The 144,179-nt window shown below is 38.4% G+C and overlaps 4 protein-coding genes across 5 annotated transcripts in view; 3 read left to right on the forward strand and 1 right to left on the reverse strand.

The window, feature by feature from the left end:
- The first annotated feature begins 2,765 nt into the window (after positions 1 to 2,765).
- Positions 2,766 to 25,987, forward strand: LOC143440920 (uncharacterized). Its single transcript, XM_076927845.1, is given in 6 exon segments — positions 2,766 to 2,890; positions 4,302 to 4,423; positions 21,023 to 21,084; positions 22,041 to 22,167; positions 23,047 to 24,857; positions 24,859 to 25,987. Coding segments are annotated over 4 exon segments (2,142 nt in total). The 5' UTR covers positions 2,766 to 2,890; positions 4,302 to 4,423; positions 21,023 to 21,054; the 3' UTR covers positions 25,033 to 25,987.
- Positions 25,988 to 42,624: 16,637 nt separating this feature from the next.
- Positions 42,625 to 50,993, forward strand: LOC143440917 (vomeronasal type-2 receptor 116-like). The gene is made up of 6 exons (XM_076927840.1): positions 42,625 to 42,830; positions 45,454 to 45,736; positions 46,096 to 46,902; positions 47,685 to 47,909; positions 48,845 to 48,968; positions 50,125 to 50,993. Exons 1-6 carry the CDS (start codon positions 42,625 to 42,627, stop codon positions 50,991 to 50,993), a joined length of 2,514 nt encoding a protein of 837 aa, XP_076783955.1.
- Positions 50,994 to 73,966: 22,973 nt separating this feature from the next.
- On the reverse strand, positions 73,967 to 104,270 carry LOC143440922 (uncharacterized). Its single transcript, XM_076927847.1, has 6 exons — positions 104,069 to 104,270; positions 102,880 to 102,968; positions 98,489 to 98,651; positions 81,313 to 81,374; positions 77,350 to 77,476; positions 73,967 to 76,467 (listed from the first exon to the last, which is right to left on the reverse strand). The coding sequence occupies exons 4-6, from the start codon at positions 81,340 to 81,342 to the stop codon at positions 74,639 to 74,641; spliced, it is 1,986 nt and encodes a 661-aa protein (XP_076783962.1). The 5' UTR covers positions 81,343 to 81,374; positions 98,489 to 98,651; positions 102,880 to 102,968; positions 104,069 to 104,270; the 3' UTR covers positions 73,967 to 74,638.
- Positions 104,271 to 138,893: 34,623 nt separating this feature from the next.
- Positions 138,894 to 144,179, forward strand: part of LOC143440919 (vomeronasal type-2 receptor 116-like) — an 8,627-nt gene continuing 3,341 nt past the window's right edge. The window contains exons 1-4 of one of the 2 annotated variants that reach the window (XM_076927843.1): positions 138,894 to 139,096; positions 141,699 to 141,981; positions 142,345 to 143,151; positions 143,984 to 144,179. The exon at positions 143,984 to 144,179 is cut by the window's right edge and continues 29 nt beyond it. In XM_076927843.1, coding sequence (XP_076783958.1) covers positions 138,894 to 139,096; positions 141,699 to 141,981; positions 142,345 to 143,151; positions 143,984 to 144,179 — 1,489 coding nt within the window. Of the gene's footprint in view, positions 139,097 to 141,682; positions 141,982 to 142,344; positions 143,152 to 143,983 lie in introns of both variants that reach the window. The other variant, XM_076927844.1, reaches the window with a different exon arrangement.

Genomic DNA, 144,179 nt, shown 5'->3' on the forward strand with positions numbered 1-144,179 from the left:
ATTCGAGGTTCAAGAGACTCCGACAGATAACAAACAGTCTTCCTAAACAGGGTCAGGAAATTGCTCCATAGCTGGATGCCAAGAACCAATCCAAATTGCTATCATCCCTATATCTGTTATCCCATCTAAATATTATGTTCTCTACACTTGCTTTCTCTTTGACCAGATAGAAAATTATTGTAGAAACTGGCCAGACAATTATGGGGGCTGCCCATATTGGTCTTGTCAGATCCATACGCTAGGATCACGGATCAGCCATTTCTTCTACCAACACAACAAGACACTGTTTTCTACATACAAGACCCATGGGATTCTACTGTGGTGCTTCAGAACCGAAGGGGGCTAGTGTGGGGAAGAAATCTCACGGGCGGGGTGGGGGTGGGGGTGGGGAGGGAGTCCGGTGGCAGAGTCTCAGGGCGGGTCTGGCATCAGGGCTTCCCTAGCCGCCAGCGGAGGATCCCACATTCACGTAGCTGTCGGTGGGCGGGCCGGCGGCTGCATCGGCAAGGTTCCAGGGTTCCAAAAGCTGGGAATCAGGTGGAGAGACCATAGACACATGGAGTCCGGTTTTCCAAAGCTTTTATTGTTCATGAAATAGTGAATGGGCGCAACTGGTACGTGCTTCCCCCGCCAAAAGCCAGGGGAGACCAGTCTTATAGAGAAGAGAGAAAGGGGAGGGAATAACTTAATTAGCTACGCCCCTGGCCTTTTGATAATTCATTAATATTTAAATCTCTGGAGGTGGAGACTTGTTAGTCACACCCTCTACCTGTCCTACGTGACTGAAGGTAACAGGTTAAATGGAGTTACCTTGTCCAAGGCCCAACAGGCTAGATGTCCTGACAGCTAAAGAAGATGGTCTTCATTCCTCCAAGAAGAATGCTGTTATTTAGGGAACATGAGACCTCCAGTTCTGAGAGTTATAAAAACCCCATATGGAAGTAGATACTCTCTTTTGTAACACCATTTCTAGTCATCCTCCTGGTGTTATTATTTCAAACCAAACTATTAATCAGTTCCTGTTACGGGATTAACAGCCAGTGTCCACAGAGAAACCTGATGAACACATCTACCAAGTGGACCCTGACGGTGAAAGCCAGCTACACCCCAAAATGGACTATGTCCCTACACAGCCGGAAATAGTTTAAGAGACATGGGGCCCTGACTCTCCTTTCACCACTGGCTTCCCCTCCCCTTTTTTCTTCTCTTTATAAGAAGAAAGGGAGGTATGTTGGTATCAGGCTCCAAACTCAGTGACATCACATCTAGGCGACCTCCACATCATTGCCAAGGCAACCACCATACATTCCCAGAATCCACCTGGCTACCTTCCACCTTTACCTGGGAGAGGCTATGTCATCGCCCACATAAAACAGGCAGAACCCCCTGACCTCACTCTCTTCTTCCATCTTCTTCCTATTCTCCCCCCTCCCGATCTTTGCCCTATCTCCTGAATAAACACCACTTGGAACCATTTAGTCTGGTGTGGTCTGCTCTAAGCTGTGCATGGACAGATGTTACTTTGTACAATAAAAAATTCAAGTTTTTGAAGAAAGAAATTGAAGAAGATACTAGAATGTGGAAAGATCTCCCATGCTCATGGATGAGAAGGAGTAACATAGTAAAACTGGCCATCCTACCAAAAGAAATATTCATATTCAATGCATTCCTTATCATAATACTAGCTTGTATGTTACAGACCAGAGTGATAAAATGATGTGTCCGGCACAAATGTCCTTTCGCTTGAAAATTCAACTATTACTATGGCCATTTTCCGTGCCATCCTGATCTTGTCCATAAGTCCCCGGTACATGGAATTTTCAGTATTATAAACTCACGAGAGTATTTTACTTTTACTGGATATCAAAATTTTGTTGTGCTATCATTATATCTTCTCTTACATGAACTGGGGCTTACGGTGATGTTTTCATTCATGTTATGGTTGTCAGACTATTTACAGGAAAATATTCATGCAAAGTATTTACATTATTTATTTTCCTCGCTATTGTGGCTAGGACAAATCTCTCTAGGAGTTTAACTTTATCCAGGCTTTCCAACTGCCCTGTTGTACTGTTTGCTGTTTCTACAGAATGACCCGTGTCCCTGGGGCTCCCCAGAGAGCTCACAGAGCACCCTCTCATCATTCTCAGTCCCATTTGTCTTTATGCACATTTCCATCTCAGTGGTCCTTCTTGTATTTCATGTATGTTTTAACACTTGCTTTGAAAGGGAGACAAACTTTGTGACTCATTTTTAGTATTGTGTTTGTGAATGCAACATAAGAAATCGGAATTCAGGCTGTTGGTTATATTTTGCTGTGCATTTGTAGCCCAGGAGGCTTTTATTGCAATCTAAGAAGTTAGGCTGCCTAGCTATCATCTGAGGGTCTCAGAACTCACTGTCAGATATCGGGGTGCAGAGTCCTACCAGAACCAGTTCTTGTCTAGGCTGTCAGCAAGCATGTAGGGAGGCTGTGCAGAGCAGGTCCAGGAAAGCCTAACAGCTGGAGCTGTGTGGCAGGCTGCCTAAGACTGAGAGGGACAGAATGGAATCCCTGGGGCAGGGCTACAGGAAAAAAGAAGGGAGGAATCTACAATGGTAATTAAGGAAGAGAAAGCTCTTGTGGGTAAAAGGCTCAGGCGAACCACGTGACTGTAACCCTGGTTTTTTTTTTTAGTGGGCGGGTCTAGGAGAGCAGCTTGAAAGATCCAGGCCAGAGTGACAAGAACATCCACCAATCATGTTGCTATCTTCCCGTTTCCGCCTCTTAGTTCTCCTTGGATCCCGGAAAAATCTCCTCAGACACAGTTCCCTGCCAGCGGCCTGGGAGAGTCAGCAGTCGGCAGCGCAGCGGCGGGAACCGCAGCCTGGGGACCCTGGAACCTCCCAGGTCAGAGGAGCTGCGGGGCTGGGAAACGGGCGGAGCGGAGCAGGGGGCGTGTTTTCTGCAGCTGCTCTTAGGGCGCTGCTCTCACAATTCTGTTGTGGATATTTAGCATTGTCGGGAAGTTGAGATCCTGTGAACTGGGATTTATCGTGATTTTTTTCATTTATCCTACAGTTACCAGAATATTCAGTCATAAAATAACTCGTAAACCAGACACCCCCTCCACCCCCCAAAGCTCCTTGGGACTAAACCACCCTCCAAAGAGTACAGGGGGCGGGGGCGTGACCCATGGCTTCAACTGTATATATAGCAGAGGATTGCTTTATTGGGCATCACTGAGAGGGGAGCCCCTTGGTCCTGTGGAGGCTCAGTGATGCAGGGTAGGGGAATGCTAGAGCACTCAGGCAGGAGTGGGTGGGCAGGTGGGGGAGCACCCTCATAGATCAGGGAGAGGGGATAGGGGGGTTGTGAGGGTAGCAGGTAAGATTTCAAATGTAGATAAATAAAATAACCAATAAAAATGAAAAAAAAAAAAAGCCCCGTGAAAGAGCAGTTGCATTATCTATTTCCTGATGTGGCAATTACAAAGATAGTGGAAAGTAAATTCCTTCTTCCTTTCTCACTGCCTTGTTTTACTAATTGCTTATTCAAGAGAATGCCTTTGGCCCTGCTTAATACGTACCCCTAGAGAGCTTTGTATATAATATTATATGAGGAACCAGTGCAGATTTGTCGAACCCGAAAATATACTTTATCGAGCGCTACTGTAATGGGTATAAACACTAATATTTACTAAGCAGACTTTTTAGTGACCGTGAATTATTCATTTGAGTTGTATGCAGTTTAGGATGTAAGTAAAACATCCATAAATATGTCTTCATATGCTGAGTTCTTATGCTACTTCTTAGGTCCACGCAAGCCCCGTATTTCAGTGTGAGTGTATCAGACCTATTTGTATAATTAGAAAACCCACTATAGATTAAAGTTTTAGAAAGCATTTTTGAATAATTATGATCACTCCCCTGTGTCCGAAAATTGTCTTTTTGGTTGAAGGAAAGCACTCTGCCCTTACACATGTGGCCAAATTATTGTTTTTTATTTTAGGGTTTGTTATTCAGGGATGTGACTGTGGACTTCTTGTAGGAGGAGTGGGAATGCCTTGACCCTGCAGACAGAGGTTTTTGCAGACACCTTCCTTTGGCCAAGTGCAGCAGTCTGGTTTCTGTGGGTGACAGTGGTTTTCTTGAAGTCTCTCTAGCTCCTCCTCATGGTTCAAAGGAGAATGACTGCATGTGTCTGAGCATACATGGTTAGAGGAAGAGACATTTTTATTTCTGATATTTTCTCTCTTCTTCATGTTTATCTTTTTGGAGGCATCAGTTTTTGGTTTGTTTTTGTTTTGTTCCATGAAAAGCTCTGGGTGCTTTCTGAAGACTCTGTCCCATGTGCAGGGGCCCACTGCTCAGAACCTTCTGCTCACCTGTGAATCTGAGAGCTCTGGATGGTGAAGAGAGGAAACTGTAGCAAAGGATCCAGGTATGATTGAGGGTTTGAGGAAGGGATTGGGAGGGGCTCAAGTCCCAGTAGAAAGAGGACATGAGATTTATTTTGCCAGATTCTATTTCATTCCAAATATTTCTAGATACTTTCAGTGAGAATAACATCAGCATATTCCTATTGTAGGTATTGGAAAGCTCTCTGTGTAAAAATTAATAAACAGAGGCAAATATAATTTAATTGGTTTGTGTGTGAGGGATGCTGTCCTCTCCCATTCACATCACTGCTCATTCTTCTTACCAATATTAAACACTTGCATTGTTATAATGTTAGTGTATTGTTTACTCAGAACATTTGATACCTCTTAGTTTTTTCTGCTCTTACAATTTTGGAGCATTTTTGTAGTTTCTTTATGTTGTCTTATCTTTTATGGTTAATTTCTTCATTTCCTAAAATAAAGCCAGCAGGATTTTGATAAGATTTGTTTAGTAACTTTGAATAGTATTGAACTCTGTCTGTATTACCTTCCCACTGATACGTGATGTTGTGCAAGATCTGCAGTGCTGTAATTGTAATATATTTTGAAATCACCCCTGGGTTTGATCACTGTCTCATATATTTAAAATTTTTTCTGGTTTCTCATTTTATAAATTTTCAGAATGGTTTTTCTATATTTTAAAATATCTGTATGATTTTGGTATTTCCGATCTTAAAACCATCCTTTTTTATTTCTTCACATTTCGATAAGAACATGCTAGCAGTGACTCACAATTCACATCTTTTATGTGTTCTTGTGTCTGCTACTGATGTCACCGTTCCAGGTTCTTAGAGAATTTTTTCAATTTTTATTTTTATTATTATTATTATTCTTTAATTGTTTTTCACAGTCTAGTTCCCATCCCCTACCCCACCCTTCTCTCCAAGAAGACATACCTACCCTCCATCCCCACCCCACCAGATGTCCCTCCCGCTCCCTGAGGCCTCAAGTCTCTCAAGTGATAGGTGTGGAGAAGACATTTTTAAATCTGTTATGTTTACTAGGTTTGAAGAATTTTTTCTTTGTTGGTATTTTTATTTTTTGAGACACTTTGTCTAAGAAGTCTTGACAGTTCTGGAACTCTGTAGATAAGGCTATCCTTGAACTGAGAGATCTCTGCCCTAGCCTCTTCAGTACTGGGGTAAAAGGCTTGTACCACCTGGCCTTGCTGACTTGTTCTGACATAGCCATACTTCAGAATTCTGCATTAGTTTGAGAAGATTGTGGGTCTTCTGCTGTTGTGTGGATGGTTTTCTGGAGGCCTGCTACTCATTACTAGTTTTCAGTGCTGTTCATGGTTGTCTTTCTAAATGGCAGATATTGAAGCTTATCTGTATCACCATCTATCTGTTTCCTACAATCATGCCATTGACTGGTTAATATGTTTGGAAACTTTTGGGAAATGCATTCATGTTGATCATATAGTTTCTGGAAATATACCATTTGATCATCTGTTAATATTCTTTGTTTTGCAACTTGATAGATTTTGCTTTTTCTCCTGCTAACCATAATTGTTTCCAACTCTCTTGACAGCAAATCCTTACAAAATTTTGTTGGGTCTTAGCAATTATTAGTCTCCTTTATTTTTTAATGAAGTTGGTGGCTTTGTAATGTTGCATAGTGATAGACTCAGAGGCATTGGCCGCTCTTGAGACATGAAGCATTGTGTCACTTTTTTTTTTAAATAGCAGAGTAATTCTCCTTTGTGTAAATGTACCAAATGTTCTTTATATACTCTTTTGCTGAGAGTCATGTAGTTTGATTTCAATTTCTGCCTATTATAGTTAAAGATGCAATGAACATGGTTGAACAAGGGACCTTGGGTAGGTTGGAGTGTCCTTTGGGTATACACCTTAGATCGATATGGGTGGATCTTAAAGTAGTTTGATTTTTATCAATTTGAGAAATTGCTACACGGATTTCCTTAATGGCTGTACAAGATTGCACTCCCACCAGCCCTGGGTGGTGAAGACAGAGGAGACTCTAGCCAAGGAGCCAGGTATGTTAGAGGAATTCAGCAAGAGGGGAGGCTGAAGTGACAGTAGAAAATGGATTTGAAATTGGATTTTTCCAGTTTCTCTTTAATTAATGATTCTAGAAAATTTCACTGAGAATAATAATATTATGTGTGGTGATATAGATTTCCGGTTATTGCCTGTACAATAAGCAGTCAGGTATTCTTAGTAGTTGGTTAGTTTTGAGGCTTTGAAATGACTGTTGTTCATTAAATAAAGTATCTTTGATTCAGACTGAATGCAGAACCAGGCTATGGTTATGAACAAAAACATTTGAACTTGTTCCAAAGGTTGGTAGTAGATTCCCTTGTAAGGCCTATGGTATTGTTGACTTTTGACCTGGTTTTTGGTATAGGTCATACTTTTTGTTCTATGCAGCTAGCCTCAGATTCCACCAGAAATGATTCTGTTCCCCTCACAATAATCTATGATACCATTATTATAGCATTGGGTAGGCTTTACCAGGCAGATTTGGATTGTACCACATAGGATTCAAATCTGGATATGGCCATTGATATCTCAGACCCCTGCCTAGGTCTGCATAGCAGTGTTTTAAAACTATGAATGCTACAAACAGTGTGTCCTAGGTATTTGTAGAAAGTGTGTGCATTGTCTGATCTGAGTTGTATTTTTTTTTTTTTTTTTACTCAAGAAGTTTCACTTGTCTTTTGACTATCCTATATTGTCCTGTTTAAAGCTTTCTCTGACCTGATTGATGCACTATGTTGAGTTAGTCCTGGTTAGAGTGGATTAATTAGTTTCCTTGTTTTGTACTGTTTGCTTTACCTTTGTATCTCTTTGCCTTTATTATTCTGAGCTATGTTCCTTCTGTCCTCACATTCTTGAAAGCTTTTCTATTGTGCAAGTGCTATAGTTTAGCTCAGGGCTTTCATGTATCTATTGACATAGTAGTTTTTCTTCTCTTACTGAGTCTGCTTATTTGGTGTCTGACATTGATTAGTTTGTAAGTATTCAAACAGTCTTGCATTTTTGGTGTGAACTCAGCTTTCCTTCTATTTCAGTGTCATTTAGAACAGTCTCTGTGTCTGTAAATCATGGCAACTGGTTTGTGATTTTCCTCTCCATATGTTCATTTGGGCTCACCAGCTTTGTGTGTCCAGGTGACACCAGTTTTGTATGATGACTTTCTAATGTTCCCCTTATTAGTGTTTATGGCAGTAGTCTTCTTTTGCTTTGTTTAAGGAAAGGAGAATTCTTTGTTAATCTGTCCAGTCCTCAAACACTGTTAGTGGAAACTCTTCCTGGTTTAGCCTGTACACTTGCTTGATGCCTGTTGCTGAGAAAACTCATTGTGAAGAAAGACCTTCTGAATGTACACAGTGTAGTAATTCTATACATTGTTTATTGCAGACAGCAGAGCTTAACTGCTGAGAATTCTTTGTAGCACTTCTAGAAAACTTCGATTTTTGAAATAATATCATACCTCAGCTATACCACAAAACTGTCTCTATTATCTTAGATTTCTTTTATCCCAGAAAGCATTTTGTCGCACGGCATTTAATAAATGGATAGTTGTCAATTGTAGGTTCTTTTAATATTCAGGAATGGTGCTGTGGAATGCTCACAGGAAGAATGGGGATGGTTAGACTGTGCTCAGAGGATATTGTACACAGATGTGATGTTGGAGAATTCTAGCAATCTTTTTTTTTTTTTTTTTTAAGGGAAGGATGCTCTTCTTATAGAGTACCTGATACATCCTTTGTATTTACCTGTTTTGTAGATTTATAAACTTTCTTAAGACTCCCAGAAATGAGGGAAATCTTGGTTATCAACGTAATCCTATCACAACACTCCCTTCCTATTTTTTCGGTGTTCTCTGGACGTGGGACCAGTGTTATATTCTGCATGTTCTCTTCCGCTCTCTTATTTTCTCCCTAAGGAAAGGGTGACCACTCTAGATGCAGCAGTGATGTGAGCACGGTAGATACAGTGGTGTGGGCAGTGGGGACAGCTCAGGTGATGGAGTGGTACAAGCCAGGAAAAGCAAGCAAATCAGTAGCACCGTTCCATGGTCTATGTGTCATCTTCTGCCTCCAAGACCCTTGCAGAACATTTTTAGTATTCTCACATTACAGCACAGTTGGAGAAGCACCTGTAGAATCCTTTTTGTCCATTGGCACTGTAACATGTTAGAAATCCAGATGAGCTCTGAAGATGTTTTTCTTATATGTTGGTCTAACTGAGTAGCCAAACCTGCTCCCCTGTGAAGCAGGACAAAGAACCCTATAATGTGGAGAGAAAGACTATAGCAAAGGAATCATATATATTTTGGAAGAATTGGGGTATGATCAATGAGGAGTTCAAGTGACAGTGGAAATGGGATGGGGGGAGCACTGAAGAGATGTCACAGTAGTGAACAGCACTTGCTCATCTTAAAGATCCATGGGTATAGTTCGCAGCATCCCCATGGTGTCTAGAAACAATCTATGCATTCTGTTCCAAGAGATCTGATACCTTCTTTGGACCTCACCAGCCACCATGAACACACAGAGCTCATACATACATGGTGCAAAACACTACTACATGTAAGCTAAAATAAAAACATTGTAAACATTTTTTAAAGCAGTTATACCAAATGGGACATGAAATTGTTTTTGCTCCATTCTGTTTATATGGAAACGGTTTTGGAATATTCTACTGTGAATCGTCTCATGATTATTAGCCTATTACACACATCACTGACTTCCTGTGTAATAAATAATTAATACTAACAGAACACACAATTTATTTGACTGCATGTGTATTATGATATCCTTATTCCATTATTATCATTTTTTTGGAGTACATATCAGTAATATCTAAATTTCATTACCTTCATTTAAGCATTATTGCCTCAAGGTTTGTTTTCTGATCTTTTAACTTTGAAGGTGTCAGTAGGTCCTTTATGTTCTTTTCCTTTTGTGGTCAGTTTCCCCATTTCCTGATATAATGACAGCAGGACCTTGATAAGGATTGTTTAGTATCTCTCCTCCTGTTGTTTCTTAATGGCTTCAACTAAAATAATTTAATTGATTTTGAAATTGTGGTTTAATATTTTGAAGGTCTTGAATGCTCTGTGCTTTCTCAAAATTCCACATGTAGTTGGGTTTCCCCTGTTCATAAACAAATTGCTTTGAATCTTTACAAATCAGAAACCTTGTTGAGTGTTCTTTTGTTTGAAAGAGAACACGATACCCTGTGTGATGTCATGTCTGTAATTTCTGTTTCCATTTGCTCACTGTTAAGTCCATGTTGATCAGTGAGTATTTATTTATCAATGCAGGAATGTACAGGAAGAAGTTATTTCATACAAAACCACCTCTGATAGTTGAAACTTATGTGAATTTTTTGCTTGTTTCATTGTTGAAGAATCTGTACACTGACTTGCATGGTGACTACAGGAAGTTGGAATCCTACTGACTGTTCCTCAGCTTTTCTGTTGCATTTTCTGAAAAATAAATTACTAGAGAACATTGAGTGTGGACACTGACTATCAGAAATGAGATTCTCCATGCACATTAATTGAGAATTTTGTTTTATTATTAAGGAGGTGTAACATGGAGATTCCAGACAGAAGATTGATGTCAGAGTCAATCACAAACTATGGGCCAGCTATGATGAGCGATGCTCACATACCAGATGTAACATGTGCTTGATTGTCAGATGTTGTTCATCAGTGTCTGTCATTTCATTGTTTCCTGTAAAAGGAAAATGTATGTTGTTATTGAGCAAATGAAGAGACAAATGCATTAAACAGGTAAAAGAATTTCCTATCTGTGATTGGAAGGGTGAGTGTTCAGGGTTTGACTCTATGTGGGGGGAGGGGGATGGAAGCATCAGGGATCCTGATATCAATAGAGCACCTGTGAGACACTACAACCCTGGACCCTATCCTAATTCAGTTAATGATGTTTGTACAGATAATGCAGAAGGTAGTTGCAGAAACAAAATCAGTTCTACTCCTTTCAGGTATTTTTTTAAAATTTAACTAAATTTACATATTTAAATGAATTTGTATGTCTGAGCATGGTTGGATGGTTCCACCTCTGAAAGATAAACTTTACCGTTTGCTAAACAAACTCAAAGAAAAAAAACATAATCATCTCATTAGATGCTGAAAAAAACATTTGAGAAAATACAACACGCCTTCATGTTAGAACTCTTGGAAATCTCAGGAATTCAAGGCCTGTTCCTAAACATAAAAGAAGCAATATACAACAAACCAACAGCCAACATCTAACTATATGGAGAGAAACTTGAAGCTGCCAAGCTTTTAAATTTGGCTCTGTCACCTCACTTCTGTGTCTTTCCTGAGCTGGCACTCACCCTGACACCCTGAAAGTGTCCTTGGTGCCCCATGAGTTCTGTCTCACTGTTCTTTGATTTTAAGTGTCTATCGTAGGTAGTTAAGGAATAATTAAGAGCAGGTGATGTGGCTCAGCAGTTAAGGGTGCTTGTTCTTCCAGTTTCCAGGTTGTGTTCTCTGCGCTTTGCCTTTAGATCTGTCTAAAACTCAGACTCCAGACCTCTTCTGTCTGCTGTAGGCTGTGTGTGCATGAAGTGCACACACCTGCAAGGAGGCAAAGATACTCCTCCCAATCAAATTAAAATAATAGACTTTATTTAAACAAAGAAACTGTAAACATTCTGGAGGTATTGAAAACTAGTCAAGATCACAGTACAGGAAGGAACAAAGAGTTGTCACTCCTATTGTGGGACTACATATGCAGCCTGGATATGGGACAGGATAGCTGACAGACCTCTAGAATGGTCCCTGTGTATGATAAATAAAGTTTTTTTGTACAAGGACTCCAGAGTTTCGAATATCTCATGACCATTGTAACGTGGCAAAGATTTATCATATGGATGATGTAGACAGGTACAGTAAGTTAGCAAGTAGGAAGTAAGACAGCAGTAAGTTTTATGAGGATCTACTCTAACTGCACACAAGAAAATGCATGTGCATTAGTACAAAAAGTTGGATTAATGGCTCTGTTTTAATTGTGTCCTAAGTCAAACCCAACAGACTCTGCCATGCTGTTCATATGCAAAGTGCACTGAAACCAAACACATTGAATAACATTCTCACTGTCACACTCATTCCAGTGCATGTGGGACAAAGGCAGCCCACTGGTTCTGAACAGAGGAGGAGGATGTGGGCATTTGTCTCATAAGTTTTAAAACGTTCCCACAGTGCCACATGGGGCCTCTGGGGAAGACCAGCTCTTCATCATCTGTCCCATTCCTTGTCATTCACATTTTCGCCCTAGTCATGCACTCATGTTTCATATATGATTTGAAGCAGGTTTTGTATTGGTAGCCAGGCTGTCATGTATTCATAATTCCAACTGTGCTGGTATATGACAGTATAGATTTCCATAACTCACTTTCCTTCCTCCAGCTTTTACTACCGTCACCTTCCCCCAACTTCACTCATTATACTCAGTAGTCTCTGAAATGACAATTTTCTGTTACAAACTATGTTTGTCTTATTTATTAGGCTCTCAAGCAGCACCAGGCTATGGTGTAAGTAGAAACATTTCAAGGCAGTTCCAGTATTCCTACATGTAGCAGTACCTCAGTGATAGATTCTATCTTGGGCCTGCGATCTTTCCAGGCATTGCCTTTTGACTGGCTTCCAGTGCCAGCTATGTATTTCCTTTGTGGCTGATGTCAGATCAAACCAGAAAGTCTACTTTTACTTACAAAGTTGTCTTGGGACTATTATGCTTGTGGGCATACCTTGCTGGACATGTTTGTCTTGCAGCACTAGGGGTCAGCATCTGAGGAAAGCCACTGATGACTTTTTTACCCAGTAGCCTACAGAGCCCTTTTTGCAGTTTGAATTCTACACCAGTGCATCCATGACTTTTTTAGACAATGAGTGGTCTTCTGATTTCTCACCATATTCTCTAGCAATGTATAAAGACAAGCGATGTTTTATTATTAGATAGCTTTTTAAGAGTATTATCAGGTTGGAGCTTACTTGTGGAATGATTATAGTTTTTGAATTGAATAATAATGTTTCCCAAATTATGTAATTTGGGAAAACATGCATCTTTGTTTTCATATTTTATTCATTAAAATGTTCTAAGTCTTACTTGCTGTTTGTAAGCAGGGATAACACTGTTATGAGTTAGTGTGAAGCCATTGCACATCCTTTTCTTTCTCCTGAGTACAGTTGAATGATGGAGGCTGGGTTCAAATTATGGAATGATGGGTTAGAATGTTGTCTGTCTTGATTATGCTGGGGTATGTTCCTTCTGTTCTCATGTTCTTCAGTGCTTTTATGGCAAACCAATGTGACATTTTGCCCCAGGCCTTTCATGGATATTTTGACAGGGTTGTATGTCTCCCCTCACTGATTTTTACATATTTTGTGCCTTCAGTTATTTGTTTTTGTGGGTCTTGGAGCAGTCTTCGATTGTTGGCATGAAATCAACTTGTTTCCCTTCTGTATGCATTAGAAGGAATCTTTATCAATGCAAATCCTTGCAATTGGTCTATGATTTTTTTTCCTTCGTAAATTCTTTTTCTTCATCTTTTTTTCTTTAAGTCAAGGTAAATTCAGCTTTGTGTGATGACTGTCTAACTTCTCTTTTCTTTCAATATTCTACAATATCCTCTGTGCAAGATTATTATAGGTTTTTCTAAAAGAATTGGAGAATTCATTGCTGAGTCTGTGCAGTCCTTAGACATTGTTAGTGGAAACACTGTGTCAACACATGCTCATTGCTTGGCCTAGTTTATGTCATAAGAAGTTGATATTCACTTGTTTCCAGAAAAATCATTTTTCCGTCTTCAGCTCTCATTAATTTTGTATGACTTTCCACGCCATGCCATCCCTCTGCTATTTCCTATTATTATACTAAACTGCCTGCGAAGTGGCCATCTAAGAAACCATCTAAGTGTCTGTTAAATATCTGGAGAAGTATTCGGTATGAGATAAACATAAGGTCAATATAATATATAAAAAGAGTTACATATATACTATTATGACAACTTTGTGTAGAAATACGATTTCAACTTCAGAGTGAGTTCTTATTTTACACACACACACACACACACACACACACACACAATTTGTATGCCTGTGTGTGAATGTCTATGTATAGGTATATATAACAGGAGACCCGTGTCACACATTTTTACTTTCATGTGGAATTACAAGGGTGATCATCATAAGGAAAATCCATAGCAGCCAGGAACTGAGGGGTGTCACTTGAGGAATATTTATTAATAATTGGGAACCTGAGAACTTCCAGAAATAACACCAAAACACAAATATATGCATGTTCAGAAAGATGTTTCCAACAGCAGTAATATTTTGATGGATGTGACATAATGTATGAATCATCCCAAGAGCATATCCTGAAATGATTTACTTTATCTCTATGCATATCTTCTTATGAGTAGCAGCCATCAGAGAGTTTCTGCCACACCTGTTTCTTGATGATTCTGCCTTGACAGTTTGTTTTTCTTTTCTTTCTTTCTTTCTTTCTTTCTTTCTTTCTTTTCTTTTTTTTTTTTTTTTTTGGCTTTTATTGGATATTATATTTACATTTCAGACTTTATTCCCTTGCCCCATTCCCCCCTCCACCCAGGAACCCACTATACCATCCTCCCTCCTCCTGCTTCTATGAGGATGTGCCCCCACCCACCCTCACTCCCACCTCCCCACCCTTGAATTATCCACCACATTGTGTTCAGCCTTCATGGGACCAAGGATCTCCTCTCCCTCCCTATGTGCTCCCAGGTTGGTCGTTTAGACCCTGGGGAGCTCTGGTTGGTTGGTATTGTTGCTCTCCTCATGGGGCCACAAACCCTTTCAGCTCCCTCAGTGTTTTCTCTAACTCCTCCATTAGGAACTCCTTGATCAGATCAATGGTTAGCTGTGAGCATCTGACTCTGAATATGTCAGACTCTGGCAGACTTCTAAGGAGACAGCTATATCAGGCTCTTGTCAGCATGTACTTCCTGACATCCACATCAGCATCTACCTTTGATGACTGCACATGGGATGGACACCCAGGTAGAATGGTCTCCAGATGGCCCCTCCTTCAGTTTCTGTCCCACAGTTTGTCTCCATATTTGCTTCCATGAGTATTTTGCTACTCCTTCTAAGTAGGACTGAGGCATCCACACTTGGTCTTCCTTCTTCATGAGGTTCATGTGGTCTGTGAGTTGAATCTTGGCTATTTCAAGCTTTGGGGCTAATATCCACTTATTAGTGAGTAAATACCATGTGGGTTCTTTTGTGATTGGGTTACCTCACTCAGGATGATATTTTCTAGTTCCATCCATTTACCTAAGAATTTCTCTAATTCATTACTTTTAATAGCTGAGTAATACTCCATTGTGTAAATGTACCACATTTTTTTTGTATCTATTCCTCTGTTGAAGGACATCTGGGTTCTTTCCAACTTCTGGCTATTATAAATAAGGCTGCTATGAACATAGTGGAGCATATGTCCTTGATATATGTTGGAGCATCTTCTGGATATATGCCCAGGAGTGGTATAGCTGGATCCTCAGGTAGTGCTATTCCAATTTTCAGAGGAACCACCAGACTGATTTCCAGAGTGGTTGTCCCAGCTTGCAATCCCAACAACAATGGAGGAGTGTTCCTCTTTCTCCGCATCCTCGACGGCATCTACCATCACCTGAGTTTTTGATCTTAGCCATTCAGACTGGTGTGAGGTGGTATCTCAGGGTTATTTTGATTTGCATTTCCCTGATGACTAACGATATTGAACATTTCTTAAGGTGCTTCTTGGCCATTCAAGTTTCCTCAGTTGAAAATTCCTTGTTTAGCTCTGTACCCCATTTTTAATAGGGATATTTGGTTGTGTGGAGTCTTAATTTCTTGAGTTCTTTGTATATATTGGATATTAGCCCTGTATCAGATCTAGGATTGGTAATGATCTTTTCCCAATCTGTTGGATGCTGTTTTGTCTTATTGACAATGTCTTTTGCCTTACAGAAGCTTTGTAATTTTATGAGGTCCCATTTGTCAATTCTTGATCTTAGCGCATAAGCCATTGGTGTTCTGATCAGGAACTTTTCCCCTGTACCTAGATATTCGAGGGTCTTTCCCACCTTCTCTTTTATTAGTTTCGGTGTATCTGGTTTTATGTGAAGGTCCTTTCTCCACTTGGACTTGAACTTTGTACAAGGGGATAAAAATGGATTGATTTGCATTCTTCTACATGCTGACCTCTAGTTGAACCAGCACCATTTGTTGAAAATGCTGTCCTTTTTCTACTGGATAGTTTTAGCTCCTTTGTCAAAGATCAAGTGACCATAGGAGTGTGGGTTCATTTCTGGATCTTCAATTCTATTCCACTGATTTTCCTGACTGTCTCTGTACCAATACCATGCAGTTTTTATCATTATTGCTCTGTTTGAGGTCAGGGATGGTGATTTCTCCAGAAGTTCTTTTATTGTTGAGATTAGTTCTTACTATCCTAGGTTTTTTGTTATTCCAAACAAATTTGAGAATTGCTCTTTCTATCTCTATGAAGAATTGATTTGGAATTTTCATGGGGATTGCATTGAATCTGTAGATTGCAATCCAGGAGCATGGGAGATCTTTCCATCTTCTGAGATATTTTTCAATTTCTTTCTTCAGAGATTTGAAGTTCTTGTCCTACAGATCTTTCACTTGCTTGGTTAGATTCACTCCAAGATATTTTATATTATTTTTGACTATTGTGAAAGGTGTCCTTTCCCTAATTTCTTTCTCAGCCTGTTTATCTTTTGAGTAGAGGAAGGCTACTGATTTTTTTGAGTTGATTTTATATCCAGCCACTTTGCTGAAGTTGTTTATCAGGTTTAGGAGTTCTCTGGTAGAAGTTTTAGGGTCACTTAAGTATACTATCTATCATATCATCTGCAAATAGTGAAATTTTTACTTTTTCCTTTCCGAATTGTATCCCTTTTACTTCCTTTTGTGGTTTAATTGCTGTGGCTAAGACTTAAAGTACTATATTGAATAGTTAAGGTGAGAGTGTGCAACCTTGTCTAGTCCCTGATCTTACTGGCATTGCTTCAAGTTTCTCTCCATTTAGTTTGATGTTGGCTATTGGCTTGCTGTACATTGCTTTTACTATGCTTAGGTATGGGCCTTGAATTCCTTATCTTTCCAAGACTTTTACCAGGAAGGGATGTTGAATTTTGTCAAATGCTTTCTCAGCATCTAGTGAGATGATCATGTGGTTTTTTCTTTGAGTTTATTTATGTAATGGATTTCATTGATGTATTTCCAAATATTGTACCGTCCCTGCATTCCTGGGATAAAGCGTACTTGATCAAGATGGATGATTCTTTTGATGTGTTCTTGGATTCAGTTTGTGAGAATTTTATTGAGTATTTTTTCATCAATATTCATAAGAGAGACTGGTCTGTAGTTTTCTTTCTTTGTTGGCTCTTTGTGAGGCTTAGGTATGAGCATAATTGTAGCTTCATAGAACGAATTGGGTATTGTTCCTTCTGTTTCTATCCTGTGTAATAGTGTGAAGAGACTTGGTATTAGGTCTTCCTGGAAGGTCTGATAGAATTCTGCATTAAAACTATATGGCCCCTGACTTTTTTTGGTGGGGAGATTTTTAATGACTGCTTCTATTTCTCTAGGGGTTATGGGACTGTTTAGATGGTTCATCTGCTTGTCGCTTAACTTTGGTAAGTGGTATCTGTCTAGAACATTGTCCATTTCATCCAGATTATCCAATTTTGCTGAGTATAGCCTTTGTAGTAGTATCTGATGATTTTTTATATTTTCTCAGTTGTTTTTGTTATTTTCATTTCTGATTTTATTACTTTGGATACTGTCTCTGTGCCCTTTGGTTAGTCTGGCTAAGGGTTTATCTATCTTGTTGATTTTTTTCAAAGAAACAGCACCTGGTTTTGTTGATATTTTGTATAGTTCTTTCTGTTTCTACATGGTTGATCTCAGCCCTGAGTTTGATTATTTCCTGCCATCTACTTCTCTTGGGTATGTTTGCTTCTTTTTGTTCTAAGGCTTTCAGGTGTGCTGTCAAGTTGTTAGTGTATGCTCTTTCCAGTTTCTTTTTGTAGACACTTAGAGCTATGAGTTTTCCTCTGAGTACTGCTTTCATGAAGTCCCACAAGTTTTGGTATGATGTGTCCTCATTTTCATTAAATTCTAATAAGTCTTTAATTTCTTTCTTTATTTCTTCCTTGACCAAGTCATCATTGAGTAGAGCATTGTTCAGTTTCTACATGTATGTGGGCTTTCCTTTTTTTTTTTAATCATTTTTAAAGACCAGCCTTAGTCTATAGTGGTCAGATAGGGTGCAAGGGATTATTTCAATCTTTTCATATCTGTTGAGGCCTGTTTTGGGAGCAATTACATGGTCTTTTTGGAGAAGGTACCATGAGGTGCTGAGAAAAAGGTATTTTCTTTTGTTTTAGGCTGAAATGTTCTATAGATATCAGTTAAATCCAATTGGTTCATAACTTCTGTTATTTTCATTGTGTCTCTGTTTAGTTTCTGTTTCCATGATCTGTCCATAGCTGAGAGTGGGGTGTTGAAATCTCCCACTATTATTGTGTTTGGTGCAATGTATGCTTTAAGCTTTAGCAAAATTTCTTTTATGTATGTGGGACATAGATGTTCAGAACTGAGAGTTCATCGTGGTAGATTTTTTTTACTTTGATGAGTATGAAGTGTCCTTCTTTATCTTTTTTGATTACTTTTGGTTGAAAATCTATTTTATTTGATATTAGAATTGCTACTCCAGCTTGTTTCTTGGGACCATTTGCTTCAAAGATTGTTTTCCATCCTTTTATTCTGAGGTAGTATCTTTCTTTTTCACAAAGGTGCATTTCCTGTATGCGGCAAAATTCTGTGTCCTGTTTATGTATCCAGTCTGATAGTCTATGTCTTTTTATCAGAGAATTGAGTCCATTGATATTAAGACATATTAAGGAAAAATGATTGTTGCTTCCTGTTATTTTTGTTATTAGAGGTGGAATTATGTTTGTGTAACTATCTTCTTTTTGGGGTTGTTGAAAGATTACTTCCTTGCTTTTTCTAGATTGTAGTTTCCCTCCTTGTGTTGGAGTTTTCCACCAATTATCCTTTGAAGTGCTGAATTTGTGGTAAGATATTGTGTAAATTTGGTTTTGCCATGTAATATCTTGGTTTCTCCATCAATAGTGATTGAGAGTTTTGCTAGGTATAGTAGTCTGGCCTGGCATTTGTGTTCTCTTAGGGTCTGTATGATATCAGTCCAGGATCTTCTGGCTTTTAGAGTCCCTAGTAAGAAGTCTGGTATAATTCTTATAGGTCTGGCTTTATATGTTACTTGACATTTTCCCTTTACTGCTCTTAGTATTTTTTCTTTGTTTTCTACATTTCATGTTTTGATTATTATGTGACGGGAGGTATTTCTTTTCTGGCTTAGTCCATTTAGAGTTCTATAGGCTTCTTGTATATTTATGGACATCTCTTTCTGTAGTTTAGGAAAGTTTTTCTCTATAATTTTTTTGAAGATATTTACTGGCCCTTTAAGTTGGGAATCTTCACCCTCATCTATACCTATTATCCTTAGGTTTGGCCTTCTCATTGTGTTCTGGATTTCCTGGATGTTTTGTGTTAGGAGCTTTTTACATTTCACAATTTCTTTGACAGTTGTTTCAATGTTTTTCATGGTATCTTCTGCACATGAGATTCTCTCTTCTATCTCTTGTATTCTGTTGGTGATGCTTGTGTCTATGACTCCTGATCTCTTTCCTAGGTTTTCTATCTCCAGGGTAGTCTCCCTTTGAGATTTCTTTATTGTTTCTATTTCCATTTTTAGATCCTGGATGGTTTTGTGTAATTCCTTCACCTGTTTGGTTGTGTTTTCTTGCAATTCTTTAAGGGATTTTTGTGTTTCCTCTTTAAGGGCTTCTACCTGTTTACCTGTGTTCTCCTGTACTTCTTTAAGGGAGTTATTTATGTCCTTAAAGTCCTCTATCATCATCATGAGAAGTGATTTTAAATCTTAATCCTGTTTTTTTGGTGTGATGGGCTGTCCAGGGCTTGCTATGGTGGGAGAACTGGGTTCTGATGATGCCAAGTAACTCTGTTTTCTGTTGCTTAAATTCTTGCACTTGCCTTTCACCATCTGATTAACTCTAGTGCTACTTGCACTCACTGTCTCCGACTGGAGCCTGTCTTTCCAGTTATCTTGCTTGTGTCAGAACTCCTCAGGGTCCAGTTATCTTGCTTGTGTCAGAACTCCTCAGGTGCCTCTGAGATCCTGTGATCCTGAGTTCCAGCTGCTCTGAGTACAGTGGCTCCTCCAGAATGTCTCAGGATATGGTGTTCGCTGCTCTGAGTGCAATGGCTCCTCTAGGATGTCTTGGGATATGGTGTCTTTATGGGAGCAGACCAGCTATGTGTGTGCTCCAGCCACAAGGACCAAGTGAGGGGCAGAAGGGGAGTGGTATTCCTCAGGGGCAGGGGTTGGGTGCCTGGTGGGACCTGAGTGCCCCCTGCTCTGAATTGTAGCTCTGGGGTGTAGGGTAGTGGGCGATTGTTCTTACCCACTGTTCTGAGTTCAGTGGCTCTTCTAGGATGTCTCAGGATATGGTGCCTTCATGGGAGCAGACCAGCTTGGTTGCCTTGGCATTTTCTAAAGCAATTCTCACCCTGAGGGTCATGACTCATTGAGGGGGTCAATTGACCCTTTCACAGGGGTCACCTAAGTCTACCATAAATCATATATTTCTGATGGTCTTAGGAACTGATACACCACTCCCTTGTCAATCTAGAGGTGGGCCTGCCATATGTCCATACATCTATTCATGAGTTCCCTGTACTGTATTAAAAGATTTCAGTATTAGGCCTAGAACCACTGGCTTAGAAATTTAACACATGGTCATTCCATTTAAAGACAGGTGTGTCTTGAATTGTAATATTCTTCTTATAAATGGGTTCAGGTGAATTTCAGTGGTCAATATTCTCACACAAAGGTGTGCATTCAACTTAGAATAGAATTCCACATTGAAAGGAAGAGTAATTGGAAAGATACATTTCACCTCAGGAACAATATAAAGCTGTTTTAGATGATAATAGAAGTGGCTGTAACTCAACCTGATGATGACTTATCAGTTTGAAAAAAAGCATATTTGGCAGACTGAATCTGTGTCTGTACATGAAGAAAACATGACATGCCTGGAAAATACACGTACTGTATCTGCAAGGTAGAATGAAATGCAACGTCCTTCAAAGCGTCAGATCTTGTGATCTAGTTTGATGACTAGTGAACCTCAACTAATGCTCCACATCCATCTCAGTCCCCACTAGCCATTTGCCTCTGACTCTAGTCCTTGAAAAGTTTCCAGTAATAACTGAAGTTTTACAGCACGTGCATGTGTGCTCTGTGTTTGTACCCGGTGCCTGCTGAGGTTAGAAAAAGGCTTCAGATTATAGTGATTATTTTTTTTCCATATTAAATATATCAGTCCATGATCTCCTTTCTATGGTAATGTTGACAAGTTTTGGGGTATAATTTTCAGTTTTGTGTCTTTTTATATGGTTTAGCATTGTTCATAACAGAGTTGTATTTATTTTAGCTTTTAATTTTTAGAGAAGAGTAAAAAGAAGAATGAATGCTTCTCTCCTAAATGCTCGTCAGGTTAGTATCCTGTCTACATTTCTTAGAAATTCCTCTTATTATTTAAACAATTTATCTAACAATTCAGCATTCACATTCTAACTCTTTGCTCTAGAAAGGGCACAGCATTGTACCTACGCCTCAGGATGTTGACTAAGCATTTTGGAATAGAGTCAGGTGAGACCCCGTTGCAGACAGGATTGATAGAATGTCCACAGTTGAGCAAGGCTGACAGCTGTAGAATTTAGAAGCACAGTCTTACTCACTGTAACTTGACCATCTGAGATGTGACACTGGGATTCTGGTTGATAAAAACTCTATAATTTATAATGGTACATTCCTACATGAAGGCCTTACATGCGAATGTTATATTCCCTAAAAGTTTGCTGTCTATAATTTCATTATGTAATCCTGTTTCAGAGAATAGGAAAGTACAATAAAGACTATGACTATAGTAGGTAACATCCTTCACTAAAATTAAATTTCAGGTTTCTTTATGTTAGTACATTAGCCTGAATCTATGCATATGTGCTATATATTCCTTCAGCCTGTTGAGTTCAGAAGAGAGCATTAGATTTTAAAAGATTAGAAATAAAAATGTGCTCTGTAGTTCATGTGGGTGCTGGGAAACAATTTAGGATTACAGAATCCAACCTGCACACAAATTTCCAAATGAAGTGATGGTGGCATCTTCATCTCTTGCTATGGTCTTAGAAAATTAAGACCAAAAATTCATGAAGGAGAGAGACCTTAGGAATGTACTCAATATAGTATGTCATTGTCTGCATTGTCTCATAAGAGCAGCAGTGCTTAACTTCTGACACATTTCTATAGAACTTCTAGAAGATGTTTGTCCTTGATTTTTTTCCCCATGACTCATATTTATTACAACGTAACTCTTATTCTTTAGGTCTGTTTCATCTAGGAAAACTCTTTTGTCCAGCAGCACATGATAAACAGGTAATTTTCTATTACAGGATCAGTTAACATTCAAGGATGTGGCTGTGGACTTCTCACAGGAGGAATGGGAAAGTCTTGACCGTGCTCAGAGGGCATTGTACATGGATGTGATGTTGGAGAATTACAACAATCTGTTTTTTGTGGGTAAGAATAGCCTTCTCATAAAATTCCTGATTCATTCTTTGATTTTACCTAGTGTGTGTATATAAACTGTCTGACATGACTGAGACTCCAATAATAAGGGAGATTGTAGTTACCAACATAAGTTCTTCATTGTGTTTCCTTTACATTTCTTTCCATTCTTTGAAAGAGGATCCAGTATTGTATTTTGTGTAATCTCTCAAGACATTGTATCTACTTTTAATCAATACTTCAAAGTGCAGAAAACAGTTGAATACTCAAAGCAAAAAAAATATGTTGCCATACCTATAATAATTGGAATATGCTAGTTTTACTGTTGTATTAGAGTCTTAAATTGTTTATGAATTTTAAAAATGGAGAAGCTTCTAAATAGAGGAAGAGCTGTTGCTTGTGAGAATTTTTTTGTTCCTTATTTATTTAGCTTTTGTCCTGTGGTTTCTATGTCTAGTGCTGGTACATCATGGCCTTTATATCATGAGTTCCATGCCAATGTGGATTACATAATGAGTTCCTAGCTGACCCAAGCTCCACTTTGTTACTCTGTCACAAACGTAAACAAGAAAATAGAGAAACTGTTTTGGACATGATCATTCGGGGAGATCCTTTCTCAAAGTCCTTTACTTCTATATCACCTATTTTTACTTTCTGCCAAGCACAGTGTTAAATAAGAAATAGAAGTCTATTGTTTCCTGTCATTTGATATACATGAATTTTGAGAATTTTGTTCTAAGCATCCATGTAATGACTGAAACAAGAAAGACCACTTTTGAGAGTTCCATTCTTGAGAATCACTAATTTACATTAGAAAATTTCATGGGATGTGGGATATTGTCTTGCTCATCCACTAATCCCTGTCATCTTTAATTGTATTTCTTTTTTCAGAGAATCATTGCATGTGTCATAAGTATCAGAAAATTTTGGATCAAGACCTACAGCATATTGTCCACGAATGTGTAAATATCCAAGTGAATTCTTATAACTGTCATGAGCTTGGCAAAATCATTGATGAAACCACCCAAAGTACACCTTATAAAATTAACCTCAGGGATCCATGTTTGGAATCATCAAATATAAGCAAACATGAAACTGGAAACAATAGAGAACCTTGCAAATATAAAAACCCTGCATATTGTTTAAATTTGTGCTCTACCATTAGTCTAAATCAAGGAATCAACATAGGAAAGAAAGAATACAATGGTGCAGACCTTAATAAGGTTTTTGACTCTAAACAAAAACTCACGTTGAAACAAACCAAAACTGGAAAGAGACCTTACAAATGTAGTGAATGTGCCAAATGTTTTGCCAAGAAATGCTGGTTTAGAAAACATCAGACAATTCATACAGGAGAGAAACTTTACAAATGTAGTGAATGCAACAAATGCTTTACCCAAAAAGGCAGTCTTAGTATTCATCAACGATATCATACAGGAAAGAAACCTTACAAATGTAGTGAATGTGAGAAATGCTTCATTCAAGTTGGTGATCTTAGAAGACATCAAAGAATTCATACAGGAGAGAAACCTAACAAATGTAGTGAATGTGAGAAATGCTTCATTCAAGTTGGTGATCTTAGAAGACATCAAAGAATTCATACAGGAGAGAAACCTTACAAATGTAGTGAATGTGACAAATGCTTTACCCACAAAGGCAGCCTTATTATTCATCAGAGAATTCACACAGGAGAGAAACCTTACCAATGTAGTGAATGTGATAAATGCTTTACCCAAAAAGGCAGTCTTAGTATTCATCAGAGAATTCATGCAGGAGTGAAACCTTACAAATGTAGTGAATGTGACAAAGGCTTTACCCTAAAATGCAGTCTTGTCATTCATCAGATAATTCATACAGGAGAGAAAGCTTACAAGTGTAGTGAATGTGACAAATGCTTTACCCTCAAAAGTGATCTTAGTATTCATCAGAGAATTCATACAGGAGAAAAACTTTACAGATGTAGTGAATGTGGCAAGTGCTTTACGAAGAAATATCGTCTTAAAAGTCATCAGACAATTCATACAGGAGAGAAACCTTACAAGTGTAGTGAATGTGACAAATCTTTTACCCTGAAAAGCCATCTTAGAATTCATCAGCGAATTCATACAGGAGAGAAACCTTACAAATGTAGTGAATGTGACAAATGCTTTACTCAAAAATGTGGTCTTATTATTCATCAGAGAATCCATGCAGGAGAGAAACCATACAAATGTAATGAATGTGACAGTTACTACACTCGCAAAAGCCATCTTAATGTTCATCAGCGCATTCACATAGGAGAGAAACCTTATAAATGCAGTGAATGTGACAAATGCTTTACCAATAAATATTGTCTTAGAACTCATCAGATAATACATTTAGTTAATAAACCTTACAAATGTAGTGAATGCGACAAATCTTTTGCCCTGAAAACCAGACTCAGGTGTCATCAGATAATTCATACAGGAGAGAAACCATACAAATGTACTAAATGTGGCAAATACTTTACCCAAAAAGGAAGTCTTATTATTCATCAAAGAATTCATACAGGAGAGAAACCTTACAAATGTAGTGAATGTGACAAATACTTTACCCGAAGAAGCAGTCTTAATGTTCATCAGAGAATTCATACAGGAGAGAAGCCTTACAAATGTAGTGAATGTAACAAATGCTTTTCCCACAAAGGTGATCTTAGAAAACACCAGAGAATTCATACAAGAGAAAAAACTTTACAAATGTGAGTGTGACATATGCTTTACCCAAAAATTTCAGCTTCTTATTCATTCAACCATTCATACAGGAGAGAATCCTTACAATTTTAGTGGATCTGACAAATACTTTATCTGCAAATGCAGTCTTAGAAACCATCAGAGAATTCATCCAGAAGAAAAACCTTAAAAATATAGTGAATGTGACAAATTCTTTAGCCAGAAACAGTCTTAGCACTCATCAGAGAATGCGTACAGTAGAGAAACTTAACAAATGAATGAGAAAAATCCATTCCTAAGGAAGATCATCTTAGAGTTCATCAGAGACTATATATAGTAAAGTAACCTTAAATATAGTAAATGTACAAATATTTTACTGTTGGTTCATCGCCTAGAGTAAAGCGAAGAATGCATACAGGATCAAAACCTCATAAATGTAATGTATGAGGAAAGGTCTTTACCCAAATCTTGGATCTAAGAAAATACCTTGAAATTTATAATCAGAAAAATGTGTCCACTCTCAAAACTGTGGCATGTGCTATATCCAAGCTGTATTGTTTGCAACACTTGAGGCTCCACACTAGAGAATTGTTATATACATGAGAAACTTGTGAAAGTATTTATTTAAGTATGTGACAAATCTTAGAAACTACTCAGGGTTTATGCTGAGAGAAACTGAAAATGTGACAATGAAGGAAATATTTCATTAAAAGATTTTACTTCTTCACTTTCAACTATGTCATAATGAAGACATAATGGAGAAGCTAGAAGAACATGGAATTGTGTAAAGTTTCCTAGAGACCGAAATGATCTATTTCAAAGAGAAGCTAGGAAATACGTGCCTCAAAATAGCTAATGAAATGGACAGCATTCTGTATACTTAACTCAAATTAAGATACTCAGACAAACTATACTTTTAAAAAGAGGATTTGACAAACTAAGCCACAAAGATAGGATGCTCTCTATCCTGTAGATATGTCTACAGATATGGAGTTTTCTCCCAGTGTCCAGTATTCATATTCTTTATCATATGATGGTTTTAAATTTCAGGATAGCAATTGTCTTTAAATCCCTTGGGCTCTCATTTACTAACTCCTTCCCCTGAGTTCCGTATGAAACTCCAATAAAGGTCATTGGTTCAACAATTTGGACTTGGTTGTATTCAATTTCCACTTGAGATAGGTAGATGAATGTATGTGTTGTATCTCCACAGAAAATGTCTCCCACAAAAAAATGTACCAAATACATTAATATTTCTTGCAAACTTGTAACATAAAATACATATTAGAGCAGTGATTTCCAACGTGGGTAGCAATAACTTTGAGGTTGGAATGAACCTTTTATAGGGGTTGCTTAAGACCATAAGAAAACATATTTTCAGTGGTCTTAGGACTGAGACATAATTTTTTTTTCTCTCCTTGTGAGTCTGCCTGCATAAGAGTACTTTGAATTATATGAAAGTCTTGTAGAGCCCTTCTGGCCTGCACTTTCTAGTTGGCAAGTAGGCAGCTTGTCTGCTCCCCTGATGATACCACAGCCTAAAGGCATTCCAGGAATTTTGCTGAATGCAGGGCAACTGGTAAGAGACCCTCCCAAAGTCCCACAGCCACTGGGAACTCAGTGAACTCACGGATCACACCCCATAACCCCAGCCTTCCAAAGTCCACTCCCCTTTTGCCTGGTGCCTTCTTGTTTGTTGCCCTGAAGATACCACAGATGGAAGGCATCCTGGGAGTTTGGGTGTGTATTCAGTGCAAGTGGGCGAGGACCCTCCCAAAGGCCCACAGACCCTGGAAGCCCAGTGCCATCATTGCCCAGCTAAGATCTATATTTTCTTTTTTTTTAAATTCTTTTTTTTATTATCAAATCATATTTTTTACTTTTTAACACAGAGGTTATAAACACAAAAATGCAGGATGTGGGGAAGGGGATGACACAGGAGCATAGGTGTTCAGGGGCAGTACAACTGTACTGTCTGTCAGAACAGGGTATCAGCTGGGTGAAGGTTCAGGGGACAGGTCACTATGACTCTGCCTATGATTCACTTGTCCTTATCTAAGTTGGTACTATCAGCCAAGGCTGCCTATTTACAAGGTCTATGACTACTCAGGCTGGTATGGCCTTCAGTGTATAAACAGGGCTGCCCCTGACATCTCCCTTCTCCGAGTATAGAAGGGCCATGGAGATTCTAATCTTGCCAAGGTGGGGATAGAGGTCTTACCTCCAGTAATTGAAGGGGACCTTGTAATGGCTCTGGTCCTCCTGTAGTCCAGTGAGTCATGAGGGTCATACCCATCCCAATGTCTTTTTTTCTGGAGAGGGGACACTTTTGACATCAACTCCTATGCAGTCAGGCTTGTCCCTCAGGGAACCCAGAAACATATTTTTAACTTTTATATTCCCTTGCAGTGCTTAGCTTCACGGCCTAAGAAAGAATACAGATCACCAGTCAGTGGGGTGGGGAGATTCTGGTTGGCCCCTCTCTGCTTGATCTAGGGGCAAAAGTCCCCTCTTTTAGGTTGGGTGGAGATGGGATTTGGAGACACCCTGGATACAGTAACAACCTCTTCTTGAGTCTCGTGATCCTCCATAGCTAATTTATGATAATGTATCTGGATAGATTTTGCTATCAGATTATCTATCTGTTGTTTCACAAAGTTAGTCAGCCTATTTAAGGCCCAGGGACCAAAGGAAATAAGCAAAAATAACGCAATTAATGGTCCCAACATGGAAGGAAGTAGGGTTAACAATCATGGAGAGGTTGAAGACCAATTCTTGTGCAAGCTCTCATTTTTCTCTTTCTCTCTCTGTCTTTTCTCAAGACCTTCTCTGGCCTTTTTCTTGCTCTCGTTAATTATCCCTGTCTTGTCTATGTAAAAGCAACATTCTTCTTTAAGGGCTGTACACAGTCTAGAGCTGTACACAGTCGTTTCTATTTTAAAAGAGTAAATCAAGTCCAATAAAGTTTTTTGCAAGTTTGGAGATCACTTCAGACAGCGAAACGAGGGATTTCTTCAGATTAGTGATGTCAGTCTCTAGCTGTTTGATGTCCTTGTCAAAGGCTCATCGAAGGTCTGAGTAGTGTAAGTCCAGAGGCCAGCATCAGGATTAGAACTCCTAACAGCAGACATCACGAGAGATTCATTTTTACCTGGAAAGGAAAAAGAAGGGAATTCTCAGGGAGATTTCTCTTCCCTGTATGTCAATTTTTATTCATCTTATTTATAATTGGGCCTGGTTTTGTGGGGGTTATCTATTTATTTCATTGATCTTTTTGGAATCTATTTAGCTGTGCCTTCTGTGGTATCAAACAGTCATATCACTCTTCGGCCCCATATGAGAACTGGGCCCTTTCCATTTAAGGGTAAGAGGGTCCTTCCTCATAGCTGTGGCATAGTTTTTATTGGTCTCAGTGATGCCAGAGTCAGTCAGAAGCAGATTCACCATGAGCTTTCAGTTTTAGAAAGTTAAAAGTGAACAGGCATGATGGAGAGTAGTTTGGGGAGACTCATTCTGGGGCTACAGTTTTCCCTCTTTTGTTTTTAAAGCCAATTTTTCAGAGCTCTTGTAAAATCAGGGCAGAAGCGCCAACAGCCACTCCTTCCACCCTCAGAGAGTCATGAAGACACTATTTAAAGAAGTATAAATCTTTATTAATAATCTCTTTTATCAAAGGGCTATTATAAAACAGCCAAAAACTAATCAATCTATATATCGATTAATGATAGCTTCTTCTACTTTTTATAAAATTACTCCTCTTTTGTCAGTTAATTCTTTCTCAGCCTGCTTATTCTTTAAGTAGAGGAAGGCTATTAAACTGTTTGAGTTAATTTTATATTGAGCCAGTCTGCTAAAGTTGTTTATCAGGTTTAGGAGTTCTCTGGTGGAATTTTTGGGGTCACTTAAGTATACTATTATATCATCTGTAAATAATGATATTTTGACTTCTTTTTTTTTTCAATTTGTATCCCTTTGATCTCCTTTTGTTGTCTAATTGCTCTGGCTAGAACTTCAAGTACTATATTGAATACATAGCCTTGTCTAGTCTCTGATTTTAATGGGATCACTTCAAGTTTCTCTCTATTTAGTTTGATATTGGCTACTGGTTTGCTGTATATTGCTTTTACTATGTTTAGGTATGGGCCTTGAATTCCTGTTCGTTCCAAGACTTTTACCATGAAGGGGTGTTGCATTTTGTGAAATGCTTTCTCAGCATCCAGTGATACGATGATGTGGGTTTTTTTCCTTTGAGTTTGGTTATATTATGGATTACATTGATTAATTTTTGAATATTGAACCATCCCTGCACTCCTGGGATAAAGCCTACTTGATCATGGTGGATGATTGTTTTGATGTGTTCTTAGATTTGTTTGCCAGAATTTTATTGATTATTTTTGCATCTATATTCATAAGGAAGATTGGTCTGAAGTTCTCTTTCATTGTTGGGTCTTTGTGTCGTGATTGTGGCTTCATAGAACAAATTGGGTAGTCTTCCTTCTGTTTCTATTTTGTGAAATGGTTTATAGAGAATTGGTATTAGGTCTTCCTGGAAGGTCTGATAGAATTCTACACTAAAGCCATCTGGTCCTGAGCTATTTTTTTGTAGGGAGACTTTTAATGATTGCTGCTGTTTCTTTAGTGGGTATAGGACTATTTAGATGGCTTATCTGATCATGAATTAACTTTGGTGTCTGGTATCTGTGTAGGAAATTGTTCATTTCATCCAGATTTTCCACTTTTGTTGGGTATAGGCTTTTTTAGTAGGAACTGATGATTTTTTTAATTTCCTCAGTTTCTGTTGTTATGTTTCTCTTTTCAGTTCTGTTTTTTGTTGTTGTTGTTGTTAATTTGGATACTATCTCTGTGCCCTCTGGTTAGTCTTGCTAAGGGTTTATCTATCTTGTTGATTTTCTCAAAGACCAAGTTTCTGGTTTTGTTGATTCTTTGTATAGTTCTTTTCGTTTCTATTTGTTTGATTTTAGCCCTTAGTTTGATTATTTTCTACCCTGACCTCCTCTTGGGTGTATTTGCTTCTTTTTGTTCTAGAGCTTTCAGGTGTGCTGTCAAGCTGCTTGTCTGTGCTTTCTACAGTTTCTTTTTGTAAGCACTTAAAGCTATGAGTTTTCCTCTTAGCACTGCTTTCATTGTGTCCCACAAGTTTTGATATGATGTGTCCTAATTTTCATTAAATTATAAAATATCTCTAATATTTTTCTTTATTTTTTCCTTGACCAAGTTATCATTGAATTGAGCATTGTTCAGTTTCCATGTGTATGTAGCCTTTCCATTGATTTTATCATTATTGAAGACCAGCCTTAATCTCTGGTGATCTGATAGGATGCATGAGATTATTTCAATGTTCTTGTATCTGCTTTGGCTTGTTTGTGACCAATTATATGGTTAATTTTGGAGAAGATACCATGAGATGCTAAGAAGAATTATATTCTTTTTTTGAATAAAATGTTCTATGAATATCTGCTAAATCCATTTGGTTTGTAACTTCTCTTAGTTTCACCGTGTCTCTGTTTAGTTTCTGTCTCCATGATCTGTTCATTGCTGAGAGTTGGGTGATGAAGTCTCTCACTATTATTGTGTGAGGTTCAATGTGTGCTTTGAGCTTCAGTAAAGTATCTTTTATGAATGTAGGTGCCTTTGTATTTGCTGCATAGATAGTCAGAATTGAGATTTCATCTTGGTTAATGTTTTCTTTGACGAGTATGAAGTCTCCATTCTTATCTATCTTGATAACTTCTGGTTGAAAGTTGGTTTTATTTGAAATTAGAATTGCTACTCCAGCTTGTTTCTTGGGACCATTTGCTTGGAAAATTGTTTTCTAGCCTTTTATTCTGAAGTAGTGTCTGTCTTTGTCAAAGAGGTGCATTTCTTGTATGTAGCAAAATGTTGGGTCCTGTTTATGTATGCAGTCCTTTAGTTTATGTCTTTTTATTGAGGAATTTGGTCCATTGATATTAAGTAATATTAATAAGAAGTGATTGTTGCTTCCTGTTATTTTTGTTACTAGAGGTGGAATTATGTTTCTGTGGCTATCTTCTTTTGAGTTTGTTGGAAGAAAATTACTTTCTTGCTTTTTCTATGGTATAATTTCCCTGCTTGTGTTGGCTTCCCTCTATCATCCTTTGTAGGGATGGATTTCTGAAAAGATATTGTATAAATTTGGTTTTGTCATTGAATATCTTCTTTTCTCTATCTATGGTAATTGAGAGATTTGCTGGGTATAGAAGCCAGGGATAGCATTTCTGTTCTCTTAGAGTGTGTATGACATTTGTCCAGGATCTTGTGGCTTTTATAGTATCTGGTGAGAAGTCTGGTGTAATTCTGATAGGTGTGGTGTAATTCTTGTAGGTCTGCCTTTATATGTTGCTTGACTTTTTTCCCTTACTGCTTTTAATATTCTTTCTTTGTTTTATGCATTTGGTGTTTTGATTATTATGTGATGAGGGGAATTTCTTTTCTAATCTAGTCTATTTAGAGTTCTTTAGTCTTCTCAGATAGATATTCCTAGGCAACTCTTTCTTTAGGTTAGGGAAGTGTTCTGTAATTTTGTTGAAGATATTTGCTAGTGCTTTAAGTTAAGAATCTTGCTTTCTTTTATAACAATTATCCTTTTATTCGGCCTTGTCATTGTGTCCTGGGTTTCCTGGATATTTTGGGTTAAGAATTTTTTTGTATTTTGTGTTTTCCTTGACAGTTGTGTCAATGTTTTCTATGGTATCTTCTGCACCTGAGATACTCTCTTCTATCTCTTGCATTCTGTTGGTGATGCTTGCTTCCATGACTCCTGATCTCTTTCCTGGGTTTTCTATCTCCAGGGTACTCTTGCTTTCTGATTTCTCCATTGTTTCTACTTACATTTTTAGATCCTGGGTGTTTTTTTTTCAATTCCTTCACCTGTTTGGTTGTGTTTCCTTGCAATTCTTTAAGAGATTTATGTGTATCTCTTGAAGGGTTTCTACCTGTTTACACACATTCTCCTCTATTTCTTTGAGGGATAAAATCACTTCTATCAGCATCATGAGAAGTGATTTTAAATATGAATCTTGCTTTTCTGGTATCAGGGGTATTTAGGACCTGCTTTGATGGAAGAACTAGGTTCTGATGATGCCAAGTAACTTTGGTTTCTGTTGCTTATGTTCTTGTGCTTGCCTTTTACCATCTGGTTATTTCTAGTGCTATCTTCACTCAGTGTCTCTGACTGGAGCCTGTCTGTCCTGTTATCTTGGTTGTGTCAGAACTCCTAAGATTCCAGCTGTCTATGTAATCCTGTGATCTTGAAATACTTGTTGTGATAACTCTTGAAAGCCAGGCTGCTCCGGGGATCCTGAAATCCTGGTGTGCCCAAGCTCCTGAGATCCTGCGATCCTATTATCATATGTTTCTGGGAATGTTAGAGCTCCTGGGATTTCAGCCTCCTCTGCGTTTTGGGGGATTGAGTGCAGAGCTGTCACCCTAGGAGTGCTCTGAGCACAGTTACAAACTAGAAGGTTCCTGTGCCAATGGCCTTGAGAGAGTTCTTAGGTCCCTGTGGCTCCCAAATTATGGTCTTTTGGTTGTGGAGGGGGGTTGTGGCCTACTCATCTACACTCCTGGGTATTATAGAGCTTCTGGGAGTCCAGACTTCTTTGGATTCTGTGGGATTGGGTGTAGAGCTGATGCCTTAAGACTTTCCCAGGCCCAGGCACAGACTGGAAGTAATCTCACATTTCTAAGTAGGACATGTAAGTGTTTCTTAGCAAGAGAAGTCACATGATGCAATGGAACACTTTTCTTACTTCCCTGGTGGGCCTTCAAAGAAAGAAGATTTTCCCAGGCCATCTAGTCCTGGGAGATGACCATTGTGCTTTCCATTATTTGGGTGTCTGAGGGGATCTATCAGTGAAATAGATCACTATCGTCTGTCTTCCCTGCTGCACAAGTAAGGTTGTTGCTCTTAAGTTACTGACAGAAAGTTTGATACATTCCATATTTGAGCCCACTGATCCATACCCAGAATCATTAATTGTAGCTCTTTATATTTTCTTGTCATGCCTAGGTATCACTAAAAATCAAACATGAGTCTCACAAGAGCATCCAGTACAACATGCAAACTGCTGGGGACATAACTCAAGCCCTTCCTCCATCTTTATAAAAATAGATATTTTATTGTTGAAGTAAAGAATAGCCTTTCTCCTGGAATTGAGATTTTTTTTCAATTTGTAACATTCAACTGCTCTCCAATATTATTTTCTATAAAATGACATAATTATATCTGTGTTTAACCTTTAGAATCCATTTTACTTAGAAAATAGGTTTCTGAAACGACAAGCTCATCCTTCTTTTTTCTGACATCCTTTACTTCTTGGTCTGACACTTTTCTCCTTGTAAAAGAAGGCATAGCCCCGTTTTGATTACAAACCATTATCAAGAACTTCTTAATTTTGTGTGAATATGTTGATATATCATATGAGAAACTGTACACATCTGGTCCAAAATCTCAAGTTGACAATTAGGGTTTGTTTACATTTAAATATTGGATGTTAGTGGGACAGAGCACTGAGAATCTGCTTTGACACTTTGGAAAACCTATAACTTGATAAACAGGGCTGGCTTCAAAATCACAAAAATATACCTATGTCTGCTTTTTGATTGGTGAAGATAAAGGAAAGAACCATCATGATAGGTTGCATGTATCATTATAGAAAAAATGAATTCAAAGTAAGACAAAATATCATAAAGAGCCCTGGCATGAATTGAATCAAAAACACTCCTGTCTCAGCATCTTCCTTTTTTCATTATTTCATTTACTACTTGCCTGGATAAGAAGTTCCATTATGACTTGTCATGACTTCATTGTTTGTGACATTCTAAAGCTACATTTATATTGACATGGTGTCCTTTTCTAAATACAATCACAAATGTTAGGAGATATTAAGTATCAAATAAAGCAAATTTTTATGCATTTCTTGTAAGAAGCATATTGTGTTTAATTCTATCTTTACACAGAGCCATGTCAATTTCATTTTCCCAAATGAAATTCAGCCTATGTCATCCATTCTGATTGTTAAAATCTGAAAAACTTGCGGTATGCTCATTTTGTAGACATTTTCACTTTATTTTATTTTGTGTTCAACATGGCATGGGCAGAAAATTTGAAAGCTGCCACATAGAACAGATGGAACTGAAATTCTAGAATATTCAAATAAGACAAAGTAGACACAGCCAGTCTCTATGACAGTGTGATGACAGATACAGGAAGCACTGCAATATACTTGAATGAGGTGGGAAATGAGCATTAGCTGAGATCTTTAGGGATGAATACCATCTGCAGAAACCAAACTCTGACACTATTATTAAGGCCAAGAAGTGCTTGCTGACAGGAACCTGGTATGGCTTTTCCCTGAGAAGTTCTACCAGCACCTGAGCAATACAGATCCATATACTCACATTCACCCACTGGACTGAGTCTGTAGATACCAGTGGAAAAGCCAGGGGAATGATAGAAGGAGCTGAAGGGTTTTTAACCCCATAGGAATAAGACTATCAATTAACTGGACCATGCAGAGCACCCAGGGACTAAACAACCATCCCAAGAGTATACATGGGTGGGAGCCATGGGTCTAGATACATTTGTAGCAGAGGATCACCTCATCTGATATCATTGGGAGAGGAGGCCTTTGGTCTTGTGGAGAATTGATGCCCCACCATATGGGGATGCTAGAGCAGTAAGGTGGTAGTGGGTTAGTGGGTGGAAAAGCAATCTTGTAGAGGCAAAGTAGAAGATCAGAGGGAAGATGGGACTGGGGTTTGTGGAGGGGTAAGCAGAAAGGGGGATACCATTTGAAATGCAAATGAATAAAATGATTAATAAAAAGAGAAAAAAGAGAGCCCACTGTAAGATCTATAAAAAGGAAGGCATCTAAGGCAGTTTTCAGTACAAACCATTCATTTATAATATACTAAGACTGATATAGGAATCCTGATTCAGAATTTATAACTCATGTAGAAAAGACAATATTTTGCATCTGTCCATGAAGTTCATATAGAGCAGTGTGCTGTCCTCAGCAGCCTTGTTGACCAATGTCATTTATTTCATTCCCTGTTATTGTTAACAGCCTTGTTCATATTGTGAATGTGGCAAAAAGTATTTGGCAAGGGATATTGACAGCACTGTCCCTGGGTGCTGGGCCTTTATGTCATTGTGTTATGACTTCTTTAATGTCATCAGGGACCACCTCATTTCCTGAATTCAAAACTTAAATTTTCATCTTTGCACTCTGAACGGTTACAATCAGGACCAGTGGTTCTGGAATCTGCAATCAACCTTGCTTCCCAGGAGTTAGGTAGGCACTTTCTTGATTGTGACAGGGAATAGTATCTGTCTAGAGTATCTGACTAGAGAGAATAATAAACTGGTATCAGCTGCCTAGCATCATTAAGGTTTCTGTTCACCTGCAAAAATTAATCACTGGGGTGCATAAAATCCACAATTTTCTAACATGATATGGGGCCGTCAGTCCCAGGCTTAGAAGAGATAAACAGTAAATTTGATTGTAATGGACTGGTTTAAAATGCCTTTCAGTCTGACAAATCACAGCCTGGAGGTCAACATCAGCATCTAATCATTGAAAAGCTGATGATTACTTTTTAGAAATTATTTATTTTATGTTTGTGTATTATAACATTATGTCATTTTCTCTTCTGTTTTCTTCCTCGAAACATTTGCAAATACCCAAAGTTGCTCTATCCAATGCATTAGTTATTTTTCATTAAGTACTATTACATATTTGATTTCATTTTTAAAATTAATTTTTATTGGAAATTTCTTTTTTATGCATTTATTTTTTATTTATTTTATTTTATTTAATTTTTATTGTATATCTTATTTACATTTCAGATGCCATCCCCTTTCCCCATTTCCCCTCCCTAGAAAACCCCTATCCCATACCCCCTTCTCCTTTTTGCATTTATACAATTTTTTTAATGTCAACCAAAGGCTTTATAAGTTTGGTAGTGCTCGATATCAATCAGAAGTGTAACCTAATACCCAATCTAGATATATCATTTATCTTTGACTGGCAGAGATATGTGAATATCCACCTCCATGTCTGCTCCCCCCTTTATCTCATCACCTAGCTCCTCCTCTCCTTCTCCTCCTCTTCTCCTTACTCCTCTTCTCTGTACTCCTCCCACCTTAGCTCCTCCTACATATCACCCTTCCTGTTAAAATAAAACTTTTCTCTCAAAATACAGTTAGAGGATAACTATACCAATTTATGTCAGTAAAATGCAAGATAGACCTAGTACCCAATATTAACCACCTCAGTCCCCAAGCCCAGAGAATAGGGGCACTGACTCTTCATTAACCTCTTCAAGATGATTATGGGTGTTGAGATATTAGAAGAGGGGTTGGGGGAAGAATAAATTGATAAGCCTCTGACATTGTGTCTTCACTGCATCCAGCTGGAATTCCAGGACATCAGAGGTTCGAGTAGGTCTGCTCAGCTTGCCTGATGAGTAGATATACCAAGGCTATGTATTCTGCAATATACAATTCTCAAAACAAATTTTAGTATCAAGAAAATTGTTTGTTTGAATTCTGGAATCTAGTCTTCTGGCTGCCTGCCTCTATCATGTCTAATTCATATAATTCTGGGCGTTTCAATGAAGGTGTGCTCCCACTATTCTCCCATTTTTGCCTCCCTGTTCTCAAATTCCTCAACACTAGGGAATCCAAACTTTCAGGCACCAAGGCCCTCCACTTCCACTGATACCTAACCCCTTACCCCACTCCAATTACTATGAGGGTGTGCTCCCACCATCCTCTCATTCCTGCCTCCCTGCTCTTGAAATCCCCCAACACTTGGGGATCCACACTTTCAGGCACCAAGGCCCTCTACTTCCACTGATGCCTAACCCCTTACCCCATCTTTCCTCCTCCAATTACTATGAGGGTGTGCTCCCACCATCCTCTCATTCCCACCTCCCTGCTCTTGAAATTCCCCAACACTAGGGAATCCAAACTTTCAGGTACCAAGGCTGTCCACTTCCACTGATGCCTGGCAAGGCCACCCTCAACTACCTATACAGTTGGAGCCTTGAGTCCCTCCTTCTGTGTTCTCGGGCTGGAGATTTTAGAATTGCTACTCCAGCTTGTTTCTTAGGACCATTTGTTTGAAAAATTGTTTTCCAGCCTTTTACTTGAAGGTAGAGTCTGTCTTTGTCATTGCAGCGGATTTCCTATATGCAGTCAAATGCTGGGTCCCATTTATGTATCCAGTCCATTAGCCTATGTCTTTTAATTTGGTAATTGAGTCCATTGATGTTAAGAGATATCAAGGAACAGTGATTGTTTTCTCCTGTTACTTTGTTATTAGAGGTGAAGTTATTTTTGTGTGGCTATCGTCTTTTGAATTTGTTGGAAGAGGGTTGCTTTCTTGCTCTTTCTAGGGTATAATTTCCCTCTTTGTATTGGAGCTTTCCTGCTATTATCCTTTGTAATGCTGGATTTGTGGAAAGATATTGTGTAAATTTGGTTTTGTCATGGAATATCTTGGTTTCTCCATCTACGGTAATTGAGAGTTTTGCTGGGTATAGTAGCCTGGGCTGGCATTTGTGTTCTCTTAGGGTCTGTATGACATCTGTCCAGCATCTTCTAGTTTTTATAGTATCTGGTGAGAAGTCTGGTGTAATTCTGATAGGTCTGCCTTTATATGTTACTTGGCCTTTCCCCCTTACTGCATTTAATATTCTTTCTTTGTTTTGTGCACTTGGTGTTTTGATTATTATGTGATGGGAGGTATTTCTTTTCTGGTCTAGTCTATTTGGCGTTCTGGTCTAGTCTATTTGTATGTTTATGGGCATCTCGTTCTTTAGATTAGGAAAGTTTTCTTCTATAATTTTGTTGAAGATATTTATTGGCCCTTTAAGTTGGGAATCTTCACTCTCATCTATACCTATTATCCTTAGGTTTGTTCTTGTCATTGTGTCCTGAATTTCCTGGATGTTTTGTGTTAAGAACTTTTTGCATTTTGCATTTTCTTTGACACTTGTGTGAACATTTTCTATGATATCTTCTGCACTGAGATTCTGTCTTCTATCTCTTGTATTCTGTTGGTGATGGTTGTGTCAATGACACCTGATTTCTTTCTTAGGTTTTCTATCTCCAGGGTAGTCTCCCTTTGTGATTTCTTGATTGCTTCTACTTCCATTTTATGTCCTGGATTGTTTTGTTCAATTCCTTCACCTGTTTGGTTGTGTTCTCTTGTAAGTCTTTAAGGGATTTTTGTGTTTTCACTTTAAGGGTTTCTACCTGTTTACCAATGTTCTCCTCAAATTCTTTGAGAGTGTTATTTATGTCCTTCTTGAAGTCCTCTATCATCATCATTAGAAGTGATTTTAAATCTGAATCTTGCTTTCCTAGTGATATGGGAAATTCAGGACTTCCTTGTGTGAGAGAACTAGGTTCTAATGATGCCAAGTACCCTGGGTTACTGATGCTTATGTTCTTGTGCTTGCCTTTTGCCATCTGTATCTCCTTAGTGCTACCTGCCCTGTCCCTGACTGGAGCCTGTCTTTCCTATTATCTTGGTTGTATTAGAATTTGTGGGGTGGGTGTAACTACTGGGGTAAGCATTGGGGCTCAAAATCTGCTCAATGCTCAAGCTCAGACAGGATACTGCCCGAATTAGAGCACCTGGGCTCCCCACTTTCTCTGGGTTCTTGGATATTGGGGGCACAGCTGCCACCCAAGATCTGCTCAGTGCTCTGGCCCAGACCGGAAGGAAGCAGTGTTCCAGGCTGGGAATGATTTTTTGGGTCCTTGTATGTCCCAGTTACTCCCTCTGGAATTTTCATTTACATTTCAGATGTTATCTCCTTTCTCTATCTCTCCCCACCCAGAAACTTTCTATCCCATCCCCCCCTACTTCTGCTTCTATGAGGATGTGCCCCCAGTCATTCACACACTCTTACCTCCCTGCCCTCAAATTCTCCCACACTGGAGCATCCAACCTTCACAGAACCAAGGACCTCCTCTTCCACCTGTACATGACAAGGCCATCCTCCCCTACATATAGAGCAGGAGCCATGGGTCCCTCCCTATGTGCTCCCAGGCTGGTGATGTAGACCCCCAGAGCTCTGGTTGTTTGTTATTGTTGCTCTGCTCATGGGGCTGCAAGCCCCTTCAGCTCCTTTAGTCTTCTCTCTAACTCCTCCACTGGTTACCCCGTGATCAGTTAAGTAGTTAGCTGTGACCATCTCCTGTGTATATATCTGTATATGTATTGATTTCTAATGGGTGACAAAAACAAACTTGATATAGAGAGAAAGTGATGAACTCGGAGAAGCCGAGGATTAGAACACCATAATCAAAATATATTATGTGAAACTACTTTTTTACCTTTTTTTTATTGGATATGTTATATGTTTACATTTCAAATATTATCCAATTCCCTGTTTTCCCCTATGAAAAACCCCAATCTCATCTCCCCAATCTCTGCTTCTATTACAGTGCTCCCCCACCCACTCACTTACTCCCTCCTCCCCAACCTGGCATTCTTTTTTATAAATTTTATTTTATATTTTATTTACTTTTAAGATGCCATCCCCTTTCCCCATTTCCCCTCCCTAGAAAACCCCTGTCCCATGCCCCCCCTTTTCTTTTTGCTTTTATACAATTTTTTTAAATGTTAATCAAAAGATTTATAAGTTTGGTAATGCTCAATCAGAAGCGTAACCCAATACCCAACCTAGATATAAAAACTATCTTTGACTGGTGGAGACATGTGAGCATCTGCCTCCATGCCCCCTCTCTCTTTCTCTCTCTCATCACCTAGCTTCTCCTCTCCTTCATCTTCTCTCCTTACTCCTGGCATTCTTTTATACTGGGAAATTGAGTCTTCAAAGGACCAAGTGTCTCTCTTCCCACTAATGTACAAGACCATCCTCTGTTACATATGTGAACTGAGCCATGGGTTGCTCCATGTGGACTCTGGTTGGTAGTTTAGTCCCTGGGAGCGCTGGGGTGTCTGGTATGTTGATGTTGTGGTTCTTTCTATGGGATTGCAAACAAACTATTTTCAATAAAATTTAAAAAACATTAGGAATATTTTCATGACATAATTACTCATTTTATACACTAATTATTTGCAAAATGATTTTGAAGAAACAACAAAAAAAGAAAGAACATCAAAGAGTTTAAGAGAAACATATTATCATGTGTATATATATTGTATGTATATTTTATATATATTAAGAAGAAACAATTTTATGGAAAAAAATTTACAGCAGCTGGTATAAATTGTGTTGCCAGTAATTATGGACACTATAGGTCCATAAAGTGTAAATTTTGATAAAATATTGAAATTTTTTCCTTGTGTTCCATAGTAGTATGGTTCATGATATCAGACTTATTGTCCAATGGCAATAAAGAACTCATTAATACAAAGTTGGCTTTGTGGTTTGGAGGTTTTATGGGAAAACCTTGGAAGAATTTTTACCAACAAACCTACTTGGCTATGTGCTTTGCATGTTACTGAAGTAACATATCATGCCAGGTATGACCCATTACGTGAAAAATTCTATGTGTATATTCAAAACTGCTTTCAATGCTTTGAATATATCTTGCCTCTCTGCTGTATCAAACTAAATTTCAAGTGATTGAAAAAACAATAAACAGCATCCAACTAATGGGAAACAAGCAAGGAAAGTTTTCCCTAATGAATGTTATCAAACATTTAATGAATATAACACCAATTTTTCTAATATTGTTCTTTGAACTACTAAGGGGACAGAAACTATCACATGTTCCACATAGCCCAATATTGTATCAGATATTGGATACCAACAAGAAATAAAGATACAATAAATCATAGGGAATCTCTAGAATAATATTTGCTAAACATAAAAGCAATTTTTTTATTTTAAATATTCATCAAGTATTATAGCGAGTACCTTGAGATTGCCAGCCAACAGAATAGCCTATGAGGAAAAAAGAAACCAAAAATTTTTTTTTGATATATCAGTAAGGACATTGTAGTGTGTGGTATGTATTATATTCACTATGTCAAGTCAATAAAATGAGCTTTAGACAAAATGAGAAACAAAGTGCAAGTAGCACTACTAGGGTCCCAAGCAACATGATGTATGTCTCTGCAGAAAACAACATGGAGGCTAACCTGTCAGTCTGGGCAAAAGCAAATTCAATATTATTGAAAGACGTGAATGTTTGAAGTATAGGCTTCTTGGATCCTAGTCCAATGTTTATGTACATCAAATGACATCCCAAAATACTGTCTCAGCTCAGGATGTCATTTTAATAGCTTCTATAAGGGATGATGCTGTCACAGTGGAGTGAAGAGTCAGCTGTCTTGGAGAGGATGCACATTCCCAATTCATTCACATGGCATCACCTTACAAAATCCAAAAAAGATAGAAAATCACAAGCATCAAGACAATTAAGTCATCCTATCAGTAAGTATACAAAAGTACTAAAAAACTAAACTAACAAAGACATAATTCAACCAATGTATAAAATAAATTTATAGTTCTAAGAAAATTCAATGAACTCCATAGCAATATTCTACTATAATCCAATGAAGTACCAGCCATCCTAAAAATGTATCCAGTGATGATGGTAGATGGGGTTAAAGACTCCACTTGGTTTCTAGTAGAACTATAACTCAGTGTGGCCATTATGCACATCAGTAGAATGTAGTTCAAAAATTACAAATCAAACTCAATGCCCCATATGTGTCACACACTGTAATCTAACCAAGTTACTTAAATTAGTATATCAGACATACATTTGTAATGTTGCAAAGTACTAGAAGTCAGTACTATATCAAAACAAATAAGAACTAGATACTAATGAAAAATATAAGTATATACTAACAGAAATAAAATACTCTCATTTCATTTGAGTAAAATATATGAAATTGTTCTCAATCACCTTAGTGAGGTGTGAATAAACCTCAACCAAAGAAATGTTTCATCAAAAGGCAGTCACCAACAGGGACTGAAGATCAGGCAAGAGAGCAGTATTATAACACAGACTGAGAGTGAATGTATTCCTGGTACTGACCGTGGACAGGATGAGTGTTGAGCCTGTATAATTCCAGGTGCTATTGAATTTTTACATACTGACAGGTTGTCCTGATAACAAGAATCTTAGTAAGTTTGAGGAGATTTTGCAAACATGACTAGCATACAATAGTATATAAACAACAGAAAGCATTCTCAACACCTGCCTCAGTGTTGCAAATGAGACTGCCCTTCCAGACACTACACAATGGAAAGCATAAATCCCATGATTCAAATCAAAATCTGACTGACATGGGACCTTTATGACCTTCTCAACTCTTGTCTTACTATAAAAGTTCTGATGAAATACATTATCATGATAGCCAATTGTGTTCATACTTATAGCTGTTGACACATGATCTAGCCCAGATGGCTGAGGAAAAGATTGTCATTGGAATTCATGCCATAGATAAGAATGAAGTCATGGCACCTGAGTATGGAAAACACAATCTTCACAACATGTTTTCAGAAATGTGTTGATCAAAATTTTCAGACCTCAGATGCAGAGCCTGAGGCCCTAATTTTCCAGATGTACCCCGGCAGCAAGTCACGGGATAAGTGAAAACAAAATATGGAATATAATTAAATGGATCTCCAGACTGCAACAGTATTAAAACAGATGCATAGGTGTAGGTGTGTGTGTGTGTGATGTTTGTCTTCATGAGAAATTGATTTCACAAGTGCTCCATATAATATCCTAGCAGACATGAAGAAGTTGTTTGCTTTCACTATTTCCTTCTTGGTCCTGAAGTTTTCTCTTATCTTTTGCAGTTTGACCGAACCTGGTTGTTTTTGGAGAATAAAGAATAATGAAGACGATGATGGAGATTTGCAAAATGACTGTGGTTTTGTTCTTCTAGTAGATGACCTACCCATAGAAAAATCACATTATAATCATGTCATCTTTTTTAGGTAAGTCATCAAATTAATTTTTTCTACAAGGTCATAATTAGAAATATGTAGCTGTGCATACAAACAGTGATTTTTTTTGTCCTGTTCTACCCACAGTAACATTAGTAAGTACTGAAAATTAACCCTCATGTTACTTACAGTGTGATACTTTCAAATGTGTCACAGTTTAGTTTGGATTTAGTACATTGAGCTCCAATTCACAAAGCTGGACAATGAGAAAATGTAAATTCTATAATTTGCCTTCTTGTGGATTTCATTTGCTGAAAGATGCCGTTGCACAAGGTGTCTTGATCTGCCTTGAATTCACCATCAACACCGCTATAAAGAGTTCAATATGAAGAGGCTCTATCACTGTCTATTTTCAATTGTCTGCCCAGGATTCCTATATCAGCATGCATTCTAAAGACCTTCATAAAAAATTATTGAATATTGGTCTCTATCAGTTGGGCATACATTCATACATTGAAATACATATGTGTGTAGTATACATGATCAAATGTATAATATTACAAATATAGTTGTGAATATACATGTAGAAAACCTGCCATGTTTGAGATTCTGTTACTAGCGTATTATTTTGGTCCACTTGTGCATATGTACAGTCACAGACTAGTTTATGATCAGTATCAGATAGGTGGTCAATATTGCTATTAATTAGTGAATAAATAAAACAATAGAGAAATTCTAGGAGGATTATTTTACTTCCTGTATATAAGAATCTCTTCTCAATGTCTACATAGTTCTCAGATTTCATGTGTGAGATGATATCAGTGGTGACAGCAGATCAGAGTTATGAAGGAAGAAGTGTTGAAATAGCTCACCTAGTCACAAAGACTTCTTTCTTTTATGAACTGAAGTTTCCTGTGCTTTACTGTCTCTGATGCTCATCCCATCTCTTATTAATTTCCACATCTTTTGGACTTTAAGAATACATTTTCCAATTGTTAGCCACAATACACTGTGCAAACTTTGATACTAATGGTTGCATCATATTACTACTATTTTTGGATGTTATTTCAGTATGAACTGTATTTTTGTTTTATCCTATGTTATTCCACACCTCATCAGTAAAATAATAGAAATTCTCATTAATGACTCTTTTACAAGCAGTAATAATGTTTATAATTGAAATATATGAACTATGTCAATCCACGTTTGTGGTTTAACATGAAAACAGCTCTAAAGACTCAATTGAAATATGCAAATCTGAGCAAAAGTGCATGTTTAGTGTCTTTACTTGTGATGAGAGGAAATTGCCAATAGTAATAGATGTACTAGGAGGCTGTGATGGAACATATGAACACATTTCAAGTGGAGAAAAGATCTCAGTGCACAGACATCATGTAAAGGATGGCAGAATATTAGTAAAACTGAGGTGTTAAGAGAAATCTGATACATTTTTTAGTACATCGACATAGTAACATTGACACTAAAAGGCAACATCAAATTGATGTGTAAACAAGCCCCAAAGGATAATAACATTGTTATGTGGTATATTTTCTCATTTTACATATTTCAACTGGATATATAAATTTAAGTGACATGTATCATAAAGAAATTGATGAAATGAGCATTTTCTTAATATTTAACATGAAAGAGTTTTTCATATTTTCCTATTTGTAAAATTTTACCACTGATTAAACAAATTCTCTCATAGAAAACATGAATAAATTGTTTTCGTAATCTTATTATTAGACAATTTATATAGATAAATTTTATATAATAAAATTTGAATACTCTACCTGAAATAGTACTATACGATAGCTCTTGAATATATTTCTTAATGATTTACTCTTAAATATTTTATGTTCTTTTACTATGCTTCAATTGTAAACAATATCTTGTATGCTTTGAAACATACTTTTGTACTCAGGTATTAGAAATAGAATCCTGAGGGCCAGAGAGATGGTTCCATAGTTAAGAGCACTAACTGTTCTTCCCATGATCCTGAAGTCAATCCCCAGCAACCACATGGTGGCTCACAACCATCAGTAATTGGCTTTGATGCCTCCCTCTGGTATCTCAGAAAATAGTGACAGTATACACACATGTATAAAATAAATAAATCTTTTAAAAAAGAAATGGGATTCTGAGTTGTGGATATTGTTGCATATATGTCAATGATATTTTAGGGTACTAAAACATATGAAAGTTGAATGAAATATCTTGAAGTATTATTTGATTCTTAAAATAATTGATATGATTAAGATATTTGATATTTAAAATTTTAAATAAAAAAATTAAAAAGAATGTGTTATGGATTAGATACATGGTTCAAGTCATAAGGTTTTGTTTCTGTGGATATAGAACTCTAAGACTATTGTATAGTATGGAGTCTTACTCTCTAAGAATGTAATCAACTCATGGGTGATATTCAGAGATAAATCAAGCTCTTTATGGATTTTCATGAATATAAAAATTATCATATCAGACCAACCTATGTTTATGAATTCTTATACTGTTTTCAACTGCAATCATGTCTAATTACCCAGGTTTATTTTAGAAAAAAAAACAGAATTTAGACAGAAGTGTATCATGTCTTGTAGTGCAACATTTACTGCAAGTGAAGAGAAAATTTCATGTTTTGTACATTCTTTTTAATCATCCCTGTGACTTCTTTTAGAATACCACCAAGTAAATATGAGGTTTTTTTGGCATTGTTTTTTGTTACCAATGAGATCAACAAAAATCCTCTTCTTTTACCCAACATGACTTTGAAATTTTCCATCATTGTGGGCATGTGTGAAGATACATTTGGACTTCTGGATAATAAATATTTAGAAAAAACCAGTACTTCGAGGTTTCTTAATTATGACTGTACACAACGCCGTAGATGTGATATACAACTTACAGGACCATCATGGATGACAGCCTTAAAACTGGCAGTTAATAATAGAAAACCAAAGGTGAGAATGTGTGACACTGGATGAGTTAACACCTTCTTTATTCCATTCCATGTTTCTAGGAAGAAAACTTGGGCAGCATGCATTTGTGAGTGTGCTGTTATACATATTTTGAAGGATTAGATACTCAGATAATAGATGTATTGGGGGAAGAGGCAAAAGTGTTTCCTAGACTATTCAGACTTTTCAGGAATATTATGGAATCTGATAGGAATAATACATAATATTGATATGGGAATGATACTATCCTTAATAGGAATTCTGATGGTATTCTGAAAATAACATTACTCATATATAAGACAAAACTTTCTAAAATTATATTCCTCTTGTGGATGTTTCATTCTTTTTTCCATATCCTTTAGGTTTTTTTTGGACCATTTAATCCAAACTTGAGTGACCATGATCAATTTCCCTATGTCTGTCAGATAGCAACCAAGGACACATGTTTGTCCTCTGCCATGGTCTCCTTAATGTTACATTTTAAATGGACTTGGATAGGAGTAGTCATCCCAAGTGATGACCAGGGTATACAGTTTCTCTCAGACATGAGAGAAGAAATGCAAAGATATGGGATCTGTTTAGCCTTTGTGAATGTGATACCAGAAACCATGCAGCTATACTTGGAAAGAGCTACGATATATGATAAACAAATTATGATATCATCAGCAAAGGTTGTTGTCATTTATGGTCAAATGAACTCTACTCTAGAAATCAGCTTTAGAAGGTGGGAAGATTTAGGATTATGGAGAATCTGGATCACAACTTCACAATGGGATGTCATCACATATAAAAGAGATTTCAGCCTTGATTTCTTCCATGGGACTGTCACTTTTGCACACCACCATGGTGAGATTTCTAAATTTTGGAAATTTATACAAACAATGGACACCTCCATATACCCAATAGACCGTTTTAAAACTAAACTTGAGTGGAATAATTTTAATTGTTCAACCTCCAAAAACAACAATAGCACAATTGATCATTTTAAATTTAACAACACATGGGAATGGTTAGCACAGCAGAGATTTCATATGGACCTGAGTGAAGAAGGTTACAATTTGTATAATGCTGTGTATGCTGTGGCCCACACCTACCACGAACTCATTTTTCAACAAGTGGAGTCTCAGGAAAAGACAAAAATCAGAGGATTATTTTTTGACTGTCAGAAGGTAAAGTTTCTTATATTTCATTATGCTTAGATTTATTAATGTGATATTTTAAATAGCCCCTGACAAACACACATTCATTTGTTAGAGATTATTCTCTCAATAAAAATTTTCTATACTACAAATTCTCTAATGAACATTTCACAAGGATAACATATAATAGGACAGAATATTTATTGTATAAATATCAGTTACTTTTTTGAAAATTGGTCTTAACATTTTAGCAAATGAGTTCAATATTTAAAATAGGAGTCAAGAGTTTTATCATAAAAACCTTAAATTAACTAGACTAGAATAATTTTCTCAAGAATTGATATATGGACTATTATTAATAGTTATCCATTAAAAGTAACACTTATAAAAACATAATTGATGAAGACCAGGCCTTTTATTTTGTTTATATTTATTTCACTTATGTATGCTATATGTACATTATAGATGAACTACCAGTATTTTTTCCACAACTTCCAGACATTCAGGCTTCCAGCTTATTCTCACGTTCATGATTTCACTTTGTTCATAATTTTGCACATGCACACACACACGCACACACCATGTTCATTGTTATTTGGTAAGCATTTGTTCTATCACATTTTTCCTTAAAACATTAATATGAAGTATATTAATTTTCAATTACCAGTTAGATATATTACATTTTACTACATGGACTAACTTTAGTACAGCTGTCCTTTCTGTAAGCTGTTTAAAAATCAGGGGACATTCTCAATTTCACTTTGCCTTAATTGATATGCTTATGTAATCATGTAATGATGGATCTCATTTAGGTGGCTTCTGTTCTGAAGACCAGAGTATTTACGAACCCTCTAGGAGAAGTCGTGAAGATGAATCATAGAGAAAGTCAGTGTGCCATATATGACATTTTTGACATTTGGAATTCTCCACAAGGTTTTGGATTAAAAGTGAAAATAGGAAGCTATTTTCCATATTTCCCACAGAGCCAAAAACTTCATATATCTGAAGATTTGGAGTGGGTCACAGGGATAACATCGGTGTGTATGCCACAATTTTTATTCTTTTCAGTATACCTAAATTTTAAAATATGTGGCAATGTAGTATTAGTTCTGTGGTTAAGATCAATCGTTGCTCTTGCAGAAGGCCCATCCTCAGTCACCAGCATCAAAATTTGGTAACACACAACTTCCTATAAATCAAGGTCATAGGGATGAAAGGACTCTGGATTACACATTCTTATGCACCTCATAGCATGAAAAATTTATATATATATATTATATAATATAAAATATTATATAATATATATGATATATAATAATAATATAGTTATATTATTATTATATAATAATATATTACATATATTATTTTCATAGCATGAAAGTAATACATATATATGTATATATATAGTGATTTTGTATAAATATCTTGATAGCCTAATGAAGAACAGCATATACCCATTAACAGATATATTTCTCCACATTTAAGGCTTTTTTAAGCTCATAAAAACTTCTGTAAGAGTTTTATACAACACACTTTGTTCATATGCATCAAACAAGTTTTTCTGATCTACCCTATCATCTCTCCCACCAAACTCAGTATCCTTATTTTTTTATTTATACATCATGTGATAGAAACTGGTACCACATAAGTATTCTTTTTGGATTTAATCAGCTTAGAAGGGAAATTTTAATATCTACTATACAAGCATTGCACATATAATATCAGATAATGTAGTAAATATTTTGTAACATTCAGGGCAGTACACAAATTAATAAAGTACCTGAAATTGATCTGATGCTTGATGGCAGTAGAATATGTATAGCCATATCTGTTAATGACCATGAATATGTATGTACATATACATGTGCATATGTTTGTGTAAGTGTACATGATGTATGTGCACTTGTGTATGATGTATACATATATGATGCATATTATATATGATCTATATCTAATATATATATCTCCTCAGGTTCCAACCTCTACTTGTAGTGTGACATGCACACTTGGATTCAGGAAAATTCATCAGGAACAAACACCAGACTGCTGCTTTGATTGTGCTCAGTGTCCAGAAAATGAGATTTCCAATGAGACAGGTACATATTTGCAAGCAGGAAAAATTTCTGATTTTGAGTATCTTCTCTTTCCAAACTAGAAATGTGAGATGGCCTACCTAGATGGAAACTGAAGGCCTGAAATCTCGATTTCAGAATTTAATCCTTTGAATGGTTTCAAAAGTTTTGGACCCAGAAAATAACCTGAAATATATTCTACAAACAACTCATTTTTCTCACAATATCATAGTTATTGATTTTATATTTTGTGGAAGACATTTAGGGGGACAAACATCTGTAACTATTCATAAACAAAATTTTAGGCATAGTCTATGCATATGTTCAGTCTTCCTAATTCCATGTACAAAGCAGCTTGACTATATGATTGGTTCCATAATCTTTCTCTCCTATCAGCTAGTTTTGTCCCTGGCAAAATGATCAGGATAACACTTGTTATTTAAGGAAAAACACTTTAGAAGATTAGATTGATTAGAGGAAAAAACCATTTGCTTTCAAAGAACTAGAAGAACAGTGAAGATATCAAGAATGCACACAGATGTGATAGTGCTCACCAGTAATCACAGCCTAGCTAAGGAAACAGAGATGAATGTGAATGTCCGTAAACTTCGTGCCATCCAGCTTTGAAAGTGTAGTTGGGAAAAAAGAGAGCTTAACACAATGAGGGGGACATAGATAGGTGTATGAGCCATACCGCTTCAATAAGGGAAATACTGCTTTATGCAAACATCATTTGCATAAAGAATTGTATGCTCTTGTGCATATGTGAATATATAAAGGGCACAACCCATAAAGCCAACAAAGTGCATAATGCATTTCATCAGTTGGCATTGAGAACTATGTCTGCCAATCACTCAGATCTGTAACTGGTGAGTTCAAGGTTAGTGGAGATTATGCATACTATTATTCATAAGGCACTGAAAAAAACAAAGCATTTCCTTCTTGTTTAAAAATATAAGTATTTTTTCTGCTCCATTCCCTTTATTGGTGGAGATTTTTTCATCACAAAACAGTTTAATACACAGCAACGTTAAGTTAGTGGTTCCTAGAGCAAAACGGAATGTAACAGATAGATGTTCAACAACAAAGTATTTATGGAGATATCCTCTGGATAACACAAACTCTAAATTATCAAGTACATGATTATGATACCTCATGAAGGTCTGTTGTTGTTTACCAGCAGATATGGAACAATGTGTGAGATGTCCAGATGATAAGTATGCCAATTTTGAACAAACCCATTGTCTCCAAAGGACTGTGTCATTTCTGGCTTATGAAGATCCATTGGGGATGGCTCTAGGCTGCACAGCTCTGTCCTTCTCTGCCCTCACAGTTCTAGTACTAGTCACTTTTGTGAAGTACAAGACTACTCCTATTGTGAAAGCCAATAACTGCATTCTCAGCTACATCCTGCTCCTCTCTCTCATTTTATGTTTTCTCTGCTCATTGCTCTTCATTGGACATCCCAACAAGGCCACCTGCATCCTGCAGCAGACCACATTTGGAGTATTTTTCACAGTGGCTGTTTCTACTGTGTTGGCCAAAACAATAACTGTGGTCATGGCTTTCAAGCTTACTACACCAGGAATAAAGATGAGAGGGATGCTGGTATCAGGGATACCTAATTTGGTCATTCCCATTTGTACCCTAATTCAACTTGTTCTCTGTGGAGCCTGGCTTCTAGCATCTCCTCCCTTTATTGACAGAGATACACAGTCTGAGCATGGGAAGACCATCATTGTTTGCAATAAAGGCTCAGCCATTGCATTCCACTTTGTCCTGGGCTACTTGGGCTCCTTGGCTCTGGCGAGCTTCACTGTGGCTTTCATGGCCAGGAACCTTCCTGACAGATTCAATGAAGCCAAGTTCCTAACATTCAGCATGCTGGTGTTCTGCAGTGTCTGGATTACATTCCTCCCTGTCTACCACAGCACCAGGGGGAAGGTCATGGTGGCTGTGGAGGTCTTTTCCATCTTAGCTTCTAGTGCAGGGGTACTAGGGTGTATCTTTGTCCCAAAGTGTTACGTTATTTTAGTTAGACCAGATTAGAATTCTCTTGAAAAGTAGAAAGGTAAATTATTGAACCTTTAACAATTTCAAGTGTTAGATGATACTCAATACATCTTTTTGATGATACTAAAGGAGTCCTAGTAACTCATACAACAACTTTAAATAATGTCCAAAGTCAGTACTTACAACACAGGACAATACTGCCTAACGTAATACCAACTACTAAGTGTGAGTTTCATTCTTGAGTACTCAATCCAAAACATATTGAGATTAGAAATCCTCAACTGAGGAATGGCTTCCATTATTCTGACCCTTTTCTTCACTTGATGTCTTTCTGCTGGAAGTGGACTCTACTAGCTCCCTCTCCCTACTTGTGGACATTTCATCTAAGGCCCCTTCCTTTGAGTTCTGAGAGTCTCTTACCTCCCAGGTCTCTGTTACTTTTTAAAAGGTACCTCCAACCCCCACCCTCAAAGGTGGCATATTTTCATTTCTTCTGCTGGCCCTCAGGGCTTCTGTTTTGTGTCCACTTCTATACCTCATCATGTTTTTGTTTTTCCCTCGCCCTTCCCCCTTGAACCCAGTTCCCTTGCTCCCTCTACCTCCCATGATTGTTTTTTCTTCTTCCAAATTAGGATTGAAACATCCTTCCTCACTTAGACCCTTCTCCTTGTTAACAGTTTTGTGTTATGTGGATTGTATCCTAGGTATTCTGTACTGTTTTGACTAATATCCTGTGGGGCAGTTGACTGTTAAAGGCATCTGGTACCTAATGGAGCACAGGCTTTAAACATGGGTCACCCTTACGGACAATAGGCATTTTGTTATGTTCCTGGCTTCCTGGCTCTTCTCACATAGCTACAGCCCCCCACAGCCTCCTGCAGTGAGGTCTGTGACCATCAGTTACATAGTGACAGCACCCCAAGCCTTCCCACATTTAGATAAGGTCCCCCTAATCTCTCAGGCTAAGCCCAATAGGCAGTATCTGCTGCCATACTCTGACCCATCCCAAAACTGTATATAAGAATTCTATCCAGAAGGAATAAAGGTGTGCAAGAATTACTCTGTCATCTGAGAGCTTTTGTCATAAGAGCTATGACACTTGGGAAAAGATCTGTTCTCCAAAAATGCCAGGAAGCCCTCCCCTGCACTCCTTGCTGAATAGCAGGCCTCTGGCTGGATCAGCCCACCCCAACTCAGCACAGAGTGAGGGGAGCAGTGTCTTGGAACAAGTGAGGTGGTGACAGTGGAGAGGAAGATGGAAGTGGATACAGCTGCAGCAGCAGAAGAAGCAGAGGTGCTTGACTCTCTCTGCTGGCAGTCTCTCCCTTTTGCCTGAACCTTTGCATGGCAAGGCCAGAGATCTCTGTGGAAAGCCTCCAGCACATAGGCCCACAATATTCACTTAGTGAGTACATACCATGCATGTTCTTTTGGATTTAAGTTACCTCACTCAGGATGATATTTTCTAGTTCTATGCATTTGCCTACAAAACTCAGGATGTCCTTGGTCTTAATAGCTGAACAGTATTTCATTGTTTAAATGAACCACATTTTCTGTATCCATTCTTTCATTGTGGGACATCTGGATTGTTTCCAGCTCCTGGCTATCACAGATAAGGCCACTAGGACAGAGTGGAACATGTGCCCCTGTGTCATGTTGGGGCATCTTTTGAGTATGTGTCCAAGAGTGGTAGAGCTGGGTCTTCAACTGGAACTCTTTCCCATTTTCTGAGGAACCTCCAGAATGATTTCCAGAAAGATTTTACCAGTTTGCAATCCCACCAACAATGGAGGAATATTCCTCTTTCTCTACATCCACCAACATATGCTGTCACCTAAAGTTTTAATCTTAGCCATTCTGATTGGTGTAAGGTGGAATCTCAGAGTGGTTTTCATTTGCATTTCCCTGATGACTACAGACTTTAAACATTTCTGTAAGTGGTTCTCAGCCATTCAAGATTCCTCTGTTGTGAATTCTGTTTAGCTCTATGTCCCATTTTTTGATTGGGTTGTTTTGTTTTTTGGAAGTTAGCTTCTTGAGTTCTTTATATATATTGTATATTAGCCCTCTATCAAAAGTGGGGTTAGTGAAGATCATTTCCCAGTCTGTAGGTTGCCAATTTCTTCTATTGACAACACCCTTTGTCTTACAGAATCTTTTCAGTTTCATGAAGTCCTATTTATTAATTCTTTGATCTTAGAGCCTGAGCCATTGGTGTTCTATTTAGAAAATTTCCACCCCCAAGCTCTACCCTGTGCCAGTGAGATTAAGGCTCTATCCCACTTTTTCTTCTATTAGATTCAGTGTATCTGGCTATTTTTTTTTAAAGTAAACCAGTTTTATTGATCAAGTTAGCAATGTACTATTGATTAGCAAAATCAACATGCACACATACAAACACACAACTTTTATAAAAGAGAAATACTTAGGAAGTCAAGGAGCTAGAGAATAACATCATAGAGAGAAAATCTAAAAGTCAAAACTCTAGGAGTCTAGTTCAGAATGTCCTTCCTTCCCAGATATGGCTCACAGCTCACACTGACATTAACACCCAGTAACTACTGTTGCTACATTTCTCTTCATGTTCACTGGTGCCTGGAATTTGTAGACCCTTTTGTCTTTTTTTAATTGTTTTTTTTAATTATCAAATCATAATTTTTACATTTTAACATGGGTTATAAACACAAAATTGCAGGATGTGGGGAAGGGGATGACACAGGAGCATTGGTGTTCAGAGGGATTACAGACATCATTCAGAACAGGGTTATCAGCTTGGTGAAGGTTCAGGGGACAGGTTACTATGACTCTGCCTATGATTCACTTGTCCTTATCTAAGTTGGTACTATCCACCAAGGCTGCCTATCTACAAGGTCTATGACTACTCAGGCTGGTAAATTTCCACAAAAGCTGCCTGTTTACAATAACTTATAGCCATCTGTTTCAGTGTTTTTCCACAGAGACTCAAGACTTTGTGTTAGCAGGCATGTATGTCAGGCCTATTGCTGATTTTAGGCTTATGGTTGATTTTAGGCCTTCGGTGTATAAGCAGGGCGGCCACTGACATCTCCTCCCTTCTCCAAGTATAGAAGGACCGTGACAATTCTAATCTTGCCAAAGCGAGGATAGAGGCCTGATCTCCAGTAATTAAAGGGGACCTTGTAATGGCTCTGGTCCTCCTGTCATTGTCCAGTGAGGCATGAGGGTCATACCCATCCTGACGTCTTTTTCCTGGAGAGGAGATACTTTTGACATCAACCCCTGTGCAGTTGGCTTGTCCTTCAGGGAATCCAGAAACATATTTTTAACTTTTTTTTAATATTCCCTTGCAGTGCTTAGCCTCACAGCCTAAGCAAGAATTTAGATCACCAGTCAGAGGGGGTTCTGGGTGGCTCCTCCTGCTTGGTCTAGGAGCGGAAGTCCCCTCTTTTAGGTTGGTGGAGATGGGATTTGGGAACACCCTGGATAGAGTAACAACCTCATCTTGAATCTCCTGGTCCTCCATAGCTAACTTATGACAATGTATTTGAATAGATTTTGCTCTCAGATTATCTATCTGTTGTTTCACAAAGTTAGTCAGCCTATTTAAGGCCCAGGGACCAAAGGAAATAAGCAAAAATAACCCAATTAATGGTCCCAATATGGAAGGAAGTAGGGTTGACAACAAAGGAGAGGTTGAAAACCAATTCTTGTACCAGCTCTCATCTTTCCCTTTCTCTCTCTCTGTCTTTTCTCAAGACTTTCTCTGGCCTTTTTCACGTTCTGTTTAATCATCCCTGTTTTGTCTATGTAAAAGCAACATTCTTTTTTAAGGGCTGTACACAGTCTAGAGCTGTACACAGTCTTTTTATTTTAAAAGAATAAATCAAGTCCAAAAAAGTCCTTTGTAATTTTTGAAGATCACTTCAGACAGCGAAATGAGGGATTTCTTCAGATTAGTGATGTCAATCTCTACCTGTTTGATGTCCTTGGAATTGAGCTTTGTACAAGGAGATAAGTATGAATGAATATGTATTCTTCTACATGCCGACCTCCAGTTCAAACAGCACCATTTGTTGAAAATGCTGTCTTTTTTTCCCACTGGATGGTTTTATCTCCTTTGTCAAAGATCAAGTGATCATAGGTATGGGGGTTCATTTCTGGGTCTTCTATTCTATTCCATTGATCCTCCTACCTGTCTCTGTTCCAATACCATGCAGTTTTTAACACTATTTCTTTGTAGTATAGCTTGAAATCAGGGATGGTGATTCCCCCAGAAGTTCTTTTATTTTTGAGAGTAGTTTTTGCTATCCTGGGTTTTTTGTTATTCCAAATGAATTTTAAGATTGCTCTTTCTATCTCTGTGAAGAATTGAGTAGGAATTTTGATGGGGATTGCATTAAATCTGTAGATTGTTTTCAGCAAGATGGTTATTTTTACTATAATAATCCTGCCAATCCATGAGCATGGGAGATCTTTCCATCTTCTGAGATCTATTTCGATTTCTTTTTTCAGGAGCTTGAAGTTTTTGTCATACAGGTCTTTTACTTGCTTGATTAGATTTACACCAAGGTATTTTATATTATTTGTGACTATTCTGAAGGGTGTCACTTTCATAATTTTTTTCTCAGCCAGTTTATCTTTTAGGTAGAGGAAGGCTACATATTTGTTTGAGTTAATTTTATACCCAGCCACTTTACTAAAGTTGTTTATCAGGTTTAGGAGTTCTCTTGTGGAAGTTTTAGGGTCACTTAAGTATACTATCATATCATCTGCAAATAGTGATATTTTGACTTCCTTCTTTCCAATTTGGATCCTTTTGACCTTTTTTTGTTGCCTAATTGCTCTGGCTATGACTTCCAGTACTATATTGAGTAGGTAGGGGGAGAGTGAGCAGCCTTGTCTAGTCCCTGAATTTAGTGGAATTGCTTCAAGTTTCTCCATTTAGTTTGATGTTGGCTACTGGTTTTCAGCTTGTTTCTTAGGACCATTTGCTTGGAAAATTGTTTTCCAGCCTTTTACTCAAAGTAGTGTTTGTCTTTGTTACTGAGGTGGGTTTCCTGTATGCAGCAAAGTGCTGGGTCCTGTTTGCATATCCAGCCCATTAGCCTATGTCTTTTTATTGGGGAATTGAGTCCATTGATGTTAATAAATATTAAGGAGAGAAGATTGTTGCTTCCTGTTATTTTTAATAGTAGAGGCAGTGTTTGTGTGGTTATCTTCTTTTAGCTTTGTTGGAAGAGGATTACTTTCTTGCTCTTTCTGGATTATAATTGCCTTCCTTGTATTGGAGCTTTTCCGCTATTATCCTTTGTAGTGCTGAGTTTGTGGAAAGATATTGTGCAAATTTGGTTTCATCATGGAATATTTTGGTTTCTCCATCTATGGTAATTGATATTTTTGCTGGGTATAATAGCCTGGGCTGGCATTTATGTTTTCTGCGGGTCTGTATGACATCTGTCCAGGATCTTCTGGCTTTTATAGTATCTGGTGAGAAGTCTGGTGTAATTCTAGTAGGTCTGCCTTTATATGTTACTTGGCCTTTTTCCCTTGCTGCTTTAAAAATTCTTTCTTTGTTTTGTGCATTTTGTGTTTTGATTATTATGTGACGGGAGGTGTTTCTTTTCTGGTCTAGTATATTTGGCATTCTGTAGGCTTCTTGTATGATTATGGGCATGTTGTTTAGGTTAGGAAAGTTTTCTTCTATAATTTTGTTGAAGATATTTATTGGCCCTTTAAGATGGGAATTCTCACTTTCTTCTATACCTATTATCCTTAGGTTTGTTCTTCTCATTGTGTCCTGGATTTCCTGGATGTTTTGTGTTAAGAACTTTTTGCATCTTGTGTTTGCTTTGACAGTTGTGTTAATATTTTCTATGGTTTCTTCTGCACCTGAGATTCTCTCTTCTATCTCTTATATTCTGTTGGTGATGCTTGTGTCAATGACACCTGATTTCTTTTTTAGGTTTTCTATCTCCAGCGTAGTCTCCCTTTGTGATTTCTTGATTGTTTCTACTTCCATTTTTATGTCCTGGATGGTTTTGTTCAATTCCTTCACCTGTTTGGTTGTGTTCTCTTGTAATTCTTTAAGGGAATTTTGTGTTTCCTCTTTAAGGGCTTCTACCTGTTTACCTGTGTGCTCCTTAATTTCCTTGAGGGTGTTATTTATGTCCTTAAAGTCCTCTATCATTGTCATTAGAAGTGATTTTAGGTCTGACTCTTGCTTTCTTGGTGATATGGGTAATTCAGGACTTTCTAATGTGAAAGAACTAGGTTCTGATGATGCCGAGTACCCTGGGTTGCTGATGCTTGTGTTCTTGTGGTTGCCTTTCACCATCTGGATCTCCTTGGTGCTACCTGAACTGACTCTGACTGGAGACTATCTTTTCTATTATCTTGGTAGTGTCAGAACTGTTTGGGATGGGTGTTGCTGCTGGGGTTAGAGCTGAGGCCCAAGATCTTCTCAGTGCTCAGGTGGAGACAGGAAAGAACCAGTGGTCAGGGCCAAGAGTGAATTCCTGGGTCCCCGTGGGTCTGAGTTACTCCCTGTTTGGGTCGAGTATTGCTGTCTCTTTACCTGAGATACTGCCTGGGTTAGAGCTCCTGGGAGACCTGACCCCTCTGGGTTTTGTGAGGTTGGGTGCAGATCTGCCTCCTGGGATCCACTCTGTGCTGGGACCCAGACCTGAAGGAACCAGTACTCCACCCCAGGAGTGAATTCCTGGGTCCCAGTGGGTCCCAGTTACTCCATTTGGTCTGAGTGTTGCTGCCTCCTTACCTAAGATACTGCTCCAGTTAGAGCTCCTGAGAGCCCCACTTCCTCTGGGTTCTGTGAGATTGGGTGCAGAGCTATTTCCCGGGTTCTGCTGAGCACTGGGGCCCAGACTGGAAGGTACCAGTGCTTCGGGCTGGGAGTGAATTCCTGGGTCCCTGTGTGTCCTGGTTACTCCCTGTTTGGGGCGAGTGTTGCAGTTTCCTTACATGAGATACTGCCCAGGTTAGAGTTCCTGGGAGCCTCGCTTCCTCTGGGTTTTGTGAGGTTGGGTGCCATGTATCTGGTTTTATGTTGAGGTCCTTGATCCACTTGGACTTAAGCTTTGTCAAAGGTGACAATGATGGATCTATTTTCATTTTTCTACATACTGACTGCCAGTTAGACCAGCATCATTTATTGAAGATGCTTTATTTTTCCATTGTAAATTTTTGGCTTCTTTGTCCAAAAACAAGTGACCATAAGTGTGCGGGTTTTTTTCTGGGTCTTCACTTCTATTTCATTGATCGACCTTTCTGTGTCTATACCAATATCATTCAGTTTTTAACACTATTACTTGGTAATACAGCTTGAGGTCAGGGATAAGGATTACCCCAGATGTTCTTTTATTGTAAAGAATTGTTTTCAATATCCTGGTTTTTTCATATGGAATTGAAAATTGCTCATTCCATGTCTATGAATTGTGTTGGAATTTTGATGGGGATTGCATTAAAACTGTAGATTGCTTTGGGTAGGCAATCCTACTATGTTAGTCCTACCAATCCATGAGCATGTGAGATCTCTCAATTTTCTGAGATCTTCCATTACTTTCTTGAAATACTTGAGATTCTTGTAATGCAGATCTTTCTTTTGTTCATTAAACTTACCCCAAGATACTTTATATTACTTGTGGCTATTGTAAAGGACATTGATTCCTTAATGTCTTTCTCAGCCTCTTTATGATTTGTATAAAAGGAGGCTATGAATTTATTTGAGTTTATTTTAAATGTCTGGCCACTATGCTCAAGTTGTTATCAGTTGTAGAAGTTCTCTGATAGAATTTTTGGGGTCACTTATGTATACTATCATATCATCTGCAAATAGTGATACCTTGAAGTCTTCTTTGTCAATTTGTACATCCTTGATCTCCTTTTGTTGCCTTATTGCTTTAGCAAGAACTTTGTGAACTATACTGAATACATGTGGACAGAGTAGGAAGCCTTTTCTTATCCCTAATTTTAGTGAGAATGTTTCAAGTATCTCTTCATTTAATTTGATAATGGCTGTTGGTTTGCTGTATATTGATTTTATTATATTTGGTATGTACCTTGAATTCCTGATACCAACTGATGGTGGAGCAGTTTCTGATTGGCTGGCTGAGGCCAGAGGTTTTATTTTCAGTAATTGACTTGACTGAACTTCTCCAGGTCTAGGAAACAGAAACTTAGGCCAGTCTCCTGAACTGTCAGTTTGAAGTCTGTCATTGAGTCTGCCTGTCTCAGTCTTTTCAAGCTGTCTCATGTAGAGAGGTAGCTGTCTCAACCACAGAGATTTTAAAATAACAAGAGAAAGCTGTCTAGGGCAGAGCAGAACACAGAGAGAAAGAACAGTCTGGAAAGGCATCATAGCAGAACCTAAGCCACAAGCTTGGACCCACAATTTGACAGGCTTTGTAACACCCCTCTCTCAGGAACTCCTCTCCAAGCTGAGTCTGTTCCTTGGCACACAACAAATGTCTTACCCAAATGGGAAATGTCAGAACTTCAAAGATGAAAAGCATGAATGATAATCCATAGGTACAATAGTGGCATGAATATTATGGGACCAAGAACACTCTGATTACATTGAAAGCACACTACACAGGAGGAAATACATTCGTGGTACTGCAAATGTGGATGGAAACCATGAATGGGGAGCTCAGAGGCTTCAAGGATGAGCTTATTACAATTTTGAAGAAATTAATACCTTGTGACATTGCCTTCTATATACATATCTCATTAACCATAGGTTTGGGCAGCTCACAGAATTAGAAAAGGACTCTGTGCAGTTATTCCCTGGCAATTAATGCAGAAAATCACAAGAGACAAAGTAGAGGGAATACTAGATTAAGGAATGATCAGCCACAAGTGGAGCATCTCCATTACATACTCCCCAGTGCGTGGGTGTCATCACTGAAAAGGGGATGGATGGAGAGACTACAAAAGCCAGTGGTCAGCGAAAACAATTCAACAGACAGAACCAAAGAGAAAGAGCGTCTTCTGAATATGAGAGGACCATTCTCCACATACCCTAACAGCAGCTCTGACTGTGTATACAATTTCCAGCCAGACAACATGCTAACATGATGTGGGAAGGGTTTTATGAGCCCTCACCCCTATCTAAAGAAATGTGAAGAGCTAATTGTTTCTGGGGAAGAGAGTTTGTTTTCTTTAAAGGTGTGGAGCCTAGGCGGCTCACCATGTTCCAGCATAAGGACAAATAGTCAAAAGTATGTAGATAACCCAGACTGAACTTGAAGTTAATTTAAGTTTTCAAATGGGAAAGAAACAGATTTGGGAGGATGTTAGGAAAGTAAGGCTAGATCTGGGCAGAGTTGAATGTCAACAGTTTAAATATATTTTGAGTAAAATTCTAAATAATTATTTTAAATGACATAATTTAGAGGCTATAATGATATTTTTAAAATATGTATCATCCAGGCTAGTGGGGCAAGCCTTAAATTCCAGGACTCTAAAAACAGAGTCAGCTGTTCCTTTGTGTATTTAAAGCCAGCCTGGAATATCTAAAATGTTCCAGGCTAGAAGGGGAAAGAGTCACATCTTATCTGGAAAACAAAGAAAGCACATAGTATCTACTGATGTGATTTCAGGTAAGTAACATATGAAGAATTAGAGAGTTCTATTTATTGTAACATACACATAAGAAACATACACATGTATATGTATGTGTAACATACACATGCCTTGATATTAACACTTGACATTACCATCTATACCACTAATACACAAATGCTACTATCTGCTGTCCCATAACTGTATATGTAATGGCACCTAAGCTTTCTTCATCCTGCTTCTTCATTACTCAAGATACACACCATTTTCTTTTGTATCTAACTCGTGTGCAGTTAAATATAACCCTACATCTCGTGGTTTTCCCAAGAGTTCAATGCCCATGCTGTCTTAGCGTAAATCAAAAAACACAGTTTATTTTAAGACTGAACACAGTCCTGTGTTATGTGATTATATATCCTGTTAGATGGTGTTCCATTAACCTATTTCATTTTCTTCAATGTCAATATACATATCAGGTGCATTGTACTTACCTGACCTGGAGTTTGCCAACAGTCACAAAAACACAGTTTTAATCAGTAACAGGATAAAATGCTGCCATGAATTTACAATACTTAAAGTTACAGGCACAGGATATTCTTGGTCAGCATCAAAGGTTTAGAAAAAATGAACATAGCTATGCATTTTTTTTTACCTTTTATTGACTCTGTGAGTTTCTCAGCATGCAACACAACCCCACTCATCTCCCCATCCCTCCATACTAAGGCCTTGGAATTCCCCACAAGAGGAAACAAAAACAAAACAAAAACCTATCTTGTCTTGAAAACTGTCATAGTGTGTCACAGTGTATACCATTTTGTCCACTCAATTTTACTTGCAAATGTTCATTGCAATGAGCCATTGGTATGGTTTGAGGCCTCTGGCTTCTGCTACTCTATCAATACTAGATCCTCACTGAGACTGCTCTAACCTACCCTGTTGTTGCCTTATGTCATAAAGATCCTGCAGCTTTGGCTCTCCAGGAGCAGGTCTTTCACATGGTCCAGCAGTTCATAGATGAGGTAGATGTTGTGGTGGGCCAACTCAGAGGCCTGGATCTGGGCCTGGGTTTTAGTTGTGTTGGTCAGCTCACCTGCTTTCTCACAGTCATACAACCAGCAATGCCCCTGCTAGCTCACTCAATGCTGCAGCCAGAAAGGGGAAAATCCAGGGAGGTACAAGGAGGAAAGGAGGCCAGACAAGTGTCTGGATGAGGTTGGAATCTCCCCAAAGCTCTTGCCCTCAGGGTGGTCTCACCAGAGAGGAGGTGGGGAGAACCATCAGTGTCAGTGCTACTGTGCTGCCCAGTATGCCTGAATTTAAAAAAAAACAGGGCATTTTCACCTGGCACATAACTTCATGGTCCTTGCCTGTGACTATATTCAGGTGAAGTACTATTATTACCACTACCTGTAACATACAAACCTCCCACTCAAGTGATAGACATTGTAGTTCAACTTTACCAACACTAAATTTCTGAACAGAATGTATCCTGTGACCTACAATGGTCCATGTCTTCAACTTAAAAGAGGGCAGCAAAAGATGATATTCATGTGATGAATAATCCGTGTTTACCTGCTTCTACCTTCTACCCTTTACACAACGTTCCCTGTCAAGGATTTCTATTTTAAAATCTGGAAAGGAGCTGTCATCAAAAATATGTACGGTTCTTCTCAGACCTGTTAATAGGACTGGAATGTTTGTCTGCCTTTCTTTGTCTCCCAGTCTGAAGCCCATGAGCACAGGACCCAAGCAGTCAGTCGGACTGGGTGGAGCAGGGAGGTCCTGAGCATCCATCAGTCATAGTCACTACCACTTGCTTAAATACAAACTATATACAGTATACAGCACCTGATAGGTATCAAACTAGCTATGCTTAATGTTCAGAGTGTTGGACTCTGGATTCAAATCCCATGCCAGGCTGAGTATCACCCTCTCTGCATGCAGGATCAGGACATAAAGGTCTCAGCTATGTCTCCAGCATCATGCCTGTTTGTATGCTGCCTCAATTACTGGAAAGACAATCATGGACTATTCCTCTGAAACTGAAAGCAAGACCCCAAGTAGGTGCTCTGTTTTATAAGAGTATTCTTGGTCATTGTGTTTCTACACTGCAATAGAAGAGAAACTAAGACACTACGATGACACCTGTGGTGAATTTATTTATGTCTTTGGGTCAATCTTTTGTTATACTGTTATGTACTTTTAGTAGATACACAGAAGACACACCTCATCCTATATAGTGACTTTCACCTAAAATTTACCCATAATTTTATACAAACATTTTTTCATAGAAAGAAAACCCAAATCTGGGTGTTCAGTTGGATCACACAGGTAGTAGAAATAGAAACATAATCAAAAAAGTATCGACTAAAGCTTTGTAATTGAAGCTATCTAAATTATCAATAAATCAAGTACATGTACATATAATTTCTGCTATATATTAATTGCTTGAGATGCCAGCAAAAACACTAAATAAAATTATGCAAATTTTATGAGGTTTAAGGTGCTCTCAAAAAATATTCCAATGGAAACCACTGTAATTTTACAAAATGGTTAAAGATTAGGTATGCAGGGACTGGAGAGATAGCTCAGAGTTTAAGATGTGCTTCCAGGGTATCCTGGTTTAATTCCAGCACTGATATGTTGGCTTACAACTTTTTTTAACTCTAGTTTCAGGAGATTTGACACCCTCACACAGACATACATGCAGGCAAACACCAATGCACATAAAATAAATAAACAGACAGATAGTAGTGATTTAAAAATAATATTGGCTGTGCAACTGACTATTATTTCACATATGGTACAATAAGGTATGAAAAGTTCAGGCTGGTAGATTAGACATGGTTTTTATTGAGTTTCTACATATAAACATTAAACTCATTTGTTTGTATTTATTAAAACAAAATTCTCCTATACAGTGTTTTAAAACTCATTTAAGACAGCACATGTGATTAGGAGAGACAGTCCATTTCTATCACACAGAAAGCCCAGAGGCCACTGCTCATCATGGACAAACATGTGAAACATAGGTAGTTGAGGTGACCCCTGTTAAGCACAATTGTCTATGTTACAGCGTTAGTGTGAACTTCCCCCGCTGTCTATATAGCCTCTTCCTAAATAGACTTAATTGAAGACATCCAGCCAGTCTATGTGTCATGTTCATGTGTCACTAACACCATGATTTCCCTGGCATTTCTGAAATCAGCAGCAAGGTTTATTATAAATGTTCAGGGTTGTCCCTTTTCATTAGCACAGAAGAGTAGCCATCAGCACACCTGCACCTCAGTGAAGGGCATTTATCCTCATATGAAAAAACTCATCTGCATTTGTTGGGCAGCATGAATTTTGTTTGGACCACTAACCATTCCTGGCATAAGTAACATGAAGGATGGCTTGGTAATAGAGTGGATTTATGACAGCAGCAGGCAGTGAGCTGCAATGGCTGCACCTCTAAGCCTCAGTGACATTGGAATGAAGACCTCAGACAATGAAAAAAAACATAAAAAACATGTGGGCTGAAGAACTGAGCACTCCAACCATATATATCATTAGGAATGAGACAGAGGAACTCTTGAGCCTAGATGAGCTATAAGAGATTGTACTATTTACATGGAGAAAGGTGTGTGCTTTATATGGTTACAGAACAAAGTACAAAATAGCAGACATCTTAATTACTTTTCTGATGAGTGAGAAAAATTTATCCAAACCAACTTGGGGCCAGGCATAATGGCACATGCTTTTAATCCCTGTACTGGGGATGCAGAGGCAGCAAGATTTATGTGAGTTCAAGATCAGTCCAGTCTACATTTGAGTTTCAGAAAAAACAAAATTAATAGTGATACCCTGTCTTTCAAAAAAAGCAAATGCCAAGCCTGGTGTGGCTACTGTGTGAACAGAGTGACATGGTTCCTGCCCCTAGGACAGGGACCTGGTGTGAGCCTCCACTAGATGCTGAACCCAATGTGGCCTTGGTGAAGACAGAGTGATAAGTTTCATACTCTTGGAACAAGGCCCCAATGTGAGCCTCTAAGAATGTCAATGGCAGTTGTGGATATTAGGCTTATTTGGATAATAATGTACATATTTCACATTCCTCTGAGGAATAACCTCTCTGTTAGCATTAATGACTCCATGATAATTAGAAACAGAATAAGTCCAGGAGTTGAGGGTATGGCTAAGTTTTCAGCAAAATGGTAAATGATGGAACCTTTAGGACAGCCCTTAAGACTATGAAAAAGAACTCTAAAAAATGAGTACAAAATATATACTGTCTCAACTATGCAAACATATATGTATGCAATATGATTTATGAAGTACTTCACAAAACTAAAAAAGCAAAGGCAGCTGCATTAATGAGCCAGCTAGTGAGAAATATACAAAGGGACGTAGATACAAAGGCAGGCATATTCCTGAGTTCAAGATCAGCCTAGGATAGAGCAAGGTTAGGCTTAAGTGTGGTAGAAATGGTAATTTCAGGCAGGGTCCCACCCAATGAACTAGTCATCTGTGCTTAACAATAGCATACAGATCTCTGAATTCTTTTGCAATATTAAGAAAAGCTGTATGCTTGCTCTCTTAATCAAAGTGCTGGGGTCATGAAATGCTACTTTACAAGATAATGAAACCTGAAGTAAATGAATGGAATTATATGTAAAATAAAACACTTGTCCTGTGTTCCGTAGATGATCTATCTTGAGAATTTTGGAGGATAAAAACTGCTGCTTGAAGGTTATACACACACACACACACACACACACACACACACACACAAGCTGCATGTAGACAGAGAGATCTTTTAGAATAGCAAGCAAGCCAAATATAAAAAGAACAATCTCTAGAGAGAAAGCCCAACATAGAGAACTGACTGAAAGCTCTATCAAGCAGAAGACAGGTTTTCAGGTTGGATCCACAACTGACTTCAAGTCAAATAAAAAGTGTCCTTTCAGAACACCTTTCCTAGTGGAGCTGAAAGAGGTTATTTCATCCCGAGAATTATAGTTCATCACTGACATAAGCCAAAGGAGGAATCCCGAGGCAGGAACCATAGCAAAGATCACTGGGTTGCTGTCCAAGGGCAGCTTCCTTTCTTACACAACCATGGTCAATTTTTTATTAGGGTTAGCAATACACACAGTGAGCTGGTTCCTCCTACATCAATCATTAATAATGAAAATGGCATATAGTCATCTCAAAGACTAACAAGATGGAGGCAAGTCTTTCTTGGAGGTTAACTCCTTAGGCTAGAACAAAGAAGTAATTTCAGGCAGGAATATAAATATTAGGCTAGAAAAAAGAAGTAGTTTTCAAGCATGAAAATGACTTTGGTGTAGGACAGGGAAGTAGGCTCAGATATTTCAGTCATCCTGATAAGCCCTTAGAAATAGTGATAATGGGAGTGATCACAGAACTTTGTTTATTTCCTAGTTTTTTCTTTGACTATTTGTGTTCATTGTCTTGTTTGTTCCTTGACTGGTGTGAAGTGGTATCTCAGGGTTGTTTTGATTTGCATTTCCCTGATGACTAAGGATGTTGAGCATTTCTTAAGGTGCTTCTCCGCCATTCCAGTTTCCTCAGTTGAGAATTCTTTGTTTAGCTCTGTACCCCATTTTTTTTATTGAAAATATTCTATTTTTTTTATTATTAGATCTTTCATTTACACTTCAGATACCATCCCGTTTCCCCATTCCCTCCCCCCTTAGAAAACCCCTATCCCATGCCCCCTTTTCCTTTTTGCATTTATACATTTTTTTAAGAAATGTTAATCATAGGCTTTATAAGTTTGGTATTGTTCAATCAGAGGTGTAACCCACTACCTAACCTAGATATATCAACTATCTTTGACTGGTGGAGATACATGAACATCTGCTTCCCTGTCTCCCCCCTCTATCTCTCTTTCATCACCTAGCTTCTCCTCTCCTTCTTCTTCTCCTCTTCTTACTCCTTTTCTTCCTCTCAGTACTCCTCCCACCTTAGCTCCTCCTACACATCACCCTTCCTGTTAAAAGGAAACTTTTCTCTCAAAATACAATTAGAGCATAATTGTGCCTATTTGTACCAGTGAGGTACAAGATAGTCCTAATACCCAGTCCATCCTTTTGTTGACTAACCAGCACCTCTGTCATCTATCCTAACTAAAACACTTAGTTCTGAACCTGGCTTTTTCCTTGGCTTTAGGATGAATGTCAGCTGATGACCATACACTCAGATCTTTTCTCTCAAAATAAATAGCTATAAGTTTTCAACCCCATCAGAAATCCAGAATGACTGAGTTGACTATAATTGTGGGAAGCACAAAGCATAGCTTCTAAAACTTAGCCAATTTATAGAGACCTCTGAACACCTGGACACTCGTTCTACTTCAAAACGTTGGAGCATCTGTTCTTCTGCCTTCTGGCCCAGGATCATCTGACAGACCTTAGTGCTGCAGAATTATTAAGGGCTGATTACTCTGTCTAGGCAGATATAATCAGTCGACTATTCTGCAAGTGTGTCCTTTTCTGGACAGTAATTTGTCTGTAGAAGGAAAGTGGCAATTCTTGCCTAGTGGCTGTCTCACCACAACTGGAGTAACTCCAAGGATGCTCAATTTCTTCTTAGAATTTAACATAGGAAGCTGTCCGGAGCAGACAGGTCTCTAATGAAAATGAACATTAATACAGAAATGTTTGTCATGTCAATTCTAAGGATTTCTGATGTTTTGAAAACCAGCTATCCATGTAAGGTAATCTGGACTGTTGCCTGTTAACTCCACTCAGCTATTTCTAAATAAAACATAGAGAACACCCTTATAATAAACTCCAAGTCATGAATTTGCTATAGTCCCTTAACTCACAGGCTGACCATCTCAAATCAGTTAAAAAAGTTAAAGAAGGACTGGGTCTAAGCTTTGTATTCCTAAGTGCGTTATACTGGTACAATGCCTATGAGAGTAACAATATTCATCTCACTCTTATATCACTAAGAAGCTCATGCCAATGAAAACCTTAAAATTTGTAAACAAAGTAAATTGGTGCCATTTAAGAATTTATATCTTCATCTTGATATTAATTATACAGATTTCTACTAATAGGTTATGGCTATGCAATAAACCCTAGCTAATCCTCTCTATTCCGACAAAACCACTACTTTTCCCTAGGGAGACAGCCCAACATTTACCACCTTAGTCCCCATGCCCAGGGAATAGGGGCGCTGACTCATCATTAGCTTCTTCAAGCTGATTATGGGCGTTGAGATATTAGAAGAGGAGTGGGGGGGAGAGCAAGTTGACAATCCTCTGATGCTGTGTCTTCGCTCCCTCCAGATGGAATTCACGGACCTCAGAGGTTTGAGCAGGTCTGCCCAGCTTGCTTGTTGAGTAGATACACCAAGGCTGATCATTCTGCAATATACAATTCTCAAAACAAATTTTAGTATCAAGATAGTTTTTTTTTTAAAGAGGGCTGACATTTTATTAAGAATGTTGGTTCTAACTGCTTTTCTACTTTTCCCCTCTTTTATTGGATATAATATTTACATTTCAAATTTTATCCCCTTACCATATTTCCCCCACCACCCAGGAACCCCTTATCCCATCCCCCCTCCTCCTGCCTCTATGAAGGTGTTTACCCACCTACCCCCAGCCTCCCTCCCCACCCTCAGATTCCCCCCCCCCTCAGTGCTCAGCCTTCAGGGTACCAATGATCTTGTCTCCCACCTATGCCCAACAGGGCCATCCTCCCCTACATATACAGCTGGAGTCATGTGTCTCTCCCTATGTGCTCCTGGGCTGGTGGTTTAGACCCTGGGGAGCTCTGGCTGGTTGGTATTCTTGCTCTCCTCACAGGGCCACCAGCCCTTATGGTTCACGGTTCCTTCAATTTACTCTCTAACTCCTCCACTGGGAACTTTGATCAGATTAATGGATAGCTGTGGGTATCTGTCTCTGGGTATGGCCGACTCTGAGAGACCTCTAAGGAGACAGCCTTATCAGGCTGCTGTCAGCTTTCCCATCCTGACATCCCTATCAGCGTCTATTTTTGGTGACTGCCTATGGAATGAATACCCAGACACAATGGTCTCCCTACAACCCGCCCTTCAGATTCTGACCCACACTTTGTCTCCATATTTGCTCCCTTGGTTATTTAGTTACTCCTTCTAAGAAAGACCTAGGCATCCTCACTTGTTCTTTCTTCTTCATGAGCTTCGTGTCGTCTGGTAGTTGAATCTTTGTTGTTTCAAACTTTTGGGCTAATCTCCGCTTATCAGTGAGTAAATACCATGTGTGTTCTTTTGTGATTGGGTTACCTCACTCAGGATGATATTTTCTAGATCCATCCATTTACCTAAGAATTTCTCGAATTCATTATTTTTAATAGCTGAGTAATATTCCATTGTGTAAATGTACCACATTTTTTGTATCCATTCCTCTGTTGAAGGGCATCTGGGTTCTTTCCAGCTTCTGGCTATTATAAATAGGGCTGCTATGAACATAGTGGAGCATATGTCTTTGTTATTTGTTGAGGCATTTTCTGGGTATATACCCAGAAGTGGTATAGCTGGGTCCTCAGGTAGTGCTATGTCCAATTTTCTGAGGAACCGCCAGACTGACTTCCAAAGTGGTTGTACCAGCTTGCAACCCCACCAACAATGCAGGAGTGTTCCTCTTTCTTCACATCCTCGCCAGCATCTACTATCACCTGAGTTTTTGATCTTAGCCATTCTGACTGGTGTGAGGTGGTATCTCAGTGTTGTTTTGATTTGAATTTCCCTGATGACTAAGGATGTTGAGCATTTCTTAAGGTGCTTCTCGGCCATTCGAGTTTCCTCAGTTGAGAATTCTTTGTTTAGCTCTGTACCCCATTTTTAATGGGGTTATTTGGTTGTCTGGCATCTAATTTCTTGAGTTCTTTGTATATATTCGATATTAGCCCTTTATCGGATGTAGGATTGGTAATGATCTTTTCCAAATCTGTTGGTTGCCATTTTGTCTTATTGACAGTGTCCTTTGCCTTACAGAAGCTTTGCAATTTGATGAGGTCCCATTTGTCAATTCTTGATCTTAGAGCATAAGCCATTGGTGTTCTGTTCCGGAACTTTTCCCCTGTGCCTAGGTTTGAGGGTCTTCCCCACCTTCTCTTCTATTAGTTTCAGTGTATCTGGTTTTATGTAAAGGTCCTTTATCCACTTGGACCTGAGCTTTGCACAAGGAGATAAGAATGGATTAATTTGCATTCTTCTACATGCTGACCTCCAGTTGAGCCAGGACCATTTGTTGAAAATGCTGCCCTTTTCCCACTGGATGGTTTTACCTCCTTTGTCAAAGATCAAGTGACCATAGGTGTGTGGGTTCATTGCTGGATCTTCAATTCTATTCCACTGATCTTCCTGCCTGTCTCTGTACCAATACCATGCAGTTGTTTTTTTTTTTTTCCACTACTGCTCTGTAGTACAGTTTGAGGTCAGGGATGGTGATTCCCCCAGAAGTTCTTTTATTGTTGAGAATAGTTCTCTCTATCCTGGGTTTTTTGTTATTCCAAAAGAATTTGCAAATTGCTCTATCTCTATGAAGAATTGATTTGGAATTTTGATGGGGATGTATGAATTTGTCTTAATCAGAGTTTGTATTCCTGAACAAACATCATGACCAAGAAACAAGTTGAGGAAAGAGTTTATTCAACTCACGCTTTCACATAGATGTTCATCACCAAAGCAAATCAAGACTGGAACTCAAGCAGGTCAGGCAACAGGAGCTGATGCAGAAGCCATGGAGGGATGTTACTTACTGGCTTGCTTACTCTGCGTGGCTCAGCTTGGTTTCTTATAGAACTCAAGATTACCAGCCCAGGGATGGTACCACCCACATGGGGCCTTGACCTCCTTGATCACTAATTGAGAAAATGCCTTACAGCTGGATCTCATAGAGGCATGTTCTCAACTGAAGCTCCTTTCTCTGTGATAACTACAGCTTCTGTCAAGTTAACACAAAACTAGCCAGTATAGAATTCTATGATGGTATCTAAGTTGGACTTTCTGAATAAAGCATTTGCCACATTCACTGCATTTGTAAGGTTTCTCTTCAGTGTGAATTTTCTTATTTCTTCTAAGATATGAGCCACTGGTAAAGATTTGTTACATTTGCTATATTTGTAATTTTTTTCTACCATATGTATTCTGTGATGTTTTCTAAGTTCTGAGCAACATGTAAAGGATTTCTCACTTTCACTACATTTGTAAGATTTTTCTCCTGTGTGAAGTCTCTGATGTATTGTAAGCTGGGCTTTCTAAATGAAGTGTTTGTCACATTCACTATATTTGTAAGGTTTTTCTCCTGTACAACTTCTTTTGATGGGTTCTTAAGTATGTCATTTGGGTAAAGATTTTGCCACATTCATTGCATTTGTAATGTTTCTCCTCTGTATGAGTTGTCTGATGGCTTCTTAGGTATGTACGTTGGCTAAAACATTTGTGACATTCACTACATTTATAAGGTCTCTCTCCAATATGGGTTTTGTAATGGTACAACTGATAAAAGCACTTGCCACAAGACTCAAGGTTTGTGGGGTTTCTATCCAGAATGATTTCTCTGGTTTACACTGACACATGAATAGATTCTTTGATTTTTACTGATGATGGGAAACAATTTAAACAGTATACACAGTCTTTAAAATCCCCACTTTTAAGTGTTTATGGTTGATGACTCAACAGAAGCATCCTTGTGTTTAACATATCTGTAATTACTGCAATTTTCTGCAGTATCTTGTGTGTCATACTGTGTACATTGGGAGGATTTATGAACCATCTTTTCAAACTTGTTACATGTATAATATTTCTCTTGGATATCCACAGACTGTAATTCTCCAACATCACATCCATATACAGTGTCCTCTGAGCAGGGTCCAGGCATTCCCACTTCTCCTGAGAGAAGTCCACAGACACATCCCTGAAAGTCAACAGACCCTATAATGGAAAATTACTTATTTGCCATGTGCTGCTGGGGGAAAATGCTTTCTCAAATAAAAGGAAATTACCTAATGAACTAGCCCTTATGAATTAGAGACATTTTGTGATATGAACCAGGACAATTATTTAATGAGAAAAGTTCTCTAGAGGAGCTACAGAGATTGGTCAGAAGGAAAGAGCACTAGATGACCTTCCATAGGACTGACACTTGGTTCCCAGAACCTACATCATGCTAAACAAGAGTTTCTACCTCCAGTTCTATCAGATTTAATGCTCTCTCCTGAATTCTGAAGGCACAGCATTCATGAATACAATAATGCAAATATAGTCGTACACATAAAATAAAAAAAAAGTTAACTTTAATAAGGAATAGTTTGAGCTGGGCAAAGTGGCACATGCCTTTAATCTCAGCACTTGTTAGGCAGAGTCAGGCACATCTCTGTGAGTTCCAGGCCAGCCTGGTCTACAGAGAAAGTTCCAAGGCAGCCAGAGCTACACACACCCATAAACACACACACAACCCCCCTCCCACATACACACAGTCTCTAAAAAAATCAAATAAATAAGGGCTAGAGAGATGGTTCAGAAGTTAAGAGCACTGACTTCTTCCAGAGGTCCCGAGTTCAAGTTCCAGAAACTACATGATGACTTATAACCATCTATAATGGGATCCAATGCCCTCTTCTGCCCAGAACAGTCATCTCATATTTCCTATCTTGTCAGGCCATGAAAGGGTATCTTGGTTCTTGGGTTGGCATGAGCCTGGAACCCAGAGACAGCAGGAGTTTGGCCACACCCCCAGAACCCAGGGCCCTGAGAGGAGGTCTAATCTCTGGTCTAATCTCCATTTAATTTGCACCATCAGTCAAGTAGGACACAGGTAGAGGGGGTGACTAACAGGCCTCCACCTCAAGAGATTTGCATATTAATGAGTTATCTAAAGGTGGGGGGTAACTAATTAAGTTATTCCCTCCCTTCTTTCCCCTTTCTATTTAAGCCAGTTTTCCCCTGGCTTTTGCAAGGGAGCATGCACCATCTAGACCCAACAACCACACCATGACAATAAAACTTCTGAAATCTTTTTTGGAACCAGAATTTCTCTTATCTATTGGAACCCGCCTTCGAGTGACCAGCATGGAAGACTTTCCTGTGATCCCGCCTGTAATGCTAGGACCTTCCTCATGTATGTGGAACTTGCTGCCTGCCTGGCAGGGCGCTGGGGGGATAGGAAAAGTGGGGATGAAGAATGAAAAATTATAAAGATAATTTTTATAGAATATAAGTATATAGATTCTTTTTAAGTTCTTTTAGGGACAGGGAAAATTTTCTCTGAAACAAGCCAGGCCAGTTTCAGGAATTGGTTGTAAAGGATGAAAGTAATTCAGGTGATGAAACACAATGACCACCGGGCTGTGGCTCTGTGGCTGAAGCAAGTGAGGAATACTTAATAAATAGTTGGTGACAGGGTAGGGCACAGTGACATGGTAAAATCACATTTTTGAGAAGAATGAGTGTACAGAGTGACTTTCATGACGATAGATTGTTTAGGGTGGGTTCCTCTGGAATGTTCTGCTATTTTTATGTTATGTATCCTTGACAACCCTTAACCCCCTCCTCACTCCCCTGGTTTGTGGTTTTCCCCTTTATTATAGTTCTTCAGCCAGCCTGCCAATTTGTCACACTCTGCTCTTGCGTGAGTCTGCAGTCTGAACGTTGGCTAGTCAACTCTCACTCCCTAATAAACCTCTGTTGATTGCATCCAGGTACACTGTCTTGATTTTTGGGTGGCCGTGATTTTCCGATATTTGAGTAAGTGTCTCCCGAGTTTGGGGGTCTTCAGGGGACAAGGGAGCCACCTTGCCCTTGAGCTGGAGAACACGTGGTGAGGAGAGGGGAGGGGGAAATAGAGAGACTTTCCTAGTCTTGTGAACTAGGCAGGAGTTAGTGGTAGCTGAGAATTGGAGAAAAGATGTTAGCCAGGAATATGAGAGAGAGGAGGATGGAGAGAGATGTTACTCATGTTTTTTGCAGCAGGGGGGCGATCTTGAAGCTAGCTCTGCACGTGTTGTCCACCACCTGTGGAAAAATGATGTAGGCCTGCAAGCCGGCGCACAAGTGTGGATCTCTGTTATGTCTCTGGTTTGTGCCTGTGTAAATGAGAGCCTGAGTGACTAAATGACAATTGTTACTCTGAAATTTAAAACCATCATATGATAGATTATGAATACTGGACTCTGGGAGTAAACTGCCTATTTCTAGGAATATCTACAGGATAAAGAACATCCTATATTTATGGCTTAGTTTGTCAAATCCTCTTTTTAAAAGTATAGTTTGTCTGAGTATCTTAATTTGACTTAAGGAAACAGAATACTGTCAGTTTCATTTGCTAGTTTGAGGCAAGTATTTCCTAGCTGCTCTTTGAAATAGATCATTTCGGTCTGCAGGAAACTTTACACAATTCCATATTCTACCTTCTCCATCATGTCTTCATTATGACAAAGTTGAAAGTGAACAAGTAAAAACTTTTAATGAAATATTTCCTTCATTGTAACATTTTCAGTTTCTCCCAGAATAAACCCTGGATAGTTTCTAAGATTTGAGCATTAATCTCTTCACAAATTTCTCATATACATAATAAGTAATTCTTCAGTGTGGAGCCTCAAGTGTTGGAAATGATACAGCTTGGATAAAGCACATGCCCCATTTTTTCCAGTGGACACGTTTTTCTGACTATAAATTTCCAGATATTTTCTTTGATCTGATATTTGGATAAAGATCTATCCTCATACATGTCTAAGGTTTTTGTCCTGTATGTGTTCTTTGATGAACCAACAGTAAACAGTTTGTACATTTAATACATTTATAAGTACTCTCTTATAAGTATTCTCTGATAAATTCAAATATGATATTCCTTGGGAATGGTTTTTCTCATTCACTTCATTTGTTAAGTTTATCTACTGTATGCATTCTCTGATGAGTGCTAAGATTGTTTCTGGCTAAAGAATTCATCACATTCACTATATTTTTAAGGTTTTTCTCCTGCATGAATTCTCTGATGAATTCTAAGACTACTTTTGCAGGTAAAGTATTTGTCACATTCATTACATTTGAAAGACTTCTCTCCTGTATGAAATCTCTGATGAATAAGAAGACTGAATTTTGGGGGAAATCATATGTCACATTCATATTTGTAACGGTTTTTCTCTTGTATGAATTCTCTGATGTTTTCTAAGATCGCCTTTGTGGGAAAAGCATTTGTCACATTCACTACATTTGTAAGGCTTCTCTCCTGTATGAACTCTCTGATGAATATTAAGACTGCTTTTGCGGGTAAAGCATTTATCACATTCACTACATTTGTAAGGTTTCTCTCCTGTATGAATTCTTTGATGAATAATAAGACTGCCTTTTTGGGTAAAGTATTTGGCACATTCACTACATTTGTAAGGTTTCTTATCTGTATGAATTTTCTGATGACTGCTGAGCCTGGCTTTCAGGGTAAAACATTTGTCACATTCACTACATTTATAAGGTTGATTTCCGGAATGTATTCTCTGATGACTTCTAAGACAATATTTGTCAGTAAAGCATTTGTCACATTCACAGCATTTGTAAAGTTTCTCTCCTAGATGAATTCTCTGATGAATACGAAGACTGCTTTTGCGGGTAAAGCATTTGTCACATTCATTACATTTGTAGGGTTTTTCTCCTGCGTGAATTCTCTGATGAATAATAAGACTGCATTTTTGAGTAAAGAATTTGTCACACTCACTACATTTATAAGGTTTCTCTCCTGTATGAATTCGCTCATGAATTCTAAGATTGCCTTTCAGGGTAAAACACTTGTCACATTCACTACATTTGTAAGGTTTCTCTCCTGAATGTACTCTCTGATGAATTCTAAGACGATATTTCTTGGTAAAGTATTTGTCACATTCAATACATCTGTAAAGTTTTTCTCCTGTGTGAATTCTCTGATGAATAATAAGATCACTTTTGAGGGTAAAGGATTTGTCACATTTACTACATTTGTAACCTTTATCTCCTGTATGAATTATCTGATGAATGATGAGACTGCATTTTTGGGTAAAGCCTTTGTCACACTCACTACATTTGTAAGGTTTTTCTCCCGTATGAATACTCTGATGTCTTCTGAGATCGCCTTTGTGGGTAAAGCATTTGTCACATTCACTACATTTGTAAGGTTTCTCTCCTGTGTGGATAATCTGATGACTTCTAAGGCCACTTTTGTAGCTAAAGCATTTGTCACATTCATTGCATTTGTAAGGTTTTTCTCCTGTATGAATTCTCTGATGTTTTCTAAGATCACCAACTTGGGTGAAGCATTTGTCACATTCACTGCATTTGTAAGGTCTCTTTCCTGTATGAATTCTCTGATGTTTTCCAAGATAGCCTTTGTGGGTGAAGCATTTGTTACATTCACTACATCTGTAAGGTTTCTTTCCTGTGTGATTTCTGTGATGAATAATAAGACTGTATTTTTGGGTAAAGTATTTGTCACACTCACTACATTTGTAAGGCTTCTCTCCAGTATGAATTGTCTGATGTTGTGTAAGTTTGCATTTCTTGGTGAAACATTTGGCACAGTCATTACATTTGTACGGTTTCTTTCTATTATTGGTTTGTTTCTGAATTAGTTTTTGTTTAGAGTCAAAATCCTTATCAAGTTCTGTACCATTGTATTCTTTCTTTCCTCTGTGGATTCCCTGAATTAAACTAATGGTAGAGCAGGAATTTAAACAGTTTACAGGGTATTTATATTTGCAAGGTTCTCTGTTGTTTCCAGTTTCAAGCCTGCTTACGTTTGATGATTCAACCGATGTATCCCTGATGTTAGTTTTATAAGGTGCACTTTGGGTGGATTCATGAATGATTTTAACAAGCTCATGACATTTATAAGACTTCACTTGGATATTCACATGCTCGTGGACAATATGTTGTAGGTCTTGATCTAAGATGTTCTCATATTTATGGCACATGACATGATTCTCTGAAAAACAAAATGAAATTAGAGACAACAGGGATTAGTAGATGAACAAGACAATATACCACCACATTCCCTGAAATTTTCTAATGTAAATTAGTGATCTCAAAGATAGAGCTCTCAAAAATGGTCTTTCCTGTTACACAATCATACCATGGATGGTTAGAACAACCTCAAATCCCATCTATAGGAAATGACATGAAACAATAGAGTTCTATATCTTATTTAAACACTGTGCTTTGCAAAAGGTGAAAAGAATAGGTGAGGAAGCATCTATAGAAAGGAGCTCTCTGAAGGATCATGTAAAAAACAGTTTCTCTATTTTCTTGTTTATGTTTTGTGACAGAGTAACACAATGTAGCTTTGGTCAGGTAGGAATTCATTATGTAATCTACACTGGCATGGAACTCATGATATAAAGGCTATGCTGTACCAGAATTAAACATAGAAACCACAGGACAAAAACTAAATAAATAAGCAACAATAAAATTCTCTCAACCAACAGCTCTTTTTCTATTTAGATCATTTTAAAAATTCATAAACAATTGAAGACTTAAGTGCAACAGTAAAATTAGAATATTCCAATTATTACAGGTGTGGCAATAACAGGTGTGGCAATATATTTTCTTCCTCCTAATATTCAGGTTTTATTGAACGTTGAATTTTTGATTAATAGTAGATACAATGTTGAGAGATTACACAGAATACAATACTGGATCGTCTTCTAAAGAGTGGAGAAAAATGTAAAGAAAACACAATGAAGAACTTACGTTGCTATCCAGAATTTCCCTTATTCTGGGAGTCTCTAGACATGTCAGAGAGTTTATATATAAACACTAGATAAAATCAAAGAATGATTCAGGAATTTTAGAAGAAGGCTATTCTTACCCACAAAAAGCAGATTGTTGTAATTCTCCAACATCACATCCATGTACAATGTCCTCTGAGCACAGTCAAGACTTTCCCATTCCTCCTGTGAGAAGTCCACAGCCACATCCTTGAATGTTAACTGACCCTGTAATAGAAAATTACCAGTTTATCATGTGCTATTGGACAAAAATATTTTCGTAGATGAAACAGACCTAAAGAATAAGAGTCATGCTGTGATAAATATGAGTCATGGGAAATATTCAAGGACAAACAACATCTAGAAGTGCTATAGAAATGTGTCAGAAGTTAAGCATTGCTGCTCTTATGAGACAATGCAGACAATGACATACTATATTGAGTACATTCTTAAGGTCTCTCTCCTTCATGAATTTTTGGTCTTAGTTTTCTAAGACCTTAGCAACAGATGAATATGCTACCATCACTTCATTTGAAAATTTGTGTGCAGTTTGAATTCTGTAATCCTAAATTGTTTCCCAGCACCCACATGAACTACACAGCAGATTTTTATTTCTAATCCTTTAAAATCTGGTGCTCTCTTCTGAACTCAACAGGCTGAAGGAATATATAGCACATATGCATACATTCAGGTAAATGCACTAACATACATAAAAGGAAGTGAAATTTAATTTTAATAAAAGATGTTACCTACCTTAGTTTTAGTGTTTATTGTATTTTCCTTTTCTTTAAAACACAATTACATAATGGAATCATAAATAGGAAACTTTTAGGGATTATAACATGTGAGATCTAGATGCTGGAATTTACCACTATGAATTATAGGGTTGTTGTCAACCAGAATCAAACATCACAGATGGTTAAATTACAATGAGTAAAACTGTGTTTCTAAATTCTACAGCTATCAGCCTTGCTCAAGCATGGACATTATATCAATCCTGTCTGCAGCTGGGTCTCACCTGACTGTATTCTAAAATTCTTAGTCAACAGCATCCTGAGGGCTAGGTACAATGCTGTACCCTTTCTAGAGCAAAGAGATAGAAAGTGAAACACAGAATTGTTGGATGAATCAAGAACTACACTTTTTTTTTTAAACGGAAAAAAAAGTGTAATACCAGTGAACACATTCAATATTCCAAAGGACACACAGAATAAAGTACTTTATAAAGATGTTTTATGACACTATATTCACAACATTAAAATATATAAAAGAAAAACAGTATTAGAGAACATTAAAATTATTTACAGTTTTTTCAATGTTGACATGCAATACAGATAATAACAATTTCATAAATTCTATATGGTCTTTAACTACAAAGTAATTAGACATGTGTCAGGAGCAATAATGGGACAAGCTAATAATTAGCAGATGATCATCCTGAAATGCTTGCCTTGGATTATTATATAATCTGTGACGAGTGTGCCACATTAAGCAAGGCTCTGACGGACATAATTTTAGGAAAAATTCCTGCTATTAATATGATTTTCCTATTATTATTAAACATATGTAACAATTACTAAGCAATAGCACACCCCTTTGGAGCAGATCTCTGCAGATCCCCAAAGATGTACTCTCTTGTAGTGATACTATATAGACAAATAGATGACTTCTTAAGTCTTAATGATGATCCTATAAAAATTTCTAAAATTATATCAATGATTATTAAGCTCTTTTATAATGGGACTGCTATTAAGTCCCTCATGCATAGTCAAAACTGCAGTGAGAACTCTGCCAGTCTCTGGAGTGTTATCAGTTAATTGCCCCTAGAGAGATAGTAACCAGACTTTCTCTTGCTCAGAGCACATTCCAAGAAGTTGTAAAACAATTAACCAAGATCACTAAAAGGCAAACTCACAATTTATTATAGGTACCAGGACAGAAGAGAAAATATTGCCTTGGTTTATCTATACAAAACTTCACTAATTTGTTAGTTGCAGTTTTAAACCTTCGGTGAACCTGTGGAGCTAGACAGGTGATAAACGTTTGGCTAGATAATTGCTCCTAATGCATATTCATGTAAACATTCTGTGTTGTAAACTTCTATTTCAATTTATTATTTGAATTTTGGTATGAACTTGTGATGAACTTTGTAACATGTGACCATGTACTCTGAAAGATGCATAAGTACTGAAGACAAAGACAAACAGAGTAGTAGTCATAGTCGTTAGCAGTAGCAGTAGAGTAGTCGTAGATGTAGATGTTTGTTAGGAGCTGTTCATCCTCTCCTTTCCTTTTCCTCTGCCTAGAATTTTTCCTTTAGAATTTTTCCTTTGTTAGAATTTTTTTCTTTTCCCCACTTAGGACATTTCCACCTTTCCCCTCAAATAGCTTTCATAGGATACTTTTTACATTTAATAAATTCTATAGCAACTTCTCTAAGTGTCTTTTCTTCCTGCAACCTCAGACTAGCAGAGGTAAATTAGAGCCCAGCAGTTCCTGCTGAGAGTGCAAAGGCTGTTTGCCTAGTTCTCTGATGTTAGGATACAGGTGTTAATCACCTAAGCCTGCAGTCTTTTACCCTTAGAAAAAGTTTTTAGGACTTTTTAGAAGTTATCATCAGCATTGCAGTACAGGTCAGAGAGTCAGAAAACCCTGAGACCCTCAGACTCAAAAGCCATCACCAGAGTTCTACTCTGTGCCCCTGCCACTACACTCTTAGAGCCGGGCTGGCTCTCGGCAGACATTTATGTATAAATAAATGGTATATGTGGCAATGCACTCAGATGGAGAATAATTTTCTTTCATCAAATTTTGTTTTTAAATTGAGAGAATTACTAACTATTTTAAATATATTATTGCTAGTGAAATGGACTTAAGTGAAAACTTGAATCTTTTAATTTTCTTTTCTTTCTACACACACTGCAGTTAACTACCATGCCTGACTTCAGTCCCAAGAGCTTGATGTAAAACTCAGGGATTCACGGGCATAATGTGTCACTCAGTGCACATAAAAACATGCAGATAAACACTTAAATACTCAAACATGTGAAAACAATATTATTGTAAAGAAACAGCACCACAGCCCTTCAGAGTTCCCCCCCCCATGTAATACATAGCCTGGAAGAGAGAGAAAAAAACATATGAAGGATGGAACATTGTTTCCATTAAAGAAGAGAAGAGAAAAATTAAGAGGGACATTCAGTAATGATCAAAATTTCATGGCTTATACAAAGTACCAAGGCAATACTCTCTAGAAAAATCTTACTAATACATTCCATGTGCTGTAATAAAAAGGTACACACTGTAGTGTTTACACTACTCCTAAAAATGATGAAACAAAGGAGAAATAGAAAATAATCATCTGTATATTGAGAACTTACCACACTGAGCACTGGTCAGACTCTCCAGAGACAAAGAGATTTCATGTGTCAACAAGTCCATGATTATTGTGTGACACAAAATGCCAAAGAGATACTAGAATACTACAATCTGCATTCCCTAAAAACACATCAATATTATGGCAAGAGAGAGCCACATAGTCCTTCCATCATCTGTGCCTCTACGGAGCAGATATTAGGTATTAGGATTCAAGAGAGTGAGTGTATTCTAATTCTACTTTCTCATAAACTCTACTCTTCCATATATTTGCCTATCCAGATCCACAAGCTTGTTTCTAGAAATTTAAACATTCCTGAAAAAGCACCTGAGACCTTCATTCTCCAGTAATATAAAAGGGCACAAGTTCATCCAATGTAGAAATTAGCTATCAATATATTCATTGAGAATCATTTGCAGTAGATTCTCTATCAGATCTTAAGGTCTTCAGTCCTTGGAAATTTATGTCCTCACAGGATAAAATTCAGTGAAAATACAAAAGGCACAAGGCTGTGCTTGTCCCATTTGAAGTGAAAGATCTAAAGTCTCAATTTTGATCACTGGAGAAGAACAAAGATAAATTACAGAAACGAAACACTTTAGATAACATTACCAGAGGTAGAGAACTAAAGTCTCAGATGGTTTAAAGACTAATAGAGATTTCAAAGAAATGTGGAAAGGGCACTAACCTGAGGAGCATTTATGAGAGAAGCATTCATTCTTCTTGTCACTCTTCTCAAAAAATTAAAAGCTAAAATAAATACAACTCTGTTATGAACAATGCTAAACCATATAAGAACATAAAAAGGAAAATATACCAGTAAACTTGACAACATTCCTACAGACAGGAGAGCATGGAATGGTATATTTAATGTGGCAAGGAAAATTAGTACGGTCTGTGGCATTTTTCAAACCTTAGCAGGTACCATGAACAGATATAAAGTATATGTAAACCAGCTTCAAAAAAACTACTACTCACGAATTTTACTGGGAATGTATGATTCAAGAACTAGAGTCAGAAGCAAATGGCTAGTGGGGCCGTAAGATGGATGCCTAGCATTAAATAAAGTTCATTAGCTATCACATTAGAACCCAATATATGACCCTTTGGTCATGTTTCATTTCCTTCTACCCGGCAGATACAGTACATCTCTTTTCCATGTGTGTCCTGTTGTCTTGTACAGACACAGATGCTACCTGTCAAATAGCATTTTTTGCTCAAATTGATAAATCATCATCAGGTCGAGTTACAACCATTTCCATCACATCTAAGAAGGCTTTACATTGTTTCTGAGGTAAAATGTATCTTTCCAATTACTCTTCCTTTCAACAATAAATTCTTTTCTAAGTTGCATGCATACCTTTGTGCAAGAATATTGGCCACTGAAATCCACGTGAACCTATTAATATGGAAATATTACAAGTCAGGACACACCTGTCTTTAAGTGGCATGTCCATGTGCTAAAAGTTCTAAGCCAGTGGTTCTAGGCCTTTCTAATGCTGAAATCTTTTAATACAGTATAAGGAACTCATGAGTTAATGTATGTACATGTGGCAGGCCCACCTGTAGATTGACAGTGGAGTGGCATTTCAGTTCCTAAGACCATCAAAAATCTATGACTTATGGTAGACTTACATGACCCCTGTGAAAGTGTCAACTGAACCCCTCCTCTGGGCTTCCCCCACAACACACACAGGGTCAAGACCCTCAGGCTGAGAATTGTTCTAGGCAATGCCATGGCAGAATCACCAAGAGGCAGGCATGGCAGAAACTCTCTGATGGGTTTCATGTTATATATACCTATACATATACATTTATACACAGCCATACACATATATGTAAATATATATACATATATATATGTATATACTATACACACATATAAACATTTATGTGTGTATTTATATGTTTATGTATGTCTTAAAAATAAGAACTTATTTTCAATATTGAAACAGTATTACTACACAAAGTTGTCATGACCATGATAGTAGCATGTGTATTTTATTTACCCTATGTTGTTCTCATATTAAATACTTCTCCAGACATTTAACAACCACTTGGATGGTCTCTTTCTATGCCACTGACTAGGTTGTTTAGGGTGATATGGAAAATAGCAAATGGATGTCATTGTGTAGAAAGTCATACAAAATTAATGAGAATTGAAGAGGGAAAAGGATGATTTTTCTAGAAACAAGTGAATATCAACCTTTTATGACATAAAATTAGGCCAGGTGATGAGCAAGTGCTGATACGCTGTCTCCACTAACAATGTTTGAAGTCTGGACAGATTGAGCAATGAATTCTCCAATGATTTTAGAAAAACCTATAATAATCTCGTGTTGGAAGCGACCTTGCTTATACATTAATGGCCTAAGTCAGCCACGGACCTAAGTCAGCCATGGGCCTAAGTAAGCCATAGGCCTAAGTCAGCCATGCATGCCTACTGACACAAAGTGTTGGTCTCTGTGGGAAAGCACTAATCCCAGAACAGATAGCTATAGATCGTGTAGACAGGTAGCCCTCATGGAAAAGTACCAGCCTGGATAAGAACAAATGAACAACAGATCTCATGGACAGGTAGCTTTAGTAGGAAAGTACCAGCCTAGGTAAGAACAAATGAACAATAGATCATATGGACAGGTAACTTTGGGAAGTACTAACTTAGATAAGTGTAAATGAATAATAGATTTTTATGGACAGGTATATAGTGACCTGTTCTGCCCGGCTTCTTCTGTGAACTTTTCACCCAGCCAATATCCTGTTCTGAAAGACATCTGCATTCCCCCTGAGAACATCTGTGCTCCCCAGAAACAAAGAAGACCCTGCATCATCCCCCTCCCCACATCCTGCCTCTATGTGTATATAACCCCCCGTGTGAAAAAATTAAAATTACAGTCTGATCAGATTTACAGACAGGCTGTTGTTCTTTGTGTACCCCTGTCCCCCAGTTCTCTCTTTCAGGTCCTCCGGATCCTAGTTCAACACCCCGTGGGACTGGAGGAATCTTGCACAGAAGATATTGCAGAATACTGAAAGAAATGGGAAGTTAGACAGTCATCACACAAAGCTGACTTTACCTTGACTTTAAGAAAAAGAGATGAACTAAAAAATTTTTTAAAGAAAAAAAAAACATAGAATAGTTGCAAGGATGTACATTGACACATACATTCTCTCTAACTCATACAGAAGGGGAACAAACTTTTTTCATTCCAATGATCTAAGAGTTTTTCAAGAACCACAAAACAAACTATCCAAGGCACAAAATACGTAAAATCAGTGAGGAAAGACACACAACCCTGTCAACATACCCATGAAAGGCCTGGGGCAAAATCTCACATTGGTTCATAATAAGAGCACTGAAGAACATGAGAACAGAAGGAACATACCTCAGCATAATCAAGATAGCCAACATTCTAACCTATCATTCCATAATTTGAACCCAGCCTCCATCATTCAACTGCACTCAGAAGAAAAAAAAAAGGATGTGCAATGGCTTCACACTAACTCATAACAGTGTTATCCCTGCTTACAAAGAGCAAGTAAGACTTAGAACATTTTAATGAAAACTTAGATGCATGTTTTTCCCAAATTACTTCCCAAATTTCCCAAATTATTCCCAAATAATTTGTGAAACATGATTATTCAATTCAAAAACTACAAACATTCCACTAGAAATCTCCAATCTGATAATACTCTTAATACACTGGTATTAAGGCACTGGCTGGTAAAACCCATAACTACATAACTCAGGGCTTAAAAGTATGTAAAACAGTCAATCTTTAGTAGAATGTACAAAGATATTATAAAGGTTATATAGAAATTAATGAAATAGGATCAAAGATAATATAATCATTCAACACAACAGACTTGTCTCTGTGCAGAGACTAATGTACTGACAAAAAATTGTTCACTTAAATGAAACTAAAAGCATGACTCTCTGTGCATTAGAACAAGAGATATAAATGCAACACTGCAATGTATGACAATGACGTCAGTGCTACATTATGCAGTGCTGTGGAAAGTCATATAAGAATAAATCAGAAGTGAACAAGAAATGATGAGTTCATAAAAGAAAATGAACAAATCAACCTCCTATAGTATATTACTAGAATATTCATCAAACGAGTGCTGAGACTGAATCAGGAAGAACTTTCTTCTGTGTCTGAGGACTGGACGGATTTGCATGGAATTCTCCTTTTCTTAGACAAAGCTTATACTGATGTCAAAAAGAGAATATTGGCTGAAACACAAAGAATATGAACAGTAGAAAGTGATCACACAGCTAGCTTTATCTCAGTGCCCAAAGTAGGGGAACTCAAACCATTATATGCAAAGAAAAATCACAGATTAGTTGCCAGGATTTACAGTGACACAGAGATTGTCTCTAAATTCCATAGAAATAGAAGGAAAGCTGAGTTCTCACCAGAACACAAGACTGTTTCAGCACCTACAAACTAATCAATGTAAGACTTCAGAGATGTAGATACAAAGAGAGAAGCAAAATGATTATGTCAATATATACATAAAAAGCCCTGTGGCAAAATATGACATTTGCTGAGTATAGAAGCTCTCAAGAGTGTGAGAACAGCGGGAACACATGTCAGAATCATAAAAACAAAGAGAACCACAACTAGAGAAACAGTACCAAAAAAAAAAACAAAAAAAACAAAAAAACAAAAAAAACACAATTGGAACATTTCTCCTCTAATCAGGACTAAGCCCACACAGTGCTTCCATCAGTGACTATACACGTCAAGAAGGACAGAGAAAAATTTAAAGGATCAATATGGGAGATTCAGAAAGCAAGTGGACCTTTCGTAAGGAAAAAAAAAAAAAACAAAACCAAAAACCAAACAAACAAACAAAAAACAAAACAACCCAACTTAGATTAGAGCATTCACACTGTCTACCAATATATAAGGACTCCCTGGTTGTAGCATTCATAGTCTCAAAAACTGCTATACAGAGTTGGGTGAGAAGTAGCGTTACCAAACTCCATACCCAGATAGGAAACATTTCAGAATGTGCCATTTGCATCCTAGAATGCATGTAAGTCCCAGAACATTAACTGCATAAAAAAGTTTCCTTAGTACAGGTTAATGTTTACAACCATAGCCTTTAGCTGTTAGGTTAATAAAAAAAAAAATACTTCCTGATTCATCAAATCTACCTTGGCTACTTATGAGACTAACATCTAAAAAGTTCTGTGGATGCCACTTCACCAGGAAGAACGGCCACTCCCTTGAATAGGCAACTCATAAAATAGCAGAGTTAGAAATAATGGATGAGTTTAAACTCCAGGATCTTTGTAATTGTCTCAGTGTCCCTGAGAACCACGTTTTTGGACAATAGATAAGGCAAATCCTCTATGACATCATGTTCCTGCGAATATCCTCAAAATTATAACAGGAACAAAAACATCAAATAAGCCCCATTTCTTATGATCTAAAATCTTCTGACAGAGTTAAGACAGCCACAGCAGAATTTCAGAATCCATGTTCTGATGAACTGCAACAAAGAACTCATCACACCCTTGGTCCTGTTACTGCCTGTTTCCCAATATTGCAGGCCCACTGTCCTGGGAAGTCACAGGGCTGCCTCCATGCCAGACGTGTCTCCCACCCATGCCTTACTCATGGTGCCTTTCCCAAGCCACCCAAAGGAGCCCTGCTGGTATGATATGAACATGTTCATTTAAACATGGGACTCAGGGTTCAGACAAAATGTTAACAGACATAGCTGATCTGGTATGTCTCTCATACCATATGTCAATCATAACATATCTCTCTCACTTGATAGTACCACATAACCAATTCCATGGCAGCTGTGTGTACAGTCAAAACATTGGATAATATGAACCTAGCTCAAATCCCAGTCTGGGTGAAAGGCATCATCACACCACTACCTGAGGTATAACTGGTAGTTACACCAGAGGGTAACTAACTATTGCCCTAGAAGAGGGAGAGAAAGCTTTCTTTAGAGATGTGGCTCACACACATAAAGCTAATATGTCTCAGTACTTTTAAAAACTCGGAATGTGGAGTTGTGAAGAACATTATTGAACTGGGTAACTGGAGCTGAAGAAGATGTGGGTAAATTTGATCAAACACATGATGAAAACATAAATGATATTTCCAAAACAATAAAAACATATATATATAATCATTGACTTGACATTTATTTCTTAATAAATAACATTTAAACACTTAAACATTTAAATCACTTATCCAACCTCCACACTTATGCTTGCTCATATTAGCAGAGGAACATCCAAATTCTTGCCTGTTTTGTTAACTTGACTCATTATATAATACCAAGATTGTTTACTGTTTTTTTTAAAGTGATGTGTATAGGTGTTTGCTTGCATGTAGGTCTCTACATGTCTTTCTTTTCTTTTCTTTTTTAAAGATTTATTTACTTATTTTATGTGAGCACAATGTAGCTGTCCTCAGACACACCAGAAGAGGGAATCAGATCCCATTACAGATGGTTGTGAGTCACCATGTGGTTGCTAGGAATTGAACTCAGGACCTCTGGAAGAGCAGTCAATGCCCTTAACTCCTGAGCCATCTCTCAAGCCCGGTCTTTACATTTCTTACGTGCAATGCCTGCAGTGGCCATAAGAGGAAAGTAGATCTTTTAGAACCGGAGTTACAAAAGACTTATGTCACCATGCATGTCTTTGGAACTAACCTTAGAAAATGCAAGAGCAACAGGTGCTCTTAGCTGCTGAGAAAACTCTACAGCAGTTTCCTTACTTAATCTATTTTGGAAACAAATCAATGAACAGTGAGAGACTCCATGGATTATTGAGGACACTTTCTTATAGTATAACCCTGAGTTTGAGCTTATAAAAGACACAGGAACCCCAAAATGAGGTGACAAAGAAACACTGAGACAATTTGACAACAATAAGCGCCACTTGGTTTGTTTTTCTTGTAATTTTTTTATTGGATATTTTATTTATTTACATTTCAGATGTTATCCCCTCTCCCCACCCCACCCCCCAAGAAACCCCCTAATACATCCTCCTCCTCCTTTTGCTTTTCTAATATTTTAATCACATGCAAGTATTAAGGTCGGTTCTATAGGTTGAGGAACTAGCAATACAATAGATGCAAATAGTCAAGGAACAAGCAAGGCAATAAACAAAGTTCCACGATCACTTCTGTGATCCCTATTTCTAAGGGTTTCTCAGGATGACCAAAATATCTGAGCCTACTTCCCTGTCCTAGCCTCAAATCATTTTCATGCCTGAATCCTACTTCTTTGTTCTTGCCAAAGGTTTATATTTCTGCCTGAAATTACTTCTTTGTTCTAGCCTAAGATTTAGATTCCTGCCTGTAATTACTTCTTTATTCTAGCCTAATGTCCAATTCCTGCCTGCAGCCCATTTCCTTGTCTTTGGCCAATGTCTAATTCCTTCCAATCAGCCCATTTCCTTGTCCTTAAATAGGTGACACTTGTACTGAAGGCTTACAAACATAAGAACAAGTCAATCTGAAATAGTATATTGGAATATATTAGTAAGGTTGTGTACAAATTCTCTCTCTCTCTCTCTCTCTCTCTCTCTCTCTCACACACACACACACACACACACACACACACACACACACACACTAAAGACTCAAGACATTCTGATGAATCAAGAACACAGACTTGGTTCTATGAAGAGACAAAATATCTGACGAAGAATTTTTCCCCTACGCCAAACTAAAAAAGTAAATCCCCAAGTAAGAGAATTAGAGCTGAACAGGGATCATTGTCATGTCTGCCAGGGACAACAATGATACCTTATGCAGTGCTGTAGAAAATCAGTCACACACACACACACACACACACACACACACACACACACACACACAAAACCACAAAGGAATTATGAAGAAAATGACAAACTCTTAGAAATAAGTGAACAATTCAACGTTCCAAGTTATAAGCCTAAAAATGGCATTAAGCACTGCTGAGACTGAAGCAGGAAGTGTTTGCCTTACCAATGTCTGAGGAATACACAGATTCAGCACATAGTCATGCTTTCTTTTAGACAAATCTTATTCTAATACCACAAGAAGAAAATAGTATCAAACACAAAGAAAAGGAACACTAGAAAGTCATCACACATACCTAGGTTTACCTCAACACCAAAAGCAGTTAAGTCCGAATACATACAAATAAAAGTCATGAACCAGTTTCCAAGGATGGACACAAATAAAGAGATTGTCTCTAAGTGACATGAGAACAAAATACAAGCTGATGTAATGCCAAGAATGTAAGACTCTTTTAACACTTATGAGTTAATGAATGTGAGACACCAAATATGTATCCTCAGAAGAAACATGACCATTTCAATAGATGCCTAAAACACTTGTGGCTGAATATCACATTTGCTCATTATAAAAACCCTGAAGAATGTGAGAATATGATGAATATACATCAGGACAGTGGATACAATGAGACACAAACATATGAATCCACAGGAGAAAGGAAATACATAAAGATACAGAGAATAAAGAATCTTTTGACTTTGAATATAAACCCACATTAAACGAATACACAATGCAGAGAAACCATACCAATGCTAGAAATGTGGACGAGGCTTTAAGCCATGTTCAAACATTAGTAGACATAAAGCAACTCATACAGTAGAAGAACTTTATAAATGTACAGAATGCAGGAAGCCTTTTCGCATGTCATAACTCACGTGTAGACGTTGATGTATGTAACTATATGCGCTACATGCATCATGGGAAAGAAACCTAACAACTGTACAGAATGTGGAAATTGTTCTTATCCTGCATCAGATTTAGAAAAACAATACAGAATCTACTGGAAAGGAAACTTACAAATGTAATGATTATGATAAATCCTTCACCCGATGCTCAAGTATTAGAAAACATCAGAGGAATTCATACAGCAGAGGAAAATCCCAAGTGTAATAGAAGTTCCAAAGGATATATCCAGAAACAACAACTTAGGAGACATTAGACAATCCATACAGGAGAGAAGCTTTATAAATCCAATGTGAGAAATCCTTTACCATTGATTCAGCTCTTAAATTACACACACACAAAAAAAAACATTCATATACATGAGAAACTTTACAAATGCAATGAATGTGGCAACAGTTTTATACAGAAACATCTTCTTTTAACCATCTCCTCTGCTTGCAGAGCACTCTGGGCCAAGCCAAGCTGCCCTGAACAGCCTGACATCCCAGTGAGACCTCGATTCTGCTGCCACCTCTCCCTGCACCTGCATTAGACCTGCAGATTCTGAACCCTAAAGGTAAGATTCCTTTCCAACTCCCATATTCCTCGCTGGCTGAGCCCTATCGTGCAGGCCAAGCTGCCCTTAGCAGAATGTTATCCCAGAGGGCCCTTCATTCTCTTACTACCTCTGCTCCACCTTCATCAGACTCTAGAAACATACAGGTAAGCTTCTTTTTCCCATCCAATCTTATCTATTCACTGAGCCCTCTGGGCCAAGTCAAGCTGTCCTGAGCAGCCTGTGACCCCAGGGAGACTTCCATTCTCCTGCCACCTTTTGCCCCACATCCACCAAACCTCAAGATACTGACCAATACTAGTAAGTTCCCCTTCCCCTTCCCATAGTCCCTGCTTGCTGAGATCTCTAGGCATGGGCATATTGCCCAGAGTAGGCAGCTATCCCAGGAAGACATCAATTCTTCCACTACCTCTTAACCCATTTTCATCAGAACTGAGTCTCCTGAACCACACAGGTGAGGTTCCCTTCTCACACCCATCTTCCCTGCTCTCTGAGCCATCTTGGAGAAGCCAAGCTGCCCTGAGCAGTCTGCTAGCACAGGGGTCCCTCAATTCTCCTGCAACCTCTCCACCCACCTTCACTGGATCTGTGGCTCCTGAACCATACAAACCTGCAGGCCCTGAAACATACAGAGAAAGGATACTCATCAGAGGCCTGACACACCAGGACCTCATCCCAATATTTACTACAAGAACATCCAGGACATCTCACAAGGAGGAATAAAATAGTCATAAGAGACAGATGGAGGGAGGGAACTGGGATGTAAGGAGAATGAGGAGGAAAACAGGGGACTCAGCATCAGCTGTGGATAGAACAGAATAGAAGCAATGGACAGATGGCCATGAAAGTGAATGAAAATCTCCAACTGACAGGGGTGAAGAGGTGGGGTCCTCTTCAGGATGAGACAGAGACCTGGGATAAGGGAGGCACCCAATTATCAATGGAGGTGATATCAGCTGTAAGTCACAACATTGGGGATAATGAACCTGAAGAGGCCATCTCTTGTAACCAAACAGGATCTCCAGTGGAGCCAGAGAGATACCAACCCATCCACAAAAATTTTCAACCTCAAATTTATCCTGTCCATAAGTAAGGGAATGGGGCAGGGACCAAGGGAATGGCCAGTAACCGGCCCAACTTGAGACACATCCCATAGGCAAGCACCAATCCCTGACATTATTAAGGATACTCTGTTATGCTTGCAGATAGAAGCATACTGTCCTTTGAGAGGCTCCATCAAGCAGCTGACTCTGACAGATACAGACAGTCACAGCCAAACAGTGGATGGAGCTTGGGAACTCTTATAGAAGTATAGGAGGAAGGATTGCTGGCCCCAAAGGGGATAGGACATCCACAGGAAGACCAAAACAGTCAACTAGACTGGACCCTTGCTTGTCTCAGAGTCTGAACCGAAGAGGATACACAGGCTGGACCTAGGCCTCCTCACTCATATGTAGCAGAAGTGCGGCTTGGTCTTGATGTGATTCCCAAACCACTGGCACAGGCTATCCCAAAAGCTATTGCTTGTACATGGGATATACTCTTCTAGGAGGTTGCTTTGTCTGATGTCAGTGGGAGAGAAAACTCCTAGCCTTGCAGCAACTTGAAGTACCATGGTAGAGAGATACCCAGTTGGGCTCTCGCCTGTTCAGAGGAAAACATGAAGGAGAAGGGGGAAAATGTGGGAAAAGGTGATAGGGGAGGGGGTACATTGAGTGGGATATAAAGTGAATACACAATAAAATATTAATAAATAAATTAAATTTTAAAAAATTAGGAGCCATCAATTTATACAAGAGATAAACCTTATGGATGCACTGGATGTGAGAAGTCCTTTCAGTTGGTTCAGGTCTTAGAAGCCATCAGAATATTCACCCAGGAGAAACACCTAAGAAAAGTAGGGAATGTGGGAAATTGTTTACCGATCCCTCATCTATATTTTTTATATTTTTTTATTGGATATTTTATTTACATTTCAGATGCCATCCCATTTCCCCATTTCCCCTCCCTTCCCTCATCTATTAAAAAGGTCTGATAACTGAAACAGGAGAGAAATCTTAGAAATGTGCAGAATGCGAGAAATCCTTTACCACTGCCTCATGTCTTAGATTCCATGAGAAAATTCAGAGGTGAGAAACCATAAAAATGTAAAGCATATGACAAAGTGTTTACCTAACATTCATGCCTCTGAAAACATCAGAAAATTCATACCATAAAGAAAATTGTCCATAGTAAATAAAGTGGCACGGGCTTTAGCCAAGCTACATCCTTATGGACCACCATAGGCTCCACACTAGAGATTCACTGTGAACATAAGAAACTTGTGAGACCTTTATGTGCTGATCAGGTCGTAGGAAACATCAAAAGTTCGCACTGTGAAAAGTTCTGAAAATGGTGGGTGCCACGCAGGAGGAGCTGCAGTGGGCAAGTGAGCTTCTTGGGAGATAGCCCACTCTATTGGACAACTTTCCCATAGATCAATAGGACAATGACTTTTAATAAAATAATATTGTTGGATCAATTAATGATTTTACAAAATTCCTGATTAGATTTAAAACTTTGTGAAAGTTGGGGTAACTGATAAAGTTTAAGGAGATCACTTAGGTATAATAAAGGTAGAATTAAGAACAGACTGTGCCCACTCCCTTGTAGTAAGAGCTACATAAGTTGGAATAGGAGTACAGTGAGCTTTCATGAGTTACAAGCATAGAATTATACTTGGACTAGAAAAATAGGCTTGGGACAAGTTAATGATCAAACCATTGATTCTGGGTCTGGCTTCATGCATCTTGTGATCTACAGATATGGCCCTAACTTTCAGTGTGTACCATGAAATGACACCGTGATGAATAGAAAGCAATAAATTCTGAGAATAAGAGTCGACAATAGAGGATTAGACAGGCTAGCTGAACAAGACTTCAAAAATAAATTATAACATAGATGATGATCTGAATGTTGTAAATAAATTCCAATTGTCTAGTAAGCATAGGAAAAATCTTGCTACTATTAACTGGCTTGCTTAAACATTCTTAATCAATGACAAAAGAATTACTGCATTGGGGTTATGAACTTCTGGAAAGAAAGACAGATGGAAAATGTTTAGTTAGGAATGAGCTTAAATGAAGAATACATAGTCAATACTTCTGTTGTAATGATTTTAATCTGCTTTTGTAGAATATGTTTTATGGTGATTGTTTTTAGAAAGCATGTAACTTGTGGCAATAAAAAAAATCATTTTCCTAGAGATCACTGCCTTAGGTGGTTAAAAAGAATAAAAGAAAATATAAAGTTGATACAGTCAGCTCTTTAGTTTGCTCCATACCCCAAATTCGTGCATATGCTTATATGTATATGTGTAAAATAGGTTGAGGCAGCTTTTTGGAGCTTTGATCTACCCACCCAATATGTTTGTCTGTCTGTCTATATGTACATGTATGTATGTGTAAAGTTATTGGAGCTTGACTTGTTTTATTCACTCAGTGTGTGTATGTGTATGTGTGTGTGTGTGTCTGTGTGTCTGTGTGCCATGTGTGTGCACGTGTCCATGCATGTGTGCCTGTGTGCGTGCGCATGTATAATTTTTAGTGTTTTTCTCTTTTCATTCTCTTTGTCCTCTAAAGATTTTAAAGAGCTTAGAGAACTTCTTGCCAGTTAAAAGGGGCGCCACTACCAGTGGTCAATCTTTATTCCCTCAGAGAAAAGTCTACAGAGTGATCAGTTGCTTACTCCACAGTCAGCACTCCTCAGTTTACCCTGTGTTGCTGAAGCTGGCCTTCGGCACAGAAGTATGACAATGTGGAACTAAACATAGTTTCAACAAAATCCCTCAATCTGATAGGATTCACTATGTTTAACACCCATGAAGAAATTCACACCAATCAAGCTGCTTAGATGTGGCTTTAAGGAACTGAGCCAGGAAGATGGGATACCCTTTAAACTGTGGGTATGATTGCAGGTGAGCACTGTGCATAACCTGTATCCCATGCTACCTTAGAGTCATGATGGAAATCATCTTTGAGTTACTTGTGTTCCCATAAATGGCTCCTTCCCCATAATACTATTAAGTAACTTCAATAAAGCTCATTGATTTAACAAGATGGATGGACTTCAGTGGCACGAATGTTTGGTTCTGGTAACAGTTCCAATTTTGGATGAGTAGATGCACATTCATTTTGCGTCTCTCCAGGAAGTGAACCTCAAGCAACATGTGATGACCCCATTTGGTTTTGCTCCAAATTTCATATACGCCAGAAAATTGGTGTTAGAGGAAATATATGTATGCTTCAACTAAATTAGGATAGATTGTTTGTACTCACTGTTCCAGGCCTACTGCATTACTAGTACTTGGTCCTGTTAAAGGACCAAAACAAATAGAATGTACCCTTAGGAAGCCTTAGAGAGGAAGCAGTTTTTTGTTACATTCATGGGAGAGAGAGAGAAAGAGAGAGAGAGAGAGAGAGAGAGAGAGAGAGAGAGAGCAGACTACAGAGAGACAAATGAAACTATGCTTACAAACTGTGAGTGAGAGACATCAGCCAAACTGGGCTATGTGTACACATGCCTCTGTACTAAAGCTAAGACCCAATCATGGAGTCATGCTCCTTTGAATCTCTGAACAGTGCTCCCCACTTAGGATGTACTTATGGCTTGTTTTCCTTCAGAAATTCCAATCTACCACTTCCTCAAAAACGATGAAATTTCACATATTTCTTAAGTTCTTTAAACAATGCTAGTTCTTTAAACATTGTGATTTAAACACAGCAGAAAATTCATCATGAAATAAAACTCACGCAAATGTTGTAAGAAAATTATCTTCAACATAATTCCTCGTGAATCCATCTATGCGAATAAAAAGAAACCATGAAACTCTAAAAAACCTATGAATAAGACAATGTATATGTGTAAATGCAGAACTTAGAACTACCCAAGAGTGTGTGTGAGAACATCATTTTGACATACTGAGAAATGTTCAGGAAGTATTTATTCAAAATCCAAATTAGAATATTGGTACTAAAAATAGTGGGACTCGGAAATTTAAGACCTTAGACAGGGTAGTGTGGTACAGAGCATGAAATCATACCATTCTATAGAATTTTCAGGGATTTCAGTGCAAAATGACACTCATATACAATAAATAGGAAAATGTTGAGATAACCCACACATGGCAACAACTGGCTATGAAAGTGTATCACTGTGTTCTGAATTGTTAATTACTGAGCTGGGACTGACAGGCTAGCAGGATGTGTAAATGTTTGTCCATTCCTCACCTGCCCAAAAGAAAGGCAATCTGTCATGGAGGAGGAATCTCTCCAAGTATGGTAATAGCTGTTTTGTATGCAAAGTAAGTGTAGCATTACAGCAAGAAAGGCTGTAGGCTGGAGCTGGGGAAGGCAGGAGGAGGCAAAGACTGAGGGAGAGTTGGACAGAACAGAAGAACAGAAAGATAGAGCAGTGAGAGACACATGGAGAGATACAATGGCAGGTTAAGTTAGACAGGCTACCTGAGGGAGTGCCCCAGCAACCAGGCAAACAGCCTTATAATATACAGATATCTCTGTTTCTTTATTACTAACTACCAAGAGGGACACCAAAAGCCCTGCAATAAAAAAAATATCATTTAAAAACATTAAGGTATTCTTAGCATTACAGTTTGCTGAAACATGAACTCAAACAATTTGAACACATAACAATATTTATTAATTGCTGCCGAAGCAAAGATAATGAACCTGAAACAGGAAACAGTGGAAACTTAAGTCTCTGGCTGCCCCTTAAGAATCTGGAGATTGTAACCCACTGGACAGACTCCTGGGATGCCAGTTTCAGGTGTTCCATGAATCAAGGCTCCTCTGCTTGATATGACTTTCCTAATTATTCATAAACATCCACAAAGTTGTTAATATTCACAATGAAAAGACAGCTCACACCGTGCTCTTTATATACTGTTATCATATACAATTCTGGTCTATGATGGCAACAGGCATAAGAAGTCTGCAGAGCAAGTCCATGTCAGCCTGACAGCTGGAGCTGTGGAAAGCAGCCTGTGAATGTGAGACTGATGGGTATCAGTGGGACAGGGACAAGCACTTTATCAGAATAAAGATGGAGAAATGAAGCAGAGCCTATGCAGGCTTAGAAAATTCAGCAGCATGTCCAGACATGGTGACTCAAAGATAAATTCTATCATGAAATTCTAAGCTAGCATTAGATATAGGTTATGCAGAGAGGAATCCTGGAGCACACTACTCACCTGCTATCATACCCACAGGATAAAGGGTATCCTATCTGCATGGCTCAGTTCCTTCAAGCCACATCTAAGCAGGAGCCAGGGTACCTGAACTAAGTGTAGTGGAATGAATATGCTTGGCCCAGAAAGAAGATAAGAGACCTGAAGAGAACAAGCAGAATGTAACACTGGTCCCACTTCCAGACAACTCTAATAAGACAATAGAAAGAAAGGATTCTGGTAGGACTATGTTGATAACCAAGAATTCCATCATTTCTGGGAGGCTTTAGACAGTACAGAGAGTATGTATATGTATATGTATATGTATATGTATATATAAGTATATGTATATGTATATACACACCAAGCAGGTAAATACGAAGGCATTCTATAAAAGCATCCTAACGTAAAAAAACCAAAACAACAACAACAACAACAAAAAAAAAAACATTGCTATAGTTCTCCAAAATCACGTCTGTGTACAATGTCCTCTGAGGACAGCCTCAACATTCCCTGTGAATATTCCATAACCCATTCCTGAATATTAAAAAACCTACAATTGACAACTATCCCTTTATTATATGCTGTATCACAAAATGCTTTCTGCTGTAAAAAGAGATCTAAGATATTAAAGATAGTTTTGTGGTATAGGTGAGGTATGGCATTATTTCAAAGATCAAAGTTTTCTAGAAGTGCTACAAAGAATTCCCAGGAGTTAAGCTCTGCTGTCTGCGATAAACAATGTATAGAATTACTACACTGTGTACATTCAGAAGGTCTTTCTTCACAATGAGTTTTCTCAGCAGCAGAAAAAGGATTTGCCGCCATCACTACAGTTTTAGTTTTCACTTTAGTTCAGAGTCTGTAATGTCTTTTGAAATGCAGTTGAGGCTGAAGAGATGGTTCAGAGGTTAAAAGCACTGTCTGCTCTTCCAGAGATCATGAGTTCAATTACCAGCAACTGCATGGTACATCATAACCATGCACAATGTGATCTGAAGCCCTCATCTGGCAGGCACATATACAGGTGTACATGCAGAGAGAGTAATCATATACACAAAATAAACAAATCTATTTTGAAAAAGTAAAAATACAAATAGAATTGAAAGAGATATTTTGAGGGTTATTTAGAAATCAATGAAATTGACGCAAGGTAATACAATGGTTCAATATAACAGACTTGACACTCACCAGAAATTAAAGTACTGACAAAAAAATGTTCACCTACCAGAAACTAAACTTGAGACTCGCTGTATTAGAACTAGAGCGAAAGGAGGACACTGCACGTATGACAAGGACATCAGTGTCATCTTACACAGTGCTGAAGAAAGTCATACACAAGTGAATCAGAATTGAAGAGTTCCTACATATAAGTGAATAAATCAACCTCCTACAATACAAAATGACAACAGGCATCAAGTGAATGTACAGACTGAACCAGGAAGCTTTACCTCTAACAGTGTCTGAGGACTGGACAGAGTAGCAGGGAACTCTCCTTTCCTTAGACAAAGCAAGACTCTCAAGAATGTGAGGACAGAAGGAACATAGCTCAGAATAACAAAGAGATACAAAGGTAAAGCAAACAGTACAAAACAAGGAAACTAATTAATCCACCCTAACCAGGACTCACTCAACACAGTGCATCAATTAGTACACAATTCAAGGACAGAGAAAACTTAGACAAAAAGCAAGTGAAACTTCTTGAAAAAAATAACAACTCAGACCAGACAACTCACCCTGACTACAAACACCTAGGACACCCTGTTTGTAGCATTCACAGTCTCAAAAAGCTGCTATGAAGACCTGAAGCAGGGGGTAGAGGTATCAATGGCCATACCCAGATTTGGATCCTGTGCGCTACAATCACAACATGGAAGGCCTACTCGTTGATGTAATCGTGGTGTCACAGATAATTTGGTGTATAACAGAAGGTTTTCTGGTGCAATCTGAGGGCAGGTGCACAGAAAAAAAAAAAAGAAAAAAAGAAAGAAAAGAAAAGGCCAAAAGCCAACAATAAGGAGTACCATAGACCTTACAAGGGAATCCACTACTGACTGACATTTGGTGGTACATGTTCAAATGTCTCCGTTGACAACCATAGCCTTTTAGTCTGGGTCAAAGAAACTATTTAATGGGCAACAGTCATTCCCAAACCTCAAAACTAACCAAATACTAAGAATACCTGACTGCTTACTGTACAACCTATAACCAGAAATCCATATTACCACACATTAAATTATTATTCTCACCGAAATTTCTAGAATCGTTAATTATAGAGAAACTGGAAAAATCCAATTTCATATCCACTTTCTATTGCCACTTCTGCCTCCCCTCTTGCTGAATTCCTCTAACATACCTGGCTCCTTGGCTAGAGTCTCCTCTGTCTTCACCACCCAGGGCTCTTAGTTCTGATACACAGGTGAGCAGATCTGGCTGAGTGGGAAACCCTCATGTGAGAAAAGGATTCTGCAGAAAGCACCTGGAGCTTTTCATGAAACAAAAATGAAAGAAGCTCACATCTGCCAAAAGAATAAACGCAAAAGAAAGAGAAAAATACCATGATAAAGGGTTCTGCAAGCAAGTGAAAGACTTGTATAATAAAAACTTCAATTCTCTGAAGAAACTGAAGACAAAATTCAAGGAGAGAAAGATCCATGCTCATGGAGCAAGAGGATTAAGATCTTAAACAAACAGCCACCTTACCAAGAGCATTCAAATTCAAGGCATTCCTCATGCAAATTCCAACACAAGTCTTCAGGATTTTCAATGGGCAATTGCACTTTCTTACATAAATGAAAGGTGTACCATAGCTAAAACAATCCTGAACAATAAAACAACTTCTAGAGTTCTCTCAACATTCCCAATTTCACGTTTTCTACAAAACTACAGGATTAAAAACCTCAAAAATGTTGGCAGAAAAAGACACACTGATCAATGAATATGAATTGAAGACCTAGACATAAATATATTTGGCCATCTGATTTTTGATAAACAAAACAGAAATACAAACTGAAAAAAAGATAACATCTTCAAAAATGGTCTAACTGTCTGCATGTAGAAGAATGCAAATGGACCCATACTTATTGTTATGCCCAGATCTTGAGGTCCTCTCATAACACCAGATATCACCAGGAATCCAACTCCTATCCAAAACCAAAGCAGCTTTATTTAAGCTGGAGCTCGGACCCTCCAACCTCTCCAGTGCAGTAGATGGGTGGTGAAGCCTTGCCTTATTGTCACCCCTACAGCAGTATTTCCAACCTGACAGGTACATGATTGATTGACATTTGAAAATTGCAGCTTGACACATTTCTATTAGCTAGTAATGATGTCACTTGCTATAAACAGTGGTTGCTTGCTTAAGCAATCTCTTTTGAGACATCTGGACCTCTTGGCACTTTTCTCCTGAGAGCTAATTGGCTATCACTGGGGAAGGAGTGGGGGATGCTACAGATGTCTCAGTTCCTGGAAAAGTTGAGGGTTTTTCAGTAACTAAGTTCAATCTAAGGGCAGGTTAAACATACAATGGAGACAAAAAGTAGCATGGGGTTTGTGCAGCTAAGCAGAGCCATTCCCTTTAACCCAGCATAAACCTCGAGTACAAGTGTGTCAAAGACCGCAGTATAAAACCAAACAGATTGACTCTTCCTGTAAGCCTCCAGAGGTGACCTGTGAAGATGGTTCAATACTCTCTTGACCCAGAAAGACCCCCCAAAATCATGCAAATCAAGAGGTTCAAACCTTCCTGTTCACTTTAAGAACACCTGGGAAATTGCCCAAGCCATCAAGGGTATCCATATCCACAAAGTGTATCTGAAGGATGTCACTTTAAAGAAGCAATGGGCACCATTCCATCAGTATAATGGTAGTTAGTAGGTGTGACCAGACCAAACATTGAGTCTGGACACAGAAACGGGGGCCAAAAAAGAGTGCTGAATTATTGTTGCACATGCTTAAAGACACAGAGAGTAATTCTGAACCTAAGGGTTTGGACTTAGATCCTCTAGTCACTGAACACATCTAGGGGAACAAGGCACATGCGACGTGCAGGTGAACCTCCAGAGCTCATGGCAGGATTAACACATACTTGAGCTCCCCCTGCCACATTGAGATGATCCTCACTCAGAAGGAACAGATTATCCCAAAGCCAGAAGTTACACAGAAGAAAAGGATATCCCAGAAGAAACTGAAGAAACAAAAACTCATGGCACAGGAGTAAATTAAGCATAAAATAAATGCAGATAAAGTAAAAACAACAACAACAAAAAGAAACAAACAAATTGAATCTGACAGAAGACAGAGTTGGGAAGAAAAGTGAACATATTGTCATAGGAGAAGACATACTTTAAAAAACAAAACAAACAAAAAACCAAAACATCAATGGCATACACACCGAGATTAACAATTTTATATTGCACCACAGGAAACAGAAAAGCTTCTATAAGGCAATGACACCATCACTTGGACAAAGCAGGAGCCTACAAAATAGGAAAAGATTCTACTTTTTCTACATCCAATAGTGAACTAATACCCAAAATATAGCAAGAATTCAAGAAACTAGATGTGAAAATAAAAACCAATAATCCAAATTAAAAATGGGTTACAAATCAAAACAGAGGATTTTAAATGGAGAAAACTCAAGTGTCAAGAAACATGTAAAATATACTCACCACTCTAAGTTGTTAGGGAAATGCAAATCAAAACTACTTTGAGATCCCATCTCATAATTGTCAGAATAGCTAAAATCAATAACACAAGTGACAGCTCATGCTGGAGAGGATGTGGAGCAACAGAAACACTCCTGCACTGCTGGGGGGAGTGCAATCTTGTACAGCCACTATGGAAATCAGTGTGGCAGTTCCTCAAATTAATGAGAATCACATTACTTCAAGATCCACCCATATCGCTCTAAGGTGTATACCCAAAGGACACTCCAACCTACCCAAGGTCCCTTGCTTAAACATGTTCATTGCATCTTTATCCAAAATATCCAGAAACTCAAATAAACTTACATGGCCATCCACAGAAGAATAAATAAAGAACACGAAGGAGAATTACTCTGCTATTTAAAAACAAAAAATCTGACATAATGGTTCACATCTCCAGAGCCTCCAATGCCTCTGTGGCTGTCACTATGGTCCATTAGAAAGCCACCAACTTTATTAAAAAATAAAGAATACTAATTGGTAAGACCTATTGAAAGCTTTTAAGCATTTCCTGTCAAGACTGTGGGAAACAATTATCATAGGTAAGAGGAAAGGCAAAATCTATCAACTTGCAAAACACAGAATATTAACAAATGATCAAATGGTTTATTTCCAGAAAGTATGTGATCAACATGAATGCATTTCCCCAAAGTTTCCCCACGTATTAACCAGTCAATGACATGACTGTAGGAAACAGATAGATGGTGATACAGATAAGCTTCAATATCTGCCATTTAGAAAGACAACCATGAACAGCACTGAAAACCAGTAATGAGCAGCAGGCTTCCAGAAATCCAACCACACAACAGCAGAAGACGCACAATCTTCTTAAACTAATGCAGAATTCTCAAGTGTGGGCATGTCAGAACAAGTCAGCATGCCAGGTGGTATAAGCCTTTTACTCCAGCACTGGAGAGGCTGGGACAGAGGATTTCTCAGTTGAAGGGTAGCCTTATCTACAGAGTTCCAGAACTGTCAAGACTTCCTAGACAAAGTGTCTCAAAATATAAAGATACCAACAAAGAAAAAATTCTTCAAACCCAGTAAGGATTACAAATTTAAAAATGTCTTCTCCACACCTAACACTTGAGAGACTTGAGGCCTTAGGCAAAGGGGAGGTGTGGTCTGGTGGGGGTGGGGATGTCCTCTTGAAGATGGAGGAGGGGGAATGGGATGGGGAACTGTCAAGAGGGCAGACCAGGGTGTAATGGCCACTGGACTGTGAAAAAAGATTAAATAATATTAATAAAACTGTAAGAATTGAAAAATTCTTGTCTAAGAACATGGAATGCTAACATCAGTAGAAGACATGAGAACACATAAAAGACAGTTCTCATTCAAACATGTGAAGAAACAAAAAAAATGTTTTTAAGATTGGAAATATCAAAATCATACAGCTATTTTTAAATATAAGAAAATCATTCCAAAAATTTATAAAATGAGAAATCACAAAAAATTTTAAAATATATGAGAGAAGGATTAAACCCAAGGGTGATTTCACAATATATTAAAATTATAGCAGTGCAAATCTGGCACAGATGACAGGACGACAGACAAGAGCAGGTATCAGTGGGAAGGTAATACAGACAGAGTTTAATACTACACAAAGTGACTAAACAAATCTTATCAAAATCCTCCTGGCATTGTTTTAGGAAACTGAGAAATTAACCATAAAAGATAAGACAACTTAAACAAATTACAAAATGTTCCAAAACTCTATGAGCAGGAAAAACTAAGAGGCTGACTAAACAATATATTAAAATTATAACAATGAAAATATTTAATATTGGTAAGAAGATATAATCGGTTATGTTAGTGGGAGGTGGACAGCATCCCTCACATATAAACAAAATAAATTACATTTGCCTCTGTGTATTAATTCTTACATAGTCTTCTAATACCTACAATGAGAATATTCAGATGCTATTCTCACTGCAGTATCTAGAAATATTTGGAATGAAACTAAATGTGGTAAAACTAATTTCATGTCCTCTATCTTTTGGAGCCCCTCCCCATCCCTTCCTGCATCCCTCTAACATACCTGGATCCTTTGCTACAGTCTCCTCTCTTCACCATCCAGGGATCTTAGTTCAGACTCACAGGTGCAGGACTGACTGAGGAGTGTGACACCTGCATATGGGAAAGAGTCATCAGAAAGCACCAGGAACTCGTCATGGGACAAAAATAAATGACGCCTCCAAAAGGATAAACATGAGGGAGAGAGAAAATATCACAAATAAAAATGTCTCTTTCCTCTAATCATGTATGCTCAGACACATGCAGTCATTCTCCTTTGAACCATGAGGAGGAGCTAGAGAAATTTCAAGAAAACCACTGTCACCCACAGAAACCTGACTGCTGCACTTGTCCAAAGGAAGGTGTCTGCAAAAAGCTCTGTCTGCAGGGTCAAGGCATTGCCACTCCTCCTACAAGAAGTCCACAATCACATCCCTAATTAACAAACCCTAAAATAAAAACAACAATTTGGCCACATGTGTAAGGGCAGAGTGCTTTCTTTCAACCAAAAAGACAATTTTCTGACACAGGGGAGTGATCATAATTATTCAAAAGATACTTTCTAAAACTTTATTTTAATCTATAGTGGGTTTTCTAATTACACAAATAGTGGGGTCTGATACACTCACACTGAACTACGGGGCTTGCCTGGACCTAAGAAGTAACATAAAAAACTCAGCATATGAAGGCATATTGGTGAATGTTTTATTTACATCCTAAACTATACACAACTCTAATGAAAAATTCATGACCACTAAAAAGTTTGCTTAGTAAATATTAGTGTTTACATAACAGTAGCGCTCGATAAAGTATATTTTTGGGTTCGCCAAATCTGCACTGGTTTCTCCCAAAATATTACCTCTCTAGGGAAGCCTATTAAGCGGGGCCAAAGGCATTCCCTTGAATAAGCAAATATTAAAACAAGGCAGTGAGAAAGCAAGAAGGAATTTACTTTCCACTAGCTTTGTAATTGCCACATTAGGGAATAGAAGATAGGGCAACTGCTCTTTTATGCGTTTACTTTATGACTGAATAGTCTGGTAACTGTAGGATGGATGAAAAAAGCACAATAAACCCAAGTTCATAGAATCTCAACTTTCCGACAACAGTAAGACATCCACAACAAAATTGTGAGAGCACCTCCTAAGAGCAGCTGCGGAAAACACCCCCCTGCTACGCTCCCGCCCGTTTCCCAGCCCCGCAGCTCCTCTGACCTGGGAGGTTCCAGGGTCCCCAGGCTGCGGTTCCCGCCGCTGCGCTGCCGGCTGCTGACTCGCCCAGGCTCGCGGTCGGGAAACTGCATAAGAAGAGACTTTTTCCGGGGTCCAAAGAGAACTGGGAGGCGGAAACCGGAAGACAGCAAGATGATTGGGGAAAGTTCCTGTCACTCTGGCCTAGATCATTCAAGCTGTTCTCCTAGACCCGCTCACTAAAACATGAATATGGTCACGTGCTTCGCCTGAACATTTTACCCATAAGAGCTTTCTCTTTCTTTATTACTATTGTAGACTCCTCCCTTCTTTTTTCCTGTTGCTGTCAATGTCCTGCTCCTGCCAGTAGCCCTGCCCCAGGGATTCCGTTCCGTCCCTCTCAGTCTTAGGCAGCCTGTCACACAGCTCCAGCTGTTAGGCTTTCCTGGACCTGCTCTGCACAGCCTCCCTACATGCTTGCTGACAGCCTAGACAAGAACTGGTTCTGGTAGGACGCTGCACCCCGATATCTGACAGTGAGTTCTGAGACCCTCAGATGATAGATAGGCAGCCTAACTTCTTAGATTGGAATAAAGCCTCCTGGGCTACAAATGCACAGCAAAATATAACCAACAGCCTGAATTCCGATTTCTTATGTTGCATTCACAAACACAGTACTAAAAATGAGTCACAAAGTTTGTCTCCCTTTCAAAGCATGTGTTAAAACATACATAAAATACAAGAAGGACCACTGAGATGAAAATGTGCATAAAGACAAATGGGACTGAGAATGATGAGAGGGTGCTCTGTGAGCTCTCTGGGGAGCCCCGGGGACAGGGGTCATTCTGTAGAAACAGCAAACAGTACAACAGGGCAGTTGGAAAGCATGGGTAAAGTTAAACTCCTAGAGAGATTTGTCCTGGCCACAATAGCTGTGCTGAAGCAGGGGAAACTTAAGGAAATGAACATGTGATCTAATTATATATACTGTCTTCCCGTTAAGTGAGCTATCTGTAAATATTTTCTGCCTTTGAATATTTTCTGGAGCAACAAGCACTCCCCCAAAATTTGAAGCTCCTTGTATGAGCATGAAGGCTTGCATTAAACGCGTTAAGAGAGATCAACTAATAAAGTACCATACGATTAATAGTATATACTGAAATTTTCAAACACTGCCCCGGCCCGCGGGGATTCAATGAGACCTTAGGGAAGGGGACAAAAGAATGAAAGGACAAGAGACACAAAGAATGAGAGCAAGTCTGGGGTTCTGATCAAGCTCTGAAACTTTAATTTTGGGGGCAGGCTATAAAGACCCAGCAAACCAGGAAATTAGGGCCAGGGTCATTGCTTAGGGCTATCCCACTATTGAATCCTTATTGTCTAAGACCATCCCACTGTCATAACCAGCTCCCAGGAAAAGCCAGAGTTTTTAGTTTTGCTGATCAGTTGTTTTATGACATCTCTTCAGTTTTAGGTTGTTTTTATACTTCTCTCTTGACCCATTTTTAAATCAATACAGAGATGTTCTCTTTGTACGTATTAATGAGCATGATGTAACTGAATTCTTTATGCTTTAAGTTGGGATCAATGGACTGACAGCCCACTGACTTCTTGAGACAGCTAAATCCTTTCCAAATCATAAGTTTCTGAAACGTCTTCCCTCATGTCAATATTGCTAATAGTGTAATGCTACATATTTGACTTGTAATCATGGAAGTTTGTGAAGGAAAAATAAAGAGTTTTTATAGTGTCACTTAATTTACATAGTGTAGAAAATGACTTTATTCACCTTCCCACTAAATCTCTCCAGAGTGACTTACTATGTCAGAAATTTGAAATATTTCATATCAGTGTATACTTTGCAGAATGAATTGCACTTTTACTTTAACTAGTGTTACTTGTATGGGGAATTTTATTTTACTTCATTAATTTCTTTGTTTATTCACTTTACATTCTGATCTCAGCCTTCTTACTCTTCTATTACCAGTCCCCTCCCCACCACCTCTCCGACCCAGTTCCCTCTTTCCATCCATTTTCCGTATCTGTTTTCTTTACTCTGCTGAGTTAGATGCAAGCATCCTCTCTTGGGCCCTCCTTGTAACTCAGTTTCTTTCATTCTGCGGATTGTACCATGGTTCTCCTCTACTTTATGGCTAATATCCACATATAAGTGAGAACATATCATGTGTGTCCTTCTGGGTCTGGGAAACCTCATTCAGGATGATATTTTCTAGTTCCATTCATTTGCCTGCAAATTTCATGATGTCCTTGTTTTTAATAGCTCAAAAGTATTTCATCTTATAAATGCAACACATTTTCTTTATCCATTCTCCAACTGAGGGAAATCTGACTTGTTTTCAGTGTCTGTCTATTACAACTAAAGCCGATGTGAAATAGTTGAGCTAGAATTTTTATGGTATGGCATAGCATCTTTTGGATATATACCCAGAGTGGTATAGCTAGGTATTGGTTAGAGGTATTCCCAGTTTTCTGAGAAACCATCAAATTGATTTCCAAAGTGGTTGTACAAGTTTGCCCTTCCTCCTTCAATGAAGGAATGTTTCCCTTGCTCCACATCCTCATCAGCATATGATGTCACTTGAGTTTTTGTTCTTAGCTGTTCCTACTTGTATAAGATGGAATCTTTGAGTCATTTTGATTTGCATTTCCCTGAAGAATAAGAATGGTAAACATTTCTTTAAGTGCTTCTTGGTCATTGGAGATTTCTTTGTTGATACCCGCCTTTAAAGAGGAAATTAATAAATCCCTGAAGGAAATGAATAAAACTGTCTAAGACCTGAGTGTGAAAGTAGAAGCAATAAAGAAAACATAAACTCTGAAATTCTGGAGATGGAAAACCTAGGGAAAAGAACAGGAACTACAGACACAAGCATCACCAACATAATATAAAAGAGGTGGAAGACATAATCTAAGTCACAGAAGATGCAATTAACGAAATTGATACATCAGTCAAAGAAAATCTTAAATCTAAAATGATCCTGACAGGAATCATTCAAAAAGTTGGAAACAGTAAGAAAAGACAAAATTTACAAAGAATGGGAATACAAGAAGCCATCTTTCATTTCTAAGACCAAGGAAATATTTTCAACAAAATCATAAAAGAAAATTTCCCCAACCTAAGGAAGAAGATGCCTATAAACATACATTGTTTACAAGAGAATACATTGAAGCAGAAAAGAAAATTATCCTGACACATAATAATCAAAGCACTAAATGCATGGAGCAGTTTCTTTTAATGAAACATTTTTTGACTGAATCCTCCTGCTCTTCTACTTTGTCTTCAAGCATGATATTCTGCCTCCTACTCCATCTCTGAGTTACTAGATTTATTCTATTTGTTTATTTCTTGTTCCATCTCAGTTTGTTTTTATGCTATTTCTAACTAATTCATTTCAGTTTTCTTATCCTACCTTATGCTCATTTCATTCAGCTATTTGCTCATGTTTTCTGTCCTATCAATCATTTTGCCTATAATTAGGCCCTTCATGACTCTGAGTCTTGATTTGGGATACTATTTAAATTGCTGTTCAGGGGATACAGCTATGATTGTGATTTGAGTCCATTACATGTTGTCTTATTTTTAGCATTTTGTGTTGGGATTGAGATAAAAAAAATCAGAATTATTGGTTGTCTTTTGTTGTGCATTTTTAGCCCAGGACACATGTGTTCTGAGCTAAAACCGTAGGGTTCCTATCTTTTATATGATGGGTTCAGAATTTACTATGAGGCTCAGATATTGAGGTGCTACTGTTTCCAGTTCAGGTCCAGGCTGTCAGAGAGCATGTGAAGAGGCTGTGCAGAGAAGGTGCAGAGCAGTCTGGCAGCTGGAGCTATGTGGCAGGAAACTGGAGAGTGAGTGGGAAGAACCAGTCTCTGTGGGGCAGGACTCTGCAGGACCAGGAGTGTGAAGGGTAAGGAAAGCAGCTAGATGGACTCTCCAAAGTAATTAAAGAAGAGAAAGCACTGGGCTCAAAAAAGTTTAGAACTACCCTGTTTCTGAAACAGGGATGTAGTGGGAGAATCTAGGAGACCTACTCCAAAGACACAGGCCAGAGTAACAGGAAATTCCACCATTCACTGCTGTATCTGGGGAGCCACGTGATCCTTACCTGTGGTCTAGTTACTTAGGCTTGGTTCACTAGGAACCCAAAAACTATTTTAAGAGGCAGTTTCCTGACTGCAGGCTGGGAAAGTCAGCAGTAAGCCCCTCAGTGGTGGGAACCCCAGCCTGGCAGCCCTGGAACATCCCAGTTCAGTGAAGCTGCAGGGCTAGGAAATGGGTTGGAGTGCCGCAGGGATATGTATTTCTCAGCTGCTCTTAAGGATGCTGCTCTCACAATTCTGTCATGGATATCTATCATTATGAGGAAATTGGAGATCCTATGATTTAAGGTGTCTTTTTTCCCATTTATCTTATGGTTACCAGAATATTTTTCTAAAATAACCATTAGTGGTATGTGTAGTTTGCACACAGGGTTCTCTTTGCTACAACAGTCACAAAGCTCCTTGAACTTCAATGCGTCCATGCTTTCTTTAACTCCCTTGCCTCACCATTTCCCTATTCAAGAGAGTGGCCTTTGACTTGAGGCATAGGCATCCCCAGAGAAGTTTGTAGATATTAGTCATATAAGGACCAGTGTGCATTTGACTGAATCAGAATATATACATTATAAAGCACCATAATTATGACTGTGAACATCACCATGCAAAGTTTTACTCTGTATCAGATTTCCATCTTAGATTCATGCTCTCCTTGATGTAAATTCAGCATTCAGACATGTATCTTTATATGCTTAGTTGTTAACATAACACCTTAGGGCTGAGTGAAAATGAGAAGACGACTGCTCAAAGGTATGTCTGAGGAGAGGGTTTATTGTAGGTCATGATAATGTTCTGATTTGCAGGGCAAAAAAAAGCAATTCCACCATTTGAGCAAGCATTATTAAATGTTAAATAGTGACCAAGAGGTGGACTCTGCTCATATGCTACAGAGGTTTATAAGGGTAAACCTATAGGCCACCCCATATTCCTATGAGACATTTGTTAGTATTCTGTCTAAACTCCACCTCCACAGTTACCTAGCAACAGCCAGGTATGTCCCTCCCACAGTTACCTGGCAACCACCAGGTAGTCCTGGTTGTAAGAAATCCCATCGCAGTTCAGAATAGACCACTCAGGACCACATGGTTCCAAGGGAGAGGAGGTTTATTCAGGGGGAAGGGCAAAGGTGGGGAGAGGGAGGTGGAAGAGATAAGAGAGAAGAGAAGTAGAGACAGGCCGTGACCACGTGGAGAGAGAGGAAGGTGGGGGAGGGGACAGAGAGGCAAGAGGGTAAGAGAGAGAGAGAGTAAGAGAGTAAGAGGATAAGAGAATAAGAGAATAAGAGGAAGAGGAGGGGGCAAGCAGCCCCTTTTATAGTGGATCGGCCTACCTGGTGGTTGCCAGGTAACTGTAAGGAGGAGCATACCTGGCTGTTGCCAGGTAACTGGGGAGGTGGAGTTTAGACAGAATACTAACACTGGTCCACTATAAAAGGGGCTGGTTGCCCCCTCCTCACTCTCTTAATCTCTTACTCTCTTACTGTCTCTCTTGTCCCCTCCCTGCCTCTTCCTCTCTCTCCATGTGATCATGACCAGCCTCTATTTCTCTGAGCCTGCTTCTCTGCCTCTCTCTCTCTCTCTCTCTCTCTCTCTCTCTCTCTCTCTCTCTCTCTCTCTCTCTCTCTCTCTCTCTCTCTCTCTCTCTCTCTGCCTCTACTACCCTCCTGACTCCCCTCCCCATGCCCTCAATAAACTCTATTCTATACTATACCAGTATGTGACTGGTCCCTCACGGGAAGAGATGCCTCTACATGGGCCCACTGAGACATCCCCTTCCCCATACCTCTCCACACACCCACAGAACATACTCTCTTTATCTCTTTATCTTTTTATAAACACTTCAGCGTTGCTATTTTCCCAAGCATTAGAACTCCCAGCATTCCAGGAAGGTACCTTGTTCTTGGGCAGGTGGTGCTTACAGGGTAATTTTGGGCTTTAGGCTATGAGGGAGAAAACAGCCAGAGGCATCTGGAAAGGCCCACACTGAACTGGGCCATGAGAGGAGGAGTGGGTGTGGACAAAGGAAGAGAAGGGAGGAGAGCAGCAAAGAAAGGAAGCAGGAGCCAGGAAAGCACCTAGCCATGGATGCCACCTTTGATATGTTAATAGGCACCTCAGCCATTCCTCTTGAGTTTCCCTGAGACCTAACAATGTTTGGGGCAGCCCAGGATACATGTTGTGAGAGGAAGATAGCAGACCACAGTATTTCATAGATAGAAAACCAAATATAGATGAAAACAAAATAGGAAATCACCTTTTGAATAATTACAATTGCTGACTTACATCAGGAAAATGTCTCCTTTGTTCAAGAAAAGCACTGTGTCCGTGCATTTGTGACCAAACTGTTGGTTTTTGTTGTGTAGTGTTGCAATGTTGGATTCTAAGATCCAACACAGGGAATGCACTCCCGCAGAGTCACACAGGGACAGAGGATTTGCTGTAACAACATGAGGTTTAATGATGCAGGTGTACTGGGGCTCTCTCGCATGCAGGCAAGAGAACCCTGAACAAAGGCTGGGAGCAGTTCTTATACAGAGGACACGAGGGCACAAAGGCTGACCTCCTCAGGTCCAGTCTCTAGGTGACTAAGATTTGCACATTATCTTCCTGATGATGAGTGTCTTTTGTTTGCCCAGGTTTATTACATTAAGGGCCCAGGTTCCTGTCAAACCCCATCCTGGTCCCCTCTCCTGGAATGTGTCTCCTTGCTCTGGGCCTTCCTCACCCACAGGTTGGTTTTCTCCCCTGTGGTCTGAGGAATGTTAACCAGCCTCTCCCTTCTTTCTCTGAATTTTAATCCAGCCAGTGTCCTCTGACTAAGGAGTGTGGTCCCTCCAGAATGTGTCCTGGGACAGTGGAATTTTAATTTTAAGTTTGGACCAAGATCTCCTACGGTAGCTTGTTGTTAGTAGTTACTGTGACTGTGGACTTCTGGCAGGTGTGGGAATGCCTAGAAATTGTAGTCAAGGTGTTTGTTTGTTTGTTTGTTTGTTTGTTTGTTTTCAGAGACCCCTGATAGAGAAGGCTGGACTGTGTAGGTCAGCATATAGTTTTCTTGTAGTCTTCCAAACTCTTCCTCAGGAATCATGGGAAAGCAACTCTGCATGTGGGTGAACTTTGTGAATGAATCTCACATCTCACAGAAGAAAGAGATTTGTCATGATATTTCCTCTTTCCTTCATGTTTATCCTTTTGGTATGTGTGAATCTTTCATTTTTCTCCTTAAATGCTTCAGGTGGTTTCTGAAGAATCTCCTTCCAACATGCAAGTCTCCCACTGGTCAGCCAGAGTTGCTCACCTGTAAATCAGAACTAAGGGTGTTAGGGTCCATGAATCGCTGAAGAATGATACCCCAGACTCAAGCAATAGTCAAAAACAAGGAACATGTATTGAACAAATTCCTGCATGCAGAGGCCCAATTCCAACAAGATGAAAAGACCCCAACTAAATTTGTTGATCCAGTTTTTATGCCAAAAATAGGAACCTTAGTGAGGGGTAGGTGATCTACATATTGATTGTAGGATTCTATCTCCGGGAGTGGGGGTGATACTATGATTCAAACTAACTATTCTTGTTTCATGCCAAGGAATGATAGCTCTTGACCTCTTGGTGGCAAGCTTGGCTATCTGTCTTTTGCAAGCTGGTGAGGGAGTACCTCTGGACCTCTTGGCTGGAAGTTTGGCTAACAAGCTGGGGAAGGGTCTCTTTTACACAATCCTGTGGTTTGAACTAACTTGCTTCATTCTGGAAAGTAGAAACTCAGGCCTGGTTTCCTGAACTGCTAATTTGCAGCCGTCATGGAGTCAGGCTTTGTCAGGCCAGTTCACTCCTTTCAACATCATTGGATGGTGAAGACAGGAGACTGTAACAAAGGATTCAGATAAGTTGTTAAAGGGAATGAGCACTGGATGGGGAGGCACTCAAGTGACAGTAGAAATAGGACAAGGAATTGGTTTTCCAGCATCTGTTTCAATAATTCTGGAAAATTTCACTGAGAATAATAGTAAATGTGGTGATATTGATTTCTCACCTAAGGTACTGCAGTAAGCAGTTGTTCTCACTCAGTATTTGATTAGTTTTGAGTCTCTGAAATAACTCTTGTCAATGGCAAAGCAAGTTTCATTGTTCCTGACTGAAAGCAGCACTATGCTATGGGTATGAAAAGAGCCCTTTGAGCATGTCACAAATGTCAATAGTGAATACCTTTCTAAGTATTGTGACCTTCCTTATGACTGGCTTTGGAAAATTCCCAGTGAAGGATATGGTTTTTGTTTTTTGCTTTGTATTTGTTGTTTGTTTTTCATTTTCTTTCTCCAGTCAAACTGTCCTCAAATTGAACTAGAAACCTTTTGTTACCCACAAAATAGTCTTGCAAGTAAGAGAGCAGTGGCCATGCCTTGCCCCCAGGTTGGCATTATACCACAAGAGGATCCAATCTGGGTATGGACACTGATAATTCCTCTGCCTGCCAAGGTTTGCATAGCAAGTTTTGGACACTATGAATGCTACCACCAAAGAATCCTAGATACTTGTGGACCTTGAGAGGGATCTGATCTGAGTGTTTTTCCCTACAAGGTCCACTTACTTTCTGACTCTCATGTCTTCATCAATTACAATTTATTTGTATAATACTTTCTACAGCACTGCATACTAACAATGACATCATTGTCATAATGATTGACAGATGTTTTCACATCCAGTGTCTCCAGCTTCCAAATGACTCAGTATATCTTTGTCAGTCCACTTCTGTTTGATTGTCTTTCATGATCTGGTACTCACTCTGACACTGTAAGTAAGTGTCCGCGGTGCTCCATGAATTCTGTCTCATGCACGGATCATTGATCTAAGTGTCCACAGTAGTGATTTAAGAAACAATTAAAGAGCAGGACATGTGGCCTAGTTGTTAAGGGGACTCGCTGTTCTTGCAGTTTCAGAACTCAGGTTCCAGGGGATCTTTTGCCTTCTTTCGGATCTGCTGTAGGATCTGCATGTGTGTAGGATCTACATGTGTATAGAATATGCATGCATGAAATGCACAGGCCTATATATAAGCAAATACACTCCTTCAAATAAAATTAAAACAAAAAATTTATTTTGAAGCACCACTATAACTGATCTGGATTCAAGACAACAGTACAGGAATGAACACAGAAGAATCATTCCTACTATGAGAGTAAAGGCGGAGCCTGGATATGTGACAGGACAACTGACACCTCACATTAACTTTGGAAGAGTTAGGAATGATAATACCACTAGCTTGTTTATTAACGCTGACTTCCTGAAACACTGATTTCCTTTCAGAATTCTGAGTTCCTGGAATATAATCCCCCAAGTCGATATCTCTGATAGTGTAATTTCAGATCATCTCCTTTGCAGTAGTGAACATCTCCTAGGGAAGGGTAAAGATGGATTTTTAGTGTAACTCCCTTTGCCCAGTGACTGATATGGTTATCAAGCTTACAAACATAGCTCTCCAGGATTACAGTGTTGAAATGTAGAATATTTTATGTTAAGTGTGGAAAGTACAGCTGGAATTTCACTTTTACATTTAAGTATTACTAGTTTCATGGAGCAATTTATGCTATTTAGAATTTGTAATATGAAAAATATGAGTATATTGAATTGATACTCAGTAATCATTTTCTTTGACTGAGCCACCCAGCTGCTCTCTACCTTGTCTTCTAGCCTGATATTCTGTCTGCTACCTAGTCTCTTTGAGTTATGACTATTAGGTTTATTGTATTTTTATTCTATTTTCTACTGATTTCAATTTTTTCTGTATTTCTATTCATTAAATTTAACTTTTATATCCTACATTGTCACATCTTTGTCAGGCATTTATTTTTGTCTATGAATTATTTTATTTCTATCTTTTCTGAGTTGCTTAACATGCTATATAAGCTTTGACCTTCTTGAATATGTCTCTGGCTTTTCAGTTCTATACATTGGGAATTGCTTAATTTGCTCTTAGAGATACAGATGAAGTTTGTTCTTTGAGTCATGTTATATTACTTTTAGGATTTTTTCTTGGGGGGGGTGTGAGGGTTTCTGAACAGCAGATTTTATGATATTTGCTCTTGTTTCTATGTGTTTTTAGCCCAGGGGAGGAGAGAGTGAAGACAGGCAGGGGCAGAGGAGCTGGTATACCAGTGTGAAAATATAGGCTGGATAACCTTTATCTGAAGGGTTTAGGACCCAGGGTAGGGAGTCAGACACCAGGGTACAGCATCCTACTTGATCTGTTTCTGGTCTAGGCTGTGAAAGACTATGTGGGGAGGATGTGCAGAGAGGTCCAGGGCAGCTTGAGACAGAGTGGGAAGGGTACATAAAGATTCAAGGTAACAGTACAAGGAAGAATTAGAAGGTATCTTTGCTAGTGTGAGGGTAAGTGTGAAATCTGGATAAGTGATTTCAAATTGCTAAACTGAAGAAATAAATGTTGTCATTGATAAGTATTTGTGACCCATGGAAATGTCTCACCAGCAAGAACGCACGCCGACACACAAAGATTCTTCTGCAGCAAGCTTTATTGCATCATGAAGAGAAAGACACCGAGCCCTGAACAGGCACTGCTTTTATGCCCCCTAGAGCGGCGTGTTCACTTCTAATTGGCTCCTTGCTCATTACCTCATATTATGTCCCGGGTTGGACAGTGACTTGGCGCGCTTTCACCACTTGCACATGTGCAGTCTACTTATTATTTGCAGGAGCACCGGATGCCAGTGCCATCTTGTAATGGTGAACGTTGTCACCGCTCACCGCGGCTCTCTACATCTCCCCCTTTTTGTTTTATAAAGATGGAACTGCCTTTGGCCTATCTAGTGCGGCACCAATCAAGATTTGAACTCAAGCCCGATCAAGCAAACTCCATCTTGGGGGAATAAGCGATCAAGAGCTTACAGCCCGAAGATTCTCCCTTACCCTACCAGGTGCAATGGAAACAAGTCCTCTGGGTGCAAGGGCTAAGGGGATGTAAAGAGGAATTGACACCCATTCCTGTGCAATGGAGTATAGTTCCCAGGAGTGCAAGGGCTGTCAACCTACTATTCAGGTGCCACAGCTATTCAGGCAAGGGCTGGTTGGACTTAGACCTCTCATCGACCCAGTGCAATGGGCTGAACCCTTGGGGTGCATCGACTGAGGGTCCCAGCCATCAATTATTACTTTCTTAGCATAGATAGCCAAATTTCAGGGGATGATCCTTGCTCCCAGGCTGCGAGTGCTTGGGTAATAGCGACTTGTCACGTTTTTGTTGAGCTTTGAGCTTGCAGACCAACCAGAGTATGAACACTAATCTGCAACATAGGACTGCGCCAAATAAACCCACTCCCACCCATTCCTTAAAATAAGAAAAGGCTGAAGAAATCCAGGAAGAGAGTCCTTCAGTCAATGACAGGTCCACTCATGTCGAGTTGATGGCTATCACTGCTGCTCGCAATGATTTAAGAGTCTCATCAAATTCTTCTGACCACTTTCCTGCAAGGTATAAAGATAATTTTCTAGACAAGTTAGCTGTTCATGTGTAATTATCATATTGTACACTGGTAATACACAGGGCGCCTAACCTTCTTTCACACCCCAATTGGGCCAATAAGAAGAGAATATCCAATCTTTCTTCTACTAAATCAATGCGCTGATTGACCACCATCAATCTGCCTTTTAACTGGGCACTAGCAGAAGTATGAAGGTCAACTGCGTTTGTCACTGTTGCGGATAGTTGATTTAAAACTGCACCTGTTTGGACTGTGGTTGACATAGTGATTCCGGCGGCTGTAGCTGCAACTGCACTAATGGAGATCACCGTTATAATAGCTGCAGTTATCCCAAAATCTCTTTTTTGTCTGAACAATGACAAAGTAGATGGGGTTTCCACGGGAACAGGGACCCATCGTGACACTCTAGCAATCATGGCATGCCTTGCTTGCTTGTTCGGCAGCCCAACACTGAGACATTATGCACGAATCATTAGTGCAATTTTCAAGTGAGGAATTTGAAAGAATAAACAGGAAGGGGGGATAGACACATACCGGGGTAAGTGAGAAGTCAATTTGCGTTTGAGTTTTACTAACCCCAGTAATTTCTGTAGTAGAATTAACGTGTACGCTTGAGGTTCCATCAGGTCCCCGAATTGGTATCTTATGATACTGATAAAATTTGGAAATTAAAAAGGCCATTAAAGAGGGCCTTTCCTGTGGTTCCACCCTGAATAAAAACCAACGGACTGAGATCTGTACAACTACCATTAATTCCACACCATTTATGGAAAGGGTGTGTCCTGAAATCTTGTATGAACATCCCCTGTTTCATATCTCATTCTCCCCCCAGGTCGGACCTCATATTAGGGGAGAAGGAAAAGGTCTTATCCTGGTTTGCCCAACTAGTAAGAGGGCACTGACAATCAGACCAAGGAGGAATGCTTTCCTCATTATTTAAACTACAATGAGGAGCTATCCTAGGTTGAGGAGGACGTTCCTTATAAGTGGCTCCAGGAGATATAAAGGTACCATTGATCCAAATTGCCTCTTGCCAAAAGGTTTTGCTTGGAATAGTTATATCAGGGTTACTGGTATTCTGGGTAAAGTGCAACCTTGTTGGTCATCAAACATTCTCAAGGCCTGGCTTACTAACTTGACACAGCCTCCATCTTTCTCAAATTGGAAGCAGAGAGAGCCTTTCTCTATCAGGGAACTATTCTCTCCTAAAGGTGCCCACACAGCGTCATATGGGAGATATGGCAAATCCACAGTTTTGTTAGTTATAAAAAACTTAGGAAAAACAACTGAATTATGTCTAATTGCCATAGGCTTTGGATAGGCAGATAGAATAGCCCAATGATATTCTCTCCATATACTAGGAACCCAATTCTGGAGAATCATCGTGAGAACTGGAATTAACTTCCAAGGAATCCGTAGGTTCATTTCCAGGTGTTAGGATCTTTCTCGTCAGTCTTTCAGGTAACCAGAACGGGTTATCTTCTTCCTGTGGAAAAACACAAACAGCTCCCCTGGATCTTATTAAAATAGGATCCGGGCCTTTCCATTGACCAGTCAAGACATCTTTCCATTTGACCATCTCCTTTGGCCTGTCAGGCTCTAAACAATGATGGTCAGCCGCCGTATGGCCCTGACTGTCCAGATTTACAAAATTAAGAGTAAACAGTGCTATAGAGATGGTTACTCGTGGCACTGAGGGTAGAGCCTCCTTGATTCCCCCTTTTTGTCTTATTAAATAAGACTTGAGAGTGCGATGAGCCCGTTCTATAATGCCTTGTCCTTGAGGGTTATAAGGGAGACCCATCAGATGGGTCACCCCCATTTGGCGACAGAATTGTCTAAACTTTTGAGAAGTGTAAGCTGGTCCATTGTCAGTTTTAAGGATTTTAGGCTTTCCCCAGGCACTCCATGCCTCGAGATAATGCTGAATAACATGGGCCGCTTTTTCTCTGGCTAATGGAGAAGCAAATATAATTCCAGAACAAGTATCAGTGGAAACATGCAAATATTGCAATTTGCCAAAAGATGGGATGTGAGTAACATCCATTTGTCAGATCTGTAGTGGCCGGATTCCTCAAGGGTTAATTCCAACATGAGACACGGGTAAGAATTGACAGCAATTTTGACATTGAGTCACTATATCTCTAGCCTCTTTTCTAGTTATGTCAAATCGACGACGTAATGTCTCAGCTGTCACATGAAATCTTTTATGAAAGTCTTTAGCCAAGTCCAATTTTGGCAAAAGGGCAATCGTAATCAACTTTGTGGCTCGATCTGCCAGGTCATTTCCATGGGACATGGGTCCCGGTAGGCCTGAGTGAGCCCTAATATGTGTGATAAAAACAGGGACTCTTCTATTAATTAAAACAAATTGAATCTTTTGAAAAACTTCTATAAGTCTACTGGATGTCCTAATTGGTCCAGCCACTTCTAAAATTTTAACTGTGTTTACTATATAAGAGGAATCTGAAACAATATTTGAGGGACCTGGAAAAATTTCCAGAACCTCTAACACCACTAAACATTCCACAATTTGAGGTGAGGTTTCATGATATTGTTTGGATGTGACTTTGTTATTAACCACATAGGCACCCACTCCTGTTTTTGACCTGTCTGTATAAACTACCATTCCATCTAGGAGTGGTTCCTGAGATACAATGTGTGGAAATACAATAGCTTGAGTTAAGGCAAGTTGCAAAATGGGATGTTTGGGATAGTGATTATCTATCTGACCGTTAAAGGAAGTGACCAACACCACCCAAACATCAGAGGTAGCAGTTAATATTTGGACTTGATGGGCAGTATAAGGCACTATTAAAACCTTAGGTTCCCTTCCAAAATGGGTAATGGCTGCTTTTAGCCCACGAAGGGCAAGCTGAGCAACTGCATCTGGATACCATTCAATAACCTTAGCAGGGGATATATTTGAATGGATCCACAATAATGGTCCATTTTGCCACAATACTGCTGTGGGTAATTGGTGGGTTTTGAAAATACATAAGTCAAAAGGTTTAGTCTCATCTAGTCGTGGTAATTGAGCATCCTGTAAGGCCATTTCCACAGTTGTAAAGCTTGATTCGCCTCTGCTGTCAATTTTCTTGGGGAAGAAATATGGGGGTCCCCTTCTAAAATATCAAACAAAGGTTTTAGTTCAACTGTAGAAATCTTCAAAAATGGCCTCAGCCAGTTTATATCCCCTAACAACTTCTGAAAATCATTTAAGGTATGTAAATGGTCTCTGCGAATTTCTATCTTTTGAGGAGTAACCCTTTCAGGGTAAATGATAGATCCTAAAAAGGAACCTGTGTCAGCAATTTGTACTTTATCAGCGGCTACCTGTAGCCCCCATTGTTTTAAGGTAGATAACTAGATTGGATATAATTTTTGTAACACTGCTGATTCCTTATTACACATAAGGATGACATCTATACAATGGATCAAAAGCAGGGATGGGCACTGCTCTCTCACTGGCTCAAGGGCTAATTGAACATACATCTGACACATAGTGGGACAATTAGCCATGCCTTGTGGCAAGACCTTCCACTGGAACCTCCTATCTGGTTCAAAATGATTAATTGCTGGCAAAGTGAAGGCAAATCTCTGTCTATCTTGAAGGCACAGAGGAATAGAAAAGAAACAATCTTTAATATCTATAATTATTATGGGCCAGTTTTTGGGCAAAGCAGAAAGCAGTGGCAAGCCTCTCTGTAATGAACCAAACAAGTGCATCTGCGCATTGATAGTGTGAAGGTCATGAAGCAACTGCCATTATTATATTTATTTACATATTTATTATATATATTTATTATTATATATTATGTTATTATTAATATTATTTTATATTATTATAATATTATTAATACTAATCAATATTAATCAATTAATTAACCAATGTTACCAACATCATTATTAACTAATTAATTAACATTAATAACATTAACAATATTAATCAATCAATTAATCAATATCAATCAATTAATTAACATTAATTAATATATCATTAATATTATTATAATATATATTATATATACAATATATACCATATTATATATTGTATATTTATTTATTATAATATATTTATATATTTATTATGTATTATTATATTTATATATATATTTATTATATTATAGTTGAGCAATTATAAAATTGACACTGACTCCATAATTATGGACTGATTCAGCAAGTTCCTTAATTTGATCATACTCAACTGGTGCATGAACCCGGCCCCCATTAACTGCTTCAAACACAGGAAACACCTGCTGTAGTTTCTTTTGTTCTTCCCTTGAAAGGAATGAGTCTGAACAGCAGCCATCCACAGAAGGCGGAGGGGCCTCTGACTCAGAGCTATCAATCTAAGGCTTCCAGTTCCTGTACCAGATACAGGGATTTTCTTTCTGGAGCTTTGGCTCCCTCCCCACGTTTCTCTCCCAGGGTATCCTTTTCCTATCTTTGTTCTCCTTACATTTCTCTCCCAGGGCGTCCTTTCCCTTATCTCTCTCCTCTGCAGACTGGGCGTCTTTGGAAGGGCCTTTTTTCTTGTTCTTCCGTATACCTTTCCCTTTTTCTTTGCTAGCTTTCATCCTTTTTACCTTTAATGACTTCTATTTCCTTAGGGGATATAGGCCTGTTTAGATAGTTTACTGCTCTTGATTTGACTTTGGTATGTGGTATCTGTCTAGAAAATGACCCATTTCATTTCAATTTTCCAGTTTGTTAAGTATAGGCTTTTACAGTAGGATCTGATAATTTTTTTGAATTTGCTCAGTTTCTGTTGTTATGTCTTCCTTTTTTTTTCTGATTTTGTTAATTTGGATCATATCTCAGGGTTCTTTAGTTAGTTTGCCTAGGGGTTAAACTATCTTGTTGCTCCTTTTAAAAAACCAGCCTTTGGTTTTGTTCATTCTCTGTATTCTTTGTTTCTATTTGGTTGATTTCGACCTTGAGTTTGACTATTTCCTGTTGACTACACCTCTTGGGTGTATTTGGTTCCTTTTGTTCTCGAACTCCCAAGTTTGCTGTTAAGTTGCTGGTATAGGATCTTTCTAATTTCTTTAAGGAGGCTGTCACAGCTATGAGTTTTTCTCTTAACACTACTTTCATTGTGTCCCATAAGTTTGAGTATGCTGTGTCATCATTTTCACTGAATTACATGAAATCTTTAATTTTTTTCTTTATTTCGTCCCTGACTAAGATATCATGGCGTAGAAAGTTGTTCAGTATGTGGGTTTTCTATTGTTTTTGTTGTTATTGAAGAACAGCCTTAAGCTGTAGTAATCTGATAGGATGCATGGGGTTCTTTCAACCTTCTTCCCAAGTTCACTCAGTTGCTCAAAATTAACAGACGCTGTAGCTGTTAGGGAAGGTTCTCTCACGAGTTGCTCTGCCTGTAGTGGACCTCCTGGTGGCCTTGAGACTGTGATATCTTCAGTGGTCTGCCCTAGCAGAAGGCACTGGCCGGAAGGTAATTTTTTTTATCTTAATGCCTAAGCCATTGCTGTTCTGGAAGTTGTCTCCTGTACCAATGTGTTCAAGGATATTCCCTACTTTCTGTTCTATTAGGTTTAGTATATTTGGCTTTATGTTGAGGTCTTGATCCACTTGGAGGTGAGTTTTGTTCAGGGCGATACATATGACTCTATTTGTATTCTTCTACATGTTGACATCCACTGCATGCTTTGGGTTCTAGATCTTAAGGAACAGCTTTAATCTGGTGTAGGTAAGGCTGCTGGGAATGTTGGGGGTTCCTCCAGGCTGGAAGTTAGGCATGGTTGCTGTGGCTCCATGGTTCCTCACAGCACAGCCCCAATGACATGAGAAAGTCCATGGGTTTTTACAGGCTTTAATGCCATGGCGAATGGTGGATGGATTTGGATGCACCCCCCCCTTCTGAAACCCAGTGAAGACCTGAGTTAAATAGGGAGGAAGAGAGGGGGGAAGGCCTGGGGAAGAATGCTTAATTGGCTTCACCCTCTGGCCTTCAAGTACCTTATTAGTATGTAAACCTCTCTGGGCATGAGGCCTGTTCCTCATGACAGATGGCCATAGACCTCTTTGTGGGAGTGGTTGTTGGAGGGCTGAAGCTAAATGAAAAGAATCAGGGCCTGGGAGCAGAGCTGAAATCCTGCAGTCCAATAAGGTTCCAGAATTCCAAGCCAGCAGCAACAGTTGAACTGGGTTCACTTGCAAGAGAGGCTGAGGATGGGAAAGGGCTGGCAAAGATGAAGCCAGGACAAAGTTCTCTGATTGAGGCTCAATGTTTAATAATTTGCTTTCACATATAAAGGGGAAGCCCCACCCCCCAGAGTCTCTTCTCGGTTCAGCCCAGGGGCTAAGCAAGGAGATAGGAGTCCAGAAGGTGTCAAGGCTAGCTCAGCAAGCAGTCCATTCTTCTTAGCTCAAGTAGTAGGCTCCAAGGCTCCAAGGCTGGTAAAGCAATGCCTCTCCTAGGTCCTATTGTTGTTTGGTCTATTGTGATAAAAGATTTGCAGGCCTTCTCAGGCCTGGGGGAAGGGCACAGGAATGGCTGCTGTGGCTCCATGGTTCCTCACAGCACAGCCCCAATGACATGAGAAAGTCCATGGGTTTTTACAGGCTTTAATGCCATGGCGAATGGTGGATGGATTTGGATGCACCACCCCCCCTTCTGAAACCCAGTGAAGACCTGAGTTAAATAGGGAGGAAGATGGGGCAAGGGGAAGAATGCTTAATTGGCTCCACCCTCTGGCCTTCAAGTACCTTATTAGTATGTAAACTTCTCTGGGCATGAGGCCTGTTCCTCATGACAGATGGCCATAGACCTCTTTGTGGGAGTGGTTGTTGGAGGGCTGAAGCTAAATGAAAAGAATCAGGGCCTGGGAGCAGAGCTGAAATCCTGCAGTCCAATAAGGTTCCGGAGTTCCAAGCTCATGCTTGACCAGGCACCCAGCTGCTTCTCACACCCTACCGCCCCACAATCAGGGCCATACCTTCTGCTGAGGCTTATGTAAAACAAAGACAGTAAGGCTCATTCTTTGCCTGCTTGAACTTATTGGCCAGCATATCTTTTGAGCTTACTTCATCAAGATGTGAGTGTATGCAGAAGACCAGCTCAAACACCCAGGCTCATGGCACTGAATAATTACTAGAATCTTGGTCCTTCCATGTATAGCTGGCCATTCTTGGGTTAGTTGGTCTGCAGCCTGGAAGTCATGCCAGTAATCTCTCTCTCTCTCTCTCTCTCTCTCTCTCTCTCTCTCTCTCTCTCTCTCTCTCTCTCTCTCTCTCTCTCTCTGTGTGTGTGTGTGTGTGTTTCTATATTTGTTTTTATATATTTGTATATATGTATGTATTTATATTTTTTCAATAATTTCCATGACTTTAGAGAACCCTGCCTAATAAACTTTGAGTTCACCGGAGACTCTTCTTAGTTTTCTTATGTCAGACATAGAATGTAAAAATAAAATAACCCTATAAGAGTCTGAATCATTCTTATCCATGCAGACAATAGATATTACCTTGGGCAGATTGATATGATTAAGAGTGAAATATAAATCCAATTTGACAGGAGCACATGTTCTACTAAAATTAGATAAAAATAACTTAGCTAAGATTTGGAGAGATATTACCAATCATCTACCCTAGAAATGATCAGGCCAGATGTTGGATCTTCTCAAAACACAAAGGCCTTCATTTGCAGACCCTCGTCAAGAGAATACCAAATCCTGACCTCACATTTCTTATTTTATTGGATATTTTCTTTATTTACATTTCTGATGTCATCCCCTTTTCAAATTTCCCCTTCCTAGAACTTCCTATCCCATTACCCCTCCTCCTTTTGCTTTTATACCATTGGAATTACATGCAAGTATGCAAATCAATTCTAGGTTGAGGGCCTAGCAATACAATAGATGCAAATAGTCAAGGAACAAGCAAGACAACAAACACAAATAGTCAAAGAACAAGCAAGGCATTAAACCCAATTACGGTGAACACTCCCATGATCATTGTTTCTAAGGGCTTATCAGGATGACCAAAATATCTGAGCCAACTTCACTGTCCTAGCCCAAAGTTATTTTCATGTCTGAATCCTACTTCGTTATTTCTAGCCTAAATTTTAGATTCCTGTCTGAAATTACTTTTTTGTTCTAGCCTAATATTTAAATTCCTGCTTAAAATTACTTCTTTGTTAAGGCCTAAGATTTAGACTTATGCCTGAAATTAATTCTTTGCTCTAGCCTAATGTCAGATTCCTGCCTGAAGCCTACTTCCTTGTCCTTGGCCAATGTCATATTCCTGACAAGCAGCCCATTTTCTTGTCCTTGGCCCATGACAATTCTTGCCAAGCCACCCCAAAGGCTCTCTGCCTCTTCCCCTTTTAGATTTCATTAAAAAGACTGAGGCTGTCTTAGGTCATTCTGACAAGAATGCCTTCTTTACCCATCATGAAATATGCATTATCAAATGTAATATACTTCTGGCTTAGGTTGGTAAGGCTCCATGTAGAATCTTACCAATCCTTGTCATACCAGGTTGTTAATGTAGTAACTCTTTCTTTGCGGGGGAGGGGAATCCATTTTAAAGTTCATGCCATGTAGTTGGCTGCCAAAATGTTGTTGTTGTTGTTGTTGTTGTTGTTAAAGACAAGCTTTAAAACAATGGGCAGGAATAAAAGTATTTCCAGGACTAAGAGAGCTAGCATGATTAAGGTAAATATATGCCATTCTTGAGGCTTGACCAAAAAAGAGGTTGACCTTGGGCCATGGGTAATTTTATCTGTAGTATCTATTGCATCAATGTTCAGCAGAGCAGCATTCTTGAAATTCATAAGCTCACTATATAAAGTTAAAACATCCAGAGAGTTATTAGAATTATGCCAAATATACTGCACATGTCATTAAACTTCTTCCTAATTATAATGACAACAACCATAAATTTTAGAACTAACATGAAGTCAGTTTTATTTGGCACAATACTCCAGATGGCCCCTTAAGAAGTTAAGAGTAATCGATTAACTTCTGGACCTCCTTGTAATAATTTGAATAGGTTAAAGAGCATCACTCTGTTCTTCCATATTCCTATATAAATCATCTGGTATATTCAACACATTAGTAACATTGTGTGCCAAATGATTAGCAAAAATAGCTGTCTTAACTTCTTGTGTCAAAGCAATTGCAGAAGCAGTGGTGCTAGCAATTAATGTAATTAAAGCAGTTATACAAGCAATAATCAAGCCCACTACCCTCTTGCTTCTGCTTAAAGTCTGACTCATTTGTTCCAGTACTTGCAAGCTATTTTTTAGAATACCATGGTTCCGTAATAATCAGGGCACTAAAACAAAAGCTGGTTGATAGACCTCCATAACTGACATGCCAGATTTCAAAACACAAACAAAATTAAAAGGTGTGCAATCAATGCATCTTACATTAAATACTGTAGAAGAAACAAAAGCATTTTTAACTTGACAATTAAAAGAGCCTTAACACATGTGCTAACACCTATTTGAAATCCAGATCCTGCCCCAAATTTATCTCTTGCTAATATAACATCATAGAGACCTGCAGCTAATTTCCATATATGTCTCTGAAAATGTTCACAACCAGACATCCAAATGAAGACTGTTATTTCCAATATTGGATTGATTTCTAGACCAGTTCATAATTGAGTCTGAAAATCTGGTCACATTTAATAACAATTCAAGAGGCATTATAACTTCTCTTTTTGATTCTCTATTCTACAATGTCAAAAAATTTGAGGCAAGGCAGCTTGTCCCATCTGAGTTATATGTAAGGAATGGTGGGTTGGGAACATATGTCCAATACAGCTTCCCAGTCACCATTTTCAGGGCACTCAGCAAACTCACAGGTCACCATCATTCTTTTCCTGGCATCAGTGTGTCACACACATTGCTCTGGTGGCCACCATGCTCCTTCAGCATCATGCACAAAAAGTACAAAAGTGCCCTCTTTCCCATATTTAATACCTGATCAAGATCATGCCTTATGTAAGTAAGTGAATACTTCCCTTTCACATATGCATAAGTATGCCTAGTTGTAGAGTGCCATAGACACTGAACAGAAAGTTCCATGGCATCCAAATTTTTAAAAAATTAAAATAAAAAATAAAAAGAACATGATTTAAATAAATTTGTAGTATACGGGGATATATCTGCCCCTTTTTATTTTATGAAGATATTGTTTTAAAGTTCCATGAGCCCCTTCCACAGTCTTGTCTTTAACATTTATAAGGAATCTCAGTAATGTGGGTAATGTTATTGCTGTTGAAAAGTCTCAAATGTTTGGCTGAGATAGCCAGCTCTATTATCTGTTTTCATTTGTTTTTCTTTTATTATTATTTTTATTATTATTAGATACTTTATCTACATTTCAAATGTTATCCCATTTCCCCATTCCACAACCACCAAAACCCATTAAGGAATCCTTGCACCTCCTATTTCTATGAGGGTGTGCCCCCACCCATCCACCCACTCCCACCTCTCTACCTCCCCACCTCAAATTCATCCTCCCTGGGGCATCAAGCCTTCAAGGCACCAAGGCCCTTCTCTACCACTGATGCCTGACAAGTCCATCCTCCTCTACATATACAGCTGAAAACATGGGTCCCTCCATGTCTGTTCCCGGGCTAGCTGTTTAGACCCTGGAAACTCTGGTTGGTTGATATTGTCACTCTCCCCATAAGGCCTCAAGCCCCTTCACATCCTTCAGTCTTCTCTCTAACTCCTCCCTGGGAACCCTGTGGTCAGTTTGATGGTTAGCTGTGAGCATCTGCCTCTGTATATGTCAGGTTCTGGCAGTGCCTCTCAGGAAACAGGTATAGCAGGCTCCTGTCAGCATGCACTTCTGGACATTGACAACAGTGTTTGTATATGGTGATTGCATCTTGAAGGGATCTCCAGGTGGGGAAGTCTCTGGATGGTTCCTCCTCCAGTTTCTGCCTCACACATTGTCTCAAATTTGCTCCTGTGAATATTTTGTTAGTCATTTTAAGAAGAAATGAAGTGCCCACAGTTTGGTCTTTCTTTTTCTTGGACTTCAGGTGTTTTGTGAGTTATATCTTGGGTATTGTGAGATTTTGGGCTAATATCCACTTATCAATGAGTGCATACCATGTGTGTTCTTTGTGATTGGGTTACCTCACTAAGTATGATATTTTCTAGTTCCAACCATTTGCCTAAGAATTTCATAAATTCATTGTTTTTAATAGCTGAGTAATACTCTATTGTGTAAATGTACCACATATTCTGTCCATTCCTCTGTTGAAGGACATCTGGGTTCTTTAGAGCTTCTGGCTATTGGAAATAAGGCTGCTATGAACATAGTAGAGCCTGTGTCCTTATTATATGTTGGAGCAACTTTGGGTATATGCTTAGGAGTGGTATAGCTGGATCCACAGGAAATACTATGTCTAATTTTCTGAGGAATTACCAAACTAATTTCCAGCATGATTGTGCCAGCTTGCAATCCCACCAACTATGGAGGAGTGTTCCTTTCTCCACATCCTTGCCTACATCTGCAGTCATGTGATTTTTTTAATCTTAGCCATTCTGACTGGTGTGTGGTGAAATCTCAGAGTTGTTTTGATTTGCATTTCTCTGATGACTAAAGATGTCAAACATTTCTTTAGGTGCTTCATGGCCATTCAATATACCTTAGTTGAAAATTCTTTGTTGTGCTCTGTACCCCATTTTGAACAGGGTCATCTGACTGTTGGAAGTCTAATTTCTTGAGTTCTTTGTATACTTTGAATATTAACCCTCTATCAGATGTAGGATTGGTAAAGATCTTTTCCCACTCTGTCAGTTGCCATTTTGTCCTATTGATAGTGTCCCTTGCCTTACAGAATCTTTGCAATTTTATGAGGTCCCATTTGACAATTCTTGATCTTAGAGCATAAGCCATTGGTGTCCTGTTCAGAAATGTTTCCCATGTGCCCATGTGTTCCAGACTCTTTTCCCACTTTCTCTTCCAATAGTTTCAGTATGTCTGGTTTAATTCACTTGGACGTGAGTTTTGTACAAGGAGAAAAAATGGATCGATTTGCATTCTTCTACATGCTGTCCTCCAGTTCAAACAGCACCATTTGTTGAAAATGCTTTCTTTTTTACACTAAATGGTTTTAGCTCCTTTGTCAAAGATCAAGTGACTATAGGTATGTGGGTCCATTTCTGGGTCTTTAATTTTAATCCATTAATCTTCTTGCGTATCTCTGTACCAATACCATGCAGTTTTTATCACTGCTGCTCTGTAGTACAGCTTGAGGACAGGGATAGTGATTCCCCCAGAAGTTCTTTTATTGTTGAGAATTGTTTTCACTATCCTCAGTCTTTTTTTTTTTTTTATTCCAAATGAATTTGAGAATTGCTCTTTCTATCCATGTGAAGATCTGAGTTGGAATTTTGATGGGGATTGCAGTAAATATGTAGGTTGCTCTCTGCAAGATGGCCATTTTTACTATACTAATCCTGACAATCCATGAGCATAGGAGATCTTTCCATCTTCTGACATCTGCTGTGATTTCTTTCTTCAGAGACTTGAAGTTCTTTTCATACATATCTGTCACTTGCCTGGATATTCATACCGAATTATTTTATATTATTTCTGAAGGGTTTCATTTTTCTAATTTCTTTCTCAGCCTGCCTATTCTTTAAGTAGAGGAAGGCTATTGATTTGCTTCAGTTAATTTTATATTGAGCCACTCTGCTGAAGTTGTTTATCAGGTTTAGGAGTTCTCTGGTGGAATTTTTGGGGTCACTTAAATATGCTATCATATCATCTGCAAATAGTGACATTTTGACTTCTTCCTTTTCAATTTGAATCTCTTCGATCTTCTTCGGTTGTCTAATTACTCTGAGTAGAACTTCAAGTACTATATTGAATACATAGCCTTGTCTAGTCCCTGATTTTAGTGGGATTGATTCAAATTTGTCTCCATTTATGTTGTTGTCGGCTACTGGTTTGCTGTATATTGCTTTTTACTATATTTAGGTATGGGCCTTAAATTTCTGTTCTTTCCAAGACTTTTACCATGAAGGGGTGTTACATTCTGTGAAATGCTTTCTAAGTGTCCAGTGAGATGATCATGTGGTTTTTTTTCTTTGAGTTTGGTTATATCATGAATTATGATTTCCAAATATTGAACCATCCTTGCACTCCTGGGATAAAGCCCACTTGATCATGGTGGATGATTGTTTTGATGTCTTCTTGGATTTAGTTTTCAAGAATTTTATTGAGTATTTTGCATCTGTATTCATAAGGGAGATAGGTCTGAAGTTTTCTTTCATTGTTGAGTGTTTGTGAGGTTTAGGTATGAGCATAATTGCTGGGTCCTTCTTATGTATCCAGTTCGTTAGTCTATGTCTTTTTATTGAGGAATTGAGGCCATTGATGTTAAGAGATATTAAGGAGAAGTGATTACTACTTCCTGTTATTTTTGTTACTAGAGATAAAATTATGTTTCTGTGGCTATTTTCTTTTTAGTTTGTTGGAAGAAAATTACTTTCTTGCTTTTTCTGTGGTATAATTTCTCTCCTTGTGTTGGTTTCTCTGTATCATCCTTTGGAGGGATGGATTTGTGGAACAATATTGTGTAAATTTGGTTTTGTCATGGAATATCTTGTTTTCTCCTTCTATGGTAATTAAGAGTTTTTCTAGGTATAGAAGCCTGTGCTGGCATTTGTGTTTTCTTAGGATCTGGATGACATTTGTCCAGGATCTTCTGGCTTTAGTAGTCTTTTGTGAGAAGTCTGGTGTAATTCTGATAGGTCTGGTGTAATTCTGATAGGTCTGCCTTTATACATTGCTTGACTTTTTCCCTTACTGCTTTTAATATTCTTTCTTTGTTTTCTGCATTTGGTATTTTGATTACTATGTGATGAAGGGAATTTCTTTTCTGATCTAGTCTATTTGGAGTTCTGTAGGCTTCTTGTATATTCATAGGCATATGTTTCTTTAGGTTAGGGAAGTTTTCTTCGATAATTTTGTTGAAGATACTTACTGGTCCCCTAAGTTGAGAATCTTTGCTTTCTTCTATACCTATTATCCTTAGGTTTGGTCTTCTTATTGTATCCTGGATTTCCTGGATGTTTTGGGTTAAGAGTTTTTTGTATCTTGTGTTTTCTTGGACAGTTGTGCCAATGTTTTCTATGGTATCTTCTGCACCTGAGATTCTCTCTTCTATCTCCTGTATTTTGTTGATCATGCTTGCAACACTGACTCCTGATCTCTTTCCTAGGTTTTCTATCTCCAGGGTAGTCTCCCTTTGTGATTTCTTCATTGTTTCTACTTCCATTTTTATGTCCTGAATTGTTTTGATAGATTCCTTCACCTGTTTGGTTGTGTTTTCTTGCAATTCTTTAAGGGATTTTTGTGTTTCCTCTTTAAGGGCTTCTAGCTGTTTACATGTGTTCTCCTGTTGTCAGAAGCCAGGATCCTCGCTTCTTACCCTCACTTCCTACTTCTTCCCACCTGCACAATGTCCCCTGCAGCTTCATCTCCCTGGCAACCACAAGGTTCTGCTTGATAGTTACAAATAGATTTATAGACTTAAACCAGTGTACAGTATCTTTTGAGGAAAGTTAGACCACCATTGTTTCAGGGCACAGGGCAAAAGGATTCTATACTTTCCCATCACCTAGATCCCTCTTACCCCTCCCTTTGCAAAATGTATTATAAATAAGCACTTTGTGCCCAAATATATGACTCTTGACAAGCATTTGCTTTCTTGAGTCCATTCTCTCTCTCGTCCCTTCTTATTCCAGGTTGTAATTCTCCCCGTCCCTCACGAATAACCTAGGACCTGCTGGCCAGGTCATCCTGTATTTCTTTGAGGGAGTTATTTATGTTCTTCTGAAAGTCTTCTATCATCGTCATGAAATGTGATCTTAAATCTGAATCTTGCTTTTCTGATATCATGGGGCACTTAGGACTTGCTATGGTGGAAGAACTCGGTCCTGATGATGCCAAATAACCTTGGTTTCTGTTTCTTATGTTCTTGTGCTTGCCTTTTGCTATCTGGTTATTTCTAGTGCTACCTTCACTCAGTGTTTCTGACTGGAGCCTGTCTGTCCTGTTATGTTGATTGTGTCAGAACCCCTCAGAGTCCACCTGTCTCTGAAATCCTATAATCCTGAAATCCTTTTTGTGATAGCTCCTGAAAGCCAGGCTGCTCCTGGGATCCTGAAATCCTGGAGTGCCCAAGCTCCTAAGATCCTGTGATCCTATCAGCCTATGTTTCTGGGCATGTTAGAGCTCCTGAGAGTCCAGCCTTCTCTGGGTTTTGGCGGATTGAGTGTAGAGTTGTTGCCCTAAAACTGCTCTAAGCACAGGTGCAGACTGGAAAGGTCCTGTGCCAATGGCTTTGAGGGAGTTCCTGGATCCCTGTGAGTCCCAAATTACTCTTTGTTGGGGGTGGAGTTTTGTGGCCTCTTCACCTACACTCCTGGGCATTTTAGAGCTTCTGGGAATCCAGACTACTTTGGGTTTGTGGGGACTGGGTGTAGAGCTGATGCCTTAAGTCTACCCCAAGCCCAGGCACAGATTGGAAGTAACCTCACATTTCTAAGTAGGACATGTAAGTGATTCTTAGCAAGAGAAGTCACATGATGCAATGGAACCCTATTTTTACTCCCCTGGTGGGCCTTCAAAGAAAGATTTTCTTACAGTGAAGATTTTCCCAGGCCATCTAGTCCTGGGAGATGACCATTGTGCTTTCAGTTGTTTGGGTGTCTGAGGGGATCTGTCAGTGAAATAGATCACTATCGTCTGTCTTCCCTACTGCACAAGTAACATCATAGCTATTATTTAAATTCATGACACAAAGTTGATGCATTCCATCTTTGAACCCACTGATCCATACCCAGAACCATTAATTGTAACTCTTTATATTTTCTTGTCATGCCTAGGTTTCACAGAAAATCAAACATGAGTCTTTCACAAAATCATCCAGTACAACATGCAAACTTCAGGGGACATAACTCAAGTCCTTCCTCCATTGTTATAAAAATAAAAATTTTATTGTTGAAGTAAAGAATAGCCTTTCTTCTGGAATCGAGAAGTTCTTTTCTTTCTTTCTTTTCTTTCTTCCTTTTTTTTTTTTTCTCGAGACAGGGTTTCTCTGTATAGCTTTGGCTGACCTGGAACTCACTCTGTAGACTAGGCTGGCCTGGAACTCAGAAAGCTGCCTGCCTCTGCCTCTGCCTCCCAAGTGCTGGGAAATAAAACTGTGCGCCACCACCACCCAGCGAGAAATTCTTTTCAATAGTTAACATTCAACTGTTCTCTAATATTATTTTCTATAAAATTACATAATTATGTCTGTGTTTAACCTTCAGAATCCATTTTACTCAGAAAATCGCTTTCTGAACCAACAAGCTCATCCTTCATCTCTTTCTGACTTACTCTACTGCATGCTATGACACTTTTCTCATTGTAAAAAGAAGACATAGTCCACTTTTGATTACAAACTTTTGATTATCAAGAACTTCTTAATTTTGTGTGAAGGTATTATATATCATATGAGGATCTGTACACATCTGATTCAAAGTATCAAGTTGACAACTAGGGTTGGTTTACATTTAAATATTGACTGTTAGTGGGACAGAGTACTGAGAAAGAGTCTGCTTTGGAACTTTGGAAAACCTATAACTTGATAGATAGACAGGGCTGGCTTCAAACTCACAAAAATCTACCTATGTCTGCCTTTTGATTGGTGAAGACACAGGCAAGGACCATCATGCTAGGTTGCATGTAGCATTAAAAGAAATAACTAATTCAAAGTAAGACAAGGTATCATAAAGAGACCTGGAATGAATTGAATCAAAAACACTCCTGTCTCAACATTTTCCTTTTATCATTATTTCATTTACTGCTTGCCTGGATAAGATGCTTCATTATAAATCATCATGACTTCATTGTTGGTGACATTATAAAACTACATTCATATTCAAAACGTGACCCTTTCTAAATAGAACCACAAATGTTAGGAGATACTGAGTATCAAAGAAAGCAAATTTTTATGCATTTCCTATAAGAAGGATACTGTGTTTAATCCTACCTGTACACAGAGCCATGTAAATTTCATTTTCCCAAATGAAATTCAGCCTATGTCATCCCTTCTGATCCTTGAATCTAAATCCTTGCAGTATGCTCATTTTGTGGACATTTTCACTTTATTTTATTTTCGTGTTCAGCATGGCATGGGCAGAAAATTTGAAAGCTGCCACATACAACAGATGGAACTGAAATTCTATCATATGCAAATAACACAAAGCAGACACAGCCTCTATGACAGTGTGATGACAGATACAGGAAGCACTGCAATCTACTTGAATGAGGTGGGAAAAATGAGCATTAGCTGAGATCTCTGATTTTGATGAGAACAAAAGGAAAACCATGGATTGCCCCACCTAGGGATCAATGCCATCTGCAGTCACCAAACTCCCACACTATTACTGAGGCCAAGAAGTGCTCGCTGATAGGAACCTGCTATAGCTTTTTCCTGAGAAGTTCTACCAGCACCTGAGCAATACACATCCATATACTCACATTCACCAATTGGACTGAGCCTGGAGACACCAATAGAAGAGCCAAGGGAAGAACAGAAGGAGCTGAAGGGGTTGGAACCCCATAGGAAGAACAATATCAATTAACTGGATCCAGAGCTCCAAGGGATTAAACCACCATCCAAATGGTATAAATGGAGGAAGCCATGTTTCCGGATACATTTATAGAAGAGAATCACCTCATCTGACATCAGTGGGAGGGGAGGCCCATGGTCTTGTGAAGCCTTGCTGCCATAGCATATGGGGATGCTAGAGCAGTGAGATGGGAGTGGTTGAACGGGTAGGAAAGCACCCTTGTAGAGGCAAAATTGAGGGTCAGAGGAAGGATGGGACTGCGGTTTCTGCAGTGGTAAGCAGGAAGGGGATATCTTTTTAAATGCAAATGAATAAAATGATTAATAAAAAGAGAAAAAAGAAAAGTCCACTGTAAGATCTATAAAAGCAAGGCATCTGAGGCAGTTTCTGGTATAGACCATTCATTTGTAATATCCTAAAACTACTACAGGAATCCTGATTCAGAGTCTGTAACTCATGTAGAAAAGACAATATTCTGCATGTGTCCATGAAGTTTATATAGAGCACTGTGCTGTCCTCAGCAGCCTTGTTGACCAATGTCATTTATTTCTTTTTCTGTTATTTCTAACTGCTTTGTTCATTCTGTGAATGTAGCAAATGTATTTGGCAAGGGATATTGGCAGCATTGTTTCTGTGTGCCTGGCCTTTATGTCATTTTGTTATCACTTCTTTAATGTCATCAGGGACCACCTCATTTCCTGGATTCAAAAGTAATATTTTCATCTTTACACACTGAAAGGTTACAATCGGGTCCAATGGTGCTGGGGTCTGCAATCAACCTTTCTTTTCAGGAGTTAGGTATGGACTTTTTGATTTTGAGAGGAGATCATATCTATCTGGCTGAAGAAAATAATCAACTGGTACACACTGCCTAGCATCATAGAGGTATCACTGCACCTGCAAAAATTAATTGCTGGGGAGCATAAAAACCACAATTTTCTAACATGTTAAGGGCCCTAAGTTTCAAGCTTAGAAAGAATAAATAGGAAATTAGATGGTGATGGACTGGGTAAAATGCCTTTCAGTCTGACAGATCATAGCATGGTGGTCAATACCAGCATATAATCATTGAAAAGCTGATGATTACTTTTTAGAAATTATTTATTTTATGTTTATGTATTATAACACACCATTTTCTCTTTTATTTTCTCCCTCAATACATTTGCAAATACCCAAACATTCTCTCTGTCAAATGCATTAGTTATTTTTCATTAAGTATTATTACATATTTGATTTCATTTTTTTCATTAATTTTGGATTGAATATTTCATTTACATTTCAGATGTTATTCCCTTTCTCCATTTCCCCTCACCCAGAAACCTATTCCACCACCCCTCCTCCTGCTTCTTTAAGGATGTGCCCACACCCATTCACATACTCCTACCTCCCTACCTTCAAATTCCCCACACTGGAGCATCCAACATTCACAGGACCAAGGACTTCAACCTATTCTCCAAACTATTCTGGACAAGGCCATACTCCCCTACACATACAGTTGTAGACATGGGTTCCTCTCTGTGTGCTCCCAGACTGGTGACGTAGACCCTCAGAGCTCTGGTTGGTTCGTATTGTTGCTTTCCCCATGGGGCTGCAAACCCCTTCAACTCCTTCAGTCTTCTCTCTAACTCTTCCATTAGGAACCCCATGATCAGTTCCGTGGTTAGCTGTGAGCATCCTCCTCTGTATATGTCAGGCTCTGGCATTTGATTTCTAATGGGTGACAAAAACAAACTTGATATAGAGAGAAAATGATGAACTCAGAGAAGCCAAGGGTGAGGACACCATAACCAAAATATATTATGTGAAAACATTTTTTACCATTTTTATTGGCTATTTTATATGTTTATATTTCAAATGTTATCCCATTTCCTGGTTTCCCCCATGGAAACCTCATATCCCATCTCCCCACTCCCTGCTTCTATTACAGTGCTTCCCCATCCACCCACTCACTCCCAGCACCTTGCCCTGGCATTCTCCTATGTCAGGACTGTGGAAGGGTATCCTGGTTCTTGGGTTGAGTGTTCAGCCACGCCCCCAGAACACAGGCTTCTGACATGAGGTCTGATCTGAGCCCTTCAGTCACGTAGTACACAGGTAGCAGGAGTAATTGACAGGTCTCCACCTCCAGAGATTAAAATATTAATGAGTTATCTAAAGGCCAGGGGCATAGCTAATTAAATTATTTCCTCCCCTTTTTCCACTCCTTATAAACATCAGGCTCCTCTGGCTTTTGGGTGGGAGCGTGAACCATCTATACTCATCCACCATGCCATGAACAATAAAAGCTTTGGAAAACTCCTGGACTCCACGTGTCTCCTGGACTTGCACCTTCCTGAAACAGCCACTGGCCCACCCACAGTGGCTGTGTGAATGTGGGACCCGCTGCCAGTGGTGTGGAAAGACCGAGCGGACCCTGCTGCCCGACCACTGTGGGACACCGCTGCTGGGCTCCCCCTCACCCCCTCCCGTGCATGAGTTTTTTTCCCACACTCCTACACTGGAGAATCTAGCTTCCACAGGACCAAAAGTCTCTCCTCCCACTGATTTACAACAAGACCATCCTCTGCTATATATGTGACTTGAGCCATGGGTTGCTCCATGTGTACTCTTTGGTCATTTAGTCCCTGGGAGCTCTGGGGTGTCTGGTTTTTTGATATTGTGGTTCTTCCTACAGGATTGCAATCAAACTATTTTCAATAAAATTAAAAATCATTAAGAATGTTTTCATGACATAATTACGCATTTTATTCACTAGTTATTTGCAAAATGCTTTTGAAGAAACAACAAAAACAAAGAACAGCAAAGAGTTTCAGAGAAACATATATTATTATGTGTATATATATTATATGTATATTTTCAATATATTAACGACTACCAAGAAGACACAATTTTATGGAACAAAATTTACAGTGGCTGTTATGAATTGTGCTGGCAGTAATTATGGACACTCTAGATCCATCAAGTGTAAAATTTCACTAAAATATTGAAATTTCTTTTCTTGTGTTCTATAGTAGTATGGTTCATGATATCAGACTTATTGTCCTGTGGCAATAAAGAACTCATTATAGAAACTGGGCTTTATGGTTTGGAGGTTTTATGGGAAAAACTTGGAAAAATTGTTACCAACAAACCTACTTTGCTGTGTGATATTCATGTTACTGAAGTAATATAGCATGCCAGTTACGACACAATATGTGAAAAATTCTATGTGTATATCCATAACAGCTTTCTTTTTTTGTTGTTTTTTTGTTTTTGGTCTTTGTTTTTTGTTTTTCGGGACAGGGTTTCTCTGTGTAGCCCTGGCTGTCCTGGAACTCACTCTGTAGACCAGGCTGGCCTCGAACTCAGAAATCCACCTGCCTCTGCCTCCCAAGTGCTGAGATTAAAGGCGTGCGCAACCACTGCCCGGCTTCATAACTGCTTTCAATGCTTTGAATATATCTTGCCTCTCTGCTGTATCAAACTAAGTTTCAAGTGATTGGAGAAACAATAAACAGCATCCAACTAATGTGAAACAAGCAAGGCAAGTTTTCCTTAATGAATGTTATCAAACATTTAATGAAAATATAACACCAATTCTTCTAATATTGTTCTTTGAACTACTAAGGGACAGAAACTATCACATGTTCCACATAGCCCAATATTGTATCAGATATCTGATACCAACAAGAAATAAAGACATAAGGAATCATAGGGAATCTCTAAAATAATATTTGCTAAACATCGAAGCAAATTTTTATTTTAAATATTCTTCAAGTGTTACAGTGAGTGCCTTGAAATTGCCAGCCAACAGAATAAACTATGAAGAAAAAAACCCAAAGATTTTCTTTGATACATCAGTAATGACATTGTAGTGTGTGGTATATATTATATTCACTATGTCAAGTGAATAAGATGAGCTTTAGGCAAAGAGAGAAACAAAGTGCAAGTAACACTACTAATGTCCCAAGTAACATGATGTGTGTCCCTGTAGAAAACAACGTGGAAGCTCACCTTTCAGTCTGGGCAAAAGCAAATTCACTATTATTGAAAGACGTGAATGTTTGACATATAGGCTTCTTGGATCCTAGTCCAATGTTTATGTACATCAAATGACATCCCAAAATACTGCCTTAGCTCAGCATGTTATTTTAATAGCTGCTATAAGGGATGATGCTGTCACAATGCAGTGAAGAGTCAGCTGTCTTGGAGAGGATGCACATTCCCATTCATTCACATGGCATCACCTTCCAGAATACAAAAAGGATAAAAAATCACAAGCATCACGACAATTAACTCATCCTACCAGTAAGTACACAAAAGTACTAAAAAAATTAAACTAACAATGGCATAATTCAACCAATGTATAAAACAAATTCTAATTTATAGTTCTAAGAAAATTCAGTGAACTTCATAGCAATATTCTACTATAACCCAATGAAGTACCAACCATCCTAAAAATATATCCAGTGATGATGGTAGATGGGGTTAAAGACTCCACTTGATTTCTAGTAGAACTATAACTCAGTGTGGCCATTATGCACATCAGTGGAATGTATTTCAAAAATTACAAATCAAACTCAATGCCCCGTATGTGTCACACATTGTATTCTAACCTACTTACGTAAATTAGTATATCAGACATTCATGTGTAATGTTGCAAAGTACTATGAGACAGTACTAAATTAAAACAAATAAGAACTAGTTTTGAATGAAAAATATAAGTATATACTATCAAGAATAAAATACTTTCATTTCATTTGAGTACAATATATGAAATTGTTCTCAGTCACCTTAGTGAGGTGTGAATAAACCTCAACCAAAAAATGTTTCATCAAAAGGCAGTCACCAACAGGGACTGAAGATTGGGCAAGAGAACAGTATTATAATGCAGATTGATAGTGAATGCATACCACATACTGATAGTGGACAGGATGAGTGTTGGACCTGTATAATTCCAGGTGCTATTGAACTTTTACATAATGACAGGTTATCCAGATAACAAGAATGTTAGTAAGAGGAGATTTGGCAAACATGACTAGCATACAATAGTATATGAACAACAAAACTCATTCTCAACTCCTGCCTCAATGTTGCATATGAGACTGCCCTTCCAGACACTACACAATGGAAGTCATAAAGTCCCATGATTCAAATCAAAGTCTGACTGACATGGAAACTTTATGACCTTCTCAACTCTTGTCTTACTACGAAAGTTCTGATGAAACTCATTATCATGATTGCCAATTGTGTTCATACTTACAGCGGTTCACACGTGGTCTAGCCCAAGTGGCTGAGGAAAATATTGTCATTGGAACGTTTGCCATAGATATGAATGAAGTTATGACACCTGAGCACGGAAAACATGATCTTCACAACATGTTTTCAAAATGTGTTGATCAAGATTTTCAGACCTCAGATGCAGAGCCTGAGGCCCTAATTTTCCAGATGTATCCAGGGAGCAAGTCACAGGATGAGTGGATAGGAAATATACAGAGAATATAATTAAATGGATCTCTAGACTGTAACTGTATTAAATCAGATGCATAGGTGTATATGTGTGTGTGTGTAATGTTTGTCTTCATGAGAGATACATTTCACAACTGCTCCATCTAATCCTAGCAGACATGAAGAAGCTGTTTGCTTTCACTATTTCCTTCTTGATCCTGAAGTTTTCTCTCATCTTTTGCAGTTTGACTGATCCTGGTTGCTTTTGGAGGATAAAGAATAATGAAGATGATGATGGAGATTTGCGAAATGACTGTGGATTTGTTCTTGTAGTAGATACACAACCCATAGACAAATTATATTATTATAACACCATTTTTGAGTAAGTCATAAACTTGATTACCATGTTCAATGTCATGAATTAGCAATATGTAGCTGTGCATGCAAACTGTGATTTTTCTGTCCTGTTCTTCCCACAGTAACATTAGTAACTACTGAAAATTAACTCTCATGTTACTTAGTGTGCTACTTTCAAATGTGTCACAGTTTAGTTTGGATTTAGTACAGTGAGCTCCAATTCACAAAGGTGGACAGTGAGAAAATATAAATTCTATAATTTGCCTTCTCATGGATTTCATATGTTGAAAGATGCCATTGCACAAGGTGTCTTAATCTGCTTTGAATTCACAATTGACACCACTATCAAAAGCTCAATGTGAAGAGGCTGTATCACTGCCTATTTTCAATTGTCTGTGAAGGATTCCTATATCAGCATGCATTCTAAAGGCCATCATAAAAAATTATTGAATATTGGTCTCTATCATTTGGGCATACAGTCATACGTTGAAATATGTATATGTGTAATAAACATAATGAAATGTATAGTATTACAAATATAGTTGTGAATATACATATGGAAAACCTGCCATGTTTGAGATTCTGTTACTAGAGTATTATTTTGGTCCACTTGTGCATATGTTCAGTCACAGATTAAGTTTATGATCAGTGTCGGATAGGTGGTCAATATTGCTATTAATTAGTGAATAAATAAAACATTAGAGAAATTCTATGAGGAATATTGTACTTCCTGTGCATAAGAATCTGTTCTCAGATGCCAAGCATGAGATGATATCAGTGGTGGGTGCAGATCAGAGTTATGAAGGAAGAAGTGTTGAAACAGCTCACCTAGTCACTGTGTCTAAGACTTCTTTCTTTTATGAACTGAAGTTTCCTGTGCTTTACTGTCTCTGATGCTCATCCCATCTCTTATTAATTTCCACATTTTTTGGATTTTAAGAATACATTTTCCAATTGTTAGCCACAATACACTGTGCACACTTTGATACTGATTGTTGCATCATATTACTACTATTTTTGGATGTTATTTCAGTATGAACTGTATTTCTGTTTTATCCTATGTTATCCCACACCTCATTGGTAAAATAATAGAAATTCTCATTAATGACTCTTTTACAAGCAGTAATGATGTTTATAATTGAAATATATGAACTATGTCAATCCACGTTTGTGGTTTAAAATGAAAACAGCTCTAAAGACTCAATTGAAATATGCAAGTCTGAGCAAAAGAGCATGTTTAGTGTTTTTACTTCTGATGAGAGGAAATTGCCAATAGTAATAGATGTACTAGGAGACTGTGATGGAACATATGAACACATTTCAAGTGGAGAAAAGATCTCAGTGCACAGACATCATGTAAAGAATGGCAGAATATTAGTAAAACTGAGGTGTTAAGAGAAATCTGATACATTTAAAAGTACATTGACATAGTAATGTTGACACTAAAAGGCCACATCAAATTGATATATAAACAAGCCCCAAAGGATAATAACATGGTTATGTGGTGTTTTTATCATTTTACATATTTTCAAATGGATATATAAATTTAAGTGACATGTATCATAAAGGAATTGATGAAATGAGCATTTTCTTAGTATTAAACTTGAAAGAGTATTTCATATTTTCTTATTTGTAAACTTTTATTACTGATTAAACAAATTCTCTCATAGAAACACGAATTAATTGTTTAAGTAATCTGATTGTTAGACAATTTATGTAAATATAAATGAATTTTGAATACTCTATGTGAGGTAGTAATGTATTATGGCTCTTGAATATATTTCTTAATGATTCACAGTTAAATACTTTATGTTCCTTTACTATGCTTCAATTCCAAAAAATATCTTGTATGCTTTGAAACATAATTTAGTACTCAGGTGTTAGAAATAGAATTCTGAGGACTAGAGAGATGGCTCAGTGGTTAAGAGCACTAACTGTTCTTCCCATGGTCCTGAAGTCAATCCCCCACAACCACATAGTGGCACACAACCATATGTAATTGGCTTTGATGCCTTTCTCTGGTATGTCCGAAAATAGTGACAGTATACACACATATATAAAATAAACAAATCTTTAAAAAATAAATGGGATTCTGAGTTGTTGATATTGTTAAATACATGTTAATGATATTTTAGAGTAATAAAACATTTGAAAGTTGAATCAAATATCTTTAAGTATTAATTGATTCTTAAAATACTTGATATGATTAAGATATGTAGTACTTAAAATTTTTAAATTATAAAAAAATTAAGGAGAATGTGTTATGAATTAGATACATGGTTCAAGTCATAAGGTTTTCTTTCTGTGGATATAGAACTCTAAGACTATTGTATAGTATGGAGTATTACTCTATAGGAGTGTAATCTAGCTCATGGGTGATGTTCAAAGACAAAGCAAGCTCTTTATAAATTTTCATAAATATAAAAATTATCATGTCAGACAGACCTATGTTAGTGAATTCTTAAGTTGTTTTCAACTCCAATGATGTCTAATTTCTCAGGCATACTTCAGAAAAAGCAGAATTTAGATAGAAATTTTTATCATGTCTTGTAGTACATTTATTGCAATTGAACAGAAAATTTCATGTTTTGTACTCTTTCCTTAATCATTCCTGTGACTTCCTTTAGAATACCACCAAGAAAATATGAGTTTTTTTTGGTATTGCTTTTTGCTACCGATGAGATCAACAAAAATCCTCATCTTTTACCCAACCTGACTTTCATGTTTTCCATCATTATGGGCATGTGTGACCATACATTCAGACTTCTGAATGAGAAATATTCACCAAAAATAAAGGGATTTGAGTTTGCTAACTATGATTGTCAAGGAGGGTCTAGATGTGATATACGACTTACAGGACCATCATGGACGACAGCCTTAAAACTGGCAGTTAATAATAGGAAACCAAAGGTGAGAATGTCTGACACTGGATGAGTTAACACCTTCTTTATTCCATTCACAGGTATTTAGCAAGAAAACTTGGGCAGCATGCTTTTGTGAGTGTGCTGTTATAAATATATTTCAAAGGATTAGATACTCAGATCATAGATGTACTAGGGTAAGAGGTAAAACTGTTTCCTAGAATATTCAGACTTTTCAGGAATACTATGGAATCTAATAGGAATGGGACATAATATTTATAAGAGAATCTTACTATGCTTAATAGAAATTCTGAAGCTATTCTGAAAGCAACATTACTCATATATAAGACCAAACTTCCTAAAAATCATATTCCTCTTGTGGATGTTTCATTCTTTTTTCCATATCCTTTAGGTTTTTTTTGGACCATTTAATTCAAACTTGAATGACCATGATCAATTTCCCTATATCTCTCAGATAGCAACTAAGGACACATGTTTGTCCCCTGCCATGGTCTCCTTAATGTTTCATTTTAAATGGACTTGGATAGGAGTAGTCATCCCAAGTGATGACCAGGGTATACAGTTTCTGTCAGACTTGAGAGAAGAAATGCAAAGATATGGGATCTGTTTAGCCTTTGTGAATGTGATACCAGAAACCATGCAGCTATACTTGGAAAGGGCTACGATATATGATAAACAAATTATGACATCATCAGCAAAGGTTGTTGTCATTTATGGTCAAAAGAACTCTACTCTAGAAGTCAGCTTTAGAAGATGGGAAGATTTAGGATTATGGAGAATCTGGATCACAACTTCACAATGGGATGTCATCACATATAAAAGAGATTTCAACCTTGATTTCTTCCATGGGACTGTTACTTTTGCACACCACCATGGTGAGATTTCTAAATTTTGGAAATTTATACAAACAATGGACACCTCCGTATACCCAATAGACCGTTTTAAAACTAAACTGGAGTGGAATTATTTTAATTGTTCAACCTCCAAAAACAAGAATAGCACAATTGATCATTTTAAATTTAACAACACATGGGAATGGTTAGCACAGCAGAGATTTCATATGGACCTGAGTGAAGAAGGTTACAATTTGTATAATGCTGTGTATGCTGTGGCCCACACCTACCATGAACTCATTTTTCAACAAGTGGAATCTCAGGAAAAGACAAAAACCATAGGAGTATTCCTTGACTGTCCAAAGGTAAAGTTTCTTACATTTCATTATGCTTAGATTTATTAATGTGATATTTTAAATGGCCCCTGACAAATTCACATTCATTTTTTAGAGATTATTCTCTCAATATAAATATTTCTATACTACTAAATTCCCTGATGAATATTTCACAAGGATAACATCGAATAGGACAGAATATTGATTGTATGAATATCAGCGAATTTTGTGAAAATTTGTCTTAACATTTTAGAAAAAAAACCCCTCATTTTAGCAAATGGGTTCAATACTTAAAATAGAAGCCAAGAGTTTTATCATAAAAACCTTAAATGATGACTAGACGAGAATAATTTTCTCAAGAATTGATATATGGACTGTGATTAATAGTTATCCATTTAAAGTAACATTTATAGAAACACAGTTGATGAGGACAGCACATTTTATTTTGTTTACGTTTATTTCACATATGTATGCTATATATACATTATTGACGAACTGCCATTATTTTTTCCAAAACTTCCAGCCTTTTTCTCACATACATGATTTCACTTTGTTTTAATTTTTGCGACAAATGCGCATGTGTGCATGTGTGCATGCTCGTGTGAACATGTGTACAGGCAAACACACACACCATGTTCATTCTTATTTGCTAAGCATTTGTTCTATCAGTTTTTACCTTGGAACATTAATATGAAGTATATTAATTTTCAATTACCAAGGAGATATATTACATTTTACTACATGGACTAACTTTAGTATGTCTATCCTGTCTGTAAGTTGTTAAAAATCAGGTGACATTCTCAATTTCACATTGCATTAATTGATATGCATATGTAATCATGTAATGATGCATCTCATTTAGGTGGCTTCTGTTCTGAAGACCAGAGTATTTACGAACCCTCTTGGAGAACTGGTGAAGATGAATCATAGAGAAAGTCAGTGTGCCATATATGACATTTTTGAAATTTGGAATTCTCCACAAGGTTTTGGATTAAAAGTGAAAATAGGAAGCTATTTTCCTTATTTCCCACAGAATCAAAAACTTCATATATCTGAAG

This window comes from Arvicanthis niloticus, chromosome 30 (genome assembly GCF_011762505.2).
Source record: "Arvicanthis niloticus isolate mArvNil1 chromosome 30, mArvNil1.pat.X, whole genome shotgun sequence".
Taxonomy (NCBI): domain Eukaryota; kingdom Metazoa; phylum Chordata; class Mammalia; order Rodentia; family Muridae; genus Arvicanthis; species Arvicanthis niloticus.

Bases quoted from the DNA above. Each gene is read 5' to 3' on its own strand.
- LOC143440922 (XM_076927847.1), bottom strand. From the start codon at position 81,342: ATGAATGCTTCTCTCATAAATGCTCCTCAG. The intron at 77,477-81,312 runs GTTAGTGCCCTT...TTTCTATTACAG, and splicing joins CTCTCATAAATGCTCCTCAG to GGTCAGTTAACATTCAAGGA. The intron at 76,468-77,349 runs GTAAGAATAGCC...TTTGTTTTTCAG, and splicing joins CAACAATCTGCTTTTTGTGG to AGAATCATGTCATGTGCCAT.
- LOC143440917 (XM_076927840.1), top strand. From the start codon at position 42,625: ATGAAGAAGTTGTTTGCTTTCACTATTTCCTTCTTGGTCCTGAAGTTT. The intron at 42,831-45,453 runs GTAAGTCATCAA...GACTTCTTTTAG, and splicing joins AATCATGTCATCTTTTTTAG to AATACCACCAAGTAAATATG. The intron at 47,910-48,844 runs GTGTGTATGCCA...ATATCTCCTCAG, and splicing joins GGGTCACAGGGATAACATCG to GTTCCAACCTCTACTTGTAG.